Source organism: Dermacentor silvarum, chromosome 11, assembly GCF_013339745.2.
Source record: "Dermacentor silvarum isolate Dsil-2018 chromosome 11, BIME_Dsil_1.4, whole genome shotgun sequence".
Lineage (NCBI taxonomy): Eukaryota > Metazoa > Arthropoda > Arachnida > Ixodida > Ixodidae > Dermacentor > Dermacentor silvarum.
In genome coordinates this window covers 81,731,456-81,875,253 of record NC_051164.1, presented here as the reverse complement: position 1 = coordinate 81,875,253, position 143,798 = coordinate 81,731,456, and the positions used below count along the sequence as shown (strand labels likewise).

The window sequence follows — 143,798 nt, the reverse complement described above, 5'->3', positions numbered from 1 at the left end:
TCCTAGAACAACACTGCGCGTTCCGAGCTTGCGCCTCGAGCACGCGCTGCGCTTTTTCACTTTTAAAGAAGGTAGTCGTTCTTGGGCTACCTACACGCAAAAAATTTTGTCTGTCTGTCTGTCACTCGATTCAACCGCCCGGCCAAAACCAACCAAGCTACTAGCACTGGTCACCCGGGCTCATACTAGTCAACATCATACAGCGCAAAGGAAACCTCAGGCCCATCTGAGGCAAAATATATGTACATAACCGTGATCCGCAGCGTTCATTTAATTAAGAATACACATTGGACTGGTTTCTACATTAGTAAGTGAAAAATCAACGCGTTAGAAATGGCGTCGAAGAGACGCTACGCGTTAAAAACAAGCCGACTGAAGCCGCGGCTCTGTAGCCGGCTATAGCCAACAGTAATAAAAGGTCCCAACAGATGGCGCGAGAGCAGGGCGGGAAATAGAAGGGAAAATCTGTACGATAACACAAAGGGCAGTGCCTTGCTATTTGAGGCTCGAGCCGGTTGCCTAAGGACGAAAACATATCGGAACAAATATTCGGAACTAGATGAGACATGTGTATGCTGCAGTAAAGATCCAGAGACCACTCAGCACATCCTAATGGAATGCGACGGGATCCACCCAGCGAGAACCGTAGGTAACGTGCAACTCCCAGAAGCGCTTGGGTTTAAAGTGGAAGGAAACATAAACAGATCAGCCGTAGAGATCAGCAAGAGACGATTAGAGTACTGGTGGAAAAAAAGCAGGGAAAAGATCGATACGACCTGATCTCTTAAAATCATAGGCAGCGGTACAAGCTAAATTTTTGAAAAAGGTATACAAAAATGCGAGATAAAGAACATGTGTAGTATACCTGATTAAATCAAGCAGGCTAGGTGACTATTTGTCGCCACCCCGTTTCAAAGGGGATGCCAATAAATCATCATCATCATCATCAAATTTGAATTGAATTCAGCAAAACCTCTATTGCATCCATTATGGGAGGAGTGAGAGGGAAGGCGAAGAGCGGGAGGGATGGGAGGGGGAAAAGTGGCGCTGAGCCGTGCTCCCTCAAGGGCTGCAGAAGATAGCGCCAACCCCTTCCTTTCCAAATGAACCACTTAGTAGGGGGAAAAGCGAGGGTGTTACGTATCAGGGGCGCAGAAGACGATCGTCTTTCAACGTCATTGGCAGCGAAGCAAGCAGATATGTGGCCAATTTTTATTTACTTGACAGCTAAGAGCACCAAGCAGAGCGCCCCGCGTTGCATCGTCGGTGGGCGCTACACTCCTAATGTCAATTATAGAATATCGGCTATCCCCGTTTGCATCGCTCCTTCCACATCGCTCTCTTCCTGTCTCTTAAAACGTTAGGCCTAGCATTTTTCATTCCATCGCTCTTTGTGCGGTCCTTAACTTGTTCTCGAACTTATTTGTTAACCTCCAAGTTTCTGCCCCACAGCACCGGTAGAATGCAATGACTGTACACTTTTCTTTTAAGCGACAATGGTAAGCTCCCAGTGATGATTTGGCAATACCTGCCGTATGCACTCCAATCTAATTTTATTCTTCTATAAATTTCTTCCTCATGATCAGGTCCCCTGTGAGTAATTGACCTAGATAAACGTACTCCTTCAGAGACTCTAGAGGCTCACTGGTGATCCTGAATTCTTGTTCCCTTGCCAGGCTACTGAACATTACCTTTGTCTTCTGCATATTAATCTTCAACCCCACTCTTACACTTTCTCCGTTTAGGTCCTCAATAATTTGCTGCAATTCGCCCCCATTGTTGCTCAAAAAGACAATGTCATCTGCAAACCGAAGGTTGCGGAGATATTCGCCGTTGATCCTCACTCCTAAGCCTTCCCAGTTTAAGAACTTGAATACATCTGCCAAACATGCAGTGAATAGCATTGGAGAGATTGTGTCTCCTTGCCTGACCCTTTTCTTGATAGGTAACTTTCTAGTTTTCTTGTAGAGAAGAAATGAAGCTGTGGAATCTTTGTAGATATTTCCCAAAACATTCACCCATGCCTCCCGTACTCACTGATTACGCGATGCCTCTATGGTTGCTGGTATCTCTTCTGAATCAAATGCATTTTCATAATCTATGAAAGCCATATATAGAGGTTTATTGTACTCCGCAGATTTCTTGATTACCTGATTGATGACATGGATGTGGTCCATCCATTGTGATTCAATGCATAAAACGACGTTTTGTTAAGAAAGTAACTCTTTCAAGGGCTCAGGTGAGGCACTAGTGCTTCTTGCCAATCCTTGCATCTGCCATATTTGTATATAGTATCATTCTTTCGCAATGTATTTTTGACGTCCATAGTATACCTCATTAGTCATTGCCACAATATTATTACCTGTAGATTTTACGCACTTTACAGCGACTATTTTTAGGCCCCTTTACAGCCATGCCACATCTAATGTTTTGCCCCCACCTCGTAATTCGCTATTCATGTACCACTGATCATTGCCTTGGCGCTCTTTGGCCACATCTTGGACTTGTGCCAATAAACCACACTAATCAATCATCATCAATCAAGAAAGTAAATGGAGCGGCATTGCATTTATCCGCAAAGTTCGGTAATTAATATCTCGCAACCGGTGTCATCCTGAGAATTCGTTCCAAGTGGATGCGCCTTGCAGATTCCACGGCTATAATTTGTAAATTGGAATATGAACCATGGGGTATTTAGTTAAAAACTTAACTAGCGAATTTTTGTTGATTAGTCGAGTATGCGTTTCAATTTATTGTGCAAGTAATGTCCGCCTCTTCGAGTAGAGACCAGCTCATGCACTAGAATTGTGTTATCTGCCACAGGCAGCCTTTCAAACATTTTGAAAGTGTTCGCTGAAAAACACAATAGTTTTGGGCGCAGATTCCAACATCTATACGCTAGATGACACCCCCTCATAAACACGATCAATAGATACTGCTTCAGACATATGGCCGGTTTAATGAGAGACGGGTGGCGACACCGCCGTCAAGTTAGCGCACCAGCACACCGGGACGTCATGGATTCTGACAGAGTCTGCTAAGGCCTAGTTGATTCCCTTGCAGTAAAGGTCGACTATAAAGGATCAAAGACTAAATATGGCAAGGAAGCATTACTGAGCGAACGCGGCCCAAATACGAAAAAAAAAAAATACTTCGAAATCTTTGACGTCACGCTGATCCGGGATTCCGGTAACGGCGCGAAGTTCAGAAACCGAAACTTTGACCTTCATTTTTTATTCTAATTATCAACCTATTATATCGAAATTAACAACAACGGAGTTTTTCAGTGAATGCTTTATCAGTCTAAACTGAACTAGTGTTTTGCTTTGGTGTCCCTTCAGAGAAAATAAAGTTGTTCATTTACGAACATTAATTTATTATCCGACTCCAGAAAAGAAAATGTACTAATAATTTGCAAAAAAGTCATACGACTTCCCCGCTAGAACTTTATAACGCTGGGTATACTTAAAGTACAGCACCTTTTCCATTAGTGCCTAGTGGATCACCAAAAAGAAATAAAAACGACATAGTAAATTCACGAACTAAAGCATCTTTAAATCGACACTTTGTAAATTAAAGCATAATACTTCCAGAACAATGGCAAGTACCAAACGTAAGAGCAAATTATGACACTCGTATGCTTCGCTTCACTCTCCCGGCTTTGCTTAATAGCCTCTCCACACTGAATTCTGGGATTTCACATGCCAGAACCACGACTTGATTATGAGGCCCGCCGTAGTGGGGGACTTCTGATTAATTTTGACCACCAGGGGATCTTTAACGTGCCTCCGATGCACGGGACAGGGGCGTCCTTGTAGTTCGCCCTCATCAAATTGCGGCCGCTGCGGACTGGATTCGATCCCGCGACCTCGTGCTTAGCAGCGCAACACCACAGCCGCTAAGTTAATTAAGTTAAGATGTTAATTGTTCATGCTAAGTTAAGATGTTAATTGTTCATCTGCAAAACATAGGTACTACAGCTCATTATAATTTCACCTCCAAGTGTTTCCAGTGTGCTTACTACAAAGCGATGCCGCATTTTCTTTCTTATATTCTATTTATGTATCTATGCATTTTTTTATATTTCGTTGTTTACACTATAACCATGCACTGTCGTGTTTTGATTGTATAACGTTCTGAAATGTTGCAGTCCTATTAAATTTTGAGGCAAGCTGTCGTTGCCGATTTTCGCTTATGATCTTTTCATACCCGCAGTAAAAATACTAGCCTAAAACTTCATAATTAGGTTTGATACCTCTGCTTAGTTGATTATTTTCTTAATTATTATTGTTATTTGTTGAATGTGTGTTTTGCCCGCTGTTTGCTGCTCCATATGGGACTTTCATTGGGCCAGTCATGTTGCCAACGAGCGGGTTTTCCCCCGAATCGTGACCGCAAATTTGTAAACATTACGGGAAACAACATCTTTTGATAATGAAGATCCCTGCGCACGTCTGTGTGTATTAGCAAACTACGCTTCTGCCATAGCAAAACTGTCGCTCCGCCAAGAGAGCAGGCTCGGTAAGTCTGAAAAGACGCAAGACTTACGCAGACATACACATATGTAGACATAGCCGTGGACACAGCTAGAGACATACGCAGCCCAACACGTTCGCTCACACCTGATGACGAGGCGCCTTGCGATGAGGTGGCCGAGTCCCCCAAGGTTGGCCGCCGCAGTCCCGTCCGACGAGTAGAAAGGAACCGTGAGCAGGGCCGCGGGAATGAGCAGCGTGCCGTCGGCGGCCACCTCGACGTCACCATCGAGCGGGTCAAAGTGCGAGTCGTTGGGCGAAATGCGCTGCCGCCAGGCCTTCGCTGCGGAGAGCCAGTCTTCGAAGAACGACCCGCGAGGCGTCGGGAACGACGCGTAGAACGCGTCCAGGCGCTCGACGCTGTCTGCGTACGACGGCAGGCCGACCACAAGAGGAGGAGACGTCGAGAACGCCGACAGCCAACGACTTCTGCGGGTTAAAAGGATTGCACGGTCTTTCATTTTAGTGTATCGCCCTTCCTTCCTTCCTTCCTTCCTTCCGGAAGGAAGGAAGAAAGGAAGGAAGGAATGAAGGAAAGGCAGACCGACCAAAGAGACGGACAGATATACAGATAGACTGGCCAGACAGACAGATATGGTGAACACAATAACAGAACACAGTAATTAAAGAACTACGAAAGCGTGGATATATACGGTACTGGAGCGTTTTGTACCCCGTTATCCACCCCGCCACGTCATGCCGAACAGTTGAGCGCAATACCGCGTGACAATATAAGAAGTTAACATATGACATCATTCGAGAGGTCACTTTCCTTAACCCAAGATGGAGCAAAGCAACGAGATATGAAAACGTTATTCCGTTATTCGACGGACAATCAGCGTCTCGAACTATTTCTAAAATTCCCGCACTGGTAATATGGAGCGTGACGTCACGTGTGCGCCTCAAACTCTCAATGCTTGACGCCACGCGTGCACGCGGTTTCTCGCATTTTAGCGCTCATTGAGCACATTCATGCAAAAGTATACAGACCACTGTAAATTCATTTTAAGGCGGCACAAGATGTTGCATTTTGGAAACGGTATTTCCCGTTAATTCCACAGCGTCCCGTTACAGTGTCCAACCCCTCAAGGTGCCTCAATGCCTTATTTCACAAATTTCAAGAAATCTTACAATTGACAAAGTAACATTTCTCTACAAGTTAGTCACATTGCTTTGTATTCAAGTCGTCAGTTTTACTGCACATTGTATTAGGAAGTTGCTGATTTCCTTTAATACATGACCCCAATTATTATATGCAGCTACCCTGACTGTTGGTAGTAAATGAATAATAATCGACTAACAACGTCGGCTCACAAAGCAGGCTCACAGAGCTACTACACTCAGCGTTGCCCATAACGAGCGTATCTCCCCTTCCCATGTGTTGCCCCTGCCAACAATCGCGTGTTCGTAGGCCACACGCATTCCTTACTTTACCCTCAAATAATATCACTTTAACACACTTCAATATGCGCATTGCAATATCCCCATGGCACGCAGTGTCTTAACAAGGCTCCAGCCCATAGTACCATTACAAGTACTCACATATGCTCTCCTGCAATTCTCAGGTAAAGTTTGCGGACCATGCAAGCGTCGACCAAACAGTAGCTCACGTCGAGACTGCCGTCATATAGCTGCCGTCCTCTGGCATACCGGGACTTTGGTTTCGAAACCGCATTCGGCGAGTTCAATATGTGCTCGCAGGGGAGGTCACCCATTAAGATACCGCACGCGGCACTCGCGGTCACGCTGAGTCCTTATGTAACCTGGTTTATTGGGCTCTCGGCGTATTCTTGCGTTCATTCTGCACTGGGACAAGACACCACTGCAGTATTGGACTACGGCAAGGTGAGAAATCTTGTTTCACAGTCTACGACGCAATTAGGCTTACGGCACGGGACCGAGACTTAAGACGCAGTTAGCGAAAAACAGCTCGGCCATCCTGGCGCAGTTAATTTGAGTAAATGAATCGTGCTGAGGCATGTTTCCGACGTTTCCTAGGGGACTATTGTAACTTATTTCGGTTTTTGAGCCACACTGGCCGCACAGGGCGCCGTGTCGCAGTTAGCGAGAACTCAGCCGTGGTGTGTAGTCTAGTGCATCTTGCTAGGAGAAGTTTGTGCCGCTTTCTCTGACGCCAGACATTACTGAAAAGTAATTTCGTTACTTTCTGGGGTACTTTTGAGGCACGCTGGCCGCACAGCGCGCTGTGACGCAGTTAGCGATAAGCAGCTCGGCCGTGGTGATAAAGTTAGTTTGGCGTGTAATGAATCTGTCTGTGACGTTTTTTGTGGCTCCGCAACAACATATACTTTCTTTCGGTACTCACGCCTGTTGAAAACGCGATGGGCGATAGCCAAGAGTGATAACATGGGGTGTGCTGCTGGCGCTGGCAGAACGCGCGAACGACGAACATATCAGAAACTTGTAATTCGAAAATTACGTCTTCTAAAGGACTGAAAAAAGGCATTGCACCCACGCATTTGCCTTGAGTGCCTGTTGCGTCCGTCTCTGTGTATGTCGCGTACCGTCGCGTCACCCGAGGCCAAGTTTTGGAAACGCGAAGTCGCTCGTGTATTTGTGCTGCCTAAGTGCAGGAAATAATGCCAGGAAATTGGGGAACGCTTGGAAATCAGATGTTTTCATATATGTTTGGGATGATTCGGGCATTTTCTACGCCATGTATGTAAAAGCGAATTGCTTTTGTGTGTAATGCCGCCCATTCACCGCTTTCGCACGTTTCGCCTCGCAGTATTCCTATGTCTAAATACCAAAATTACTCATGCTTGTAACATGCTGTTACGTGCTTGCAAATGTAACATGCTTGTAATTTACTTTTTTTTCAGCTGGTACCGTCCGGTGGAGCTCCATACAGGAACTACTGCCTTACCTGCTGGTGTAACAACGTTGGATGAACGCACAAAAAGCGCGGAACGAGCTTTTATATAGAGCAAAATAAATATTTCCTCATTGCACAAAAGGTCTTGCGTCTACTTTGTGAAATTGCACGTGGCACAGATTCGATGGGACTTTACGAGATCGTTCGCAATCATTTTTACTAAATACACCGATTCTGCACGAAGATCAAAAAAAAAAAGAAGGAAAAGAGGGGGGGGGGGGGGGCGCAGCCGGCGTGCTAGCTTGCGTTCAAAATACGCGCGCCCAAAACCGAAACCGGAAGTGATGTATGTGATCGACACCGACCGCTTGGCACGCTGCAGTCAATTCGGCCGCTGGGCCCTATGGGAGTGTCCCCTCTTATTGAATTCCTTTCTCTATGACTTCGGTTTCGAAACCGCATTCGACGAGTTCAATCTGTGCTCGCAGGGGAGGCCACCCGATTGAGATACCGCACGCGACACTCGCGGTCACGCTGAGTCACGATGTTCCCGCGCCGTGCGCCGCTAATCTGATAAGGCACCAAAGCTGACTCGCGTGTCCGTTTGTGATCTATTGCCGAGTCTGGGTGGGCCCCAGTGAAATTAACAGCGAACCCCGTTGAAAGAACTCTCTTCGACGACCACCCCTGTGAGCCTGAAATGAACGCGTCTATAGCCGTGCACAGCATCGGAACAAGGACGCTCGGCGGCAAAGCGATGCAGTTTGGACGAAGGAGCCTTCATGGTCTTCACGCAAGTCTTGCTTCAGGGTAGCGACAGGCGTTCTGAAGGCGTGCATATAGTCCGCCGCTGAAGGATGATTCACACTACGCCGACGCGAGTGCGATTTTGGTCTGCCGACTGATGACGCGAGCAGTTTACAGGGCGGAAAACGCTGTGGCCAATGGTTTAAGGGAAGGAAAACGTTGTCGCCAACAGTCGGCAGACCAAAATCGGTGCCGTATCGGCCTAGTGTGAATCAGCCTTAAGTGAACGCGTCGACGCGCAGCCAGCGTGACATGGCGGCATTCGGAGAGCGTTGCATGGCGCGGCCAGCGAGGGAATACAGCATGTCCTCTCTCACGCCTGAGTCGCTAGACAAGAGTGCATCGATCGCTGTCTTGGCTGGTCGGCAGCATGCTGACGTACCGTTTTTAAGGTACCTAATGCCGTAGCTAACTAAGTTGGGAGATGGGGGGACATTCCGATAAATTCAGCGATATGGAGGGTATATACAAAATGGCGAGAGACTACCTAAGCAGGCCACGCTGCCTGCGATCATTCTTAACGGACGTGCAAATATTTACATTACAAATATAAACATTGCCCCATCAACAAAAACTATATATATATATATATATATATATATATATATATATATATATACTCGTAATTACACGTACACGAAGTCTCTCCCAAAAACCTATGCAGTAAGCCGGCAAAAAAGTGTGAGACGCCGCGCAGAATTTTTTGTGTCCGTACATTTTTTGTGCAGCCCATTTTTAGCCTATGCCGAAATGGAAATCGACGAACCGATGGAACAAAGGATCGATATCAAACTATTTGCGAAACTGGGCCCGAATGGTTCAGAAATTCATCAGATGTTGCAAAAAGACCTATGGAAAGGACGCTCTAAAGGAAAGAACTATGTTCAAGTGGGTCCAGCATTTTCAGGAAGACCGTGAGCACACCAAGGACGATGCACGATCGGGACACCGCTCCAGCTCGTGCGAAGAGGAAAACTTCGATCGTGCGCGTTCTCTTGCGTTCAGTGACCCACCGAATGACTGTTAGAATAATTTCAGAAGCACTTCGTTTGGGAAAGACGTCCGTCCGTTAACCGCATCTTGATTGAAAATTGGGAAATGCAAAATTTATTGCTCCAAGATGGTGCTAAGAACTGGTGAGTCGTGACTCCTAAGTATAGCGACGGAAAGGATGTTGTATTCATTGGAAAACTTCCGACAACGCGGCGATGACTTCTTGCTAACGGCCGTCACCGCCTAAAAAACTTTCATTTGCGAATACAACCATCGAGCTGAACTTCGAGCAGGTGGTGCTCAGGCTGAGAGTGTGTCGCAGCTCCAAGCTCGAGTCGCGCTACAATTGTGTGGTGCATCCTCCAAATACTGTCTCTCTGACACAAGTAGCGGCAGCAGGCACGGAAAACAGAAATATGAGAAGAGGCTATTCGCTCTCTTAATACCGATGTCACACGGGGCACTTTCGATCGCGATCAAGCCCGATCCGTATTGTATTCTCTATCGTGATTGGCTCTTCAGCGCAAGATGCGGATGGGAGCCAATCACTATCCAGAAATTCGATCCGGATCGACCTCGATCGCGATCGATAATGCCCGTGTGACTGTGTTATAAACACGCAGTTTCAGACAGCTCTTTGCTGGCACATGCAGCAAGTATCGCAAGTGCATAGTATGGATGAATTCCGAGATGACAAGTGCGCACTCACTTATTGCTGAGGCAGCTGGCTATCGCATTCGCCATGGCGGTGATCTCGGCCCGATCCTTATCCGTTACCACGTAAACAAGAGCAGCCAAAGCTGGTTCCATGACGTGGGCTACCATCTGCAGGCAGTAGAAGGCGAACGCCTGTCCGGTCGCCGACCTGACGATTGGAAGAAAGACGACCCATATTCAGAGACACTAATGGGAAACATTTCAATGAATCAACCAATCAGCACTAGATTTCCTTTTCCGTAGGAGGAAGCGGAACTAAAACTTAGAGGTGTTGATGAAGGACACTGCCCCTTTCGTTTCGCCGTACACAACAGATGGCATGGCAGACATCATATGTTCTATGCGTTCAAGAGAAATCAAGTACGCGTGATACACATGATTTGAATTAATTTATCAATCTCTTGAATGATCGATCAGCAAATTGATGTTTCTTAACGTCGCAAAACAACAACACATTTGATACAAGAGACGCCTTAGCTACTGTTTAATTTCGACTGCTATAGGCTCCTTCAGAACGCGGTTAAAGCTCGGTGCACGGTCCTTTTAACCTACAGCTACTAGGGTAACTCGACAGACTCCAGCGGAGCTGGAGAGGGAGAAAACATGGGAGAGAAGTGACGCGTCGACGGGCAGCCAATAGTGTTTGCACTCAACCTGCCACCCGCGCAATATGGGTATAGTATACTATAAGAAGCAAAGGGTGGAGGAAGCCTAGCGAGCATCCAACCTCACGCGGTCACACTCAACCCTACGTTGAGGAGAGCTAGGCCAGAGCTAGAAATTCTGCGACTGAGATGAACATCTCATGCGTGAGTCTGAGGTCGAGCGAAGCCCGATTTTTAGGCGAACGTTTTCCGCTGCGGTATAGGTGCACATCTGAACCTCGTGAATCGACGAGTTGGCGGTATTTAGTTGCAACCCTATTCGGAAGTCAATTTTTTTACATTTTTTTAGGACTACGTCTCTATACTCCATATTTAGATGTAGTTCACCTCAGCTATATAACGTCTTCACTTCGCAGGTTACGAAGCTGGAAACTACTGAACGGGCGTTTTCATGAAGCAGCCCGTATCAGCGGCATCAGAACACGTTTACGTAGGTCTGTGCATAAGAAGCATAAATAACTAAATTAGATCAACAAGGGGGGACTCAACCAAAACCCCGAAAATACGGTCAAGATGAAACGTGGTTTCACCTTGGTGCACGTGGTTTCTCTATACACTGAGGTCTTCCGAAAGCACACAACATCATACGATGACACGAAAGTTAAGTGAGGCCCTCAAATGTGATTTGAGAGACTGATTTGAGTCTTGAGAGGTCGAGGTCGTCTGCAGATCTTCAGCGAGCTGCGACATCACCTCAGAGATCTTTGACGTAGCAGTTTGTTCGAAAGAGGACAACTCGAAGGCCCGTCTCTGAGCTTAGTGGTTGCGCTGGGCCCGCTCTATAAGATGTGCGCCGCAAAGCTACATAGGGGGTCCCAGCTAACGTTAGCTAAGCTAGCTGTCCAACGAAAAAACAAAACAAAATAAGATTAAAGGAAAAAAAAAAGAACGGTGCAAGATACAATTTTAAAAGCTACGGTGTTCGGTCGTCAAACCTTTGACAATCGAACACCTTATAGGTATTATAGTTGTATCTAGCATGTGTTTCCATAATGTTCTCTTTTTTTTTTCTTTCAACAGCTTGGCTAACGTTATCTGGGACACGCGGTACACTACACATCAGATGGCAGAGTAGAGAGACGCTTAAGGCAACTTGCCGCTGTCCACCGTGCTAACGCATGTTGAAAGAAATAAAAGGCCATCCGTTGTTTCCGGTGCTCAGTTTGTTGAAACATAGAACTACAGAAAGCAAATGAACAAGAGCACGTCCCTTGTGTCATCTTGTTCCTCTTGTGTCCGTGATTTGCAAGCTTGACCTTTCAGACGATGAACTTTCGAAGTGTTTCTGCAGATCTACCGGAAACTTTCACAGCGAAATTTACTGCGCGAACTCACCCGGACTTCGATGACCGTGGCTGCTGCTGCAGATGCGGTTGCTGTCTTACTGCTAAGCTCGCACACAGGAGAGCACTTCAATAACGAATCGGTTTATATCAAACGTAGCCCAGTCTGTGCAACCCCTGCTGTTAGGCTGGTTGCCGGCTCGCATATATTGATAGAAAGCACAGCGCCTTAGCAACCGCGGTTGAACGCGATTGGCTGAAACACCGCCGGCGACGCTCGACGTCCTTTGCAACCACTGTGAGAGTACGCCGCGCCACCTAACGCCTTTCAAGCTAACCTAACCTAACGTAACCTAACCTTAACCTATCGTGGACGACACGCAAAGGTAATAAGCCTCATGGCGTGACATCAGTGTCGCCGGCGGCGTTTCAGCCAACCGCGTTCAACCGCGGTTGCTAAGGCGCTGCGCCTACTAAATTTTCAATATACGCCCTGGAGATAGTACAATCTGGGCTAGAGTATTCTAGGTCACTCTAACTGGGCTGATCACGGCGATGACGTGTGAAACCGATCTCGGGAGACAGCGTAATCCGCTGCCACGATCGCGCGGATTTACGCTGTCTCCCGAGATCGGTACACTTTTCATCGCGTCCTTTCATCGTGATCTCGGGACACAGCGTGAATCCGCGATCACGCGGATCACGTGGGTCGCGTGACATAGGTTTCCCGCGTCTCGCTGATTTGCCGGCCAGGCGCGTAATCGCTATGCCATAAAACGCACGGCAGGAGATGTAAAAACTTTAGACGTCATTTAATTAACCACTTGACGAAAGCTTCGCATCGTGTAGATTCCAAAACGCGCTTTGGATCTGTGTAATTTCCTTCTTTTCTCCCCTTTCCCTAAGAAGGATACGGATGACGCACCCGGGAGAACCTGTCAGGGATGGCTCCACGAACGGGGCGACCCGCTCGAGCACGTTCCAGCTGGTCCACAGGAACAGGTTTGGGACGGCCATGTGCTTCCACACCGACTCCAGCGCGGACTTGAGAAAGCGCGATTCCAGCACGCTGGTGTTCCTTGCGTACGGAGTCTTCGCCTCGATCGCGTCCCCAAAAGCGCTGGTGCTGACGCCAGTGAACGACAGGTCCTCAACCTATGGCCGGGAGGCGCGAATAATTAAGAGCAGAAACAATGTGACGGAAGGTAAAGGGTGCAGCGTTTACGCATGCGGTGAATCACTTTTACAAAGCAGCAGATAAATTTAGCCTGAGAAGTCATAGGGACCGAGCAACGAGCGATGGAGCGAACAATATTTGGCGTAAAATTAAGTGTCAGGAAGGCAGCCGATTAGAGGGCGATATTGCCGATAATCTACAGTTGACGTTGAGAGGAAGAAATGGGCTTGGACAGGTCATGTGATGCGTAGGGCAGAAAACCGGTGGTCGCCTATGAGAGTTACAGAATGGGTGCCAAGAGAAGGGAAGCGCAGTCGCGGACTGTAGAAAACAAGGTGGCATGATGAAATCAGGAAATTTACAGGCACTATGAGATAGGGCCAGCTGGTGGAAGAAAGAATTATTATTATTATTATTATTATTATTATTATTATTATTATTATTATTATTATTATTATTATTATTATTATTATTATTATTATTATTATTATAAATTTATCGTAGCGGAGAGTATGCTCATTTTTACCTTTTCCATATAGTCTACATATATGCATTACCGTATTCTGAAAATGTAAATGTGAGATGTATGGATGGACGCTATGAGCGTCCCCTTTGAAACGGGGTGGTGGCTTGCGCCACCAAGCTCTTGTTATTGTTAGAGTACCTCAACACAAGACCGTTCACAGCAATTTACGCAGCAGAACTGATAGCTGGGCGAGTTGGTACGTATTCATAGTGAAATATTTAGTGCGCACAATAGACAAGGACACAGTGAAGGGGGACAGAGTTGTGAGTAAGCGCTCGTGTCTCCCCCTTCGCTGTGTCCTTGTCTATTGCGCGCTCTAAATATTTCACTATGGGCAATTTACGGTTGATCCCAGCGTCAACGGGTTGTCAATGCCAGCGATGCTGCTCCCGCGGACACGTACGTTTCTCCGGTATTTTCAGTTTGTGTCGTGCTAGAAGGTCTCCGCTATGCAATAGCTATTTTTGCCTGGCCTGGCCTTATGGCTCACCTTCTTAACGACCATGGGTGTTGTCTCAGTGACACTGCCATGGTACGCAGAAATCGCGTCAGCAACCGCCGCCACCATGGCGTTGTGCAGCGACTGCTTCAGCTGCAACAACTCGACACTCTCAGCCACTCCGGCGACGACCATTAAGTTTATAGTGTACCTGCGAAAAAGGGGGCACGAAGTAACAATGCCTTATTTGTTTCGCAAGACCACCACGTTCTTAAGAGTTTACGATATTTCAGATTCGATTTCCCTTTGCATAGCTATTCGAAATGTTTCAATGGGTTTTGAGAAGTCAGCGAGAGGCCATTACCTGCAGGCCCATGAACACTGGCGTAGAAAGCCGAAGGAAACAGAGCTTTCTTTCACGTTCCACCATAACAGATTCAAGAGTACTTTATTTCAACATCCAGTGATGGTGATTCCTGAGTGTTGTAGGTAAAAAGCCACAGAAGGCTTGACAGAGGCCTTCACCCCATTTGAACACAGCTAGGCAGCAGGGTGCCAGTAAGTCATTGCTTCCGTTACAGACTACTCAATAAATATCATGCAGTAGCAAATATTTTGAGCACCGATTTACTCTACAAAAAGTAACAAAACAAGTTTAAAAGCACTTTGTTACTCGTCGAAAGCAAAACAAGAACACCCGAGAAAATACATGTTGTAACTACACAACCTCTTCTGAAAATATTTATTTTCACAAATTACAAAGCGTTTAGTAAACTGGGCAACACGTGTTGTTATCATTCGTTGACTATCGTTTGCCTTTGAGAAGTGGTTTTTCCCCTTACCTTTGGTACGTGCGCATATTATTTATACGTGTATACGTGTATATATGTGTCTATGTGTGTGTATATATATGTGTTCATATATGTAGGGTTATTTGATATGGTATATGTATTGACATATTGATGAAGGATCACTGCTGTAAGAATGGATTTTTTTACAACTTCTTTTGTATGCTTAGTTCTGTACTCATTTTGTTGTTGTTGTTGTTGTTGTTGTTGTATAGACATATTTGAGCGTTTGTATTTGCTGTATGCCATGTACAAGGGGGGGGGGGGGGGGGCTCAGGTTTTCTTCAAGCAAATTTGTCGCTTTTTGCCTGGGCCATCCCGCACCATCCTGATGTAAACAAATAAACAAATAAAAACACAAGGTAAAAAAAGCCAAGCAAACTTATGCGGCCTTGAAAAATAACAACACAAATTCCGGCGAAGCACACTCCAAGACAAATAGGCTGCAAAGAGGTGCTTCCGGTTCCTGGGAAAAACCCTCTCGCAGCCCTCGTGCACGTGGTAGAAAGAAACAAACTTTGCTTCCCCAAACCACCCGCCCAACTTCCCGTACCCAACCCCTCCCCTTCCCAGTGGGAAGTCGTTCTTTCCCGCACTGTCCTGGACGATCGGGGAAAACTGATCGACCGCGCCAGCCGGAAAGCAGTAGCAAATGGGGCCCAGGACTAAGGCATCTACCCTCTGGTTACAACCAACTAAATAATAAATAAAGTATTTCACTACTATTACTACTGCGTGCTGATGCATACACCTGCGAGGGGGTCATGCCGAGCCAAAGCTGTTGCGCCGGGGGTGGCGACTTTCAACGCAAGACCATTGAAAATTAACGTCCTCAAATTATCTTTCGTGAACTTGAAGCTTATCTTTCTTGAATTTGAAACCGATCTTCAGTGAAAGAGTTCTGAGCTCAACCAATACTGCAGCGTCATTGTGCAGCATGTTTTACATGTTCATCTCTAGTTTAGTAATGAGCATACGATCGCTCGTAACGTCAGGCAAGGATACGTCATTTTGTGAGCTCTCTGTAAAATTACAATCGTCTCAGTGATTTTTATGCCCCTTGGTTTAGGCGACATACAACGACGAGAGTTATTGTTTGCGCAGATTTCTTATTTGCCTGTCATTTACTTGAGAGATCGACCTAAACCTTTCCTTCTCTTCAAATACTGTAAAATCGATAACGCTACTAAAGTTGTCTGCTTAAAAGATTAAATTCCTCAAAACGCTTCACAATTAGAAATAAAAAAAAACCGCTGAGACAATTAGGCCTTACAATCACGGCTTAAAATTGTCGCTGTGTATCGAGTTGTCAATTAATTTCGCCCTCGCGCTGCGATCTGCTAGCCTCCTGGTTAGCTCAGACGGTACAGCGACCACCCCGGAAAGGCGTTAGTACCGGGTTCGATTGCCGGACCAGGACAAATTTTTCCTCAACTGCGAATCGTTCTTTCTGAAAAACCCGTATGGATTTCCTTTGGAGCTTCGTGATGCATACATCATGCTGTCCATCTATAGACATGGGTAGTTTCCCTCGACCCCGTGGTGACCCCGTGAAGCACTGCTTACTGCGCGTCCGGTTGCTTGAGCAGCGCCGTCTTCATGTGGGCTTCGTTGAATTCAACGGCAAGAGAGTGCGCCACGTTGGGCCGGATCCTGAGCACAGCGCTCAGCCCGTAGGCGTAAGCCAGCTCGACGTGCAGCGCCAGCACGTGGTCGGCGGACGTGGGCGCACTCGGTGGCGGGTTGAACAGGAAGAGGTCGAGCGTGCGCATGAACTGCCTCAGCGCGTTGTGGTGAGACCTCCTAGAGCTGCCGATGGTCCTGCAGTCCCGCAGCAGCGTGGCGGCCTTGTGACGCGCCCCGGAGCTGCGGGTAAGGGCGTAGCGTTCCGCGACCAGCCCCAGCCTCAGGTAGGCGAGCGCGAATTCCTGCGTGTACCGGAAATAGAGTGGCCAGCATTGGAGACAGTTTACGGTAGGCAGCTAATAAAGACAGGTTCAAGCCCAAGTAATGGAACACGTCTGGAACCGTCTTGAGGACGTCACTGCGACGTGACGCCACTTAGCGTCTATAAGAAAAGCCAAGAAAAGTACATGTCAAATCGTATTTTTTTTAATATGTGTGTACGAACCTATGAAAAGCACAAGGTAGCTTACATATTAAGCGCATAGGAAAAGCGTGATTACGCTGTCTTGTGCTCAGACGACGTTAGCCCGTCGAGTGGCCAAGCTTCGTGCTGAGCCACCATCTTGTTTGGACAGCAAAGTAGCCTGCATCGTTTCTGACATCGATGCTCTCTCTTCGCAAAGCTGTATTTCACGGCTTCGTCAGAATTTTCGCGGTTTACCGTGCCGTCTGCGGCGAGTATTGGAACACAGCCACAGACAAGCTGCAGAGCATGACGTCATGAAGAAGCCACGCCACTGCCGTCACACTCCATGCCAGCAAAAAAAAAAAAAAAAAGAATAATCATAATGAAATAAAACGAGGAAAAAAAGCGACAACCTTCTATTGGCGTGAATCTTCTCGGAAGGCAAGATTACAAATACGTGGCCAAGTTTTTGAAAGTTACTTTGCGAAGATTGACGTCTGAAGGTGCGAAACACGACGATATAAATAGGGCCGGAATGTAAAAATGTTAGGCGGGCTAGTTCATTACCACGGAGTCATCCTGCACGAATATTACCAGCGAAAGATGTAATTGGACACAAGAGCTATAACAGGCACCTAAAATTGTTTCTTCTCCTTGCGTCCCATTTGTTTTTGCGTATAGGTAACTTGAATCACGTGCTCAACTCAGTCCTAAGCTATATTGCAAGTCTACACTATACCTGCTTGTTTACGAGCATACAGCTTGTCTCTACGGGTGTGCGTCGAAAAATCCACTTGCGGAAGCAATTTTTTTTCTTGGCTAACTCCATGCACTTCCGAGAGTTCTAATACTCTCCTATGGACCTCGTGCACCCTACCGATGGAGTCCGTTCGTAAAGCAGGCAGGGTGAATGCATCATTCACAGCAGGAGTATATGTGTCAGTCATTGCAGAGACCTTATATCCGTTGAAGATCTCTCGTCTTACGCACCCTGTTCACGATGCTTTGCCCGAGCCCGCTGACAGACCCGCCGACGAGCTCGCCGAAGCGTCCGCACACGTGTTCCTCGAAGTTTCGGCACGGCTCCACGAGCGGGTTCAGCGCGTCCCAGAGGTAGTCGGCCGTGGCCAGGCATCCGGGGGTGTAGCAGACGCTGCCGTCGTCGCGTTCTGGCGGCGGCAGCGGCAGCAAAGTCTCGGATTCGCCTCCCCTCAAGTACGACACGACCGCGAAGGGCAGCAGGCCCGCGACGAAGCCAACCAGGGCACCGACGCACCACACCGCCGCCACAATACGCGGAGAGGACTGATCGCGGATCGCCACGTTCTGCGGCTGCGGCGATCGAGACAAATGCGATTGGTACATGACATGAGTGCCCGCCCGCTGAGCCGCATATCGTGACGCGCTGTTTTGGATAACCTGTCAGCTGTCCAAGGTACGCGGACTTTGCTAGCGGCGTTGATTCGGATGTGCATTTTACTCCAAATTTTCGCCGTCGCCGTCATGTTCCGTATAAAGTCTTCGGCGGGATGCAACGCTAAAGGGCGAGCCGAGATGGCTGATGGCTCCATGCGCACTGTCTTTACGCGAGCCTTGTGTTGAAGGTCGCGCAATCTCAAGTTTCGGAGACGCGGTGAAGCGAAAGGCAGCGCGAAGCGTTCGCTCCCCGCTGCCGGGCGCCCTTCATCACGCCAGGGTTGCGACAGCGAGTGCTCGCGTTAATCGAGTGAGATCTGTTCATGCTTGCCTGAGCGCGACGAGATCTGTTCATGCTTGCCATGCTTGTTAATTTAATTAATAAGCGAACGTTCACTGCAATTTCTACGGCCTTCACGCACTTGTCTAACACTTTGCTATCGCTATCAATGCTTCATCACCTGGGAGAAACTGCGACTTCTTTATTATTTTGATTGCTCTGGAGACTCGCCTTAATGCATGATGTTTGGTATGTATCATATGTGTGCTGTAAGGCTTGTGTTGTATATGAATTTAAGCTGTGTATTGTGGTATCCGTTGTCGTGTTCCCCGTGATAAGAGCTGGTCGCGACACTGTAGCGGAGGTCGCTTGCAAGCTTAGACAAGTTCCTATTAGGTAGTAGCTTTGTGCTTCCGTCACTGAAGGGGACAGTTTGGACGTGTCGCACCTGGTGGAAAGTGCAGCCAGTCCCAAGTGCTGGTGACAGCCGGTATAAGGATCGCCATGGCCCGCAGCCTTATAAGTACAACTGCCTTCGCCCTAGTCAGGTGACGGGGGTAGGGGACAGACACATGGTGAGCACGAGTGTACTGGCTTCGTTGGAATGTAAGATGCCTCGGTCTGGGGGGCGCTATAACGTAAAGCTATACCAAACTGTTTCTGTTCCATTTCTGCAATCAGCCATCCACAATTGGTAAAAAACATTTCGGACTCGCCCGAACTTCGCCGCTGCGGTAGCTCGGCGCCACTTAAACACTCTCCACTTTTGCGTACTCCTCGCCTCTTGCCAGTCAATTATATTTTATTAAATCGGTCAAGGTAGGCAATGCTACTCGCTTTGAAAGCCAACAAAAGTGATCTCCTATGAACGAGGTTGGAATTTGATTCGGTGCTTCGAACAACGCTTCAGGTCACCACCCGATGATTGCATCGGCGGTTATGTAAATTTGACGTCAGGAGATTGGAATTAAAACAGATTGAAATAGTTTTGTGTAATAGGACCCCTGGCTACTGTCCAGGTGTCTTAATCAACCAATCAATCAATCAATTAACCATTCAATAAACCAATAAATGAACCAATCGGTTAGTCAGTCGCTCAATCAATCAATTATTCAACTTTATTCTTCGTGAAACATGTTCGTTCATAATATCACGACATATCTCATTACGTGCATTATGTATGATCTAGTTTATGTAATACGTTACACCTATCTGACTGCAGAAACAACACGCTCATTCCGAGACAGCAATGCCAACAAGCGTCTGCCATTGACGCGTTGGTGCCCGAGGTTATAGGCTGTCGAGCAAACTACCGAGATTCCAGCATAAGGAAGTGATATCTTACTGTTCATAAGTACGGGCTGATTTGCTTTGTTTTTGATGGTTGGGCATGCACTGGTACGGCTGAGTTTTCTACCTGAAGTGGTGTGACTGACTTTCAGAGAGAGGCCCATCCATCCTTCTGTACATATATACGTAACGCCCTATGACAATCTCACATTCCTCACTAACCTTTACGGCTAAACTACGTTACGTTGAGACAGCATACCTGAAGTGAATCTGGCGATGTCGCTGCCTCTTGGGTATGGTCCGTGTCCACAAGCGGAACGGCTGAACCCAACTCTGACATCGGTTTTGTTGTTGCCCTCTCAAAACATGGCTCGCACACACGGTCGGTTTCATTCTTCTGCTGGTGGTCTTCAAACGTGGCCAATACCCACCACGGGGTTACTCCAAACAGCGTGAAATGCACCACCTCACGTAGTAAACATAAAAATACTTGTATCTACCAAAGATGGCATAACAAACTGCGATTTCGATGAAGCAGTGTGTTCAGCATTGCAATCCAACATGCGTGTCCCCAATAAACTATAAACATGCAATAAGAAAAAGAAAAATCTTATTCATTGGACGCGAACAAAAAATTCAGAGCCCTTCCACTACTGTCAAGATGGAAGTCAGCGAAGCTGTGACTGTGGTGGGTCTACTGTAGTGAATATTGCTATAGTGAATTTATATATTATCATTAATGACTATATTGAGCGTCTTCGGCATGTTCGTCAAAGAGCAAAGACACCGGCGTCTTGTTATCGCCCGGCGCGATTGCCAAGTAGTGCGTTTGCATCGCGGGCCCGATCTTCTGCCGAGGCGTTGGCGCAACGCCGACGAGAGCTCTCCCACTCCTGCTCTCAGCGGCTCATACTCACACCCAACGCGGGTATGAGCCACACGTGATTTCTTTCTTACCTTTCTTCTTTCTTTTATTGCAATAGAAGTTATACGGACACTCGCTCGCTCCTTTCAACACAGAATGCACAACGTGACCCAGAACTGGATCGTTCCTGGTGGCTCGTGCCACCACAGCAGGTGAAAGAAGTCGTGGATAGGCCTCCTCCAACATGAAAATCTCGGCAGGGCCAGGCAGTGCGCTGCTGTCGTTCGGTAGTGGCAGTCTGTTAAGAGCATCAGCATGGCGAAGTTCTCTTCCAGGCTTGTATACAAGTGTGTACTTGTACGCGGACAACTTGAGAGCAAACCTAACCAATCTTGGTGATGCTTGCACAGGGACAGGCTTGTTGGCACCCAGCAGTCCGAGAAGTGGCTTGTGGTCAGTGTATACTGCAAACGGTATGCCCCACAAGTACTGGTGGAACCGATCTACACCCAATACGAGTGCCAGGGCCTCCCTGTCAAGTTGGCTGTAGTTTCGTTCTGGTTTTGACAAGCTCCGTGAGGCAAAAGCAATGTGATGTTCTCGGCCATCAGCATCTTTGTGAGCAAGAACTGCACCTATGCCATAAGGTGACGCGTCACAGCTGAGACACACAGGCCTGTCAGGGCGGAAACGCACGAGAATTGGAGCTGAGGTCACCAGGTGCTTGTAGGCTGTGAATGCATCTTGCTGATCCTGACCCCACTCCCATTTCTTTCCATCACAAAGGAGAGAGTGCAGGGGAGAAAGAAGTGCAGAAAGATTAGGCAAAAGACGCCGATAGAAATTGACAAGTCCCAAGAAACTCTGAAGTTCTCTGACGTCTTTTGGCACAGGGGCTTGCAAAATGGCAGCCACCTTGTCGACGTTCGGGGAAAGGCCTTCCTCGCTGATGATTTGCTCAAGATACTCCACTTGTGGCACGAAGAAATGACACTTCTCGAGTTTCACTTTAAGCCAGATTCTTAAAGCTTGCGAAGCACAGCACGAAGGTTGTTGAAATGCTCAGCCTCATTAGCACCTGTCACAAGAATGTCGTCGGAATAACGGCCACGTGTGGTAGTCCTCTCAGAAAGTTCTCCCTCTCACGTTGAAATATAGCAGGAGCTCACACTCCAAAAGGCAAGCGGGTATACTGAAACAACCCCATGTGTGTCGAAATTGTAACGTTCTCTCTGGAGGCCTCATCAAGCACTACTTGCGGATACGCGTCGCGCAAATCCAATTTGGTGAATTTCTCACCCCCTGCAAGGACAGTCCACAGGTCCTCAATCCTTGGAATTGGATATTTGTCCACTGTCGCTACTGGGTTGATGGTGACACTAAAATCTCCACAGATTCTGATGCGCCTATCCCTTTTTACCACAGGAACAATAGGTGCAGCCCACCTTGATGTTTTCACTGGAACAAGGATGGAATCTCTCCTTAATCGTTGTATTTCTTGTGTGACTCCATCTGTCAAGGCATATGGCAGAAGGCGGGGCTTGAAGAACCGGGGTGGGGCATCATAAGGAACATGTAATGACGCTTTAGCACCTTTGAACATACCAAGACCTTCTTCGAACACCTCTGCAAAGTCTTGGACTAGGTGTTTGATGTCAGAAAATGCGTGTATATTTACTTCAACATTGGAGAAGCCGATGAAATGAAAGTGAATAAAAAAAGTGAAAAGTGAAAAAAAAAAGAAAAATGAAAGTGAAAAAATGAAAGTGAATATTGCTATAGTGAATTTATATATTCTCATTAATGACTATATTGAGCGTTTTCGGCATGTTCGTCAAAGAGCAAGGACACCGGCGTCTTGTTATGCCCGGCGCGATTGCCAAGTAGTGCGTTTGCATCGCGGGCCCGATCTTCTGCCGAGGCGTTGGCGCAACGCCGACGAGAGCTCTCCCGCTCTTGCTCTCATCGGCTCATACCCACATCCAACGCGGGTATGAGCCACACGTGATTTCTTTCTTACTTCCTTCTTTCTTTTATTGCGATAGCAATTATTGGACACTCCAAGCGGATTTCTGCCGTCGGCGTCGTCGTCCCCGTGAGGTTCCATATAAAGTACAAGGACGATAAAATCGTCGCCACGCATCTTATGCTGTATATGCGAGTGAAAACGCAAGAGGGACGCACGCTTTCACAGAGAGCGAACACACGGCTGATAGCAAACGCGACATCTTTCGTCGTGCGAAAGGCCGTGGGGGAATGGGAGGAAGGGGGGGGGGAGTCGACGTTTTGCTGCGGCACTAAATGCATATCTTGCGACCGGGCCCAAGGGGAAGTGGCGACTCGATATCTCACCCGAAAGGAAGAAAGCGGGAAGGCAGCGTGGGAGGGATGGGGTGCGGTTTCTACTTTGCAAGCACTGCGTACTTGTACTTCGCGCGGCTGCGGGCTGTCGCGCGCACCGTATCTTGAAAGCGATTTCCACACGGCTCTGACCTTCGTATGCGCTGTGCCTTTCGCCGCTCAGTTTCCCGTTGACCGCACGAACCTTCGCTCGCTGCGGCGGGCGCGCTTGCGCACGCCAGCGTTTTGACAGTGGTGGTCTGCGGTCGTCGAGTGTCATCTATTCATGTTTGCTTGTGCGCGCTGACACCACGCTTGTTCAGTTAGTAAGCGAATGTGTCCAAGTTTATGCAGCCGATAAAACTACTATCCCTACTCCGTACTAATTTGCTATCGCAATTGATGCTTCGCCTTTCGGGCGAAACTGCGACTTTTTTTTTCATGGACGACCAAACCGGGGGGCCACCATATTGCGCATGCAGTGGTGCCATCTATGGGCAGTCGGCGTGCTGGCTTGGGCTAGCGCTCCGCGTTGTATGCTAAGTGTAGACCGTTTTCGGTCCTGCTTGATGTGCTGAATCGCAATCACCCTGGGAGATCGATTCTGTATCTGGAAATTCGTGTCACTAGTATGACCTTACTGCAGCTTTCTCCGTGTAGTTCTATCTCAACTATCGTAACAGCGTAGGTACCGTTTGTGCTGTTCACTTTGACAAGCGTTCAAATTGTTATCTAAGTACATTGCGCGACTACTTTATTTGTAGGACGAGGTTTCCGCCCACGAATAAAATAGATTAAAGTAATTAAATTATGGGGTTTTACGTGCCAAAACCACGATCTGATTATGAGGCACGCCGTAGTGGAGGACTCCGGAAATTCGGACTACCTGGGGTTCTTTAACGTGCACCTAAATCTAAGTACACGGGTGTTTTCACGAATAAAATAGTTTTTGGTTAGTAATTATTATTAACAGCATACCGTACAGTGTGAATTGCACTTGTCGAGCGGTCGACTGCGGACTGCGCGATCATGCGAAGCAGTGGCAGATGTTGGATTATAGATCTATTCCACATAACGCATGGTGCGAGCATGCGGCATGACAATGCGTGGTCTTATGGTTGCTTGCTCAGTCTGCGTGATCAGCATGAGCTGTTCGCCGTTTGGTAGGCATAGCTGCTTAAAATTTGCGAAGTCCTCCCGGAAGTGGGTTTGGTGTTGTAACACTTATTCAACGCAATGGCGTTTTAAGTCTATAGACCCATTCACTGTTTAAACATAGGCCCTGCACGGCTTCCGGTTTTGCCCTCTGACGTAGCTGCGAAGTGTAACTGGCAAAGAAGCAACCATGCGTTAAAACATAGCAGACTGATAAGGCATGTGACCGGAAGTTTCTTGGGGGCGGCGCGCTCGCTGCTGTTATCGCGAGCATGAAACCGTCTATACGGAACCCAACAGCAGAGTGCAAACTGAAACTACAGCGAAACGACGGCAACTTCAAAATTTTATTAAATGCTAATCACACTTTAAACGGCGAGAACGGCTGTCATATCCTTTTGAGTATTATCTCGACTCTCCATGGTATAGTTGTACGTAGCTGCTTATCATAAAGCTGCAAGCAAAAGGCAGCTGACATGACGATTACGAAAAAAAAGCAGGGGGGGGGGGGGGTCTGAACTAAACTTCGCGTTATTTACTAGACTAGCATTCTTCGCCGGGACACTGGCAAAAATAATATACCGCCGGTAAATGTGAGAAACAATCTCAGACAAAGAAATTCCATGAACAAGTAAACTATGGTATAATATATACCACGCTAAACTGCGTATGAACCAACCGGTTCTTAAACACGTGCCGGCAATTTAAGTAGATGGATGATGACTACACGCCACATGATGCGCGTTCACATTGATCGATGCAGAGCATCGCAAAGTATCGTATCGCCAGAGCGTGCAAAAACGAATTAATGTTTATGTCTATAGTATGAGTAAGCGTACATAGCGTCCGCGGTTTCGTAATGTTTACGGGTGCACCCGCGAAACCCCGGAAGGCGATGATCGGTCGGGTTCTCGATACTCCCAGCGCTGCGTCGGTTGCTCTGGGCGGTCGCGACGCATCACGGAACACGAGCCGTGCCTAGCTGACGCCATAGGATCCTGGGGCTTGCAGTGGTAGGCCTCGGCGAACTGCTTGATGTGCTTGAGCGGGACGTTGACCCTGTCTTCCGCGGACATCAACGACCTGTGGAAAGCGGGGGCCGTCGACTGGCAGTTGTCCAACGCGAAGTAGATAAAGAACAGCTGCCTCGCGGAGGAGCTTTCGAGGCCGGCGAGCCGCAGGTCGAGGTTCCAGATTCGCCTGAGGGGAAGGAGCTCTTCGAACGCCTTCATCGCCAGCAGCAGCGCCGACGTGCTGTCGAGGAAAGCCCGACGCAGCTGCGAGACGGCCTCCGGCGTCGGCGCGGTGGAGAAGGCGGCGAGGCTCGACTGGACGTCGCCGTCGAAGCAGCCCAGCAGAGCGTCCAGCTTGGCCCGAGAGTCGTCCGTGAAGCCCACCGGCACGTCGCGTTCGTACGGGTCCTCGTACAGCAGCTGCACCAGAGCCCGGTAGAACCGGACGGCCACGCGCGCGAGGTGGAACACGAAGAACGAGCTGTTGCTCGCCACGGACGCGTTGAACAGCGCCGCCGGCACGTGGACCACCCGCAGCGAGCGGCGGAAGGAAGCCTCGGTGGAGAACTCCGAACCCGCGACGCTTCGCCTCAACAGCGCGCTGTCGCCACGCAGTTCACGGAACTTCTGGGCTTGCCGACGCCGAGAGACGTTGGCGAAGAACAGTAAAGGGTATTCGGCGTCCAGCCGTTCGTCCAGAGGCGCGCAAGCACCATCTCGCCTAAAGTCTCGCCGCTCGCCGAGAGACTGGCCGAACTGCGTCAGGGCGCGTCGCTTGACGCGGTAGCGTATCAACAGCGACGACAGCTCGCTCATCCAGGGAAAGTCGGCGACGTGCCTCAGGAAAACCGATTCTAACTGAGACAGCCACTCTCGCGTCGACATCTCCTGGCCGTTGGACAGGCGCCACATGTGGGCCGCCTTCGCGAAGCAACCCGGTAGAGCCCGTTCGACGAGCCGAGCGCACAGCAACGGGGTGTCGTCCTTGGCGTCGCCGACCATGCGGCCCAGGCGAACCTCGGTGAACAGGTATCGCAGGCCTCGCAGCTCATCGGGGAGGAACGGCGCCACGTGGACGATTGCGAGGAAACCCAGATAGTTTAGCGCGTCCAGAGGCGGCACCGTTTGCAAGGCTCCCTGCAGTTCTCGCAGGAAATTGTGGACCGAGTGGAGGACCACGTTGTCGGCGCCGCCGATGCCGCCGTCCAGTAGGACGGTCAGGAACGTCTGCAGCCCCAAATGCTTCAGCTGTCCGAACTTGACGACAGTGACGCGGTCGTCCCCGTAACCACTGCGGCACGCGGCTGCGATGAGAGTGCACGCTGACCACATTTGGCCGCCAAGGGCGTCGGCAGCCACACCCGAGTCTCCGATTTCAGCGGCAGCTTCGCGCACTGCTGCGATAAAAAGGTCCTCGGCTTCTTTATTGTCCTTGCCGACGCGAGTGTAGAGGCAACGAGGTTGGGATAGCTCAATAGCTGTGACATCCACATTGTCAGGATCGGTACCGACGCCGGCACGAACGAGTGTTGCCAGATTCAAGTCTCGGCTCAGTTCAGCAGCAAAGGTCCACACCGCCCTTATGTCCTCCACCGCGGCATTTCTGGGCCACTTCTCTATTTTCCACTGGGAAAACAGCGCGCCAATGGCCTCCTTGGATGTCCCGGCGCTGCGACTTCTGTCGGCACAGGCCTTGTAAAGGTTCGCCGCTACCTGAACGTCTCGTTGATTCGCGCTGCTGACAACGGCGACAAGCTGGCGCGCAATGTTATCCTGGAGCAGTGTGTCTCGCGAGACCACCGACCCACTGCTTAAAGCGTGGGCCGGATGCTCGCTCATCCAAACGTTGCAAACGTGCTTGTAGAAGTTATCACACGGCCGCTCTTGTTGGCTGAGGAGTCTCCCGATGTACCGTGCCTCCCGCTTGCAGTGGTCTGTCGTGCAGTAATACACCTGGATAGCTTTTGGCGTGCCTGGGACGACTTCCGGGCCGATCGGCTCGTGCCATGGTTCGGGATACTTGTGTTGGGTAGTACCACTGGGAACCGCATGGATAGTAGCCCCAAGTTGTTTCTTGCAGGTGATGACGTAATATACCATCATCACGCACGTTACCATGGTCAGCGTGGCGGCCAGACTCGACAACAGCAGACAGAGGTAGGCCGGTGCAGACTGGGCTGCATAACTTTCCGTAACGGCGTCTCCTTGCTTCTTCCGGGTCGTGAGTGAACGAGACTTCCGGTGGGGCGACCTGTCGTGGCCTTTCCTGTGTCTGCGTCTATGGTGCCTTTTCTTTCCCCTGTGTTTCCTTGTAGCCGATGAGGTTCGGTACGGCGAACTTCTGCTGACGCTTTCAGACTCCCTGCCTCGCTTGCTTCTGGATCTGCGGCTGCCTCCACTTCTAGATGTGCTCCTGCTATTTGATTTCTGACTACGACTTCGCGATTTCCTGCTGCTTCTGCTACGGCTACTATGCCTGCTTCTCGATTTCGTCCTAGTTCGGGATCTCTTTCTTCTAATTTTGTCTTCTCTACTTGCGTCGCGACTCTTCGTACTCGTCTCGGTATTCCTATCGCGACTGCTGCTCTTGCGAGACCTCTCGCGACTTCGCTCAGAGCTTAAGCTCCTCCTCTTGCTCCTATTTTTCGATCCGCGGCTAGACCTGCCACTACGATGGCTTCCACTTCGGGTTCGGGACCGGCCACTATGTGACCGGCTTCCTTTTTGACGCTTCGAGCCGCCAGATACGGTGCTTTCAGGTGAAACGCTCGAACTCTCCGCCTTTCTCGGACTTCTATCCGTTTCTCTCTCTGATCTGCTACTCTTGGAACGCCGATGTTTGGAGCGGCTTCTTTTGGACGCCCTGGAACGACTTTTGTCTCTTGGAGAGCCCCTTCGCTTGTGCTTCTTGTCGCGTCTGTGCTTCTTTCCATGCCTGTGGTGTGGGGACTTCTTCCTAGAGGATTCCGGGCTCAGCGAACTTTCCTGACTTGTAGGAGACTGACTCGACGGGCTCTTAAGGCCGTCAGGACTGATCATGCCAGAAGGGCTTGCTGGGCTAACGTGACCTGCGGGACTGCCAGGACCTGCTGGACTCGTAAGACTTGGTGGACTACGCGACTCGGCCGGGGTAATTTTTCCGCTTGGTGGGCTTCTAGGACTCGTAGCCTCTTCTCGGCCCTTACGGCTGCGATGACGACCATGGCCTCTGCGACTTCTGTGATGCCTGTCGTGCTTCGAGCGCTTCGAGGGGCGCCCGGATCTTCTACTGGTCGCCCTCTGATCAGACTTATTGCCTGTTCGGCCACTGTCCGGTCGACGCTTCTTATCTGGCAGCGTAGACGTCGAAAATGAACTGAAAGGCAAAGTGTCCGTTTCTGTGCCCGGACTCCCAATTGGAGACTCGCCCTCCATTTGGCGTGTACTAAAGATGAGATCCCGATGAACACCTGCTACGCTTGGGACGTCGCCAGTATCCCACTGAAAGAAGTAGGAATTCGTTGTCCCGTTCTCCGGGGCGCCTTTCGGGCTGTACTTCTTTCGATGTCTTCGGTGTTTCCGGTCTCTGTCGTTCTTAACGTGTCTCCCGCGTTTCTTGCGCTCCCCGCCTTCTTGTGGACTCGTATTGCCTGAGTGCCCGGGCGATTCCTTTCCTTTGTTATCTCTCGTCCTTCGCTTGGACTTCCGTTCCTCTCTTTCCTTCGGATTTTCCTCTCCTGGACTCTTGTCCGCTTCGGTTTCTTCTTTTCTGGGCTTTCGCTTGGACCTCCGTTCCTTTCTTTCCTGTGGACTCGCTTCTCCTCGACTCTTGTCCGCCTTGGTTGCTTTATCTTTTCTGTATTTTCGCTTGGACTTCCGTTCTTTCCCTTCCTTCGGACTCTCCTCGTCGGTACCCTTTTCCGCTTTGGTTTCTTTATCTTCTTTGGACTTTCGCTTGGACTTCCGTGCCTTCCCTTCCTTCGGACTCTCCTCTTCGGCACCCTTGTCCGCTTTGGCTTCTTTATCTTCTCTGGACTTCCGCGTGGACTTCCGTTCCTTCCTTTCCTTCGGACTTTCCTCTTCGGCACCCTTGTCCGCTTTGGTTTCTTTATCTTTTCCGGACTTCGGTTCCTGTCTTTCTTTAGGACTTTCCTCTCCGGCATCCTTGTCCGCCTTGGTTCCTTTATCTTCTCTAGACTTCCGCTTGGACTTCCGTTCTTTTTCCGTTGGACTCTCTTCGCCATCATCCTTGTGCTCTCTGGACGTTCGCTTGGACTTCTTGCGTTTCCCGTTATCATTAGGACTCTTCTCGCCATCCTTGTCCGCTTCACTTTCTTTATCCTCTCTCGATTTCCGCTTCGACTTTGACCTTGACTTGGGCTTCAACCTCGGTTCTGATCTTTGTTGTGGGCTTGTTGCGCCACTGCCTTGCCCGCTGGGTGGGGACATTGCGCCGTCTGTCGGCAACTCATTTGGTTCTTCTTTTTCTGTTTCCTTCTCTGCCCCCGATGTCTTCTTTTTCTTGTAAGATCTTTTAGACGAGCGCTTAGACTTTTTATTAGAAAGTTGCGATGACGCGGAAATAACATTGACTTCGCGTTTCTCATCCTTCCGCGAAGGCGCGAAGGGCTTCCGCAACGACGACTTCACGCCCGGAGCGACCGCTTGAGAGCTGTCGGAAGAGTTTCTATCTACAAGCCACATGCTCGATCCAAGCTGGGCTTCGCTGGATCGCGTAAGCTCAGGCCGAGGCAGGGCGCCACGTGTCACGGGCACCGGGCTGATGACGAAGTCGAAGGATCGAGACAGCGCACCACTGAGTTCATACGTTGATCCCGCGACGGTCGTCTCGGACTTCTCCTTACGCCTCCTGCTGTCATCTCTGTCGCGCTTGCGCGATCCTGATTTCCTCTTGCGTCGGTGTTCACCTTCGTCGTTGTTCTCGCCACGCCCTCGACTGCCGGAGGACTTGGACCTAGTTCTCTCGTCGGCGTCCTTCGAGCGATGGCTCCTTCTGTGCGGTCTTGTGCTCTCTACTTTTCGCTCCCTACGGGGATTCTCACCCGCAGCAGTCATCACCATAGGATTAAAGCGGCTAGTACGTGTCTTGGGCATCACGCAAGTACCTCGGTTGTCTTGCCGCTGGATGTCACCTTGACCCTCTGGAAATGGTCTGTGCACTCCGGACGTCTCCAGGGCCACGCGTTTCGGTTTTTCTGACGTGGCGATCCGCGCCGCGCTCAAGGGGACGCCGTCTCCTACTGGTATCGTTTCAGTTGCTTTCCGAAAAGGGCTTCTCCGGTCATGGCGATCAGACGAACGAGCAGCGTGGTACAACGGCTGCAGATCTTGTTCCGACCCTTGGATCGTGAAGCCTACGTCATTACGACGGCTATGGCGGGTGCGCTCCAAGCGAAAGCTCTGGGCTCTGCCTTCCGCCCCAGAAGGAGCACCTTCTGACTTCAACCGTAAAGTCCGCGCTTGTCCTGAACGAGACGTCAAAGCTCCAGGTTCCGTTCTCTTTCCTTTTCCACGAACTACAGGCGTCGGCAGTGCTCCCGGTGGGCCGCTTCGGAAAAGCCTCCTGGCGATCGAGCCGATGCCGGTCGATAATCTTCCAAACAGCGACGACTTGGGATAAGCAGAGTCATCGTCGGTAATGCGTTGCCCCTCTATGTCCCCGAAACTGCTAGGTGTCGGTGCTTGACGGCCTGCGAAACTGTCGCTCGGTGTCCTGCGGCCTATCGCCAGAACGTATCGGCCTGATCCGGAGCAAACGGGACGTTTCGCTTTCTCTTGTTCTTCGGCGTAGACATGGCGTCCGTGGCCGTACGTCATAGCTGTCGATCCAATTCGCGCGACGTTGGCTTTCTCGAGTACAGCTGGGCGCTTTTCGCCATGCGTCGATGGCATCGCGTTAGCTTTCTGGGGCGTGCCGTGCACCTTCCTCGATGCTGAGGACTTGGCCCAGTGAGGAGAACCTTCCGCGTCTATAAGGGGCGTTAGAGAAGATTCGTCTGTGCTAACGTACCCCGGAGTTTCTGCCGAGCTCCGAGTCGCGATATCTTCCGTCTCTGGTCTTGGTGGACGGGACGGTCGTCTCTTGGAAGTCTTCGCAGCGGAAGCTCTGGCTTTCCGCGATGAGTGACCAGGGACAAGCCGTGGCTCACGCCGCCGTAACGACTCCGACGAAGACGACGGTGCAAGTACTTCGTCCCGAGGAGTAGAGGACCGTGGATAGCTCTCGTCCATCACCGAAACCAACGGCGAAGCTTCCTTGTGCTTGTCTTCTGTGGCTGGCACCCCCAACCGCAGGCTGGGGCTGTTGCACTCCGTCTCAGACAAACGGTACCTCGATCGCCTGGGGGGGGGGGGGGGGGATGCTTGACTACCACGCTGTGCGACCTCGCATCAACTAGGCTTAGGCCTGTTTCAGGGGATGTCTGGCGACAGAAGATGCTCAACTCCCCCAGTCCTTGGTTGGGCCCAGGAGAAGCGGCAGACGCACCGAGGTGTTGCGCGGCCGATAATCAAGATGGCGTCTTCTCGTCGCGTGTCCTGCGCTGCGAGTGCTGCGCGTGGGACGCGGCCGGAGGTAAAGAAGAAAAGAAATGATGGCGCCCTGTGTGCCTGCTTCAGACACGGTATGAAAACCCTTTGAACACCTTGGCAACGCCGGGTTCAAAAATGCACAGGCTTTGCAAAACCGCCCACAAATCACGAATTTGTGCACACCGATCTCATTCTTGTTACTCTTGGACATGCGGTTTAAATTTGAAGGGCACTGTAGAAGTAAGAAAATTAGTCAGGAGGAGCCACTTACGCGCCAATGAAAGAAAGAAAAAAATAATAATGCAGTATCCGTGTGTTCCACCATAGAAGGAAAACAAAACGAAGCCTTCCTTGACGATTATCCATGTCATGCGAAGCATTTCTGAAAGGTGTACAGACGACGCAAATGTGTGCAAAGAGCAGCGACGATGGTATGACGTACGACGACCACATGACGACGACTGCATGACGACCACGAGATGACGGTACTGCATGGATTGCTGGAGTGACCACGATGGTATAGTGACAATGGTGCGACGACGACGCGTGACGACATGATGGCGATGGAATGATGTTAAAATGAATACAATGGTTTGGCGACAACGGCTTGAGGACAACGATATGGCGTTTCCTCTCTTCAGCGTCGACTGCCGCCTTGCGACGCGACGGCTTCAAGGCCAGCGCGCCGCTTTCGCGTCTGCGCGCGCTCAAGGACGGCAGCGCGCATGCGCGCTCAGACGTGCCCACACGCCCAAGGGTCGAGCCGCGCCCAGCTCTCTTCCTTCCCAGACTCTAGTGACTCCACCGATGATGATGATATTGGAATACCCTTTGAAACGGGGCGGTGACAAATAGTCACCTAGCCTCCTTGGTTTAATCAGGTATACTGTACACGTTTTTCCTTCTAGCATTTTTTGTATACATCTCCATAACCTTTTTTAGAGCGCAGCTCTTGATGGCCCGTCCCTGGGGCGAGCGTCGGCGACGGCGTAACCGAGAACGAGTACAACAGCGAAAGATGAAAGAGCGAGACGGGAGCCGCGAACTGCGGAGACCAACGAGAGCGGCTTCTTCTGTGACGTGCGCGCTTGAAACTTGTTTTATGCGGACCCAGCCAACCGCTCGTTGCGTACTTGTCTCAGCCGGACCGCTCGTTTCGTACTATCGTCTGCTCGCGTCAGCTGTCGCTCGCGCTTGTTTGGTTTGCTTGGTTTGGTCTCGTTCACGCTTGTTTCGATTGTCATAGTTTGCGATTGTTTTAGCTATGTTTGCTGCACTCATACCTGGCGAGGGGCCTTTTTAAGAGCTGAGAAACGGAGCGCGCAAGGCAACGTAACGTACGTAATTTCAGCCTTGTACGATAACAATTTACCAAATACCGGAGATTTACACGAGCAGCAGCACCAGTGGTACCTTCTTATGATACTACACAGACGAAAATTGCATGATGTGGCACTCTTTATACATAACCTCACTGTGGTGTATTAGCCCTTATTTCAGGTGTATAGACCCTTTTCACGAAGTGCTCCAGACGAACAACTTAAGTTGGCTATCGGCGGCGCGCCGCACATAAACTTTTAAAGAGACTAAAGTGTTGTGGCACAAGCCACCGCCTCGTTTCAAAGGGCATTGCACTAAACCCTGTCATGTGCCCTGTCGAAAATATTGCTTTCGCAGGAGTTGTAAAAAGTGCCATTCAAAGGGCGTTTTGTAGCAATACTTTTTAAGAGAGTTTAGTTGAAGCCGAGATAGAAGCAAATTAAATGTTGCGAGGAGGCAAACTACCCTTCCTGCTACACAATCTCCGATTGCCTCGTACAGAGCCGGCAAGTAACGTTCCCTCTTTCTCGTATATGAGTCTATAGGGCACACGTTACGCTTACGCCACGAATTCCTACTCCGTCTTTTCGCTCCTTGTCACGTAGTACGGAGGACGGAAGACTGGGATGGTGCGTTACGCACTACAGTCGAGCCAGGAAGAATCGGTCCGATACGCGATTGTGTCGTACTATCTTTTAGCGTCGCCGCTCTGATGCGACGGCAATGAAGACGATAAATGTATGCATCGCAATGAACGACCGAAGTTGTACAAACATATTTGAGAAAATGTGCGCAGAACGCTTAGCAAAGCACCCGAACAAGTGCACATCGATTACAACCTACCAGGAATCAAGCACACTCAGCTTTCTGCGGTTTTACGTGCCAAAACCACGATCTGATCACGAGGCACGCCGTAGTGCGGGACTCCAGATTAATTTTCACCACCAGGCGATTTTTAGCTTGTCCCCAATGCACAGGACACGGGCGTTTTTGCATTTCGCCCCTATCGAAATACGGCCGGGATTTGGTTAGACACCGTAATTTGGTCCCGCTGGGGCGAGCTCCATCACTGGAAAAGCTGGCGCCGCCGTCGGCGTGACGTGGTATGAGGGATCACGTGCACACAGAGGCCGCGTCGGCTGCTTCGGAAGCGAGCTGAAAACGAAAGTTTAAAGCTCCTTCCACCTGCGCTCTGGTTCTGCCTAAGTGGCGAGGTTTTCCCGCTTCGGGTGTCTGCTTGAAAACACTTGAGAGCACTATAATAGGTAGTGGCTGTCTTTGAAGGCGTCCAAGATTGTAGGCTACAGCTTGGTGCCGCACTGCCGGACGTACGCAACGGAGCGCGGTGTCAGCCTTCACACGTGCCCGCAGGACAAGAAGCTGCGCGAAGTTTGGATCGCGAAACTTGGAACCGGCAAGCATCCATCGGTTCCAACTTGGTTGCGCAGCAAGCACTTCCGCGAGGAAGATTTCTGCTACGATTTATGCTACGGCGTCGGAGCTGCGATGTTCGGCGAGTAGCAGAAAGCGCACACTGCCCTGCTAGTGTCACGAAGCTTCGGTCTATGAACTTCTTGATGCTAGACTACTGGCAAGTTCACTGGAATGGAAAGATAAGAAGCACATAAAAAAAATGCATGGCATATGCTCATGTTTGTGTTAGCACCAAACAATGAATGTACGGGAATAAGAAGCGGCGGGAAATTGCTCGTTGAGAAGACCGATAAACATACAGTGCGAAGCAACTTGAGAAGAAATATTTAAACGTCCAAGAATTTAGAAAAAAAAAATGAATCGTTGCGACGGCACATCACAAGTCGCCGTAGGCGTCTAAGTCCCAGTTATAACGAAATTATTTTTGAACAGCTCTGATAGCGTCCACGGAACAATGGTTGCTTGTGTACTGTCAAATGCTCATATGCTGCGGCCTTAAACTCACGGCACGGTGCGAAAACTTGCTCGCAGCGAACGCGAAACATTGTGCGCGGACATGCATGCAGACGCGCTGTCGGTCGCTACGAACCCGTGCAATGGCTTCATTGAAGCTTCGTTCTGTTATGCTCTATTTGGTTATACAGCCCAGCCCATTATAAGAACATATTTCACGTAGTTGGCTGTCAGCAATTGCCTATCTCTTTCACGCAAGAAGCCGGTTCGGGGAACACCATCGCGGCGACCGCGCGCAGTGGACGCTCACTGTACGTGTTCGGTAAAGAGATAGCGTTTGTAAACCATTCTGGTGCTTTGTTTGCCAAGGATTATTAGAGTTTTAGAATAGGGGCGTAGGGGCCCTGAAGAAATAACGTCGAAGCCACTGCGCATGCGCGAGACGCGAACTGCGCTTGGGTTTTGCGTCGGGCACGCTATTTCACTGATTTAGCGGGAACCCCAAAAGATGCTCCAAAAGCTTCGCGTCAACAAACATGGCGGCACCCATCGAAGCGACGGCTCTAACCATAGCCTCCTATGCTCTAACCGAGCACCAAACAGGGCTCGATTCGTGGTAACGCCTGAAGTTCGTAAGCTAAATATGACTGCGGTTATCGCTTTCTCTCAACTAACGTGTGTAATGAAGATTTGATTCGTTAGACGCCGCTGATTCCGAATTCGATTGTCGATTTCATGGCTCGTAGTACAGTTACAGCTAGTGTCTAGAATAGTACATACAGTGTACAGTACAGTGTAGCTCGTAGGCCTAGCATGGATCAGCTTGGCTGGTGAAGGCGTGTAATGTTGTTTACTCAAAATTAAGTGCAACAAATCGCTTGCTACTAATAGAATAATCTCTAAATTGTAATTAAACGCAAAACCACGAAAGTAAAAATTACTCTTCTAATCTTAAAATGGTATAGTTTATTTTAAAATTTGTACTAGTTTACCTTTGACACCGTAGTGGCGCTGCAAGCGCAAGACGCAATCGCAAAACCCTATTCTAAACTCTTCACTCCTGCATGCCCCAACGCTAACACCCGCAGAGCTCTTTATTATTATTGCGATAGCAATTATATGGACACTTGAAGTGGATTTCTGCCGTCGGCATCGCCGTGAGGTTCCGTATAAAGTCCAAGGGCGATAAAATCGTCGCCGCGCGCCGTATGTGCGAGTGAAGGCGCGCGGGGACGCGCGCTTTCACGGAGAGCGAACGCACGGCGGAGAGCAAACGTGACTTCCGTCGCGTGAAAGGCCGTGGGGGTATGGGAGTGAGGGGGGCGACGCTGTGCTGCGGCACCAAATGCGTATCTTGCAACCGGGCGCAAGGGGAACTGGCGACGCAATCTCCCACACGAAAGGAGCAAAGCGGCAAGGCAGCGCGGGGGGCGGCTTCTACTCTGCCAACAAATGCGTTCTTGTACTTTGCGCCGGGACCGGCGGCCGGTGTTGTCGCGCGCACCGTATTTTGCAAGGGATCTCCACACGGCTCTGACCTTTGTATGCGCCGTGCATTCGCCGCTCAGTTTCCGTTGAAGCGATAGACCGCACGAACCTTCGCTCGCTGCGGCGGCTGCGCTTGCTGCCAGCGCTTTGACAGTGGTTGTCTGCGGTCATCGAGTGTGATCTATTCATGTTTGCTTGTGCGCGCTGACACCACGCTTGTTAATTCAGTTAGTAAGCGAATGTGTCAAGTTTATGCAGCCGATAAAACTACTATCCCTACTCCTTAGCTCTCTACTAATTTGCTATCGCAAATTGATGCTTCGCCTTTCGGGCGAAACTGCGACATTTTTTTTTTGACAGCGAAAAGCTTGCCTTGTTTCGCGAGTGCCTACAGAAATGTCCAGGAGGGCTTCCGCGTGGTGGTTTTATGTATTCAGTATTTTAAGTAAGTATTTAGCGTCCACAGCCAAACGTATGAGGGAGCGCGCCGCGTTGTCCCTTAGGGAGCCTACATGCAAGCGCCGTTGCATGTAGGCTCCCTATTATCCCTCATACTACGCAAGCGAGGCACCTCCGATAGATGGCGACTTCTTAAGTCCTCGCCCCCAATAGCAATGCAACACCATAGCTGCTAAGCCACCGCGGCGGGTTTGCTTCAGAAGGTTGGCTGCGTGACCTAATGCCCCAAAGCGCATTTCACGAGGCAGTTTTGTGCACTCCTTGTTTAATGAGAATTGCCCTTTCAGTTGTTCACGCTGCTGCTGGCTGTGGGCTCCAGGCACTATGCCTCTGACGTGGAAGCGCTAAACATATGACGTCTTCTGTGCTGGCTGCTGGCTGAGAGGGAGGCCCGTCCTTGAAAAAGGCATGACCTTTTGTTTGAATATACAGCCGCTTTCGCGCCGCACATTGGTGTAATGCGTTGCTGACACAATTGCCACTGCGTGATCTACGCAATGCGCATGTATCTGCAACGCCCAAACCTGGTGTGGGACCCTTTAACTCTTTCGCTACCGCGCCCATTGGGCATCGTTAGCCCGCTATCGATGGTTTGAAATGCCGTTTACGACACCTTCCGCGCTGCTCACGGACACACTGCGCTATCGGACGTGAAGGTTTCTAAGCAGTTCTCTTTTCTTTTCCCCGTCAGGCGGTGATTTTTGAACGTGCTCCGAAGGTTTCGCGATCGTCGAAGTAGAAAGCAAAAAGGCAAAAATGGCCGCCTCCGAGAGCGGCGCGCGCGCTTCGAAAGATCGTAGATCTAATTCCGCTGCGCCTGCGGCTTTCATCGATGGATCGAGCAGCAGTGAGTCTGAGCATGCTGCCTTTTCGTCGGACTTAAGGCTCTGAGAGCGACGACGGCGCAAACCAGCCCAGAACATCGGCGGCCGCAGCCCGACCAACTGCAGTGCTTTCAGTTAGCGTGTGCTTGCGTGGTCAAAATTAATCCGGAGCCCTCCACTACGGCGTGCCTCATAATCAGAACTGGTTTTGGTACGTAGTAGTGGAATACCTGTTCAATGAAAAAAAAATACATTTTGGATTGCGCAACTCCGGCGGTGGCTGCAAATGGCGCGACTGAGCGTGGCCGCGCAGGCCTTACCTTGAAAGCGATCTGCAATGAGTGAAGAGTCTATGTGACACCAAGGGCTGGTAACTTCGCGTGCGCTGTGTTCTCGCCGCTTAGTTCGCGTTAAAGCGAGAGGCTGTGCGAAGATGAATTCATTCGCTGCTGCTGCCGCCCTTCCTCACGCCAGCGTTGTGACAGCGAGTGTCCGCACTCATCGAGTGAGACATGTTCATGTTTGCTTGGGCGCGCGTGACGCCATGCTTGTTAATTTAGTAAGTGGATATTCACGCATTTATACGGCCGATAAAGTACTATCCTTATTTCATATAGCTGTACACTAACTTGCTATCGCAATCGATGCTTCGCCTTTCGGGCGGAACTGCGACTTTTTCTACTGGCTAATACATTTCTAGATGACATGAATTCCAGGAATGTTCAACCTTCTGTATGTGTTAGCAAGATTGAAGGGGTACCGACACAAATATGCTAACCCCAAATAACTGGTAGGTTCCAATGTTGCGAGCTCATGTGCTTCATTGTGAGGTATTAATAAAAGATGCAGCTTGGAAGGAATTTTTATTTAAATTTGAAGTTCGTGCGGGTGACGAACGAGAAAGCGCAGCACCTATCAATGTAATCATCGACGTAGGTCCTAATTGTAAACAATGTTACGCCGCGAGCTTCGGCGATACGTATGTATGTGCGTGTGCACGCAAAGCGATCGTGCGAACTTCTTGCTGTTTACGGATCACGAGGTTAGCGGCATTGAGTTTTCTACAGAAATTACTAGAGGGCTGCAATCGTTCAGCCACCACGCATATGATGGGTAGCACATGGATTTGATCTTTGTGCTTGTGGCTTCATTTATTACGCTTTATCTGCCTTCATTGTCCTAAATTTTAGAGCAATGTATACTTTTCCAAGTGCAGAAGGCTCTGCAAACACGCACAATCACTGCTAATTGCAGCGGTTCAGCCTGTCGAAGTGGCCAAGTCGAAGCGTGCCAAGCGTCTCAGCACGCTGGCTTGCCCCTGGGAAATTCATAAGCGCGGTCTATGCCGGTTGTCGATGCATGCGTCCGTGGCGAAATGGTTTCTATAACGGGCTTCAGTGCTAGAGGTCCCGTGTTCGAATTCTTCTATCGGACAATATTAATACTATTTGGGAATTCACTGCACCATACTTTGTTGAAAATGCAAAGTTTGCAAAGTCGAGAAGCCGTTTGAAGCCAAAAGTCCGAAGTGGCTGAACAGCCCATCTTGCAGATCCCGTAGACACTAGTGCCAGGGTTCCCTCTAGTGATTGTTGTATGAATCGCTATGGTTACCGGTACCACGGCTCACAATAGCAAAGCCGCTGTCAACATCTTGTGACGATTTGTCCAGCTACAATACGTTCAAATTCTCTTTTATTTTAGTCACATCAGTGCTATTATCAAAGGGAAACAATAAAAGTATGATAGGTTAACGATTATGTCACTACCAGTGCTTTACACCAGAAGTTAGGTAAAATATGCAAGTTGAAGTAATAATAGCTTTGCACGCTCTCTGGTTAGACACTGCGTCACCAAATGTCGCTACCAGCGTTGTTCCTGCTTTCTCTGGCTACCCCGCTAACGGCAAGAAGTTTGTGGACACGCTTAAACTCTCCAATGCTGGGACCATAGTGCACTTCTGCCCACTGAAGCTTGCAGACTAAACGGAAGCACAGGTGACATAGTAAACGGTGTGCCAGCGTGCGTCACAGGTCGGCATGCTCACGTGATCATCACTGTTTACAAGCATGTTACTTACGTCATGGGGTACGAAGTGCTCCTCGAAATTGAAACCAAGGCTAGTCGTAACGTAAGAGCATATAACTAAACAATCAACGCACACTGGGGCAAATGAGTTTCTTCACCATGATTACTGGGTCAAAAGCTACTGATAAAGCCCGAAAACGATGCCTCAAAAGAGATACAAAGTTCAGACACCAAGACCACAGTCCACGTTGCACTGACAGAAAATACCTGCACCACAGGGGGCAAGAAAAAGAATAGAGATGCAAGTGTGGGAGTACTGGACTGTTTATTTCCTTGAAACGTAACATTGACTGATAATTATATACATTGAATGGATACAAATGAGTATACGTTGCACATAGCAGAGGAGGGTAAGGGGGGGAATAAACACGACTAGCGGCGGCGAGAAAAGGTCAGAAAGTTACAAATAAAAACAATAAACACACCTCTGGAAGAATATTTTGTTACTCAAGCAGTATGCATGCTCATTTCGAAGATCGATGCCCACAACAGCACTCCAACACTGCGTGTTACACGAGAGCACCGGAAAAAACAATAAAGTATCTAACGAGCCACGGAAAGGAACAACAGCACTGTAAATATGTTAGCGACGGAGTGAAACACCAACCAACATGCGTCTGCGCTTATGAAGAACTTTTCTGCAACTCGATACTTGGTAGCGTGCGACCTTACACATGTATGGCACTACTAAAAAACCCTGATTGGACCAAGCGTTGAATAGTTAGTACGAGAGTGGGGGTGGGGGGGAGTACTTACTGCGTGTACAAAGCAAGAGCATAAATATACACCACGAGGGAAAGGGAGGGTTCGTAGAGGATGAGGGGTAGGTCATCCGCCAAAAGCCACAAGCGTGCTGCTACTAGACGAGAGCTGAGAGAGAGATACAGTGCTAACCGTTATCGTTAACGAGCTATGCGAGCTACTACACTGCTGCAGGCTGCCTATTTCCAGACACGGAATACTTGGCCGCGTCGATGACGAGGCAGGAAACATAGGTTACATGGGCGTCGCTAAAAAGCACGTCTCGATGATGCGACCCGTCCCCTCGGCCGTCTGTTCCCGAGGAACAGCGAACCAAGGAGGAGGTACGTAAATGGATTATGTACAGTACGGTAACCAAAGCAGCATAGCTACAGGTTAATTACGCGCCAAATGCATGCAATGCTTGTCACGTGCAACTCAGGACACAGCAAAACAACAAAGAAACAGGAAGCGAGGAGCATTGCTACAATGAAAATGTCAAAAACAGCCAACACAAAATGAGAAAAACAGCTTTCAAAACCAAGGATGCTTTATCTTTCCACAATAAGAACACTGGGTATGAATGTGCAAACTTAAATTGAAGCACTGAACACGATAAAACACACTGCAATGATTCACCAGGCTTCATTCGCGACACTGGACGAAAAAAAGTAACAGAGGGCACATAAAACAATTTTAAAAACGCAGTGCCACTGCTAATGACTGACCACGATCAAGTAAGGAAGTGCACCCAACACATACTCGACTTGGAGAACAACAAAAAATAGCAAGCACGGATGAAAAAAGATTTGATTTTGGTCTATGCTACGCACACTGGAAGATTCAGCGTTAGACAAGATTAAAAAAAAAAAAAAAAGACTGAGATTGGGAGGTGTGAGGCTGGGTGAGAACCCAGAACAACAGACACAATGCGAGGTATCCTGTGTCTTACATCGCGCACCTTCCTGTCGGGCTGCTCGCTAGAGCGACTACTCCCGACGCCGACACACACACACATACACACACATACAGGGCTCCATTACAAACAACAGCAGAGTAGTGACCAGAGCCCCTGCATACGCATACAACACTCGCACACACACGCACACAGTAAACGCATCACAGTGGCAAAACGATGCAAAAACGAGACACACACACACACAAGCAAACAAAAAAACACAAATATAAAGGAACCACCGTCACTGCCGCGGTAAATCGCTGGCAACAGAACCACAATTAATCGTTATCGTCGCCCTTTTTGTACGCACCACAACAACAAAAAACACCATGACAAAAAAAAAAAAAAACTAACGAAGAATATAAACACACAAACTAAAGTTAGGATCTCTACAAATGCGACAAAAGGAAAAGAGGTGCAAAAGAGAAAACATGTTGCTTATGAGAAAGGAGCACAACTTGCTACGTTGACCCCTGGAAATTGCAAGAACAGCGAAGAAAGGACGCAACAGTTATCCGAGAGCCTCTACGCGAGGCAACAAACAAAATGCAAAAAACGACAGTCAAGGGACCAGCTACGGTAACAACAACACCGACAAAATACGCTGCAATGGCCTGGCTTCGCGGCCTTTTTTTTTTTGTGTTGCAATCTGCTCTTAGTGGTGAGAGGTACAACACCTCAAATGGAAAAATGCGCGCGCTGACGAAATGCTTCTACATTACGACTCTTGAACGAAGAAAAAAAGAATAACAAAAGAACCATCATGCGCGCGTGAGAGAGAGATAAAAATAAAGGAGAGAGCATCGCCTCTGCCAATTTCTCCTTCCTTACAAGTCGCAAGGCTACAATGTCGAGGGTTTCTGCAAAAAGCAGTGCATAAAATGCCAGAAAAGCGGGGGGTCTGCTGCGTCCGCGAGGGAAGAAGAGGTTTTTGCAACACCGCCTCACCTGAAAACTCCAAAAACGATTCCCCCTCTCTCTCGCTGTTGGTGCTCTATACACGACGAACAAAAGAGCGTGCACGACAATGCGCCAGTCTTCGCCCGGTACCTCGGCGATGTGGCGCACTGAAATCAAACAGTCCAGAAGAAAAGCGAGAGAGAGAGAAGACGTGAAAACGGCAGGACTGCCTCTGGAAGTGTCGTCTGCATAGGTTCGTCCAACGCTGCCGCTCCTATTCTCCGTGCGAGAAAAAACACTTTGATGGCTAGTTTTGCAGAAAAAGGAGGATCTCCACAACGTTCACTCGTGCCGGTGCATTTTGCACGCGTCGTCCCACCTTCACTCTTTCGTTTCTTGTTTTTTTTTTGTTACTTTTAAATCCAGCTCCCTCTCCCCTCGACGAGGGAAATACATAGAAACCTCTATGGCGCTCGCACAAAATTGTGATGCGCTCGCCACTACTTCCAAGATAACACTGAGGGGTCGTCGACAGAGACAGGGCTTCACTGAGCCGGGAGCAGGTTAAAGGAGTGAGAAAGCCACGCGACGTAGAAGGGCAATGGGGGAGAGGGACTTTTCGGGGCAAGAGATTAAAGCAAAAGCCCCCTAGACCTCACCCAACGAACGCCAGGAAAAGCTAGGCAACAGGGCACGCTTTCCCCTCGCAGTGCTTTCTTTGCGAAAAGCTGAAAATCAGCTGCCGTCAGGCAGAAAAAGCTGCCCAGCCGGTTCGGAAGCGCATTTGCCCGTCAATGACGTCTGTTACTTCTCATGTCGCGTCAGTTTTCCAACGCAACTGCTTCGCAACAACCGCATTGGTGCTGACTGCGCCATGCGGCGCGTGGCCTCTCTCTATACATTTTGTTTTTAGCGTGTATATAAAGTTCCTTCCGGCCGGAAAAAGGGGAGTTGCCTGCGAGCTCGCAGAAAAGGAGGGGGGTAGCCGGAGGCGGAAGAGCATCGTTTTCGTGTTTGTTCAGTCGTCGACGGCGCCGACGACAAATTGCACAGCAGTGCGTCGTGCCCCTCCCGGTGACCTGCCCGCCACCACAAGACCCGCTAGGACCGTGACCTGCCCTGCTACGAACCCAGTCCCCCTTCCAACACACCCAAGTTCCCGAATTGCTGAGAAACGCCGGAGGCAACAGGCACGCTCAATGCGAGCGGCGAATATTTGAAGATGGTTGCATATCAACAAGGTAAGCTTAATAATGTTTAAAGATCTGAATGTAAGTGTGGGCAGGAACACTAATGAGAGAAGCGTGGACGGGAGAGAAACCAACAACTCAGCCGCGGAGCGGCAAGCCTTAACCTCTGGACAATGCATTACCATTGACAGGCAACTAAGGCAGAAGTGAACAGAGTGGCAGGGTCTCTACGACAGACAGGTTATGGAAGTTCCCTCAGAGAACGACCTGGAATAAAGCTGCTTCGTTTTTCTTTTTTCCCAAGGCAAATCGCACCAATGTTCACGGGAACCGAAAAGATCATAAAAGAAATCCGGAACCGAAACTAACTTGCAATGCTCAAATTTTGCTCGTCGTCTCCTAGCCAAAGTGGAAGTGCTCAGCTGAGCTGCCATTGGCCACACCCGGGTGTGCCGAGGCCGGTGGCGTTGTTGGAGGGGGCGATAGAGAGGAGGCGCGGGGCTTGAGGGGGGGAGGTGGGCGGGCCTTAAGTGCCCACCTTCATCTTCTTGTAGCGGAAGTACGAGTCGGCATAGTGGCCACCGAGCGCCTGCGAGTGCTGGCCAATGTAGCCGTGCTCAGGTGACGGCTCGGGCGACGGCATCAGCTGGTGCACCTTGCGCTTACGGTCTGATGGGGACATGTCGGATTCCTGGACAAACAAGACAGTAGCAAGATGTCACTACACATACTGACACATATTTTCAAACTTGTATAAACTCTACCGCAAGTTCCTCGCACAGAAAAGGATTACACTTGGCAAGTGTGAAGGGTGCGAAACAATTATTAGTATGGGTGTTTGTGAAAACTCGAATGCACGAATAAGAATCGAATAGTGAACGTCCAACCAAGTCAGTTCGCAAATTGAATATCTACATACAGCTCCTTTGGTAGTAAGCAGTTGTATCACATTTTTCAACATAATATGTATCAGACTTAATGCTACATAAAATTACATGATGCAGAAATTTCTGTCTTCCGTAATGATGTACTATTTTTTCGTTTGCGAATTCGAGCAATGAGAAAAACCTTCGTCGCGCTGCCTGCTATGCATGGAATGCAGTATAGAATTTTCTTAGCAGTGTAGGTGTAAGTGAATATTACAATTCCCTGATGACGTGCTGATTCAGTGTACAGTAAAACCTCGATAATTCGAACTCAGTTAATTCGAAATTTCGGTTAATTCCAAGAATTTGAGTGGTCCCGTCATTTTCAATGCAAATTCTTAACGGATAATTTGAATGGCCCGCGCGGCTCTATTCGGATAATTCGAAGTTTCTGGCTGGTAGCAACGTGCGGCAGTTAGGTTAGGGCACTCCGTACAGTCGCCAGCCGATTTTGCGAGCTTGTGGGGACTGAAAAATAGTCCGAAAAACTTGTTCGACCGAAAAAAAGAAAAGAAAGATTAGTGCGGTTTAAAAAAAATCTTTAATAATGCCTCGCCTCATACTACGCTTGGAGGGGATCGACTTGCTTAGATTTGCGCAGCAGTGACGTCGTCTCCGTGTACAGCCGACACGAACGTCACCGCGTTGGCGATCTCCGCCAATGGAGTTCGCCATGGAGATCGAAGAAACGAGCTTCGCACTGCTTAGCTCTCGCGAAGGCACAGGAGGTAGCGCCGATCACTGAGACATGGGTCTCCGAGACACCTGCTCAGTGTACACGCCACGTTCAAAATAGCAACCGAAACTTCAGAAAAAAAAAAAAAAAAAACCCTCACTGAATTAACAAGCATGGTGTCAGCGCACACGAGCGCGGCTGCCGCAGCGAGCGAAGGTTCATGCTGTCTATCTCTTCAACGGAAACTGAGCGGCGAAAGCACAGCGCATACAAAGGTCAGAGCCGTCTGGAGATTGCGTTCAAGATACGGTGGGTGCGAGAACCCACTCCGGCGCTAAGTACGCAGTTGTTAGAAGGGTAGAAGTCGCCCATCCCCTCCTCCCTCCCTCCTTTCGCGTGGGAGATTGCGTTGCCGCCCGGTTGCAAGTTATGCATTTGGTGCCGCAGCACAGTCGCAAAAAATCCGCTTAGTTCGAAGAATTTTCAATGTCCGGCGACCTTAGAATTCTCGAGGTTTTACTGTATATACACTGATGGCCTTTCCTTGTATTTAGCTATATTAATAATGGCATCTGCACACGAAATTGTAGCAAGGTACTTTCATCAGCCGTACAAAGTCAACAGAATCCACACGCTGCACAGCTAGCTAGACTTGCTAGGTTATGCGACCCTCACCTGCTTGTCATAGGAGGACCCCTGCTGCATAATGGGTTGACCCGACTGCTCCTGAGACTGCTGTCCTCCCGCCGCCCACGCCGACTGCCAGCTGCAAGATGCCCCCGGGGGGCTCTGCTGGTCGCGGCTCTCGCTCGACATGTTGATGGCTTCGTTGTTTGCCTCGACCTGCACCACACCAACGCATGAGAGACGGATTAATTGCAAGGTTGCATGGCAGTTGCTCGATACACGAGCCAGGAGCAGTTTAGGAGATGCCGGACGAACAAATCAATACATGAACAGCAAAAAAAGTAAATAAGAACACAACACAGACGAATCACATTATAATGAAGTAACATGAAAATACCTTTGTTATATCCCGATATTCGTTGTAAGCATAAATTAGTTAAGGGCTCACACTTGTGAGACAAAATTTACTTTGTTATATATGGGCTTGTTATATTGAGGTTTTACTGTACTTAGGTGAAATTATTTCATACAACAATGTGCAACCACTGCAGCGCTGATTTGTACTGCGGAAGTACCATTTAGAGACTCAAATCATTCTAACATCACCCCCCCAATGTAGGAGAAACTACAAAACAAAAATACAGTGTAGACAGCTTATAACGTAAGTTGCCGGAGTTGCGAATATTCGCACTATAACCAAAGCAACAATTTTCAAGGCCTGCACATATGCAAAACATGTGCACCGAGCTGCCACGTATATGCGACAGTCGAGGAATGCGGCTAGAATGTTTGCACTCAATTTACAGTCGAATCTCGTTAATTCGAAATAATTCACGCGGCGGCGCCTCCGACAGGCATAGCTCCGGCACCGCCATAGTTAAAGCTTAGGAGAGACCCGTCAATGCCGCGCGTGAACAAAAAAAAAAAAAAATCACGGTGGAAGTTTCATCCTCTCTCAAATGGCAAGGTCGCCGATTCTGCGTTAAGCGGGAAGATGCGTGTACGTGCCGATGTCTCAGCCACGCTACCGTAGCCACGCGTAGAAAACGGCAGTGAACCCTTCTTTCTCCTTTATGCTTCCTCTACTTTCTAGTCACGTGTTGACCTTGCACGCTGTGGCTACGGCGCAGAGGGAAGCAGCGGCGCTGTCCCAGGCCGGCCTACGAAACTGCCCCCCCTCCCCCCCCCCCCGCCGGCAAACGCCCGCTTCCCGATAACGGCAGAAAACGAAACTTAGTGGAGCGGCGGCGCGCACGCACGGTGACAGTCGAAAGTGAGGGAGCTACGAGGGAGGGCGAGGGGAGCCACCGAAGCGGCAGAGTTGCCGAGGCAAAATCCTCTCCCCTGCCGCCCTCCTCCCTCACATTACACGGTCTCCGCGTGCGCCCTTCGCCGTACCGTGCCGGCGCCGCCCGCTCCCTGAAGTTTCATTTACTGCTGTTATCGTGAAGCGAGCGTTGGCAGTTTCGTGGCCCTCGCTCGCTATGCGCGCCGTCATATTTCACGACTCGCACTCAAAATTCTGGTTTCAGCCTCACTGGCTGTTCGTTCCCACCACGTGCCCTTCTCCTCGACTTTGTCTCTCTTTCTTCCTCGAGCAATCCTTGGGGCGCCTGTTTGAGGGGAGCGTTCGCCGTCTCCGCTGACTTCCGTACTCCCAGGCAGCCGCACTGCAACCGGTATTTTGTTTCCCGCAATGGCACTATAAGCGATACGTGTATACATGGAGTGCCATGGGAAAATTAACGGGAGTCTGAAAAGACCGCACTATATACGGTCCTGCACTATAAGCGGTTACGTTATAAGTAGTCTATACTGTAGTATGATCCTCATCAGGGAACACATTAAAAAACTTCTCTTGTGTAAGTTGAATTCTCTTGTGCAAGTTGAATTATGGGGTTTTACATGCCAGAACCACAACTTGATTATGAGTAGGGCTCCGTGTTTTCGGATAAATCCGAAAAAATCCGATCAACACTAGCAGGTAAAATTTTTGACAATTCGGATTAATCCAATAAACTCCGATTTTAACGGCCAATATGACCCTGTTCTGTTCTATATTGAAAGGGCATGTTCTAAGCAGTCATTGATACATCGGCCAGTTTGGCAGATACGTATAAACTTTACCTCACGTCAACAGTATCTTGTAGACCACACCCATCGCACATTTAACGAAGGGCTTGTCGTGCACGGAGTGAGAGACGTATGACCGCTCAACAACTGTCGCACACGTTCATGGATACTATGCTGCTGTCGCTTAAAAGTGGAGACAGACAGTTGAGAGGAACCTTTTCGATGCACTCCATGGAGTACACCAGTGAATCGTTTTGGTATAGTGTTCAAATTGTGAATCTAAATGTGAAGCATAGTTACCCCACGCGTTCGAAATCTATGCGCCAATTTTTAAGTTAGTGTTTCTTGAAACTGACGACATGAGCCAACTTGTGAGTGATTTTGCGAACTATCAGAGCTAATTAATCAATAACATTGTTGAACCGCTGTCGCTTGAAGACATCGCACTGTCCAGTGGCCAGTGCTTTCGCTCTGTGCACTGAGTCTTCTATAGCGCAAACGTTGAAGGTGCATTTTCAAAGCTGAGAATCATCAATCGAAATGAGCGTGCTTCCATCAGTGACAGCAAGCTCGTAAAGTATGACTGCGTCAATTACAAAAAGCTTTAAGGTTGTAATGCGCACAAACGTAGGTGTTTTGCATTCAAGTATTTGAGCTATATGTTTGTGCGTTCAAACCTGCCAGACAAAAAAAATATGCTTCGTGTGTCCTGATGTTTTCGTGCTCAGATACCATTTCATCTAAGATTTTCGAGTATTGAGAATAATGCAAAATTTAACTCTGAATTTCGGAGAATCGGGGATTTACGAGAAATAAACTCCAAATTTCCGCTGGAAAATAAACTCAGAAAAACACCCTCTGAATTTCAAGAAGAATAAACTCCGAAAACACGGGGCCCTAATTATGAGGCAGGCCATAGCGGGGGACTCCGGATTAATGATGACCATCTTTAGCATGCCCCCAACGCATGGGACACAAGTGTTTTTGCATTTTTGCCCCGATCAAAATGCGGCCGCTGCGGCCAGGATTTGATCCTGCGACCTTTTGCTTAGCAGTGCGACACCATAGCTGCTAAGCCACTGCAGTGGGTGTCTCTTGTGTAAGTGCCGCGGCCATCGCAACAGTGGCCGTCTTTACATCGTGCCAGCCGGCATAATAGATGGTGGGCCCAGTTGATTCTGAAGAGTATCTGTCTAAATTGCTGATGCCAAATGCAATCATGGAAGCGGAAGATGGCATCCACGAGTCCCCTCAATTTGCATTATCGGATTGGCCAGGATGCTCCTGGAGCTGCTGCTTTCAGCCGACGAGTGTTGGCATACGGCGTGTCTTGGGCCCGTCATCGGCAGTCCAAGACAACAAATTTGAATATAGTCCGAAGCTATGAAGGTCGTGTGGATCGATTCAGAAGGAAAGCTTCCAGCTGAAGCAAAATTTATGCTGATCTAGAGATTGGAACACGACACCAAAGCCTTTTCGGGACATGACACATCCAGACGCGCAGCTACACAGACAGACAGAATAAGGGACAACAGACTTTCGCAACTTGTGGGGATTGAGGGATGCACCGGCGCTATTGCGTGGGCTTCACCTGTCTGTTGTCCCTTCACGTGTCTCCCGACCGGTTTCAGTGGTGGCGCCCTACTCGCGGTGGTTTACGATGTGGGCGGGACGCCGACTTCACCGCACGGCCGCGTTCGGCAGCAAGTTGCGGAGCGTGGGTTTCGTATCTCCGGGACCAGAGCAGGGTACGTACATGCTTTTCTCTTGTTCGCCGACACCTTTGTGACTAGAACTTGAGCTCGTGCACGGTGCCTTGACCTGTGCGGGGAGCGCGTACTTTGTATTGATTCTTTCCCGACGCTACGCCAAAGAGCGGTGCCTAGTGCTCGCGTGAGCTCGTACCACGCCGAGCCGCACTTGCCGAAAGCCCAGGCCGAAGGAGATTGCCCAAGCTCTCGCGAGTTGACCCACTGGTTATCGCCAGAGCAAGTAGCATAGCCGCTGGGACTTTTCCTAGCGGCGTGTCCCAGCTTGAGCCTGTGCTCTCGCAGCGACGTGCTATAGGCGCCCGTTTCTGTATTTTCACCCTTGGTGCGACCCTTTGGTTCCCCGCCGCCCGGGCATTTGTGCAGTGCTGGTGCCATCGGATTCAATAAACGGTTTTTGTTAACTCAGGGCAATACTGTGTTCTTGCGTTGCGGCCTTAGCACGCGTGCAGTTTTGCTGGAGGCGACAGCTGACGCGGCCCTATGGCTCGCTAAGCTCGAACCTGCGGTGGTCGGTCTCCTGCGAGACACTAGGACCCCCACAAACTTTCCGGGGTAGCTGAACAATGCAATGCATGTACAAAACACGCACCTGCTGCTGCTGCTGTTGCTGCTGCTGCGGCTGGGGCGGGTACGTTCCCTGGCGCTGCTGCTGCTGGCAGGCGCCTGCCTCAAAGGCCCAGCTGGGGTGCTTACTAGAATTATCCATGGTGGAATAATTAAGTGGACACTGGGGCTGGTAGACGGGCTCGCCCTTGCGCTTGTGGCGCTCCTCGGGCGAGCCGCCGTCTTCCGCCGCCTGCTTGGCCTTCTCCTCCCCGCTGCCACTGCTGCTGCTCGAGGCTGCCGAGCCAGGCTGCTGGCCCTCGTACTGGCCGGCCTCGGACGGGGGTGCCGGCAGGCCAAGCGCCATCTGGCCCTGCATCAACACAGCATGGGGCTGTGGGCGTGACACGCTCCTTTTAAAGCTGCTCCTTTAAGACCATATTTATGCCACTCAGCGGCAAAGGCCAACTGCCACAGGATGGAACGCCGAGATGATTGGTGAACATTCTCTCCAGTTGCAAAGCAGCACAAAAGATGACACACAGATACGAAAAGATGATCTGTGTAGGGCACTACTCAAACCATGTTACAAGTGCAAAAGACTGATGAGGTCTGAGCGAAGAAAGCAGAAAGATGAAGGGTTCGAAGAGGTTGAGCTACGAGGAATAGACAGATCATGACATGAATAAAAGTGCGATGGACCAGAAGAGGCGTCTACCGCACAAAGTGGAGGCAGTAGTGTGATGAGCCGAGTTATGGATCAAGAGGTGAGTGAAAGCTCAAGATTATTCTGCAACATGCTTAAAAGCTAAAGCCATGAATGAGGGAAGCTGCTAGAAAAGTCTCATGTACAAAAGTTCCATGGAGACTTGTCTGCCACATTGTCACGTGGAGAAATGAGATCAACGTTGTCTCCATGGAGGAGGAAGAAGATGAAGCAGGCACGTGACGTGATATTCTCTGCTAGTCAAAGCATTTCAGAAGACCAGCAGCAAAACTTAAAGGAAACACTTTGCACATTGAAAGTATGTGCCCTGCAAAAACGGGACTTGTGCACAATATTTCACTACCACGTGAGAAAGTTTACCTACAGCTGCCAGATTGGTTGCATAAAAAAAAAAAAAAGCTTTAAAAGGGCATAATAGCCCGCACTGCCCCCGCAGTCTCCAGAGTTCCTCGTACACCTCACTTACCAGTCTTCATGAAAAGATAGCTGCCTAAATCCCTAAACTTAGAGAAGGTGAATTTTTACAAAGGTGCATATGCACAATTATTCATATGTGACCTTCGGAGTCATAAGAGTGATGATTTCCGCTGTTTGTCAAACAACTGCATAAACAACAGACAAATTGTTTCCACAGTGGTTCCTATGCCAGTTTTCATTGAGCAAAGAGCGCCCGTCAGTGCCATAAGAAAAGCTTTCGCGAGCACTCGCGCCTTTTAACAGTAATACAGAAATCGTAGAATTGAGACTTAGTGACTCAGCAGGTGCACTTATTTTCTGCTCAGTGAAAGGCCGAAAGCGTTTCTCGCTACACACTCATTGCAATATGCAAGCGGTCATGTGACTCCTGTGAGGTTCACTTCTGCATTTTCTTTCTTTCTTCCTATACCTTTCTTTCTTTTCTGGACTGAACAGCCAGAAAGAGGTGGCAGAAAGCATTGCATACCACTGCGTGATAGGAATAGCCAATCATCTGCTGATCATGTATGGACGATCACAAGGGACAGGGAAGCTTTAGTCAAGCACTTTGATACTCCCTTTCTTTCAGAGCAGCATGAATGCTCTTCTTGCAGAACACAAATCCCCACTCCCACTGTCATTGTGCACTATACCCCCTCTTCCATACTCCTACTCTTGTCTTAACAATGAAATCCACTAAGTATTTTAAAGAGTAGCTAGGAGAAGCATGACCACTGCATCACATACCAGGGCCTGTTGAGTGCAAATCTGCTGGTTGAAGAAGTTCTGAAGTGCTATGAGTGCATGGTTACTCGCCGCAGTCGTCGAAACCTGCAAGACAACACAAGCAAAGCAATGCCTTATAAACCCACAGAATTTTAAATGCAGTCTGTTCCACTTAAAAAAACACTACTAGACACCGTAATTACCTATGGCCTGTGATATGCTACAAGCTGTTAAGAATATTGTAATGCACCGTCCAGGTCATAGTAATGTACCGTACGAAGTAACGAGACAGTATCAGTGATAGCTGCGGCACTTTATCAGACACCTGCTTATATGTACTGCTATACTTTAGAGAAAACCTATGATGACATTAATGGCTTTATGATCTTGTGATTACCGCATGAACCACGCGATGCCATTACACATGTACATAAACCTATGTAGCTGATTCTAGTCATAATTGACACTCACAAAACCTCTTTTCAAGCAAATGTGCAGCAACCTGAAAAGCTGATTTGTATGATGACCACTTCCCTACTACTACTACTGCTACTACTACTACAACAGTGCAGTCCACTTATAACGATATCAACAAATACGGAAAATCCCATCGTTATAACCGATCATTGCTATATCTGGAGAAAAAAAAAAAAAAAAAACATGAAAAAAAAGAAAAAAAAAAAAAACTGCCAAATATACCTTATACCTTTGTAGTCCCGAAACCAAGTTTGTCACTTGCGATAAGATGTTAAGATATCGACATTGTGGAAAGTAGGCTGTGAAGAATAAAACGTTTATTTATACCTCTAAATAGCGCCTCAATCTTTTGGTGCGCTGAAATAGAAATCTGCACTTGCTTTCGCATAAGTTTCGGATTCACAACGCCGTGTGCATCGCGTCCAGCTGCTGCACGAACACTGGCAGCTATAATTTAGCGTGTATTAAATCAATGAGCAACTCGATCGACGACATTGCACTTTGGTTGAACATCGGGGTCGGTGTCAATGACGGGCCATTGTCAATATCGTCGTCACTGCTGCTGCTGTCGTGGCGTCCGTCGCACAACGCCGCCGTCTGTCGCAACAACAATTGCCCCGTCGGAGATCTCTTTGCAGAACGAGACAGCACTATCTACACTCAAAACTCCTCCATCGAAGCACCACCTATTTCATCGTCGATAGCGACGTGCTCCCAGAGTTCGGTAATGTCAGCGGCTTCCACCGTGTTGGTTTCGCCCAGGGGAGTTTCGTCCTGGCACGCAAAGCCCGCCTTTGCCGTTGATCAGCATGGCCACTACTCTTAGCCTTCATGATCGTGGCGCTCTCGGTTTTCATAATCGTCGATATCATCGACTTTGTGAGCTCGTACTTTTTGCAGCTTCCTCTCGAGAGGCACAGCTTTGCACTTTTTTTTGGCACATCTTCCGCTGCACTTCCGTGGCACATTTCCGTGCTTGCTGAGAGAGAGACAGCTTATGGGGTTTTTTTCCGCTCACCTCCTCTTCTATGGACGCTCGCAAGACCGCTGGCGCCATCTTGTGCACACTGCGCCAACTCGCGATGCTCTCCGTGGCTTTCGCAATCGAAGCGTGTGCGGGATGCACCGTGCGGTAATGCTGGCAGATATGAACTCACATAGGCGAACTTTTCGCCATGCAAGAACAATCATCCACATAGTGCACAAACATTTTTGGCTTGGGGGTCAAAGTGCAAACCACCTGCTTTTCAATGTCCTCCATGGCGAGCGCGGAGACTGTGAACCGAGGTTGAGGCACCCATAGCAGTTCCACTAGTCTGTAGAACTGATTTTTGAAAGCAAAGTAAGTGCTTGAAAGGCAAAATTCTAATAACAGACAGATGTGATTAATAGAAAGGGGAGTGCAGTCTTTCAGTGTGGGGTCATGTTCAAGTGTACAACGTGTCACAGAAAGCGCGAAGGGCCCAGGCACACTAGTGAACAGTGAAACCACATCAAAGGACTCCACACAGTCGTTTTCACCAGTACTCACATTGGACGCCATTTCTACAAGGTATCTTGAGTGGTGAATGTAGGTTTCCGTTTTGCCGGTGAGAAGAGAGAGTATCTTATGAAGATAGGTTGACAAGGCCCGTGGGGAACCCATAAAATCTACTATAGGCAGTAGAGGAATTCCTGTTTTATGAATTTTTGAGAGACCATAGAAGCTTGGGGCAGAGGCATTTCTGCATATTAACCTCAAGTAAAGGGTTTTGAACTTCTGGATGTTGCTTGAAAATTTCAGACATAATTTTTTTATCTAGGTTTGGGTTTGCGACGTTGGATCTTTCTTGATCTTGGTGCATGCTTCTCCGTCAAGAAGATCCTCTGCTTTCTTCTCGTAGTCAGCTCGACCCATGACGACAGTGCTGCTGCCTTCGTTGGATGGGAGGACGATGCCTTTGTACTTCAAGTCTTGTAGAGCCTTCATTCACCTCATCGTCTGGAAGGATTTTGTTTTGGCGGGTCAGTACCTTGGACAGAATTCCTATTGCTTTTAGCCTAGTCTCTTGACAGACGCAAATTTCCAGATGTCGCATACCATCCTCGACTGCTGGGATAATCTTGGGAATGGGCGGGGTGGTTTAACATTGAACCCAAGTCCCTTGGTCTGTATGAATACTTCCGACGTTGAAACATGCTGGGTTGATAGGTTCGTCACAAACCAGGCTGCCGAGTTTCTTTTCTTGCAATGCCTTGTGCTTGCTGGCTTTTGTAGAGGCAGCTTTCTTTGTAAATTCCTCCAAGGATGGCATGATTCCGGGAATACGATGTTCCAGCTGGTGCCGGGTGAAGAAAAGGTTCAGTTCTTTTTTCCTGATCGTCTCATTGCACTCCCGGCGCACTGCGTTACACTCCTGGGACGCAGTCAGGCTTCGAAACATCGAGCTTTTAAAATAAATTTGGGTTGGAGTTTTCCTTCTCTTTAATTAAAAAAGCCCTGCGCAGTAAGTAGGCAAATCTAGAATATGCAGTGGACTTCTACTGAATTTAAACACAGCAGACCTAACCAGCTCTGGTCTCCAGATGAGACTAACATAACAATACCTATGCTACTCATAGAAAAGGCACAAGGTATGCTGGTCATTACTAGATCTATCATTTGAGGGGGCAGTTACTACAGCGAAACTTGGCACATTTTGGACACACAAGCATGTTTCCACACTAATAGCAATTGGTGCTCTACAACTACTGTATTTCAGTGCCTGGAACTTGATAAAACCTGCCTGGGCAAGCCTTGAGCAATACTGAGCTGCTCAGTACATTTTTTCTCAGCTGTGCTCATAACAGCCTAGCTTTGTGCTTTTAATAGTTACGTCAATAACACAGGTTACTCTTCCAACAAAAAGACCTTCACTTTAATAAAGAATTTAAGCACAAAGCAGACGTACTCATTTAAGCATATGCCAGCGCTGGTATAATGTCAGGATTCCTTTCACCCACTTTTTACAGCCAGTGGAAACCACTGATATAATGTTGACGAAGTGCCACTCAGACCAGTGGCAAAACATCAAAGGCAATAGCGTTGCGATATACAGTAGCATCTCGTTTATATGTTCCTGTTTCGTACAATTTGCCAGCACCAACCTTCAAGATCGTGAGCACAAAACATTAACTAAATTAACAAGCATGGTGTCACGTGAGCACAAGCAAACATGAACGCATCTCACTCGATGACTGCGGGAACTCGCTGTCAAATCATTGGAGCAAGTCAACGTGGCAACAGCAGCGAGCGAATTGAGCTTCGTACCGGCGCTCGCAACATGATCTTAGTCGCGAAAACACAGGGATGGCCGACTCTGCCCCTACTGCAAATGGCGTTTAAGATACACTAGCGCAGGCGGGCAGGCGGCGCAGAACACCCCCCCCCCCCCTCACCATCCCCAAACTACAATCATATGATACATTTTCTGGACACTAGATGTAATGTAAATAAGAAAAGGCCTGAAGCACATGTACTGAATACTGAACACGGATCAAAGCATGTCCTCCTCCGCAGTACTTAGGCGCAGTTCCCAGATTTTTCTCTCGCAACTCACACATGCACAAAAGCGTCGGGCAAATGCGGAACAGCTCCTTGCGTGTCTGTGCCCTTGACAAAACAGAAATGCGCACAAAGCGTAGTAGCTGTTCGCCACAGCAACTTCCTTGCAGTACTCGTCCGCCTGTTTCACATGAAAATGGTAACGCACACTCAGTTTTCTATCCCGATAACAGCAAACCTCCTGGTGTGTAGTCGCACGCCGCATTCACAGCTACTGCCGCCAATCCCACTGCGATAACCATCTTCACCTATCTGTGCCACAGCGCGCATGGTGGCGTAGTGCTATTGGGAGCGTAGTGCCACTGTAAAAAAATATCACTGAATGTAATTGAACTTCAATAAGCGTGCAAGTCAGTGCTACGTTCACCCCACGCAAGGGCGACTAACATACTCAAGCAACATCACTTCCCACAGCAGCGAAGTCAAATACTGAATAATATAGGCAAGCACTGCGAGTTTTCTTTCTGCGCCAGAAATCAAAGACCAGGCGAGCGATCGTTCGGCCACTTGCTCATACGGGAATACATTCTAGAAAGCCCTGTAAGTAACCAGAAAACCATTCCCAATTTATGCTATCAGCGCAGGCGACAAGAATGATGCTGTTGGAACGAACCACTGCGGTCGGAGCGGAACGTAAACAGGCATTTTCTACGTGCATACACACGTTTATTCCCGAACGAAGTTGTTGCACACGCAGGTAACAACGATACCAGGCCTACAGACATATTATCCTTACAAATCTACCGGTGTAAAGAGTAGAATAGCATTGAATATAAAGAGCGCTCTTTCCTGCTCCTCTTAAGCTGGATGGGAAAGGAGTGCATGATCCCCTCATCATTTTTACTGCATGTGACATTACGGTGGCTAGTGACACATCAATCCTTCGCCGTTGGCTCGGGTTTGTCCAAAAAGCGATCCACGAGAGCGAGAAATTTATTCGAAATAACCGTTGCGCCATTTCTGAGGTTTCAATTCACGGGTATTTTCCTCTATTCAAGTACATAAGACTTTGCCAGGACCAACAGATCAGTTCGAATTATCCTTCGATTCGAATTATGGGGATTTCACTGTATCTCTTAAGGCCCAACCGCATGCACGCGATATTCAAGCGATGCGACAGGCACACCCTGTCGCGCTGTCGTGTCGCGGCGTGGAGCAAGCACATGAACGCGACATCGCGAAAAAGAGTAGCGACGGATTTACATTGTTGTGCAAATAAATGTTATCTTGCGCGCGTAAGGAAATCTCAATTTTATCAAAAGGTCAATGTTTTATCTAGACCTAGCTAAAATATGCTATCATCCCCAGGGAAAATCCGTCCCATGCATCCCCAGTGGAACTCCGTCCCATGCCGCCAGCGTAAGGTGCCGTGGCGCCATCTGTTGAGTAAAACTTAAAACACTTTCTCGGCTCTCGGTGGCGTCTCAGGCCTAACAGCGTCAAAACAAAACAACCGATCTCAATAATAACGACAAGAGAGCGCCGATACTTAGTCTTCAGCTAGCGATGAGGTGAAGCGATGACTGATTGTACTATTTATTTTTTGCTGTCACAGCAGAGAGCAAGTTGCAAGAGCGAATTCAGATCGAAGCGGGCAGACTGATTGCTGCCATTTTGTTGTGCAATCGCTGTCCCCAGCGGATGTCGTCATGCTGACTTACGGGCGACAAGCGATATTTTCTGGCTGGCCAGAAACCGGCGACACGACCAGCGACAGCGACGGATAGCCCTCCGCGACGGCAAAACCTGTCGCTCATTGCCGTCACTTGTCGCTCGAAAATCACGTGCATGCGGTTGCGCCTTTAATCTAATCCCTGGCTCCTCTTGACTGAATTTCCCTTCTTTAAAACGTACTGTCAGGCTAGTTTATTTGACATGGCTTGCAAATGGCACCAGAGAACATAAAGGACAAAAGGAGACAGCAAGACAATCACAAGGCCCTTCCCTTTACTATTATTGCAATTGACCACCAGTAATTTGTTTCACGCATTATATGGCCTGCGATACCCCACTTTCTTCTCCTCACCCTCAACAAGAATACTTTGCAACTGCTCTCATCTCTTGAGTCACACTGCCATCCTTGCGCCTCTCAACGTTGTGCCCATTTTCCATTCCGTGACTGTTCTTTATTTTTGTTATCAAGTTCAGGTCCCGCAGTTTAGTACCCACATGTACCAAGACAGTGCGTGACAATCCTTTGCACGCTGTTACACACGGGGCCGCCAAAGCAATTACACTTTCTGTAGTTGCTAAAACATAGTGGCCAGCTTCAGTACTACATCCCAGCACTTCTTCAGATGCAAAAGGCACTCACCTGAGACGCGTTCTTCCCTTTGCCCTTGAGGTTGATGGCCTTCTGGAACGTCTTTGCCACTAAAATGTCAACAGAGGAGAGCACCAAAAGAAGCATTAAAAAAAAAAATAAAAAAAAACGTGTGGCCCTTACACTAGACTCACTACTAATTGGAATTCTTAATGTCCCATGAACCTTTGTTCCATTTACTAGGATTTTCACTTACTCAGAGATTGTACTGAGGTATGTACAGTCAAACCTCGATATAACGTACCTCGATTTAATGAAATTTGCTATGTAACGAACTATTTTTATTTCCCCATCTTAGTTCTATTGAATTAACGAAACCTCGATATAACAACGTTTTTCGCTGCAAGTACAACTTCGTTATATAAAGGTTTGACTGTATACAAGATGTCCAGGAATGCTTTTGTCCAGGAATGCACAAGTGTTCAATAATCGCAGCGGCTGGATGCAATGACTGTAATTCACAATTGTGGCAAAAGTTCGCACACAGACGTATCATGGTCACTTTTAAACATTCACAATCTTTCTGGCTGCCTAACACAAAGCTACTCACTGGAATTGTAGAAAATGACTCAGCCATTTCTGCACTTCTCATTCTTATGTTAAAATGCCCAGGAATCAAGAAAAATATTTGTACGAGCTAGATGGTCTCACATATTGCAGAACAATCAACAGTGCAAAACAGACGGTGACAGAGAACATGCGTGACGACAGCATAACGGCATACAAGCCAATGACGAAGAGTGAAAATAATGAAAAATGAAATGAAGCATCACAAAGTACGGCCCCTGATTCTGGAAATCAATTGGCAGGGGTCATGGCTCTGTAAAAGTACAAGCAGACCTACCCTTTGAGTTCTGCACGACCGAGAATTGAGCGAGCAGAGCGGGCGAGAGTTGAGGCGTCTGAATGATACCATTGTTCTTTTCCAGCTTCTTAGCCTGCATAAAGGAACGACGCTTCCTGTTAGTGCACATAGTATGCAACACATCTAATATAAGTAAAATCCTATTTACATCTGTTTTGTGCTAGCTGGGCAAACTCACAGACAAAAGACTACTTGCAAATGTGTTCGGAATAAAAAAATATACAGTCGGACCAGTTTATAACGGACTCGACAGTTCCACGAAACGTTAGTAGTTCAGTATACATCTTGAAATAAGAACCTGAAATCCTCAAATATTAACCGCACTGAAGCTGGCGTCAGCAGTTACAATTCAGCAGCAATTTGGTCCGAAAACCAGATTTTAAGTGTCATTTTTGTTCCCGGTGTATTCCCGAACTTATCCGCAAATTTCTGTTAGAAACACCCATCTAAACAACGAAATGCGGAGTCGTATAGCTCTTTCAAAATGGTGCCCAGTTCCGATCACCTGTAATTTCGAAACTGCAAGCAAAGCCACCATTTTTTATTCGAGGGCTTGTGATATATTTTACTACCAGCGGGACATGATGGTGTTCTGCACAAGAGAGTGAAGCACTCTAGCTGGCCGAAAGCATAAACTTCGGAAATTACTGCGTCATGCCGCCATTCTTCGAAGGTCTCGGACATGGTGGTCTCGGTATTACGACTGTTTGTCAGCCACACAAGAGCCGTAAAATTACGGTATCTATGTCGCTTCGGGCAGAAAAAGATTTGATATTCGAAAGGTAGAACGTCAACAAGAACCATTATCAACAATTAGAAACGCGTAATGAAGCACCGCCGAACCGTGATCTGATAACGGTGTAGTGACCACCGATCCTTTGAATTTTATGTGGTGGTAGGGCATGGTGCACAGCACTCTCACCAACTCAGGCTATGTATGCCCTCCTTTTACATTGATCATGTTTGAAGAGTTAGTTGTAACACTCGATTTAAAAAATGTTCTTTATAAGAATTTTCAATAGGCAGGTTCAGCAAATCGCTAATGCATTGAAATGTGGTCATTATAACTGACAGATTGTTATATCAGGGATTGTTATAAGTAGGTTCAACTGTAGTACTAAGGAGTCCTGTGTGAATCACCAGTAGACTTGTAGCATGTAAGCATCCTCCCGTATTTTGTAGTAAAGCCCTGATGACCTTATGAACACTATGCGGCGATCTTGTGGGTGTGAACCAAGCTGGGCCTGCATTTGGTGATATTGCCGCGAGACAGCCTATTTTGTAAATATTTGTAAATATACGTTTTTGTGCAACAATATTGATGACAGCTGCTGATTGCAGCATAATCAGTGCAGTGAAGACAGAACTCGCAAGAGCAGAAAAGAAAAATTTGGGCATATATGTACACAGCACAGAAGCTACACATCAAGACAATGAACAGCTGCCTCTACTGCATAACTTCATTAACCTCATTGCTGGTTTATGAATGCCTTCTGCACTATGGCTTTGCAGCAAGAGCAACGGATTGTACTTCAGCTTCAGTAAAGAAGGCGAGAGCCTCTCATAAGGTGCAATAGGGAACAAGATATTAGATGCTTCAAGGCACAATAACAAAATAGGAAAAAAGTGGGGAAAACGCTGGGAACATGTATAGCAAGGACAGATAACCGGGTGAATCGGTGTACATTATTGACTGGACCAGGGTGACATAACCACGACACACAGCACAGTGCTGTGGCAAAATCTTCTCTTGAGCTAGTTGGTTGTTCATGTTGAAGAGGAGCAGGCGGCGGAAAAAGGCAAGGACAGAAACAAAAACGTACATCCCGTCAGTTCTCGTCCTCATCATCTTGTGCCACGTGCCCCCCTTCGACAGAGCAGTGTGTTCTCGCAAGCTCTAATATTCGAATATATAACAAGCTCTTGAATAAATTATGGTGGCTGTGATTGCAGCTTCGTCAAGAACGCAGCAGAGAAAGCACAAATAGGAAAGGGGAAGGTCTATCCAAGAGCATACCTGTTCTTCGATAATGCGATTGTAAAGCTTGTAGGCGCTCACGCCAGGGGAGGTGAAAAGGATGTTGAGGCGGTTGCCGTTGAGGCAGTGGCCGTGGAGCAGCTCCTTGGTCTTGCGAGCGTCCTCGTGCAGACGGAATTCCACTACGCCAAAGCCTTGTGGTACGCCGTTTACGATGGACAGCTGGCAGTAGGTGGGGCTGGCCACGGTCGTGAAAAGCTGCCTGAAGGCATAGATGTCGCAGAAGGTGGTGGGCAGGTTGCCCACGTACAGGCAGCGCGGATACAGGTCCGCGTAGTTCACCAGGTTGTGCTCGAGCCAGTCGCAGTGGATCTCCCCCTGGGCCACCTGCTTCTTGTGCAGCAGGTTCTTGGCCTGGCAGGCGACGGCGCGGCTGCAGTACTCGACCAGGCCGAAGCCCAGGCTCTCGTCCGTGGCGTGATGGTAGATGAGGAAGCAGCGCACCACAGGCCCAAACTTCTCGCACAGCTCCTGGAACTGTTTCACCGTCCAGTTGGTGGGCAAGTTGGTCACGCACAGGAAGCTGTCGCTGCTGCCCATCTTCAGCTTGGCGTCCGTGCCCAGCAGGGTGCGCGGGAAGTTCCAAGGCCGGATCAGCGGGTCGAACTCGTACGAGCTGTCCACTTTCATGCGCGCTGCACACATACACACACACACGTGCAGACGCCACCATCAGTGGCTGTACAGCCAAAAATGCAATACAGACAGTGGCTCAATACCACGCAATGCAAAAGTCCCCTGGCATCTGCAGTCACCGTTAGATTGGGCGAAATGTCACCTGCTGGAACTGTGGTTTCAGGCATTGAGCTAATCTAACACTGTTGGGCTATCCAGGCTGCTGGAGGCTTGTGTATGCAAAAATTATATCAGTGCTGGCAAAAATAGCTCCATAGCATGGCGCCAAGTTCAGTCTAGCTGCCAGTGCCTTGGCATGGGGACTTCTGACAAACAGTGCATAACAGAGAGCAGCGAAAGAATACATTGATAAAGAAGAAAAACACAATCCAGTACAAAGCCATGGCAGATTACAACTGCTTTACGTGCAGCACCATTAAAAGAAGCATGCATTGGTATCTCGAAGCTACAGTCAGGTTATATGAGATGCCATTGTGAAGGGCTCCGGTTTAATTCTGATGACTTGAGTTACACACATGGGTTTAGATTAAGCCAGAAATGGCATGTGCATAAGAACAAACGGTTCACTACTAATATAATTTGTCTATGCACCACTGCATGTGCAGGAATATGGCCTCAGTGATCGCGCACACAAACATTGTGAGCATGGGCCACTTAGTACACAGGCACTTAACCAGTGTACCACAATGATATGCACGGGCAAGTGCGTCTCTGGTAAATTGTGTCACAATACAACCCAGGCCAAAATGCTCCCAGCCCAGCCACATTAGAGCTGCGAACTAGTGTCGAGTTCACCAACACTGGTCTTACACAAGAGTACGAAGGTATCTAGGCTTCTATTACCCTATAAGGCCAAAATGTAGATCAATGGCAGTGTGCATCGTGCTGGAGCAGAAATTGATGTTCATTCTGTATGCAAGCACACTATGGCATAAATCTTTTTTTTTTTTAACTGATACAACATTGACGAAGTGTAGGACAACAAGGGCCCGTCATTCTGCTACCAATGACTGCGCAGAATTCAATGGCCATTGTTTGCGCGCGCACATGATGAAAGTAAAAAAGCAAGGATGACAAAAGTGGCTGAAAACTGGCTATTCCCAGCCACTTCCCAGTGGCAGGGAATAGGGCTCATTTTCAACCACTTCTCTGTGACTATTTCCAAGAGTCTGTGCAGTTTATTTTTTCTCTCTCTCCTTTTCTCCTGCGACGAATTTAATGCGTGCCAGTGGTTTTACTGCAAACGCACATGAGAAAGAAATGCAGGACACGTCCTACCTTAAGGCAAGTATTTCAAGTGGTGCTTTGTGGAACCATAGATAACTATGAAAGATAGCATTTCTGCTCATTAAACACATTTAAGATAGCCTGTTATCACCACTGTGCATGCATAAGCCACAAGCAATGTTCATGTTTTGTAGTCTTTAAACTAATTTCAGAATATGGTGTCACACCCTCGACCTGCACCTAAATGTTTTGCCTCAACAAACACCATGGCTCCCGTCCAAAAGCAGTGGCTCTTGTCTTATGCCAAATCTGACTCTTGGTGTTTGTAAGCACCGAATAACAATAAATAACAATTTTCTCTGATATTGAGCAAAAATTGAAGGATAAATTACCACTGTTCTTAAGACCAATCATTGAGGTTAGTCCGGTGGATGACAACAAGCTGCATCAAGAGGCAAATACTGCCCACTGACACTCAAATGTGGCCCCACCAATGAACTGCAGAATTGCTGTTGAAAGCACGATACGCAAATACACGACTACAAAACTCCATTCTAAATCTTGCTGTTACTTGGTGCCCGAATTTAGGCATGCTGAACTCTCCTATTCTAACACTCTTATAACCACCGTAGCCATGTTCCACTCACGTTCTCACAACTCTCACAATTTACGCCGTACATCCTAACTAAGCATTAAGTCATCAGCAAACAGCAACTTTGCCAGGACCCTCAACGTGACGAATGTGTCAAACATCTAAGCTGTTGCAATGTGAATGTGACATTTTTTTTTTTCTGCTGCATTCTAGGCAGTAGTAGCACAAAAACTTCATTGTGACCAATTCAGCTATGGAGAAATCCACAACTAGGAGGCTTCATCGAGAGGATAATATTGTGATTCACCCAAGGATACTAGAACGAAGCTCACACCATGCCTGTTCCTCACAAATCTTTGCAGCTGACACTTCAACTGCGTAGCTTTCCGAAAAACCCATGCGGGTTTTCTTTGTATGCTCCATGCTACGCACAGCTGGACAATTTTCTCCTTTCATGACAACTCTCTACCCTTTTTTTCCCCAATAAATATGCACACACAAGCTAGAAATTAAAAAAAAAGAAAGCAGGCTAAGAATTTTTTTTAATTAAACAGAAAAAAAAAAAAAAAACAAGGCAACCAGCTGTGCTGCTGTCGCACCTAACATTCAAATATCCATTCTAAGTACATTTACCCCCGTCTACAACTTTGTTTACACAGCTCTCAAATGGCATTAAACACAGAAGCCGTCCTCAGCAGCATATTCAAACGTGCCTAACAATGTGCTCTCACAATCACCTGCAGTCGACAACTGTTCCCGCTTGACAACTCGGCGACAGCTGCAAACCATTGTTTTTGTCAGAGAATGCGAAGCAACAGGTGCGCGTGCAGACGTTGCAAAGACGAAACATGGTGTGTTGCAACCCACAAGACAGAGGTTCTTGCCACTGCTTTGAAAGTTTTCAGCCTGGCTTAAAAGATCAAGAAAGCAAGAAAAAGAATGCAAGAGGATGCTTCTTTGCAAGCCAGAAACGATAGCACACGTTGCATTTCTTGAAGGGCAGAATAATTTATTAAATTAAATTAATTAAATTCTGGGGCATAACATGCCAGAACTACGATCTCATTAAGAGGCACACTTCAGTGGGGGAGTTCGAATTAATTGGGTAACCTGGGGTTCTTTAATGTGTACCTAAATCTAAGTAAACTAACGTTTTTGCATTTCGCCCGCATCAAAATGCACCCGCCACACCTAGGATCAAACCTGCAAACTCACGTTTACCAGCTTAGCGCAATAGCCACTAAGCTACCACGACAGGCGGCAGAATTATCACCAACAGTCACAAATTATGAGGGAGTGTGAATGAATGCATCGGAAATTGCAGCACTTTATTTCAAGGTGCTGTAGATTTCACTAAAATAAAGTTAAGGAGATAGGAGGGTACCTTGTGCATTTTATAGCGAGTTATCGCAATTATGCAGTAATTAAATATCGAGATACGGTGCAGACATTCGTGTTGCATTTTTTTCATAAAAAGAAATGAATGACTGGCTCAAAGCATGTTAACAAGTTATACTTGCAGACAACTTCCTGTGGCAATAAAGGGAAAGCTATGGAAGCAGAGCTTGTGCACATGTGTTAGTGCATCAACTATTCCGGCAGCATTTGACAACACTTTTGTTTCTTGGAAGTGAGGCTGGATTGGCGCAGCTTACACATGTGATGGTCTTGCATTTGCCCAAATGCAGAAGATAAAAGCAGAAAAAATAAGTGAAATTTAACACTCATTAGTGTATTTAGTCTCATTTCGCTGTTGTAAATAACACATGAATGTTTCGTATTCCCCAGCTTAAAAGGACCCTGAAACGATTTTGTACCAACATTCCGAGTCGTAAGGCTAGGTCCTGCTGATCATTAAGTGATGCATTGAAGTGCTCTGCGTAAAGCGTGTAATTAATTATAAGGTTTCAAAAATGTGCACCACTACCAATCAAAGCAGCACCACTCTACTATGCGCCAAACATGGCAGTACTCTTATATCGAAGTGAATGTGTGTACAAATAAGACAGCGCACTAAAGTGAATGGGAGCCACATTGGTTAAACAAGAGGGTTTATTTTACCCACAGCATAATTAAGCTCCTCTGTTTCTTTCTTGCCACTACAAGACAGAACTGGCAAAAACAATGTGTGTACACATATGTGCATGCTGTAACTGATGGGGTTACAAAGGCCTAACATGAAAATGTAACAGTTAACGGGACACTCCAGAACTAAAAATAAGCATTGAATCAGTTTGGGCTGATCAATTACTCTCTAAACATCTTTTTTCGTTAATTTCGTATAAGACGTTGATTACTAGAAAAGCAAATGGAGGCCAAACTTTCATTTCTTGATTTTTCACAAAGCTCAGAGTTGTGGTGCAGTTAAAAGCGTTCGAAACTTGCAAAGTTCAGTCTTTGGCTCCTGTTGAATTCAATATAGTCGGTCTTTACCAATGAGAAATTAACTAGGCCTGAGCAGACGCTGCCAAAATCCATGCCATCACAGCTACCTGGCATAGGAACTTCAAGACATTATTGCCACCTAGCATTTTGTGTCATTAACAGAAAATCAAGCCCCTCTCTTGGTAACTTAGTGTTTCTAGCTACTGGAAGGGTAACTTACTAATACAGCTCAACTTAATTTTCCCTTGAGTGTTCCTTAAAATTCTTTACAGCTGCTTATGGTGAATTCGCAATGGAATAAATGAAGGCATTATATAGATGAACATTTTTAAGGCATTTACGCAGGTAGTTGTAGTACATCTGACGTGAGCCTTACCTTTTTATCGTTCGCATGTGGCACCATTTAAGAGTCAAATGCCTCTTCAAAGCTGGCAGCCACAGCCGTTACCAGCACAGACTGCATGTGTGAGGAGCTCTGATCATATTGCAATGTACTAACGCACAGTAGTTACCAGTTAATGGAAAATCCTTCTGAAATCAGGCCAAGCAATGGGTAGCAGCATGGCAGACTAGTGAGCAAGCTGGTGCAAGTATGAAGACACCATGGTGTCCTGCTCTCACGTGACCATCTTCCAAGTCATAATGTCACGACACAAACGCGCCCTGGGAAACGAAATTGAAACTGGTTTCTAGACAACAGTTATAGCAAATTATTTAGAATAAAATGCAAGAATCCATAACTGGGCCACAATTAGCACTGTAATCCAGCTCGAGCACAACCCCAATTCCCAGAAGCAAGGAAGTCACTTACCTATGTGCGTCCTCCTGTTTATTTCTACCTTCTTCACCAGGGTCCCGGTTTGTTGGAAGAAATCAATGATATCCTGCAAAAGTGAACCATAACCATCACGATATTGTCCCCAGCCGTGCACAGCTCTTTCTTTCAGTTTGAGGCTTAGTTTCGATAATTAATCTACATTCACATGAGTCACCTCACAGTGGAATGATCTTTGCTCACGTGTCCAACCATGTTGCATTCCGCGAGTGTCTACAGGAACACAACGCCTTGCATCATTCCGTAACGCATTTCCATACACTGCACATTTTGTCAGGGCTTGTTCTATTTCTGCATTCATATATATATATATATATATATATATATATATATATATAAATTACAATATATATAACTGAATTTTCTTCCTTTTTAGAGTTACAGATTGTGCTCCAGTCTGTATTTCTACTTCCATCTGTACTCTCTCTCTTATCTAAAGCTCTAGTTAAATCGTGTAAGGTACACTAAACAAACAGATGAATAAATGAGAAAGTTGAAAGGGCCACTTAACCTGACGTATAAGGCTCTATACAAGCAACCTGCCATGCACACTAAACATACTACACCTAAGGTGGATTCAGATGCTGCAGCAGGTGGCCACTACAGACACCATGTGCAAATGTAGACCACCTCCTCTCACACCACAACAGTTAGCCTGCAGCGCTTCATACGCTATGGGGTCCAGCACCAAGAACGAAGTTGAGCCCTTTCATGCTTGGTCCATGCACTAAACTGGCACATCAGTCAGTGCAGAACGCGTTATCTTAAATGCTGGGCTGCTCGAGCACTGTAGTGCCAAGGTGTCGTTCAAGCAAACACGACACAAACTGCTATCAGTGCTTTCACGTTAAGGGCAATGAATAAAACTTTTAGCGGATTACATGTTGAGAAGTAGATGTCCACGAGGTCAGTCACAAAAACGAAATATAAAAGAAATGGGTTTAAGAACAACAGCTTCGTAGTTCCTTGTAGAATTAGACACTAATCAAATGCACAGATAGATGGAAATCAATCTTCAGGCGTGAAACATAGCAATGGATGTGTCGAGAAAAATCTTAAAATGGAAAGTGTGCTTTATCATTTCTGCAGCACCCTTTGTTATTTATTGTAACTGTAACACTACCTGTCAATGCTCGGCGGTCTCTAGAATTCCAGCTAGATCACCGCTGCAATGAGAACAGTTAGCACGGATAAATAATAAGTTAATTTTTAACACAGAAAAAAAGGACACTTATCGTACTTTCTATAATAGTACAAATGTCCTGGCGCAGCTGTAAGTATATGTGGCATTGCTGAGTAAGATTAATAAGGTTAATATGATTTGGTCCGATGTTTATTGCCCCTCGCAGAGCATCACCTTGTCACAAAAGTCGCACAAGCAGAAGTTTGTTCACCAGACTGTGAATGAAGGTTAGCACCCCAAAACATTGTGAAGTGAGTGCTTTTTAAGAGCTGCCCTCCAACATGCAATATTGCCATTGTCATCAATACTGCAGCAGTTGTACCTCATCTGGGCAGAATACATGAATTGCAACAGGAATAACTCCAGCCTTATTTGTATATGATTTCAATACTACACACATAATACTACTACACACGCAATACTAATACACATTACCCAAAGCAACTGCAAGTTCATTTTGCTTATTTGGTTTCATTCTCTGTGAGAGTTCAAGATCTTGGAAGAGGAATCCTGAATTTTCAGGGGATACAACTATGAAGATGGTCAAAAGGGCTGTCATGCAATAAAAGTTATATTTACTTCTTTGAAATTCAGACTCTGTGTTCTCACTACACTAAAAGGAGACCTTTCTGTTACATAATCCTTCTCCCTTTCCCCAGTTAGGTCAATGAGCCGTCCCCTCAGAAGTAAGATGCTCAATTTATTAATTCACTCACAAGAACCATGAACATAGCCAATTTTAATGCTGAGTAACGAAGCAACCACAGAAGTGTGATCCCATGACATGGTGTCACAAGGTGTTTTGTCACGGCAACAGAAAGTTTTGGGAAACATTCTTATGCCCACTTCTACGTTTAAGAATGCCTAAAAATTACTATCGGCAAAGACGCCATATAGCTAACAAATTCATGGCTGTAAGTGCATGTTAAACTTCACGAGAGTTCGAAAGGCATGTCAAAGTAGGATAGGAATGCAGCAAGTTTGAAAAGTGCTTCTTTCTTCCAGCCAAACATCCTTGTCTATATCAACCAACACAACAGAAAGCAGAACTTTTTTTAAGTTGCTTTCACAACAGTTCTCAAAACTGCAATGACCTGTCTAGAACGATACCTACCCATAACAGTTGTTGGTTCAACACTGGTGACAAAAACGGACATCATCAATATCATCAGCCTAATTTATGCCCAATGCTGGACAAAGCGATATCCAATTACCCTTTCACTTCTCAATTTCATCACACCCTCCATTTTTCTGCTGTCCTCAACTGCACTTCCCTTCTCTTGGCAACCATTCTTTAACTCCATATTTTGGATTACCAGTGATCAGCTCTACACATTAGTACATGGTCTGCTAAACTACATTTTCCCGTCTAAACCTTAAGAACAAGCTTGACAAAGTTAAACATTGGAGTGAAAAATTAAACTTCCCTGATATTGTACATCAACTCCATAACTGAGATGGCCAGGCAAACTACCTTGGCAAAATTGGAAACCTCAAGAGAAGCTTCTTAAAGAGCGTTAGGATGCTTTGGCCAAGAGATACTGTCGATCGACCTGACAGAGCACCTCAAAAAATTAGGTCTCAACGTTAACTGGAATTAAGACTCTGTCATCACAAAAGAAGAGAATTCGTCGTCCTGGCCTCATTTACAATCACTATACACGCAGCGCACTGTGCATAATAAAACATGGGGCTACACTTTTTTTACTCTAGCAACCGCGCTTCGAGCAAGCGTACTTAAGTTCGACCACAGCCACTGCCTGTCAGCGCAGCCCTTGCACGAACGGTGGCTTTGTTGACGGGGCGGTTGACGACAAAGCCATGATGAGCGGACAGTGGTGGAAAGCATTCAAGAGGAAAAGGCTGAACACTACCTCGACCGTTCGTTCTGCAAGTTCCTGCAGCTCCGGCAAAAGAGACTACCACCTACAAGCATTGGAAATTCTGGTTTATATGTTTGCAGTTGCAGTATATTTAATTTCTGTAATCAAAGTACTTGTACAGGCACTGAAATGTCGATATACATTTTATTTCTGCAATGGCAAGTACACGTTTTCTTCTACTATGACTATTTGTTGCTGGGCCCTGTGCTGAAGTTCAGGAAAGCGAACAGCACTGATGCTTTGCAGCAATGAAAGCTCGACAGGGGCCACAGTAAATTCCAAGTCCAATGCCACACATAGTGCTCCAAAATTTTTTACTAGGACTGTACGAATAATGAATGCAGCGAGCAATTTTTTTTGTAGTCACAGCTGCGCAACCGAAAACACCGGGCCGCCACCATGTATGGCTAACATCTGTGTTTTAATCCCATCCACTCATTTCCTGCAGCGCTGTGGATGCTGTGAATGGAACCCCAATATGAAATGAGCGACGTTAGGTGAATACTCTCCTGTTGAGGAGCCAGTCTTCGAGATTACATACCTACCAACCTGCTAAGTTTAAAATTAGCAAAACTCCGCAGACAAGACACCGAGGGGGAGGGAGTAATATCACGCACCCTTAACGCTTTCACTGAGCACAGATCTTTTGACGAATACATACTAATTTTCATTAAGGATTTCCCTTTGGACACTACACACAAGCAGCAGCAAACTTGGAACTGCAAACACTGACGCGCAATACATTGTTTTCAGATCACAGCAGCTTTTTTCCCGAAACCTTGCTGTTGCCATTTTCACCTGCTTTGGGACCTTGTCTGTATAAACTTGCTTGAAGCAATTACCCCACTGGCATCTTTTTCACTATTGGAAGACTTCCAATTATAGTTTTGCAGACCAATGTAAAATCGTAAAACAAGCCTAAATTTTAAAAATCCGGGAGAGTTGGCAGGTATGATATCAACAGTTAAAGATGCAGAGGTGTGTTGTCAACTAACAGCTCTAAATAAGCCTAAATTTTAAAAAACCGGGAGAGTTGCAGTATGACATCAACAGTTAAAGATGCCAAGGTGTTTTGTCAACTAAAGCTCTCTCACTCACAGAAAAGCCAGAGCTGTGTTGTCCGCATACTTGTCCACTGAGGATACCAATGGTAGCATCTGCCAATATAGGTGATGCTGTATTAGTAATGCTAACTAGCTTTACTTGTTATGTTTGAAATGCATAGATTGGCTGTACAGTTATGAAACATCAGCCTGGGCAAAATGCTGTGTTAAATGTTAACAGCAACAATCAGCTGTGGCTTATAATACATTCTACCAAGTTAGCTCACTTGTTCTTTTTTCCTAAACGATTAGAAAACTATTTCTGCAGCTGTGTCACTGGCTGTGGGAGGTTTATTCGTTAGGATAGCTGGTACACAGCTATAAAATGTCAACACTACATATGAATGAGATGAAGGAGGAGGCAGACGCGCCGTTGACCTGCTACTGAATGTTTTGTGTCGGTATTGGTGATGCTGGCAGGGTCATGGAATATCTATATCAATTTTTGAATTTTGTGAGCAATACAAGTATCGAAAGCGCTGCGTTCTTGGCGAAGAACGCAACGAAATGTTGGAGTTGTTGCCACAGCAAAGCCACAGACCATTTTAACGCAGACCGGCGCTATTTTTATTGCGCGATGTCTGGTAGCGACTGCCGACACTCGAGAAAGTCGAAGCAGATAACGCGGGAAGGCTGATAAAAGCGAGCCAGCTTCAAGCAGCGACAGCACAGTGGCTGCAACCTTATCGCCCACGCAATGCAGCACATAACACAGCACGACCCCACAGCCGGCGAAATGTTTCTAGTAGGAGTGCATATTCTCGGTTCGTCGAAGCGTAGTGGCTGCTTCGGCCACTTTTAAGGACAGTGCGCCTCGTCTGGCTCCTGACAATGCGTCGTCTTTTTGCCTTTTCCCCTCCACACCTCGACTTCCGCCATTTTTTTTTCCTCGCATATTTTTGTCCGCCCACACTACTGCCAATGCTTCAACGTCCCACGTGCGCCAAGTTAGCGACCTTCCGACTGACATCCACGTTTCGTCGGAAGGGTAACAATCACCGCAACACCCGCGATTTATTGATAAACAAAGGCAACCAGGAAACGCGCGCCGAACGGTCCACCTAGCAGGGGCCGTTCTGTTTCCGCGTAAGGTCATTCCCGCCTATTCCGCGCGCAGCCGCATGTCAGCGGGCTTCGGCGTTTCGTCCCGATTTGTACCGTGGCTCCGATCCAAAACAGATGGGTTTCTATATTCTCGGGCTGCACGCAGCATGTCACCGTCGCGCCCCACAGACCGACCGAAAAGCTTCCGAAACATGTCCCCCCCCCTCAACGTCCCACCGCGGAAGAACCCGCGACAAGCCAGACCGCACCGCACGCTGGCTGGCAGGCCGGCGCACTCCGCGACAAGACACACACACAGGAAGAAAAAGTAGTGCCGTGCGTAGTCTTTTTCTATTTGTAAATAAGCGGCATACTGCAGCACGCGCGCCGGCCCGGGTCAAGTAAAAGCGAACAGGCGATCGAAGAAAATAAAGAAGGGGCGGGAGAAAAAGGCGCGCTCTGCACACAGGAAAAATACCACCATGGGATGCGGTACAAAAAAAATCGATACACTCGCGCACGCCACCGCCCGCCGCCGCCGCTATGCGCCTCCCCCTCTCGGTCCAGCCTCCTCGCCCTGGGCGCTGTCTCGACTTGCTCTCTCCCCCACACATGCGCCGCGCAGTGAAAAGAATTCACGACGAAAATAACGAGCGCAGGAGGAAAGGAAAAACGGAATAAAAAGGTGTCGGCAGCGAAGCAAACACAACGCTGCGCATGACATGTTCAAAGACGCTGCTTTCTCGCCGGAGGCAGCGGTAAATGAACGCGGGCGGTTGCGCGGGCTTCCATGTCGCGAAGGCCGCACCAAACCGCAAGATAACGTCGAGGGAAGGGGGGAAAACAAAGAAAATGCGGCGCTCTGCTGCTGGCTTTGTGGACGAAGCCCGTCACTGCGGGTGCGTCGCGCCGAGCGAGTGCCCCGTTTGTTTACGATCGTGAAATGCCGCCGCCGAGACGCAAGGTTCGGGCCCGGTGCGCACGCCGACCCCGTGGCATCGGCCGATTGCGGCATGCGAATTGAAAACGTGAAGAAAACACTCGCCTTTTCGGTGACTGACGGCGAAAGATGAACCATTTGGAGATTCCGCCCGCTGTGGAACTGGCGGAGGGACTGTAGCCATCGCTCCTCGCCCTGGCCCGAATCGTTGCCGTTGATAAACGGGCAGTTGGCATCTCCGCTGCATATTTTCTCGCCTCCTTTAATTTGCGAGTAGCAGTCCTTCATGGCTATTCCCGAGTTCAGGCCGACACTTCTCACACCTGCCGTTGAACAGGCCGCCATATTGATGCTTTTTAAGTCTGCTTTCGCGTCCCGCGCGCATGCGCACGGCGGGCCGAATTCATCTCGCGGGCGCAGGGGAGGGCCGGACACGTTTTTGTTTGCTTGCTGCGCGCTTGCGTTTTTGCTTGTGCGTTTATTGCTGCCTCGCTCGCTTCTCCCTCGTTCGGTTCCTGTCTGGCGGGGCCCGTGAGGCTCGCCCGAGCGCGGCTGGCTGGCTGCGGCAGCGCGTATTTTACTGCGCCCTTCGGGAACACTGGCCTCTCCGGTTTTGTGAGCGCGCGCCGCCCCTATACGGGATTTCGGTTTCGGCCGGTCACTGGCTAGTGGCGAACGCCACTCCCTGTCCCGGCTTTAGCTTAGCCACGCGCACTGGATACTGGCTCATAACAACAACACGCACGTACCCAAGCGCGAGCGGGCAGTGCAGACCAGCCATTCCGGCCTCCACGCCTCAGGGCAGCCTGTCACTCAAACCCACTACGCACGGCGTGTTAGCGCCGGACTGCCCTGGCCAGCACGAGCACAAACGCTTAAATACGAGAATCGCTTGCGTGCTTACAAGTTATAAAAGCGGCAACAGCGGCTCATGCATTAATTCACCTTCGAGAAAGACGCACATTTACGTTAGTGCAGTTGCTGTTTCACCTAATTTTAAATGATTACCGCGATTCTTCTTTCAGCAGAGTTGAGTGCTGCATTACTTCGTAGACAGTCCATCTTCCCATTCTTTGGCAAAGCATGACATTGTTCAATACCCAGGATTGAAGCAACTGTTACCCACCTTTTCAGCAGATACCAAAGACCAGTAGCACGTGTACCTGTATCACTTGACATGGTACATTTCAGGGAACCCATTCCACACAGCCATTGCTGCTGTCCTAAACTTTCTGGCATGCTTTGCCAGGTCACTTGGTTCAAGGGCGAAGCAGTTCCAGAATGTACAATCTGCTGAGCACTGCCAGACAACTTATCTGCACAACTGTCAAAACAAACAGATATGGACATGACAAAAAGTTCCTGCAAAACGACTTCTCTGTTTATTATTCAATGGATAGTCTTCGTCCAAAAAACAGCACTGTGTGCGTCGTGAGCACTGCCAGAGAACTTATCCGCACAACTGTCAAAACAAACAGATATGGACACGACAAAAAGTTCCTGCAAAACGACTTCTCTGTTTATTATTCAATGGATAGTCTTCGTCCAAAAAACAGCACTGTGTGCGTCGAGAATGTACAAGCGCTTGTTGAAATCTATTCGATGGCCTGAACTGCATTGTAACATGTAAGATGGCCCACGCAGGTGACAAATGTGACGAAATCAAAAATAAACTGAGGTAACAGAAGAGGCCTTGCCAGCATACAAAAGCAAACGAACAAAAAAAAAAAAAAAGGGGGGCAAGGAGACACCACACTGCAGTCCCCAATCCACATAAAATAAAGCAAAAAAAAAAAAAAAAATGACAGCCCAAAAATGAACACTTTAAGAAAACAGCCCTAACGCACTCCCCTCCCACTCGTTGGCCAACCCACCCCGGAGCCCTCCCCTGCTTGTCAAGATACAAAAGTTCATCGTCTCGATTCTCGGAGAAATTCTTCGTAGGCCGCCGCAACCTCATCGTCCATTTCATCATTGCAGTCGTTGGAGTAACCGCTGCCACCACTAAAAAAAAAGAAAAGAGGAGAAAATAAGAGAACAATTGCTTACAGGTATGAACAATATAGTTAGGGGGACACTGAATAAAAACACTAAATCAATCCAGGCTGATAAGTTACTCTCTCGAAACTCCACTAGTCAAAAGTTCAATTTTTGAATTTTGTGCCAACATCCCAGCACTAGTACGTCATTGTGACGTCACGGATTCCAAAGTAGTTCGTCGTATTTGGGCCGCTGTGGGTTGGTAAAAAAAATCTTGAAACTTGCAAAGTTTTCTCTTCAGCTTTCTTAGAATGCGATGTCATACATCTTTACCAATAAAAAAGTTAACTAGGCCCAAACTGATGCTATCAAAATCTGTGACATCACCGCAAGCTGGCGAGGGAAACTAAAGATGGCGTTAGCACCAATTTTTGTCTCTTTTCAGACTTACAAAGCATGCTCTCACTGTAGGAGTGACTTCCTCGTTATCGTAGAAGTTTACTTTACTATTATCGGCGCAAGTTATATTTTATAAGTTATATTTACACTTAACTATTATGGCTCAAGTTACATTTACGCTTAACTATAATGGCTCAGGTTATTTTTCTCTTTGACAAGGAAAGGACAAGATTAAATGATGACAAGGAAAATGCTAAACTGGTTAGATCGGCAAAGCTACAATGGATATGCACCAATCTAGCCATAATTCGTGTTGTTTATAGTCCCTTCAACATCACTGGTGAACCAGAAAAACCAACTTTATATTCATCAATGCTTTTTGCTAAGTGCCTATGTGTATGCTTGGTCAATGGAGAATAAAGGAGCTACCCACCTCCTCGGCATGAGAATTAAATGTGCTCAAAAATATTAATTACCAGATATCTAGTGATAACCAAAGTGAACAACTGCTATTTTAATGACACCTCAAAGTTAAGCATGTCTGTGTTCTAACAAAGTTTCATAACGTACTGAATGTTTTCTTATTTATAGCCCTATACAGAAATAAAAAATAAAAATAAATCGCTTGTGGCAGCTAGCACAATCCTAATCGTTGAGCTGCATTACTCGAAGAGGTGCCCATTACTTGCACGGGAAAATAAAAAGTATTATCATAATAGACTAAATAACAAAATATCATTAATCATATTTTGTACTAGTTACTCGAGGGCACAAGTTGCCTTTTATGAATTGTAGCCAGTGAGTTTGCAAAGCGTATCCACTTGAAGGAATTCTCAGAATGACACCAGTTTCGAGACATTTATTCCTAAAGTGTGTGACGATGTACAGTGGCATTCCAATTACTTTTTGTGATTCAATGCCTACAACAGTGTTTTGCTAAAAAAGAAAGTAAGTCGAAGAACTGCATTTTTTACCGTAAGGTTGACAGTGCCCATCCTGTACCATCCTCAGAGTTTGTTCGAAGTTGGTGTGCCTAGAAAACTCATCAGCTACAATTCATAAACTGGAATGTGCAGTTAAGTAATCAGTTAAAAATTTTGGCAGGTGATTGTGCACACACAAAAAAAATTATGGGGTGTTACATGGCAAAACAATGATCTGATTATGAGGCACACTGTATTGAGTGCTACAGATTCACTTTGACCATCCGGGATACTTTAGCGGGCACCTAAATATACGCGCACAAGCGTTTTTACATTTCACCCCCATCAAGACATGCCTGCTCCAATCAGGATTGAACCCATGGCCTCGAGCCTAGCGGCCACTGGGTTACCACTGTGGGCGATTATGCATTTCGGTTTATTGTGCTAGTTTTTCCCGCCTCTTCGAGTTTTCCTGCTCAAGGACCTGAATTGTGCTGGGTGATTTTTTTAAAGAACTCTGTATAATCTAAAAAAGCACACAGTTATAATGGTAAGACAAGTTCGTCTTACCATTATAACTGCATAACCTGAGCTGAATAAGGGAATACTTCTGTTATGTTTCATTACTTTTGCTTACAGACACCTGTTTCTGCTTGAGAAGAGTGCTACCAGAAAAAAAAAAGAGAGACTGCTATCGCTTCTTGCCACATGGTCTGAAGCATTACCATTGCTATCAGCAAAAGCAGTTCCGTTATCCGATAAGACAACAATAGCAGCTCCATACTCCAAAACGTGCATCCTGCATTCACCTGCCTGCGTGAATGCCGCTCGTATATATATATATATAAATATATATATACTATATATATATATAAAGTTATTTTTGAACCATGACAACGGTGTGCAAGCTTACCCAACTGACCGGTCAGTCTGACCTACTCTGCCAATTGTGCCCACTCCAATAATATCAGTGGTATACATTTACGCTTGGCAAGTGCACCTTTATGCTTGGCAAGAACAGTACGCTCAAGTTGAAAGTTTCAAGTGCAGGAAAGTTGACATAAATGCCCATGGTAAAAAACTTCTGTGGCAATGAACGCTAGGCTACGGAGGCAAAGCGCTCCTGAAAAAGTGACAACTGTGCCCTCGAAAAAAAAAAAAAAAAAAAAAAAAAAAAAAAAAAAACAAGTCCGACATTCTCATCCGGGTTCGTTTAAGCTGGGGAATACGAATGTACTTTCCATGGCTAGAAATAAAAGCGAACAAGTTATTTGAAGTTTCCTTCATGTGGTGTTTGGGCTTTTCATGCGGAGACATACACTGTGAGGTTAGGTTAATTCAAGCTACTGGCAACTTCCAGCTGACCCGAGCACAATTCAAACTTGCACATATTGTGGTCCAGAACAACTCATGAGTAGTAATCGTTAAGCGAAAATATGACAAAACATACAGGTGAAACAATTATATGGCAAAACAACTTTTTCCGTCATGTGCTGAAATAAAGCGGAGGAAAGCTTTACAAAAGGAAAGACAGCAGAGCAACCGCACATGCTTGTTAGGAATATCAGAGCCACCGATGCGCGACTGGTAGGGGTGTACAAATAATTATTTTTTGAATCTAATTTGCATATGAACCATATTGTGCCAGAAGCAAATCTAATCGAATACTTTTCAAACAGTTTTTGAATAATGAACCTCATCTCCTCATCCATCTAGACATCCTACTATATCAACAACGTTACCAGGTTTCTTTCATTCCAGTGCACCTTATGAAGTGTTGTTTATTAAAAGCACAAATAGAGCGTTAGGTGCAAACAAGCAGGTTGTTTCTGTACCGCGAGACTCATCGGTTAATTCGAATGATAGCACTTGAACACAGTATCATATAGCATGCTCCACTATGCAAGTTTTCATGTTTTGTATTTAGTAAGACCAGTTGCATGAAATTTAGCGCACAGTTGGCAATTTGAAGTATTCGAACACTATTTTAAAATATATTTGTACTTACGAATACTAAATACTGCCCATTCGATTCGGTCTTCTAATCAAATAGGGTAATATTCAATGCAAGCTTCAAATATTTGCACGCCCCTAGTGGCTGGGTCTGTAGTGCCAGATTGTAGCAGCGCCTGTCAGAATGCGCAGAAAATTTATTATTACATAGGGACATGTTAGGGCCACTCATGCCTTAGGAATGTCCAATCAGCGGCCATGTCTAGCCATGTTGCTAGGCTCTTGGAATCCAGAAAGTATAAATTAATCTTCCCTCACCAAATGAGACAACTTCAGAATGCTGAAAATCTGAAACACTGAAAATCTAAAAATTAATTGTAATTTTAAATTATTGCAAGTTACATGTACATGGAAGATTATGAGATGTTCACAGAAGTGGACACAATAAGAAAGCTTTATGGATCACCTTTCACATAAAGAACCTGTTTTTTTTTTTTTTTTTTTTTGCTAATCTTGTTAAGTCGTAAGGCTATGAATCACATGAGAGGAAGTGAAATTGTCGGGCCGGGAATTTGTTCAGGTGAATCCAACTATTGGTAGTAGCCTATAGTGGTGTCTTTCCTTCCCACATGCCTTATTCCATGCATCGCCCCTGCTTCCAAAATTTAAATTTCACTAAATGTTGAAGGCCATCACACTCACTCGGAGACTTCAAGGCCGCTCATCTGTTCTTCGAGGAGCAGTTCTTGAACAAAGTTCTCTTCTTCTCTGGAGAGCGGCACGCCATCGGGACCACACGTGATTGGAAGGTTCTGCACGACAGTAAAAGAACAGGCATCAAAATAGGTCACATTTTATGGAAGAAAAAAACTATGAGCACCCTGAAAGCGAAGGAGGGCATTGCATTTGGAGGGGGGAACGTACAATTTCTAAGCAAGGCAGTTAAAAAAAGGCAGGTAGAATCATTTATAAGGCCAACCGTAACAACACCTTGGGCCGTGTAAAAAAACCTAGCTTCAGGTAGCTTAGATCTAGAGCACCTTCTGTGCAAAGCTTTGCTTGAAATATGAGCGGATATGCCACGAAACACTCACTAAATTTGAAATTTTTGGTGCCGAATCGAGAAAAAAAAAAAAAAAAAACAGATCGCCATCATAACTGCTTGCCAGAAGTGACGCATCATAACATACGATTCTTTAGCATGACCTCCAAGATAAGGTGCTGCACACTGCACACTGAAAAATCTCAGAGGCCGCATGCTAATGCTTTCGTCGTATCCGTTAACTACCAGGTGCACGCATCATCTGCTTGGGTGCTGCTTAATGGCTGCTAATAAGAAAATTCGACGATAATCAGCCCTGCTGCAGCTTCGCCAAGATTGTTTCAGTAGTACACACTAGTACTCGAGTATTACGAATTTATCCAGTGAAACGCAATAAAACAAAGCATGAAAGGAAAACAGAAGCAATAGGCATGTCACGTAGGGAAAAATGAGGAAAAGAAAGCTGCCTCTCTACCACGACTCTGTGGTAAACGGCGGAAATCCGTTCCTTCCCCTGCTGTGAGACACGCGGATACACTCTCGCACAACTCCCTCTACTCTCGCAAGTTCCCGGGGAAAGGAGGACCGCCCATGCCCGAAGGAGGTGCCAACGAGACCGAGCAAAGCGGAAGCAGCTGAAGTCAGCCTGTTCCAAGAACGAGGGCAGAGGGTAAAGCCCCTCCATCCATATGCCACCGCTACTTTTGCTAAGTAACGCCAACCTTTGATGTGCGCCGCTGTTACCTGATGCGTCGCTCATACCAGTTCCACTTCTGCAATTTCCACTTCCGGGGTTTCCGTTTCCGGTTGTTCCGCTTCCGTGATTTCCGGTTCCCGAATTTTCGCTTGTCACATGCTCGCACCTCTATGCAGCAGTAACGTCACTTCCGATTAAAGCCAGAAGCTGGGGGTAAATTAAGCTTGACGCCGGAAGCTAAGGGGGGCGAGTGAGGGAGAAGCGCGAAAGAGGAGGTAGATTGGCGGTACTTGACCTTGTCGGCGAAAACGTGCATGTTGGCACGCCACGCAGCAGAAGAAACGGATTTCCGCCATTTTTTTTTCAGCACTTACAATGAAATAAGACAGCAGATACAGTAGAATATTGTTTTAACGAAGTTTCATCTGACACGAAAATACCCTCATTATATCCAATATTTGTTACAAACAGTTATTGCTTGCATGCCAATAGTGGCGATAAGCATTTTAAATGTACTTCATAAAAGTATCCGATAATTGGTTACAGTCTATTTCGGCCTATTTTTATGCCTACTGCAGGACAAAGGCCTCTCACAGCGGTCTCCAATTAGTCCAGTGTTGCACCAGCTGATTCCATCTTATGCTTGCAAATTTCCCAATTTTATCCCATCACCTAATTCTCGATCATCCTCGATTGCACTTTCCCTTCACCTTGGCACCAATTTTGTAACTCTAGTGGACCACCGGTTAGTTGCCCTGCGTTTTACATGGCCTGCCCAGATCCATTTCTTCCTCTTAATGTCAATTGGAATATTGACCACCCCTATTTGCTATCTAACCCACACCACCATTTTCTTGTCTCTTAAGGTTACACCTAGCATTCTCAGTTCCACTGCTCGTTGTGCAATCCCAACTTCTTAAGCTTTTTTGTTGACCTCCAAGTTTCCGCTCCATATGTCAGTACCGATATAACGCAACGACTGTACACTTTTCTTTTTAAGGATAGCGGTAAGCTGCTGTTCCTGACTTGGTAGTGCCTCCTGAATGCACTTCAACCAATCTACATTCTTCTGCAAATTTCCTTCTCATGACTAATCGGCCTAGATAAATGTACTCTTGCACAAATTCTAGAGGCTGACTGCCAATCACGAATTCTCATTCTCTTTACAGACTACTGAGCATTTAACATCGCTTGTTATATCGAGGTTTAACTTGTGGGAATCGTTCCGCCCCCCCCCCCCCCCCCCCCCCCCCATATCCCGAAATTTGGCGTTCCCAACGTGGGGCAAGCTCTTGGAAAACGGGACGACGATCGGTTCGGATGCGAGGAAGCCTGAAGGCTTTGTCCGGACCAGCGTTAGGCCTCACCCAAAGGCGTGATTGCTAACTAGATTGGGCGTGTGCTTTCTTGAGTGCGAATTAACGCTGCGCCAGTGTCGCCGAACTCGTGTAGACGCTGAGATTTGCAGCGAGTTTTCTCCTAAGAGTACGCCCGAAGCGAGTGAGTGCAGCAGCCGACGCAGGTGGTCGATTTTCCCTGTACATATGTAAATAGCATCCTTTCTGTATCTTTGGCCCTGGGAGCGGGCACCGGAAACGCTGGCTACGACGTCAGCGGGGCGCAGTCCCAGGAGTCGCCTCGAAAGCTGCGTGTTGAGCAGCGAGCGGGGACCACTTAGCTAGGCCTGCATCTCCTCACGGCGGCTCATTGGAACCCTTTATGGGTCTTTTGTGGCATTGGTATCCGTCATGGACACGATTAGGCCTAAGGCTCTGCGGAGCTGCCGGTCGCATGTTTGAAGACGACCATGCCGTGACATTTAGCGGGTGCAAACGAATTAGCTAGTTCTATATTCGCCTGAGCGGAGAAACCTCGTTCGAAATAGAAAGCTTATTTTGTTCAGTTGGACTCAATATTTTGCGGGCGGAATAACGGAAATCTCGGGGGACCATAGAGCGCTTTGTTCATACGAGCATCGCCCACTTTTACGCTGGATCGGACCGGAAAAATTCGGTCGAAGCGAACAAATTCATTAAAACGAACTGGATTGTTTTTTTTTCTCGTTGCCGCATAAAGCTATGCGGTAGATGGGTGGTTCAGCATCGTGTCAGACTGCCGAAGCTGCGGCGGCCTCTACTGCCTTAATTCTAAGTGTTTGTGGAGTGCATTTGAGCGACTTTGCAGAACGAGTGACGCCGCCTGGACTTGCTATTGCTGCCATCGTCCACGTCCCTGCCTGCTGTCTCGGCCCCTCCCTGTGCGCGGTTTGATGCAGCAGCACGTGGCAGCCACAATGAGGGAGGCCCACCATCATAAACTCCCACGAGGATGCGTCGGTGCAAGGTTCATCGTGCCGGCGGGCGCGCCACTTCGCGAAAGTCCTGAGCCGCTGTTCCCGGGTGGACATTGCGGCGCGCATCTTGAGGGCAAGCCGTCTTACGCCCCCAGTCATCCTCAACCACTGTCACAGCTGCCATATCTTGGCGGCCGCCACACAGGACTGTGCTGCCTATCAACGTGGATTCTGCCATTTCCTGCCGGAGTTTACCATTGCATCTGCCCGGATACTTTGTCAATGCTGTCGTTCCAGCGATTTCTCCCCCGTAGGGCAACATTTAAGGGTGGAGGGATGTGGGAATCCTTGGGTCCCATGACCGCCGCACGCGCAGCGAACGTCGCGGCAGACGCATGCGCGTTAGGAAGAGGTGGAAGAGGGGAAACTTTCCTTCCGCGGCCGGTGCATGGGAATCGTAAGTGCTATCAGCACCACCGGGTGGGTCACGTGAGATCCCGCTGACATCGCCCGAGTCTCTTTGGTCCCCGGCAAGCAGCGATGGCGGACGTCTCCGCCGCCGCTCCCGTATTCCCGCACGTAGTTAGTCAACAGTGTTCTTGCCACGGCAAACGCTGAGGCCGACCGTATTCCCCCAGTTGGCAAGTCGGAAGCCCTTCTTTACCTAGTGTATTATTCTCTTCGAGGGAACCCTCAGCGATGTCAACTATAGCTAGCTGGCCTGCTCGAAGTGTTAGTTGCAGTCGTAATAAATGCTTTCCGAGTGTACACGTGGTTGTCTATTGTTTCCTCAAGCTTGTACCGGACCGCGGTTGATGCTGCAGGCATGCGCCAACCGTGGGGCTTGGTGTGTCGAGGCAGAGGGCCGTGGGCATCCCCCCCCCCCCCATATCCTGACAAACTGTACTGAGCTGCTTAACATATGCTCAACCAATTCACCTAAGGTTTAACTTGTACAGATTTGTTTACCACGTTGTAACTAGCATTGCAGATGCCCTTTTAAACTGCCTCTCAGCACACCTGGGAAAGGCATCGCAATGCAATGAGAAACACAAAGTACAGAACACAAAACAGCGCAGGAGTTTTGTGTTCAAGTTTATATTGTGATGCCTTTTCCAAGTAGAAACCAACTAGCGCAAAAACGAGTTTTCTTCTGAGTTAACATATGCAATAGAGTAAGGGGCTGCACTCACTCATGTAAGAGCCACACCCCCCCTTGGCAACCCAATATTTGGGGAAGTGGGGAAGGAACTCACCCACTCTCGAATTCTGAGCATGTGGCGTGCAGTGTCTTTGGGCGTTGTTGTGAAAAGCTTAAACGTCAAAAGCATGTCTAATGCCATGGATGGAATAGAGGACGACTATATCCACAAATGTGCTGCTGAAAACATCCTCAGCAGCGGTGACAGTAGTGATAGTGGCGAGCCCTAGACAGGGAGACTATGTGCGTGACGTGCTCGCATGGACAAAGAAATGCATTACAAAAGCAACAGCGTGCACTCTTTTTGGTATGAAGGGGTCACAGATGCATTCCCCAGAAAAATTGGAATGAAATGACTCACGACCATTTAAAATCTGCACGTCGTCAAGATTGTGAAAAACAAAAACAAAACAAAAACAAGTGCAGCCCTTACACAAGTGCATACGGTACCTCTCTGCACAATTTGGCCACAGTGGCTGAGTGAGTCAGCAGTGTCAGTGCCACAGTGTGGGTCAGTGACAGCACGGACAACCGCCACAACCAAGCAAAAAGAATACAAACGACACAAAGAAACAAAAGACCAAACTTTTGAAGGAAAGGTGCATTACTTGTGCAAATATCCCAGGATTTGGAAGGAAGCAGCATGCGAGAAGGAAGGCAACAGTGCAGAGAGAAGCAGAAGTGGCAGCAGGGGGGGAACACACAGCACACAAACCCAAGAGGAACAAGCAAGCGACGAGGGAGGGGAGCACTTCGCTTATTGCTCATTAATCAGTGTAAAACCTGGAAAGAAGCGAGAGGAGACGGCATGCACTAACAGTTGCAGGCAGTTGGTACTGTTACAATCGAGTCCCGCTACAACGAAATTCACGGGACACGCAAAAAATTGCGTTGTGGCGAAACTTCACTGACGCTTTCGGAAGTTAGTATGTATACACGTACGCCAAACGGCAAAGCCGCGAACGAAACCGAAACCATCGTCCAGGAACTCTTCGCGATGGTGTGGGGGCAAAGGTTGAGATGTACCGAAGGCGGTCAATAAAGCGTCAAAATAACGAGAGAATGCATTTCGCGCCGCTCTTACAGAATTTTTCGTACATTGTGGCCGACACCTAAACGCGCGTGCCCGGCCAATCGCGAAACACTCATTTTGCAGCACATATGCACCGTCACAATGAAGCAGTTTGAATTATCACAATTTCACTATATATTTATGACAAAGTCGGCAAGCTTGTGCTAACCGGAAGTTTTATTTCCAGAAGTCGGTCAGCCTGAATTTCTTACGCTTCATGGCAAGCAAAGGCATTACACGAGTCTCACAGTCCGTTAAAAGAGCCATCGCAATGTCATTGTCGTGGGCTCTGATAACTTCTAAGATGAGGTCAAAAGGATTCATTACTTTCAAACCAGTCACCAGAATCCATGTGTCTAGCGGGCTGTCATTCTGTTGACAACAGCGGCTGCGGCGTGACCGCCGTATCTTGAAAGCAATCTGCGACGTGCACAAAGTGCGCGCCTACGCGGGCTTCATCTTCAAAGCAATCTGCAATGTGGGCTAAGTGCAAATAGTGCCGGTAGAGTCGTGTGCGCTGTGTTTTCGACATTTAGTTTCGCGTCGAAGCGAGCGACGGCACGGAGGTCAATTCGCTCACTGCTATTGCCGCCTTCTCACTCCAGCGTGTTGACACCGAGTTTCCGCGGTCATCGAGCGAGATGTGTTCATGTTTACGTGTGCACACGTTACACTGCGCTTGGTAATTTAGTTAGTAAGCGAATGTTTACAAGTTTATACGGCCGATAAAACTACTATCCTTAGTTCGTATAGCTGTCTGCTAATCTGCTATCGCAATCGATGCTTCGCCTTTTGGGTGAAACTGCGAAATTTTTTCCTTCTGCTTTATGCCTCGGCGATCATATGTGCCTTCTCCTTAAGAGAGCGAAATTTACGCTTCTTCGTTGGCGTATCCATTTCGACTGGACATGCACCACAGAAAACGGCAGCGATTGTGGTGATCTCATGCAGGCGCGTGATGACCACGCGTGGCTATGGATTGCACTGGCGTAAATCGGTACTTTGAATTTGATATCATTTGCGAAAACCTCGTTCAAGCAGACATACGATCGTCACAGCTTTGGAAGGGCCTTTTGACCATTCGGCAATTACAATTTCAATTCAGTCCCAGTTTCGTTCTCGAAAAGTTCGTTGAAGCGGAAATACCGAATAAAACGCCTTCGTTATGAAGAGACTTTTTTGTATTACTTTCTATGGGCAGCTGACGGGGAATCGGAAAACCTTCATTGTGGCGGAAATTTCATTGTAGCGGCATTCGTTGTAGGGGGATTCGACTGTATTCCACCACCCATCCGGTGGCAAAATAAAGCGAGAGCAATGTAGAGCAAAAAGAGGGCCAATGGAATACAGAATAACCCCAGCGCAGCTTTGACAATGTGGCACTCAGTTCCTTTCACTCACATTCGATGCAGAGACAATAGATCACTTTGGGGTCTGCCTGCACATGGTTCAATGCAGTTGCGCAATCGATCTCAGGCCTCTCCGCTAGTTTCTTTCCCTTGTCTAATGAACAAAAGTACCATATTTCCCTGCACGTAACGCACACCAAATATTCGAGAAATTGAAGTGCGAACTGTAGGCATCACATGAGCCTGTAAACATGATAACTGTGGCAGAAAAGGCAGAAAAGCCTGCATAAAAAGCGGCAGTAATATATGGCATCAAGTGGTCCTTTATCTATTCAACCCTTAACAGAGATAAAGAGATCAGAAGACTAAGCAAATGCTGTGCGCTTGCCAAAAGTGGTTGGCAACATGTAAGTGGCAGGAGTCAAAAGCAGGCACCTATACTTGCAGGGGTGGGACTGTCCAAAGTCATTTTGGCGCAATTTCTGGAGCAGGTCAAAATGTGCTTTGGAGCACTTTGGAGCAGACAAAATAGCATTTAGGAGCAGCTTGGAGCAGATTAAATTTCATTTTGGAGCAATTTGGAGCAGTTAAAATTTCGTTTTGAAGCAGTTTGGAGCAGGCTAATCTGAATTTTAGTGGAATAATGGAATACGGCAGCGCACTTCGAAACCACGACGAAACACAAAATAAACTACCAGGAAGCTCGTAGCAGAAGCGCACTTTGTAGCTATAGCGCACTAGAATATGGAAGAGCGGGTCGAGCGGCGGCTTGGCGCATGCTTTGCTGTACAGCTGGAAACATCGGTTGCACAATGATCAAACTATATATTCCCGCGTGTACACTCACGACAATACCGGAAAATGTTCTCAAATTATGCGGTCCAATCGACGCTGCAACATAATTTCTGGGTAACCATATGTCACTGCAGACGAAGAGCGCCACAATCAACCCTAGGCTGGTATAATGTAAAATCATTTCAATCTGTTTTTGATGCGATAGCAATTATATGGTCACTCCAGGCGCATTTCTGGCGTCTCAATCTCAATCTGCGTCGCCGTCGCAGTGATGTTCCATACAAAGCCCGGGAGCGATTACATCATTGCCGTGAGCTGTACACTGTATGTGCGAGTGAAAGTGCGAGGGCGAGCCGACGAGGGCGAGCCGACGAGGGCGAGCCGACGAGGGCGAGCCGACGAGGGCGAGCCGACGAGGGCGAGCCGACGAGGGCGAGCCGACGAGGGCGGCTCAATCTCACGCGCGCGAGCGGGGAAATCGGGGATGAAGCACGCCGTCTTTCATTGCGCGCAAGGCACCCCCTGGGGGAGGGGAGGGAGGGGTCGTTCTACTTCGGCGGCTGGCGCAGCCGTGCGGGCCATATCTTGAAAGCGATCTGCGATAGGGACAGAGTGCGAGTGCTGATAGCTTTGTGTACGCTGTTTTTCGCCGCTTAGCGTTGAAGCAAGACAGCACAAAGGTGAATTTGCTCGCTGCTGGCGCCGCGCTTGCTCACTCCAGCGTTTTCACAGCGAGTTTCTGCAGTAATCGAGTGAGATGTGCTTGTTTGCTTGTGCGCGCGACACTATGCTTGTTAATTCAGTGAGTGAACACGTGTTTACAAGTTTATACGGCCGATAAAACTACTATCCTTGCTTCTTATAGCTGTCTACAAATTTGCTATCGCAATCGTTGCTTTCGGGCGATACTGCGACTTTTTATTCCAAGTCCACCATCAGCCCTTCGTGCTAGGTCAAAATGGCTCAGGCTTCGCCCCTATGGGCATAAAAACAGATTGGAATAGTTTTATATTATACGGCCTTGGGGAGACAGACGCCCGCCCTCTGCACCCGCTACAGCACGTGCCTCCGAAATATCTAGTTTGCTCGCAGCGCTCTCAGCCTACTTTTTGTTGTGTTGCACTTCAGCTAGGGAGCGCTGCGCCGCTCGGCCCGTAGTCTAGTACACTCTAAACACAGCTGCAAAAGCCGTTTCGACAGCAGCGACAACAGCCGGCAGTGGCCGTGCGTGCGCCGGGCGGAGTGCCGAAAAGTCCATTGTTATAAGGGTGAAAATTACGAAACTCTGCGGGAAGTACCGTCACACGGTGTGCATAATGTGAATGGCTGCACTCTTTTTCGGAGAACGATTCCGCTCGCTGTTCGGCCGCTTTCCTGGAACGGCGCGGAAATTTGAAATTAGCAGTGAAGTTAGGGGGGGGGGGCTCTTGCGCGGGTGGGGGCGCTTGCTCGGAATTTTACGGTAGTCTATTCCTGCCACCACTGCACAAAAATGGCAAAATTAAGTTGATTTTTTGTGTACGCTGTGATGAAGAGGTTAAAATAAAATCACTCTTCTGTAGTACCAAGAAAGGCACTAGCATGAGTCAAGGCTTGGAAAGCCAGAAAAGACATAAAGGCAGATGATGCCACTGCCACAGAGTTGCCGCACAAGCTCGTGGTGACGTCGTGAATTCTGACGCCAAGTGCTCGGACCTCGTTAATTTCTGCACAGGTTCTGTATTCTAAAAAAAAAAAAAACAAGACTGAACTGGCAGTTTTAAGAATTTTCACTGCAGCGCAGCAGCCCAAATACAAGAAAATACGTTAACATCCACAACATCACACTGACATACCAGTGCAAGGGTTTAAGGCACAAAAGTTTAAAAATGAAAGAAGACAAAAAAAAAAAAAAAAAAAGGCACACACATACACACACAGAAACTCTGACCTTTATTTTATCTTCTATAAACCCACGTCTTATGCGAGTATGAAGTTGTGAAAGGATATTTTATCAGTCTAAACTTATTTAGTCTTTCTTTTTAGTTTGTCTCTAAGGATGCACCGGATCTGTCCTGCAGTGATGACGATCTCGAGGAAAAAAGTTTACAGAAGCTAGCTGTGAACAAGCGGTAAAGTGGCCTTGTAAGGGAGTCTTTCCTCTCCGCAAGTGAGCTCTTAAGGCTGGCAATTAGTCAGTCGCTGCTGTAAAAAAATCTTTTTTTCAAGCCAACTCACATCATCGGAAGCACAGCCAGACGGCGAGCTTGAAGAGGAAGACGATCGGCCCCAATTCTTCTCGCGGAGCTCCAGGACATTTTTAATCATCAGCGACGCAGTCCTGCAATACACACACAAAAGAAAATTTAAAATTATAATGAACACTCGCACATGCAGTTTACTGTTGATGAACAATCAAAATAAGAGTGTGCAAAAAGACACGTGGCTTTTTTGGCGCGTGTCAGGTAACTAAAGATGCAAGTAAGTAGATGGGGTATACAATATTTGCAAGCATTCAATCTTTGTTAATCTTAAGGGGACTGACAGCCGATTTTAAGGACCTACCATATTTATTCGAATCTAGGCCGATAGTTTATGTCAAATAATCATATACGAAACTCTAGGGTCGGCGTTGATTCGAGGATTTTAAAAAACGCGCGAATTTTTAACAGAAACTGATAAATATGGTGCACAGTTAGCGCCATCTAGAAAAGGCAGTATCGCAGCCGCTACTAGCCACGCCAGTAGCCACCTGAAGTACACGAGGGACATCGCCCTTTTGACCTGTGTCGTATCGGTATGGTGTAGCATCGGCACGCGGCATGACGTTATCGTAATGGCACCAAACAGGTGATGTCACTATGCTTTCTAACGAATACCGTATTTGCTCGAATCTAACACGCACTTTTAACACAACCCTACATCTGCGTTACCATATAGCCGTTGGCATTCCAAAATGGCCGCCTCGCAGGCGTGTCGAGCCTAGCTACTTCTAGCCTAGCTACCCTAGCTTCCTCCGTGTGTTGCAGTACACGTGCTTAGGCAATAGTCTACCGTCTGTCTTCACGTTCTCTGCGTCTGCTCTATCAGTATGAAGTACCGAGTTCATAATGATTCCGCATTTAAAAGGAAAGTGATCATGTGTGCGGAGACGGACAGAAATCGGGGCACCACGGGCGTTCGGAGAATCCAAAACTTGCGTGCAGGACGGCGCAAACAGAAGGAGAGGATTTTCGCGGGCAAAGTAATGCAGTTCGGTTTCAGTGGACCCAAGCAGGGCTTAATCTGCGACGATCCACTTGGGCAATGCGATCGCCTTGGCCCTATCTTGAAAGCAATCTGCGACGGGGAAAGTCCGCGGCGCGCTGTGTTTTCGCTGCTTATAGGTCGCGTTGAAGCGAGAGGCATGCTAGCACGAAGGTCAATTCACTCGCTGCGCTTCATCACTCCAGCGTTTTGACAGTTTGTTTCCGCGGTCAACGAGCGAGATGTGTTCATGTTTGCTTGCGCGCGCGCGACACCGTGCTCGTTAATTTATTTAGTGAGCGAACGTTTGCAAGTTTATACAGCCGATAAAACTGTCATCCTTACTTCGTATAGCGGTCTACTAATTTGCTATCGCATCCGATGCTTCACCTTTCGGGCGAAACTGAGACTTTTTTTATTCAACGCAACTTCAGTGCATCGGGAGGAAATCTTTTTTTCCAAATGACAAAGTTGTATTTCTGTTTGAAAGCCTGAGGTGCGTGGTACTGTAAAGGACTTCTTCGTCGTCATGGAAAACAGGGTGCGCGTTACAATTGAGGGCGCGTTAGAATCGAGTAAATACGGTAGTTGTACGAGCCGTAGAGGCATCGTCAAGCCTTCAAGCCGGGCGAGACTTCGGCATCGATAAGAAAAACGTCCGTCGTTGCAGGGGGCCACTGGAGATGCTTTTTGCGTAGCACCGCAACGAGGATGGCAAACACTGATCGTGCGCTCCTTCAAAAAGTGCAGCATCTCTAATGCACTTGATGGTACTGAAAATAGTGCACTGTTTAAAGATGGAAGATAGCGACGAGGCTAGCAGCGATGGCGATGTAGAACGAGCTCGGCATGTTCATATTTAAGGGGGGACGTGGCTTTGAAAATCAACTTCCCGATTTCTTCATGGATTTTGATGAAAATTGGCACAAATGTTTAGAATGCCTCCCTGATACTTCCATAAAAGTTTCAGAGTGATACCTTAAGAACATTTTATTGAGCAGAATTTTTCTCTCTTGAACTTTCTGGAGGGCCTGGGGAGCTTAAAAAACATGATGGAAGGCTCGTTGAGTATTGAATGCATAGCTCAATGCGTGCTGGAGGTCGTGACAGTCTTACTTTTTTTTTTCGCAACACAAATTTTTTAGATAGTCATTTTTGAAGTTACCTTCGCACAAAGCACACTTTCGGAGTGAACGAATAGCCACACCATAAATTTATAAAAAGTCAAGATAAAAATGAGAGACTGTCTCGACCTGCACTGTTGTCCAAGGAACGTGACAAAAAAAAAAAAAAAAAAAAAAAAAAAAAAAAAAAAAAAAAAAAACAGAATCAAAATAGGCTAAACGGTAACGAAGAAATCAGCTCCAGAAACTGAGCAGAAAGGCGAAAAAACAGTTTTGAGAAAACGGCTCTCAAAGTTTCCCCTTCTCTTCAGTTCTCTAAAACGCATCAAATTTGTAATCTTTGATGTGTTTTGTGATGTGGGGCTTCTTGGACATGTGGCCTCTGGTTTGCTGTGCCTTTGTTCTGTGTTTTTCATGTTTGTATGGCATTCTTTACTGCTGCTCTACAAAGAGCATGGTGCCTGGGTTTCAAACCAAGTGAGGTGCAGAACTATGTGGGCATAAATATACAGTAGTTCTAGTGTTGTACCTGCAGACTGCCTCATTGATAGCAGTCTCTAGTACAGTTAGTGAGGCATTGTTTTCTTTTGGTAGAATCGACCATGTTACTGAATTTTTGTATCATCTTCCATTGACAATGGCTATGGATGTTAGGAGAGACACTGATAGATAGGCAGCAATGCAGCTGCTAGGTGCTTTCCAGCCTGTACTTTTGTATGATGCCTCACTTCTGCAGCCAGGTGTCTGTGCCAGCCCAAGTGGCCTAGTGAACAGAGCTCATGATGAGGTTCTTTTTATGAAGGGGTGGTATGATAGGTATTGGTATGAGATATCGTACGTGGCAATACGATAATAGAGTCGGCGCCCGATGTGCTAAGTCGCGGGTCTGAGGTGCCGATGTGCGAAATGCCTGGTCGCGGGTCCAAAGAATAGACGCTCGGTGAGCTCAATCGCGCAGTCCGAGGTGCCGACGGGCGAAATGCCTGGCCGCGGGCTCGAGGAGTCGACGCTCGAGGTGCCGATGCGCGAAGTGCCTAGCCGCGGGTTCGAGGAGTCGACACTCGATGAGCGATGTGCCGACGCGCGAAATGCCTAGCCGGGGGCTCGAGGAGCCGACGCTCGATTAGATTAGCCGCGCAGTCCGAGGTGCCGACGCGCGAAATGCCTGGCCGCGGGCTCGGGGAGTCGACGCTCGCGATGCCGACGCACGAAGTGCCTAGCCGCGGGTCCGAGGTGTCGACTCTCGATGAGCGATGTGCCGACGCGCAAAATGCGTAGCCGCGGGCTCGAGGAGTCGACGCTCGATGTGCTTAGTTGCGCAGTCGGAGGCACCGATGCACGAAATGCTTAGGCAAGGATCCGAGAAGTCCGCGCACGATGTGCTTGATCGCCGAGTTGGAGGCGCCTACGCGCGAAAGGCTTAGCATCGTGTCCGAGGATTCCGTGCCCGAAGCTTGGTCGCGAAGTCCGCGTTGCCGATGGTCGGAATGCCTAGCCGCGGGTCTGAGACGTCCACAAAAAGCGGGATCGGCCACGCTACTGCGATGTCCGCATAGCGCCCGCTTTAACACTCGTCGAGATTACGGAAACTGTCCGGAGCTCGTGAGGAGACCGCAACAATCGGAACAGACGACGCCAACACGGAGCGAGCACCGGACCAATGGCAAACCGCGCTGGAGTCACGTGGCGGGCGCGGCCAATCGGTGGCTCCGGCAAGACCTTCAATCATTGGCTTTTTGTGTGCTCGTTTCTGTATGGAGGAGATAGCTGAAGCGGCAAATTTGAAGACAGAGGAATGCGCTTTCCAACGAGACCAAGATGGCGGCGCTCGGCTGCGCCGTTCCGGAGATATCGTGGCTTGAAAAACGCCGTTCTTTCGCGATTTCCGCGAAATCTTTCGGCACCTTGGCTGATACACCATTTTTTTTTAGAGCACTTCTACTTGGTTTTCAGCGATGATATTTCGGAATCAGATAGAATAAGAGTTATAGAAACTGAAAATTTGATTTTCAAAAAATCGATTTTTTAGCCATTTTTCGAGATGCGAAAGCCGCGTCCCCCCTTAAATATGCTGGAGCTTGCCAGAGAACTCTAACAACAGTGATGATGAGCATCGTTCGGAGAACCTTCCGGACGGTTCTCCGGAAGCATTGATTCTCCGGAAACACTCACCACCCAAACGTGACAGGCCTGCGATGGCAGTGTCGCTGGTGCTGAACTAGCAAAAAAGAAGCCCGCACGAAGTACATGTGCAATGTGTGCAACGTTCCGCTGTGTGCAACTTGCTTTGCACCATTTCACAAACAAATGTGAACTGCCTCAAGTGGACAGCGGGACATATGAGACCCACTTGATCAAAGTGACCTAACTGGTCAGTGGGACATATAGGTCCCACTTTTTTTCCGGAATAATACGCTTCTCGGCATTCGGATAGGTTTTTATGGAATCAAGAAGTGATAAATAGCTCACTCAAAATCTCTTACACAAGATAACAATTGTTTCCTCGTTGTGTCCACCAAAGGGTTCATAAATGCTGTTTCATTTTGCGAATGCTGTCCTCGCTTTTTTGTTCGGCCTACATTCAAGGTAGTTTTTTTTTTTTTTCTGGCTTCGAACTTTTGGGGGGTCGGCTTAGAAACGGGAGTCGGCGTAGATTCGAGTAAATATGGTAGTTTTTTTTATGTTGCAACGAAAAGCTCACCCTCAGTAGTGTTTACAGCTGCAACGATTACTTCAAAAAGTGCATGGATATTTTGTAAGCACAATTTTTTGCCCTGAGCAGCCTCTAAAAAAGTAAGAGTCCCTCCTCGAGCAACACTGAGAAGTGAGGGCGATGCCGATAGCCCGCCTCACAAATTGTGAAAGACGCCCGTCGTTCTGCTTTCACAGGAGCGAGTGCAAATGAGGTTAACCCCCTGCATTCGGACCTTTTCAACCACTTTTGAAAATAAGAAGCTGGTACAATACGCTTGCGTTGCTGTACAGACGTTTCTTACATTTGTACCGTGTTTTCCCCCAAGTACATGTGCACCTACGTTATGGCTGGCTGGTTCCCATCGTCGTTACTCTGTCGTTATACGAGCCAAGCCAACTCATTGAAAACGAAGGCGATGGCAGAGCCACATTTCTACTCACTACAAACGAAGTCCTATTTGCACATTGTAAATTATAAAAAACCTATAACAGAAAAAAGTGCACTGAATTTCAATACTAATAAAAAGAACAGGAACCGCGCGGGCCCACGCTGCCGTCCGGGCTAAGTTGACGGGGAGGGTTGCTTCTTTCATGAAGAGTATGAGGTCGAGAGGTAGGGTAAACGGAACAGGGGGTTTATTTACATCGGAAAGGCAAACTTATTTACAGGACATGGGGATACACGTACTCACTGGAGTATGGGGCACAGCACATTGTTCTCGTAGCATGAGCTACATGATGGAGCTGATGAGCGAGCACTGGCTACATCTCAGGGCAGATGGGAGAGCACTCTACATCACTAATAGAAGGTCATGTGGTAGACCTCTTATGCATCCTCATGTTCTTGCCGCGTGGGGCACCGAAGGTCATTTTTCGCGACTTTTAGTGAAGAATTAGATAAATAAAGTCACATTTAATGAGAAAAACATGGCTCGTTTTAACTAGTACAATAGGCAATCTTTCCATCAGTGGAGTTATCTCGATTCATGTTCCGAGTGGTTGTCTGTCCCTTTAAGCTGTCAGGATGTTAAGAGTTATAGGTGCTCCTTCAAGCCTCTTTCGTAACGTTCAAACAACACGCATCACACCCCATCGTCGCGTCTTGTAAGGTACAGGTTGACTGGATCAGAATGACTTGATTAAAATAGACACTGGTGACGTTATTCCGCCACTGTACTCTATACATGACTGCCAGCTGCTTGTAGTACAGGGTCTATTAAGATATGCCAAATGTGGAACTACATTTACTTGTCATAGTTGCCAAATTGGCTAGATATAGCGAATATGAAAGCACGCCTGTCAACGCTTGAACAAATGTTGACATTCAAGGTAAACTCAAGGATTAACAAGGACCGACAGATAACAGACTACAATAACAGATACCCCTGTCACATGGGCACCGTCTTTATCTCGAGAGAGATGCACTCGGTGTCACATGGTCGCACTTCCACTAAGGGAGCTTAATAGCGTTTGTACAGTCAACGACCGATTTTCCAGACGCCCGATTTTTCGGACATGCCCGATAATTCGGACACCTTCATGGCACCACCACGTGGTGTACCCCATAGAGTCAATGTATAAGAATGTCCGAAATTTCGGACGCAAAAAACCTCTGCCGTCCGATCCTCCGGACAATGTGCCATGACCGCAGGTCCGAAATGGCATCAATCAAAGCCACCAGCACTGCCATTTTCATTATCTTACCGCCTCAAAATGCCGCTCTCGCACACAGATTTGCTGGCAGCCGCAGCCACCACCACGGCAATGCTAGGCCAACTTCGGCGTTCACTACCAAGCTTCTTGCTGTCTAGTGTTGTGTTTTTCATTGAAACAATTCGCTGCTGTTAGCAATGGTACCGACCATTGCTAACAGCGACCTTTGCAATACTCGACTAATGGATTCAAAGCTGGAAAAGCACAGTGCGTTGAAAATGCCGGTTTTCGAAAGTCCACTACACCTCAATAAATACAGCAGTGTTATGCAGCGAAGCATACGCAAAGAATTGCGCTGAAGCATACCAAGAGTGAGAAGGGGCAACTGTCACGGGACACGGTATGTATTCCCTAATTATACCCGCATGTATCTGCCGTTTCCTATCACAGTACGAGCACTGAAATGCCTAATAAGTGTACTGGCAGGCCTTTAGAGCCATTTCGGACATGTCTGTGGCGATTTCAGCCCTTGGGGGCAGCAAAATACATGCATTCATTTTTTCGGAATGCCCGATTTTTTTGACATTTTCGCGACGCCTAGGGAGTCCGAAAAATCGGACGTTGACTGTATAAACGAGAATTTATTTATTGCTTGCATTAAAACTAATGTTGCGTGTGTTTAGAATGTTTCTATTGAAATAAATAAATGCTCGAGCACAATTCGGCAACAGTTTTGCTTGCTGCTGCACAATGCTCTCAACCTAGGCCGCTTGGCACCATGTTTTTCTCGTCTGTCGTGCAGTGGTCGTGCAGTGGTGCAGTGTGGTGCACTTATGACTGACACCGGGATAGTACACAGCATGCAAAATAAAAGGAAAGCTCACGAGGTCACCGTGCACGAAATGTTGCGTCTTTAATATAGATTGGATAAGTTCGTGTAGCGGAACGCAGAGCCTGCTACGCCATACATCAAAGGAAAACGCAGATAAGCACAGGGTGGCTAGTGTCACTGTCGGCACTGCTATGTTTAGCGAGCGCACTTTGATTTTCAACGAGGTGTACGTTTTTTGCATCGAGTTTATTGAATGTGGAAGGAGCATTAATTATAATAGCTACGAGTGTAATTAGAAGTTACAAGCTTGTACTTACAAAATAACCAAAACTACGAATTGCCCCCCTGGCAATTGCGAAACTGCGAATTGCCCCCCTCGCCTTTAAAAACTCGTTATTGGCCGTGTCACATGACCACAACTTCCTTAAAGCCTAACTCCCTAAGGAAGACTTGAGCTTCCTTATCCTAAAGGAGTCGGTGGATGCCCATGTGACACGGGTATAAAGCCCCCTCAGAATTTCTCTAGAGTTCTGGAACATTTCCACACCAGCATACTTACGGATCGATATCCGGCTTCTTCACGATCTCCCTGAGCTTGTCGAACACACTGTCCAATATGCAACCGTCGGCACCGGTTGATTCCGAATTGTCGAAGTCTTCCAAGCTGCTTCCCGTAAGCTGCGTGCAAAGACAAGATGTTTCCAGATGTCAGCATTAGAATCAACAAAGGACACTAGAGACAACAGCACTAAATTTATTTTAGGAAGAACCACAAAGGCTACTGGAAAAGAAACTATTGAGATAAGTACAGAGAGCATAAAAAAAAGGTAAAAAAATCATTTCCACTACATGTGCGGCACTGGGGCCTCCCAACCTCAATTTAAAATGCCATAGTGGAACCTAAGAAGTACCAAAATTTGGTGAGAAATACGAAATATAATTTTGCTGCCAAGATATTGAGTGTTCTCAAAAGCAAAGAATTTTTTTTGGCATAAAACAAAAACTTCCAAGATTTCTAGAAGGGTGACCTAGATAAATTCTCACCAAACATAAGTACATGAGTCTTCTTTTAATTTTGACCCTGCAAGAGAACTACAGTCACTGACCAATAATTCAGACATGCTCAATTATTTGGACTTGTTCGTGGTACCACCACTGGTGGGCCCCATAGACATAATTTATGTACAGTAGAATCTCGTTAATTCGAATTCCAACGAGACCGAAAAATTATTCGAATAAAACGAAGTTCGAACTAAGGAGAACCCCCTTTAAATATAGTGCTTGTTCAATTGTGCGGTACAGGGGACAAAACCAAATTTGTTGAATATTATCACTTTTTTTTTTTTTTTCAGGCAAATCCGATATTCCAAACTCTAGATTGTTCGGGCTTTCAGGCGGTATCCGTTGAGTCCGAAGTATCGGTCACAACTGTAGAAGCAACACTGGATACCTACACTTGAACCGCACTGTAGTGAAAACGGATATAAGTACAGTAAAAGCTCATTAATTCACAACTTGTTAACTCGAAATTTCATATAACTCGAAGTAGCCGCCGCGGTCCATCCAATAATATATTGAAAGCAATATGCAATGCATCCCGCTAATTCCCACTGAAATACGCACCGATCGCAACTCCACGCCATCGTGGATAAGGAGGGTGCTAGTGCGCAGAAGCATGTTGACCACGCTGGTGTTGCCACGCGGGCCGCACTCATTTCTGAGGAAAGAAGTGGCAGGAGTGCAATCTAAAACGCGCCCATGCCTCTTCGCGAACGGCCGCAGCTCAAAGCGGTGCACGGGTTGGGGATAGTTCTGCGCATGCTCCTCCGAAGGGAGCAGCCAATGGCGCGTGCATCGATAAGGCGCGTTTATAGTCTGACGTTGTCAGCGCACAGGCGAGCGTCGCTTGCGACCAATCACACTACGTCGCTTGCACTGCGCCAGCCGAAATGCCTTCCCCTCTATATTTCAACGGACACGCCGTCGGCTGCTCTCTTCGGAGCATGCGCAGAACGATCCACAACCCGCGCGGGCAACTTTTTTCTTCGTGCAATGCATTGTGGGCCGGCGCAGTCGGCGCGAAGAACACGTAAATGGAGCAAGAGCCATCTCGACATCAGACCGTGTGCACGTACACTCACGCTACATCGGACTATATACATACCTATGTCGGATATACGTACGCTATGTCGGGCTATATACGTTTGAATGTTCTATAATTCGTATTTTCGTAGCATCCCCGCGAAATTTAAATTAACGAGCTTTTACTGTACTGAAGTTTAGGGGTGTGCGAATAATTGAAACTTTTGAATAACGAATTCAATTCGGTTTTCGAATCAAATAGTCACTATTCATAAATGTGAATATTTTTCAAATGCTATTCGAATATTTCTAAATGTCACTTGTGCACAAATAAACATAAAATTGGAGAAAAAGATACGGTAAACTTTCAGGCCCGCGGGCATAGTGTAGACAACACATGAGAACTTTCCTGGCAGAGCAGGCTACGTTACTTAGGTAGCAATACTTTACAGGCTGTATAGTGATCATTCGCACTCTATTAAGAGCCCTGTGCATGCAAAGAAACTACTTGTCTGGCTCCTATGCTCCATATGTGCCTTTAATAAACAGCGCTTATTCAGAATGCACCATGCAATGACAGGAACTTACTTTACTGGGATGTGAACGTCGTTTTATATTAATTGTGATAATGGCTGTTCATTATTTGAAAAGTATTAGAAAATTATTCAATATTTGATTCAATTCTGGCAATATTCGATTCGTATTCGGTACGGTCTCAAAAACCACTATTCGCACACCCCTACTGAAGTTATATGCGAAATTTCAGTGCATTTAAGACTTTTTAAGCCAACCCACATAAGCGTGTTACGGATACACTTAACTCCCCAACGCTGGAAACACGACTGCTCTGGATGCGTGAGGCAACCTTCCCATAGCATATCAGCAATCGACAGTGGCACAGCAGGCGTGAGTGACTTAATTCTCACAACTACGCTAAGAGCGCCACTATTTAGAAGCATAAACACTCTGCATAAAGCATAAACACGCATAAATTTCAGCTACGTGTATGCTGCAATTCGTGTTGTTCATTAACCTTTTTAAGCGCAGATTATGATGGGCCGTCAATGAATGTGTCAAATTTACACAACTTTATTCCATTGTGTACAACACTCCATTGCAAGAAAGGCAAGAATGTAGGATGTTGCAGTGTGCATTTCTTAGTCATCGTATTTAGAGTATAATTAAATATACAGTTAAACCTGCTTATAACGAACCTCCATATAACGAATTCCTGGATATAACGAAGTTTTTCGATTCCCCGCCGTTACTCCATAGAAGCACATGCATTTGAGACCTCTACGTAACGAAGTGGCAGCGGGAGACCCCCCTCGATATAACGAATTTCCCCCTCCGACCACCTAGAGATTTCGCCCCAAATTTTGTCATTTTTGCGTGAGCAGCAACCGCAAGCACCTTCTCCGCCGCGATGGAATGCGAAGCGACCGCACGTGTACGTGCGTGCGTGTGCGAGGCGGCCCTGCATCCCTCGACCCGGCGATCTTGCTGCCGCAAGATCGCCGCCATTCAAATCTGATCCTGCCGCTTGCTGCAGCTGGCCTAGCCCGCCAAGCCAGCACTCTCTCCTTTTCCAGCTGATGTTGCCGACGCGCCGGTACACGCTGTGGCACATCAGACTCGATGAGCGCGGACACGCCCTGTCAAACGCTGGCGGCGTGTGGAAGCGCCGCTGGAGAAGCGAGCGAAGTGACCTTCGTGCTGTTGTCTATCGCTTCAACTCAAACTGAGCGCCGAGAACACACAGCACGCAGAAAGCTACGAGCCGCCGACGCACCTACACTGCTAGACTCTGCCCCAACGCAGATCGCTTTTAAGATACGGCCTGCGCGACCGCGCGCCGCCCCGCTATCCCTCCCCCTCGCCGCTGCCTCGAGCGCAACGGAAGAAGGCGCGCTTCCTCCCTGCTTTTCTTGCGCGCGCGAGATTTAGACGCGGTCGTCGGCTCCCCTCCCACGTTTTCACTCGCACATACAGCATACGGCGCGCGGCGACTGCGTTACCGCCCTTGGTCTTAGGATACGGCCACGCTAGCGGCAAAAACACACAGCAAAAACGCGCGGCAGAAGCGACAGGAATCGGGGGTCTTGCGGTGTGCCGCGCGAAATGGTTTCTGCGGCAAATGCCGCGTGCCGCGAGATGAAGAACCAATCAAGAGCGACGAGGGTGACGTCACGGAGCCATCACAACCGGAACGCCGCCGGTCGGCGCCGGGTTTTCAATCGACGATCGTCGTCTCTCGCATGAAACAACGAGCGCTCGCGGTGTTGCTCGCCGGTTTGGAGAGCGCGGGAGACCTTATCGCGCTGCCGCGCGGCGAGACGCACGTTCCACGGTGGCCTCGCCTTGACGCGCGGCAACTTGCCGCTCGCTGCATGACGCATTGAGTTCTATGGGAGCTGTCCGGGACCGGTCGAAAACGACGTAACAGACGGAAAAACGCAGCCCCCGGGAACGTAACAGCGAGGTTCTACTGTAACACTATACGACGCTACGACGCCATCGTGACGCTCGCTCTTCGTTTCCGATGCCTCGCGCTTGTGCGAAACGACACGCGTCCACGCATCCGGTACCTGGTGTGACATTCCGAGGATGAGTGCTTCGACGAAAACGGAAAACGGGTGCGCGTTACAATTGAGGGCGCGTTAGAATCGAGTAAATACGGTAAACGTTTATTTTTCGAATTTTCGTCCCGAACCTGCATATAACGAAATCCTCTTTATAACAAAGTTTTTCGGGAATTTGTAAATTTCGTTATATCCAGGTTTAACTGTATATTGATTGTGCAGTCAGTCATGTTGCATTTTTGCGTAAGAAGAATTGAACCACAGGCTCAAAGTATTTATGCAATTGATTTACTGACTACATACTATACAAGAAAAGAAAAATTAGTCTATGAATGGCAACAATGTTGCCAGTATGCGGCATGTCGAACTCCCTGTAAAACATGGCAGTACCTTCGGCAAAGTGGTCGTGCATAGCAATACCCAGCACATTGAAGCGCTATGAACACACACCGACTATACAGAAGGTTCAATTCGTTGGAAGCTCAATGTCCGTTGCCTTTTCTTTGCTACCAATGAACAGAGCTGGCAAAAACAACTCGCATCCTGAGCCTGAAGGGGTTATAACAAAGTTCAAGCATACACAACAGCATGAACATGTACCACATTCTTCCGCATATAACCCGCATCCTCATATAATCCACACCACAAATTACAACACACAGAAAGGGGAAAAAAAAAATGCGCGTATAACTTACAGAAATAACTGCACACAACAACACTCATATCTTTATGAAAACAGTCTTGTGGCAGTACGGCACTTTTGTGTTGTGTTTTCACCCAGCAGTTCGGTTCCCCACCCCTTCGACAACGCTGATGATTGTCCCATCATTTTCTTAGCTCTTGTTCGTGACTGCCGTCGAGCGCAGTACTCATGATTAGAGTTCTAGTGAAAACGCAAAATGGGGGTCCGAAAAAAGGAGAATAGGCAACCATGAAGGATGTTTCAACACGTGGGGGTGGGACTGCCAAAGAGATAATAAAACTTTAGATAGTGGTGCCATGAAGCCACACCTCAAGGCTGAATTGCACATAATTTGGACCCTGGCTTTACTGTTAAAGCTTTCAAATTTTGATGTGGGTTATATGCGGAAAAATATGGTAAGTGACCACTAGGGAAAGCCACTGTTTCTCTATTGCCCTCGCCTCACCTTCAGCACTTGGATGGTGCACTTGATGTTGTCCTTGGACAGTGACTGCAGGAGGGTGTGCATCATGTTCGGGATGCAGCCGGCTATGTGCTTCGCCTTGTAGGAGTAGTCGTCCCGCAAGAACTGGGAAAAGATATTGTCACGCGTCGTTGTGACGGCAAAGAACCAAACACTGGCAAAACTGTAGGTCGAAATCTGATACCGCAGCCACGCGCTCACTTGCAAATGACCACCAAGACGAAAAGCCACTGAAATTGGCATGTCCAATTGGCACCTTTGTGCGAGCTAGCGAAAAGAAGGCCATGAAGCTCACTGATTTCAATGATCTTTGACTTCAGTGGGCCTCAAAAGTGCAAGTGCATGTGCGACTGTGGTATAACTATTGAGCAAACTTGTGATCACAAAGTCAGACACCCCTTAAATCACGATAGCAATGAGCAGTTACCAAATATAACCTCACGGGTCAAGTCCATCTGCTCTCACCATACATTCCAGGGTAGTAATCGCAGATGCTCAAATACACTTGAGAATGAACAATAACACTATGCATGGCATGTGCGCAAACTGATTAGCCGAGACATAACTTGGTAACAGTGACAATCTGATTAAAAAAAAAAGGGTCACCGGTAAAAATAAGTAAAACAATGCGGGTGTGATTATGTCGTAACAGGGCTGTCAGTTACCCATGGGCAGGTTGTCATACTAAAAGCGACCGACAGTCTGGGCCCACAAATTTTAGGGGCAGGAAACACTACATAGAAACAGTGTACAATTTGGTAATTTATATAAACCCAAAATCTACAACTGTGTACCTATGTGCCTGGTTTGCACAAGCTACACTGCGACAATCTTCATACTTGCTGCATGCCTGAGCCACTGCTACAGCTTATTCACAGCCTATGGATTAAAAATCGTATTTTTGCAGCACATTGCTAACAGGCCTCACTCAAATTTACAAATTAAATTCACAAAGGTACGTTTGACTCATCTGGGACAAGATCGTGCAAACATCTTGTTTTTCAAGTGTTCGCTTGCCCTCTTGTGATTCACTGGGTGGCACACTTAAAATTAAAAAATTAACCAGGTTCGAGCAGCCGCGGTTAAACTTCATAATGTCATGGCAAGTTGGTGCAGAAACTTCAAGGTGACGATGCTGCTCGTCTTTGGTTCTTGCACTTTGTCTGACCACCACGGTTCTACATTGGTCAAGCCCTGCGGTAAGCTGTTGCAGTATTTAGCTCATTTTTAATTTTTTCTCCTGTCCTTCTCAATTTGGTTTTAAACAGCAGGTTGAGCTGAACCTTAACTCTTTCCATACCGCGCCCATTGGGCATCGTTGGCCCGCTATCGATGGTTTGAAACTCCGCTTTCGAGACGTTCCGCGCCGCTCACGGACACACTGCACTATCGGACATGAAGGAGGAGAACGATATTTTTGTCTTCTAAGCAGTTCGCATTTTCCCGCTTGGCAGTGATTTTTAAACACGCCCCGAAGTTTCGCGACTGTCAAAGCAGAACACAGAAATGTCCGGCTTTGGGAGCGGCATGCGCGCTTCGGGATATAGCAGATCTCGCGATTCCGCTACCTCTGTGGCACATATTATCGATGCAACGAGCAGCAGCGAGTCGGAGGACGCGGACTTTTCGTCGGACTTCGAGTCTGAAAGCGACGACGCAAACCAGCCTGGAACATCGGTGGCCGCAGCCCGGCCCGCCCAACTATAGTGCTTGCAGTTCAATTTTTGTAGCGGAATATGTACCTGTTCAAAAGAAATTTTTTATTTTTTCGGAGACTGTGCCTTTTAGATGACAATCAATTTTGTATATCTCATAATTTTCGTTCCATTTTTTTAGTAGATACCAAGTGTGTCTTTACAAACTTTGTTTAATTTTATCCCATATTCTTGATTTTGGCAATTTATATCTTTTTTATGACATATATCTTGTCAATAAAACCTTTATGCATGAAAAGTGCACTCATTCTCCTTTTTGTTTATGTATTACATAGAATATTGAGTGCAGTATTTCCTTCAGAAAAGAAATCTGGCGTAACCTACAAAAAACACCTATTTTCCTAGGGATGGGCGAATAGTGAATTTGAGTTTCGAAGCGAATAGTGATTTGGTCGAATAATTTCGAATCGAATAGTTCGAACAGTAAATATAACATATTACAATAAAACCTAGTTAATTCGAATTTCACGGGACCAAAAAAAATGTCCGAATTAGCCGAATTATCAGGGTATCCAGAAAACAATGAGCAAATGCTTACTATGTCAGCATGATTTTATTAGTGTAATGGATGAGCAAATCCTTCTGCTATATTGCACAAAAGAGTGCAGAAGCTGCAATTCTCGTCATCTTGTGACTGATTGCCTCTCGCAGCGGCGATCGAGGCCTCGCAACTTCCTTCGCTGCACGGCCGCGGCGCGCGCCATCATTTGCAACACGCTTTGCACTACTGCGCGCACATCCCGACGATTTTTTTCACCAGTGAGTTAACCACCAATAAATCGCTCGTCCATCGCGATGTACCCGGTGCTCTTCATCCTCGACAGCTTTGCACAGAGTCAAACTAAAACGCCTGTTTGTCGAAACCGCGGCTGCTATCGACGCGATTATGAATGGCGACGTTGCGGTGCTTAAAGGAGGAGGGGATGAAATATAACTTTTTTTTTGCTTCTTGGCAGAAGGGGCTGAAATTTGGCACACACACTGTACATTGCAATAGAGAGGCATATCTAAAATTTCATTAAGATATCTTCATTAGTTTTTGTTTTATAAGAATTTACAAAAGTTTACAAGTTCCTTGCTCGTGGAAAGCTGGGCACAGTAACATGGTATGGAACTGGGAATACTTTATATGTTTGCCCAAATGTCTAATCTATATCAAGAGAGTGTTAGATTTTTTTTAGTGCCCTCATAATTTTTTACTCAACATGACATGCATGTGACTTGTGTTTCACTGCATAGAGCCATGTAGTTATTCTGAAATAATTAAATAATGAAAAGAAAATGAACATTTCAAGACTGTCTTGATGTGCAGCACTGTTCATGGATCACAGCAAAACAAACTGGATCAAAATAGGTCCAGCCATTGTTGTGCTATGCCTTTCACGTGCGAGGTGACCGAAAAAAAAAAAAAAAAAAACACAATTGAGATAACGAGCTGCAAGGTTTTGCAAGCAGTGCAGGTTTATTAGAACGCATCAGGGCAGTAATTTTTGACATCATTGCTGTCAGCCATCTTGCACCTTTGCCTCTTCGTTTGGTGGGCTTTGAAAATTTCATAGCCTGGCTAGTCCATCAAATTGAACTTCCATTCAGTTGCGGACACTGCACGAAGGTTGTCGCCAACGCTGCATGTTCACGCTTCTGCCGTCACCGCATCTGAATGGTGGGCCGTTTGGGCTACTATTAGTCCGGTGAATCTCCGGTTATCACACTGTAGCTCGTCGGCGGTTGGGGCTCGCTCGGAGGCAACGTGTCCATGTCGCACAATGCATCAGAAACTGAGTGCACTATCTTTGCCGGCGATGGTTACCTTCGACCCGCGTCGATATGATCTCGGCTAATTAGCATGGCCGTACGCCGAGGCACTGGAGCCTCCGTTGGCGCGTCTTCTGTCGACTGCACTCGTCGACTTCTGTCGACTGCGTGTCGATTGTCGGTTTCGCTGCTGGAGTCACACGGTGCAAGATCGCGCGGCACGTAATCCACGGTGCAAGGTAGCGCAGCACGTTCAGTTGGGTGCTCCTCCGCTTCTTCCACTAATCGCCGCATTTTTCTCGCCGTAGGGGGCTCGAGCTTCCGTATCCCAAAGGCATGCTTCGTCCAAAATTTCTTCTCGAACGAGCGACGATCTATCACTAACCTGGGAGCTCTCAGAAATCCGAATTCTGCGTGTCAAGTGAAGACGCCGGTGTGGTTTGCAAAGCACACAACTGCAGTCGCCATCTTGCCCGCTGCCGCAGCAGTAACCAATGGGGAGACGCCTTTCAGCACGGCAGCCAATTGGAGGCCTGTTTTCATCGGAGGGTCCGTGTGACTACCTCCAGCAGACCCGCGCTTCTTTTGTGTTTGTGCGTTTGTGCGAAGCAGAACGGCGAAACTTTGAGCTTTCGAAAGATACCAAGATGGCGGTGCTCGGAGGTGGGAAATATGAGATATGGCTCCGTGAATTACGGTAATTTTGCGCGATTTAAAGCTGTTTTCTCGCCCTAAGCACTGACAAATCAATTTTCTTTTGGGCACTTTCAGTGCGTTTTCAGCCAAACTATTTTGATACAGCGTAGATTAGGCGTTGCAGATACCGAAACGTGTGGTTTCCGAAAATCGATTTTTCTCGCGATCTGATCCCCGCATCCCTTCTTAAGGCACGCGGCCGACGCACGCACCAAGTCAGAACAAAACTACGATTTGCTGCAACAACTGCAGATGAAATCGCGGTCGCTATCTATGCGATCATGAATGGTCACTACGCAGCTTTTTAGGCATGCGGCTGACATGCATATTGAGTCAAAATTAAACTACTGTTGTCGCAACCGCTGAGGAAGAAACCGCCGCAGCTATCGACGCTATGATGGATGACTATGAAATCCCGCGACCAACATGTTGTTATGCGCAGTGGTAAACGCAATAAAGGCACAAGTAGGCATGAAGCGTTCCGTCGTTGCTGTCATTCATGTACGACATGGACATACGATTTCCGTTGATGACTGTGGCGATGCGGACTCCGCCGCTTCGTTTCGGTTGTACACTAGCGCTGTTTCTGCGCGTTTGGGTCGCACATTTCCAGCTCTTTAATGCCCAAACGTATAGCCTTCGAGTGTTATGGTTGATGTATGGCAGCCATGACGTGAAGCATAGCCTCCGAGATGTGTACCGGCTGTCCGTGCCTTCTGGCTGCCTATTCGGGAGCGCCGAATAATTCGGCAATATCGAATCTTTAAATTCGAATCGAAGTGAATAACGAATACAGAATTATTCGATCGAATATTCGACAATACCGAATATTCGCCCATCCCTATATTTTCCTCATGGTAGGGAAAGAGTAAAACAAGAAGTCAGTTCATGAATAATGAGACCACCTAGAGCTCCGTTTCATTTTCCAGTGATGTCTTCGTAAAACATACTGCAATAAAAATTTGAACACCTGCAATGTTGGACTCAGTTCACGGCTGCACAGAGTCAATTGCAGGAGCTACTAACCACCATCTGTGAGAAGAGCTCGGCTATGAAGAGCAGCAGTCCCCGCAAGTAGCTGTCAGCGAAGTCACCGGACGCCAGGTCATTTCGCTTCAAACATTCTGCATGGCACCTGGGAAGTGAAATCAACACTAAACGATCGATTCATCTGCAGGGTTTAATGAGCCAAAGAAACGCTGTGACTCTAAGAAGTGCCGTAGTCGAGGGCTCCGGATTAATTTCGACCAGCTGGGGGTTTCGACATTCACCTAAATCAGAGTACACAAGTGCTTTTGCATTACGTCCTCGTCTAAATGTGGTCATCACGGCCAGGAATTGAACCAGTGACCTTGTGCTTAGCAGCAGAATTCCGTGTGCTAAAATGTTGTGGCCACAGCTGCACCACCATGAGTGAATAAATGAAGCGTTTCTGACACAAGCACACACAAGCTTGCCACCTAATTCTGCTGTGAACCATGTCCAGGATTATACAAGTGAGTAAACCATTCCACATAGTCCAGATATGACACAATTTCTAAACCCTTTTGAGCTGAGCCATTCATTGATGAAGATGCAACCTGTCTCAGCTTGGTCTGGGCTGTAGTGGAAGAGAAATTAATTCCGTCTCCCATGAATGCTGATGCCGGCAGCAGAGGTAAGAGCGACGAGGGCAACACGGACAAGAATGCGTGGAGTGAATGAACAAGCGAAAAAAGAACAGCGTGCTGTACGTCTTGTTTAAGGCACTCTGTGGAAGCATGGTGGAAGCGGCGGATACGCAGGACTTGCCTAGGTGACAGAGAAGCTTCTGCACATGGCCTCCAAGTCAATCAGCGCATGCCGCATAATCTTGGAGGTCCATACTCTGCTCCAGCCGCTTTTCAGCAGCATGCGCAGTGTGACTCTTCAGCTTTTGAACTTGTATGCAGAATGTAAATAGTTTCCTCTTTTACAATTTGTTTTTGTGTGTTACTTTGTCTGCCTCTGGCAATGACCGTCTGTAAAGGTCGGCCCAGGAGTATTACACTTTAAACGTTTATGAATTTCTAATGGCATATTCGGTGGTCGTGTTAGAGTGCTCTGGTAGCACTGCAAAGGTCATGTAAAACAGTTACTAAACGTTACCGTTTGCATGAACGAGTTCCTCTGATGATAACGAAGCAGGATCATCACTTCCATACACAGTTATTGTCGTAATACAGCTTTAAAGTTGTTTTTCACCACTTTTGTAGCATGGCCAGAGCGCTCTGAAACGACCACTCGAATATGCCATAAGAATGCAGACAACCTGGTCACATGTTTTGATTGTAGGATACGAGCAGCTGCTTGGTCGACAAGGTTTGCAGATGTGCAGGCTTTGGAAATTTTTTGTCATGGCTACAGTGTGGATATTCGCGACTCCAGCGTGAACATTGTGAGCGGTCTATGCTGTATTTGCAGTAGCAAGTAAAAGCAACTTCCAGATTTCTCCATTTTATCACAGATAAAAATTTTGGCCACCGTCCTCTTCAACTTGACCATTCATGTCGGTCAGCCATGTTCGCGGCTTATGCTTGCCTACAATAATTCAACTCTCTTGAGAAGCTGTTCCTATTGGCAGCTGCATACGTGAATGTGAAGCACTCCTGAATCTAATATTCCTGCGTCTCAGTTTGATTGCAGTAGCTGCTAGTTCTATCACCCTTACAGCTAAGCATGTGAGGAAGCATGGGCATTACTTTGCAACAGCCCCCCAGCAAAACCATCAAATTATCGAGGCTAAGCATTGGCTACTGCATTGAAAATCATCATTTTCGGGTGCCAGCAGTGCAAGCACCATGAGCTTGGATTTTGTGGGCTTGCCACAGGATCAGCTGTGTTACTCAACGCCATTCAACTCACCGTTCGAGAAGCATGTTTGTGAACTCGCTGTCCTCAAGGCCCCGAACACTGAGGTTGCTGCCCAGGTGGTTGCAGAGCCGGGCCCCACTATACCGAAAGTTTGGCTCCTTAACGCCCTGCAAAAGGCCAAGAGCCAGACATGAAAGTGTGATGCAGACACATCATAGAACAAGACTCTTTTTTCGCTCGCACAGCCTCGGTACCTGGACAGTGGCACATCATCAAAGGCATTACATTATTTACTCGTGTAATTTGAGTTCCCCTACTTTTTAGCCAGTCTTATAAAGACACGCCTGCCAACCTGTGAAGATTTGTAAAAATTCTGGAGACGTGACAAAAGGGGAGAGGGACCGAACAAATTAATTTTGGGGGTTTGTCCGATACTTTCAGTGACCCGTCTTCCTCTTATGTAGCCATGCGCCAATTGGCCCAAGCACATACGATAAATGCAAATTCAAGGAACTCAATGGCCAATTGCAACCAAATTTCAACTTTTGCTAAATCGGTAATACAAACGAGTAGTACAGCACTACTTCAGCAATCTTGGCAGAGCTGTTAATTGTTCAATTTTCTTAATCATCATCATCATCAGCCTATATTTATGTCCACTGCAGGACTAAGGCCTCTCCCTGCGATCTCCAATTACCCCTGTCTTGCGCTAGCCGATTCCAACTTGCGCCTGCAAATTTCCTAACTTCATCACCCCACCTAGTTTTCTGCCGTCCTCAACTGCGCTTCCCTTCTCTTGGGATCCATTCTGTAACTCTAATGGTCCACCGGTTATCCATCCTACGCATTACATGGCCTGCCCAGCTCCATTTTTTTCCCATTAATGTCAACTAGAATATCGGTTATCCCCGTTTGTTCTCTGATCCACACAACTCTCTTCCCGTCTCTTAACGTTAGGCCTAACATTTTTCGTTCCATCTGCTCTTTGTGCGGTTCTTAACTTGTTCTCGAGATTCTTTTTTAACCTCCAAGTTTCTGCCCCACATGTTAGTACCGGTAGAATGCAATGATTGCACACTTTTCTTTTCAATGACAGTGGTAAGCTCCCAGTCAGGATTTCATAGTGCCTGCAGTAGCACTCCAACCCAATTTTATTCTTCTGTAAATTTCCTTCTCGTGATCAGGGTCCCCTGTGAGTGATTGACCTAAATAAACGTACTCCTTTACAGACTTCAGAGTCTGACTGGCGATCTGAATTCTTGTTCCCTTGCCATCTAGGCTATGGAACATTATCTTTGTCTTCTGCATATTAATCTTCAACTCCACTCCTACACTTCCCTTGGTTAAGGTCCTCAATCATTTCTTGTAATTCGTCCCCATTGTTGCTGAATAGGACAATATCATCTGCAAACCGAAGATTGCTAGGTATTCGCCGTACGTCCTCACTCCTAAGCCTTCCCGGTCTATGAATCTTGAATATTTCTTCTAAGCTTGCAGTGGAGAGATTGTGTCTCCTTGCCGACTCCTTTCTTGAGAACCAATGTAGCTGTGGAATCTTTGTAAACATTTTTCCAAGATATTCAGTATGCCTCCTGTACTCCTTGATTACGCAATGCCTTTATGACTGCTGGTATCTCTACTGAATCAAATGTCTTTTCATAATGTATGAAAGCCATATAGAGAAGGTTTATTGTACTCCGCAGTTTTCCTGATTACCTGATTGATGATATGGATATGATCCATCGTAGAATATCCCTTCCTGAAGCCAGCCTATTCTCTTGGTTGGCTGAAGTCAAGTGTTGCCCTGATTCTATTGGAAATTATCTTGGTGAATATTTTATACAATACTGAAAGCAAGCTAATGGGTCTATAATTCTTCAATTCTTTAATGTCTCCCTTCTTATGGATGAGTATAATGTTGGCGTTCTTCCAGTTCTCTGGTACACTTGAATTCGTGAGGCATTGCGTATAAAGGGCCGCAAGCTTTGCAAGCATATCTCCTCCGTATTTTATTAAATCGACTGTTATTCCATCTTCTCCAGCAGCTTTTCCCCTGGTCATGTCTTGCAAGGCCCTTCTAACTTCATTACTAGTTGCAGAAGGAGCCCCTGTATCCTGGTCATCACTACTTCGAATGAAAGTAGCTTGGCTGCTCTGGGTACTGTACAAATCAGTATAGAATTCTTCAGCTGCTTTCACTATGTCATCGAAATTGCTGATGATATTACCCTCCTTATCTTTCAGTGCATACATCTTGCCTTGTCCTATGCCAAGTTTTCTTCTCAGTGATTTCATGCTGCATCCGTCTTTTACGGCTTCCTCAATCTTTCCCACGTTATAATTTCAAATATCCCTTACTTTCTTCTTGTTGATCAGTTTTGACAGTTCAGCGAATTCGACCTGATCTCTTGAGTTTGACACTTTTATGCTTTGTCGTTTCTTTATTAGGTCCTTTGTTACTTGGGAGAATTTACCTCCTGGTTGCCTTGGTTATGTTCTTATTAGCAGCCTTCAAATAGCACCTAAGCAGACGACATAAATCCCAGCACATCGGCTAATCTCGGAGGTCATGCCGACAGTTGCATTCCGAGTATATATATATATAGTGCGACTGACGGTGGTCTGCTCAAGACCAGAGTCAGTTGCGATTCGCTCCTCAAAGATGCAGGACTTGAATGAGCTCCTGAACACTTTGCAATGTGGTGAACACAGTTTAAATCGTACCAAGAAAACTGCACCAAACGCTGTTTGGCACATCCAACCAAATGCAGGGTGGCCACAGTGCAATTTCTACGCAGGCGGCAGCGGACAAGTGTGAGCGGCTTCTTCTGGAAGTACGTAATTATTATCGAAATTCGAAAGCAGACTTTTCAATACTTCAGCCTGCTTATTAAACTGCGTCAATAAATATACACAGTAACAGTAGGAAGAAGCACACTGATCCAAACACCCTTCTTGATTGATGTCAGCTATTGGCCAACAGCAGCCGCATATGGGAATCTGCTATACAGTGGAATCTCGATGATATGAATCTCACGGGGTCACGAAAAATATTCGTATTAGCCAAAATTTGTATAATCGAAACAGAATTAAAACTAGCTAAATTAAAGAGTCAGAGGTGAACTCACTCAGGCACACACACGTAAAAAGCATTTACTCAGGCACACGCACGTAAAAAGCATTTACTCAGGCACACGCACGTAAAAAGCATTTACAGTATAGACCACTTATAACGTAACTGTTCATAGTGCAGAAATGGCTACAACGCGGCCTTTTCCGACTCCCGTTTACGCTACCATAGAACTCCATGTATACGCATATTGCTTACAGTGCAGCCGCACGAGACGAAATACCAGTTATAATGTGGCTGCCGCGGGAAAATCTCGCCGATAAGGGCAGTAGCGAGCACGCTTCTCAACGAGGTGCGCCCACGTGGAGCATGAGTGCAAGGACGATAAAATTGTCGCCGCACGCGCACCGCATGTGCGAGTGAAAGCGCGCGGGAGACGTGCGCCTTCATGGAGAGCTAACGCACCGCGGAGAACAAACGCGACTTCCGTCGTGCGAAAGGCCCTGGGGGTATGGGAAGGAGGGAGGGGGGGGCAACGGTGTGCTGCGGCACCAAATGCGTATCTTGCAACGGGGTGCAAGGGTAACTTGCGACGCAATCTCCCACACAAAAGGAGCAAAGCGGGAAGGCAGCGCGGGAGGGAGGGAGGTGGCTTCTACTCTGCCAACAAATGCATTCTTGTACTTTGTCCCTGTGCCGGCTGTCGGCGTTGTCGCGCGCACCGTATCTTGAAAGCGATCTCCACACGGTTCTGACCTTTATATGCGCTGTGCTTACGCCGCTCAGTTTCCGTTGAAGCGATAGACCGCACGAACCTTCGCTCGCTGCGGCGGCCGCGCTTCCCCAAGCCTGCATGGGGAAAAGCACAAAAGCAACAAACGCGCCACCGCTTCAAACTCATCGCGCCTAGTCGTGGCCTACATGCTGTCCGGCGCCGCGTCCGTGCCTCCGCACCAAAAGAGAAAGGGAGAAAGCGCGTGGCTGCGCGCTGTTCTCTTTCGCGGCCGTCGGTGGGGCGGCGTTTACTCGTATCAACCGACGCAGGTTGAAAATCGATTCGTAACAACCGTTCTCTAGCACGTTGCAAAGTAATGGGGTTTGGCCGGGACCACAGAAAAATTCGTATCATCCGAAAATTCGTATTAGCCGTGATCGTACCATCGAGATTCCTCTGTATTACGAAATAAAGCGTACAGAAAAGAGTGAGGAGCAGGCCTCTGTTGAAAAGAGTGTTTGAGAGAAAGGTGACTTTCTGCTCTACTTCGCTTGCGAGATCCACGCACCATGCACGACTGCAAAATTTGACTGAGATGTTCACAGCAGTGCATGTTCTCCGTGGACTGTGTTTTTTCACCAAGCTTGAGGGGTGGTTCAGGACCCCCTTTAAGCGACTATTTTACATCTAAGTTAATATACCATCACATACGTTTTGTTGGACCGTGTACGCTGTAGCTATCGTCCAAATAGTGCGCAGTCGCAAGTGTGAAAATTTGGATTCATGAAATGTAACAGTTCCAGGTGATGTACATTTTAGTTGCATCAAGAATTTAGTAACAACTGAACTTTGGCCCACACTGACATTAAAACATCATTTAAAACAAGCTTTATTTTAATTTATTGCACTGGCATCTTCGCACAGTTTTATAAAACCGTTGGTCCAAGTTGCTGGTTTTTCAAGTTAATCATTGGCTTTATTGGAATGGGCTTCAATATGCTGCCTTTATAATGGTTCATATCGAGTTTGTTAGCGTAGCTTTACTGCTCTGCCATTACTAAGTGCCAGTTGGTATTAGTAACAGTAAAACAGTAAAGCTATGCTAATAAAATACTCTAATAAAAATTTCTTTCACAATTAATGGGGTGCTAAACAGGCATGACTCAGTAAGTGCAACATCATTTACCTCTGTGACGTGGTATAAGCAGGCAAGGCATTGTCACGCTACCCCTGCAAATGCTCGGTGCGAATTGTGCGACGGCCATGACAATATTTTTGTTGTATTTTTTAAGTGATGGCCCACATTATGGACGACCAACCATACATCCTAATAAACCTCACCAAGTGTCTCTCACAAGCTGTTACAAAATGCTGAACATAACTCACTAAGTAATACTCACCCGTTGGAAGATTGTGTCGACAACTTGAACGAGACCACTGGCGTCTGTGATGCTACCCAATGCTTTCGTGAGGTCATCTATCTTGGAGTCAAACTCGGCAGGACAAAGAGTTACATCTTCAATGAAACTCATCAATTCCACTATTGCATATTGAGTAGAATCCTGCGAAGCCTGAAACAGTGCAAACAGGAAATATTTCTTTTTAAAATAGATCAGAGAGAAAGTGATGAGCAAACAGAAAAAACGTTGCTGAGAGCTTTCATGAAAGTTGATACCCAATTTTTACAATGGTTGGCCCTTGTCCTGTTCTTTGCTCATGTCATTTTCTCTCTTAACAGCACGTGTTTTTGGTAAAATAAACACTGGATTCCTTGGAGTACTTATCTGTTCAGCTTGACTTCATATTTGCCTTCAAAATAAGGACTTCAAGAAGACCAACATTTCAACTCTGAACAGCTAGTGCCATCTGCTAGGGAAAGACTGTATTTAGCAGTTCACAGTTTGGTTTGCAGGTAAAGTATAAACCGCATGCACGCGATCTTGCGCGCAACAGCGACAAGCGACGCGATGGAGATGGCTGTCGCATTCGCTCGTCACCTACAAGTCGTACCGCGTGCAAGCGACGAGACGAGCGACTTCGAGCAACGTCTTCCCGGTGTTGCCGGTATGAGGGCAGCAAATACTCGCCGAAACTGACGCAATGCGTGCTTTATTAATTTAAGTTGATGCGTTTTGCTGTAAAGAGCAGCATAAATATTTCTAAAGGTCTTGCACTAGTACGTTATTATCTTTGCACGTATCAAAATCTAGTCATTTGCTCATTCCGTGCGACAATCGATAGTACTTGATTGATGTACATCCAGTTCCGGCTTCGCGCTATTGGCTAGCCGCTCATAGCACTTCCGGGTGACGAGCGACGAATTCTAGATTTCTAGAAGCGAGCGATCTGTTCGCGCGACGGCCCGTTTCATCACTCGAAGCCGTCGCTCGTCGCCGTCGCGCACAAAATCGCTCTCATGCAGTTTGGGCTTAACAGTGGTGGTGCACTACATCTGCAAAATGTGATCTGTCTGCAATATTCAGACAACATCAAGATTGCTTTTAAAGCTGCAACAGTATAAATACATCATTGTCAATCTGCAAATGGAATGATAACGATCTGCCATTTGAGGTCTCACAGCAGCACATAGGACATATAAGGTACTAGAGTGGCAAGTTCACTCCACTACTTTTAGGCACAGCCATGTTTCACAACTTCCACAGAACATGGGTGTGAAAATGAGCAGACTTCTGAAAAAGCAAGAACGTTTTAGCATAGTTCAGTGCGTCTGAGAGAACGACAATTAAAAAAGTGCAATGTCATTCAATTCACTGTCAAGCACTTTCCAGTGAGCACAATTAGTCTGGAATGAAACATGGAAGCAAGACAGAGCACCCTCCGTACACACATGAAAAGAGAAATGCACAATCAAGTTTGCGTTTCATGTGTGTGTGTGTGCGCCTGCATTTTATTTCAGTCTGCCTATATAAAGCACATGTTAAAGTAAGCTTACATGAAATGAATCAATAATGAGACATCAAATAACGAAGGAGAGTGCAACTTCTAGCTAAATTTAAACATGTTATGAAAAGTACTAAACACCAAGTACTGTAATACAGAGTTAGAAATGGTGCATGTTGGTTCTCATTTTGGACATAAGAACAGTAAAATAAAGCATAAACACAGCGATACAGGTACACACAGTGCTTTCTAGCACTTTTCAATTGAAAAGGCATAGCCAGGAAGCTCAAATTTAATGCTTTTGTGATACACTTAAATACAACAGGTCCTTTAACAGAACACTGTGCTTGGTTGTTTCAATGCCTTCACATCGGTGGCATTACTACCACTCTTCTGTTTATGTTGGACCCTTTATGTGTTGGACGTTTACCCCCTCCCCCCCGTTGACTGTATATCCAGTTTTCAGCTCATACAGGCCTCGCTTGACATTTTTTCTGAAGTACTGGTCTGGACTAGGCTATGAGTAAGTCCTTCCCGTTATGTGCTTTGCCTCTTCTCTCCATCGTCACTCATCTTGTTCCTCCTTTCATTCTCCCCCTCCCCCAGGTGCAGAATAGCTGGCTAGAGGAATGTGCCTCAGGTCAACATCTCTGCCCCTTCCTTAACTTTTCTATCTTTCACTGTAGACAATCTGCAGTGGCACAGTAGGGGCAATCCCGTGTTCCATCACTCTAGCATGCCAAGATGAAGGTCCTTGCGTTTTGGCAAGGCCTGCTATGCCATGGCAAGCTTTTGAAGCACCAGTGAATGAACGGAATAACAGCAGTCAAACAAGAGATGTTGCTGTAGCCAACGTTTCGACAAAGGAGGCTTGTCTTCATCAGGCCAGCAACTCCTCCCCCACTGAGGGCGGGGGAGAGTGAGCAACGCGGACATGAATGCTGCTAAGGAAAGCAGTTGCTGCCGTGATGAACACAAGTCCCCAGTGAAAAGGTTGCTTTCGAAACGTTGGCTACAGCAACATTCCTTGTTCGACCGCCATTATTCTGCACACCAGCTTACTCACTTCTTTATTCCCCATCGAGGGTTGGGGTGAGTAAGCTAAGTGTATATAAGCGGTGCTAAAGAAAGCAGATGCTGCCTTCTTAAAGAGAAGTTCACTTGTCGAAATGTTAGCTACAGCAACATGCCTGGTTACACCACTGTTATTCACCTCAGGCCTCCGTGTTCCTGTGAACATGCCTTGTTCAGTGAGTGAACACTGACTGGATGATGACATGATTTTTGTACAAGACATGCAACTGTTCAATCGTTTGCAATTTTAAGAGTTACAAAATTACCTGATCGTGATTGTGCTATGTGTTAACACACCTAGAGCTAACACCATGTGTGTAAAGGTGCTAGTACTCATCAATTTTATCGCGAGCATTATCAAAGAGAACAAATATTAAAAGAGAACAGGTACCAAAATAAAGCATGCACGCACCAATGCTTGCATTCCCTTCCCCGCTAGACGTGGGAAGCCTGCTCTTCGCAGAATGCACGCTTCCGACTGTACAAGGAAACTACTTTGCACAAAGATGTGTAAACTGCAGCAGTTTTCATATCTATAAGGGTCTCTTATGTGTCCTGAACACAAAACAACCTCATGGATAACAACAGAACAGAGCAAAAGGGTACACTGCCTGGAGTCAGTGGTTTTAGAGAGGAACTTGAGCTGCGGAAGCAACTCTAGATTCAGCTGTGTCATGACTAGTAATGGCACATAAACCTTTGTTTAATTGTAAACATGTTCTGCTGCAAAACACTCTTACTGTCCGGATTTTTAAGCTTCAAGAAATACATTCGCATTGCATTTACAAGTACTAGTACACGAGCTGAAAACATACAAAATTAGTTTCACATTACTTGCTTCCCATGGTGACATTTGCAGGATCGTAACCAAGAACTGAAAGTGGCTTTTATACCTGCACATTTACTAATTGACTGTACTTCCTTTGACTTAGGAGGAAGACAACTGCCTTGCATGTTATATCAGCGTGTAAAACAGCAATGCAGAGAGATGACAACTGAAGTTACTGCACAGGAATCAATGCAGTCGCGCAAGTTTCTTGGAGTATTCAGACTTGTTAAAAACTCTGTATTGAGAGCACAGCTTCGCAGGTGAGAGATGGTGACACAGCCAACATGTTTTTGTTGTACGACTACACATGATGTTAGAAGCAGGCATTCTCTTAAGCGTCCTGTCATGATTTAGGAGCTCAGAACTTGCATGACGCAAAATCGCTGCGAGAGGGTAGAGTTTAACCGTGCCATACCAACCGATGGTGAAAATGGTGGGAACATATAAAACATTCTGTGTCCCTTTCTTTCATTTTTATTTTATTTACAATACTGCCATTCTTTAAACAAGAGGCTAGCTGGAGGGCAAATACCAATGCCTGTCAAGAGCTCATAGCAACATACTATGTGAACATATAAATTTGAGGCTCATGTCAGCACTTAGCACTGCCTTGAGATCCCAATAGTTTTCACTCTCCGTACGTTCTCTGCTTCATAAGTGGTTGTTAATCAGGAAATAATAAACATAGCTGAGATGGTTTGAGTGAGGCACCTTACAAAAAGAAGCAACCTCCTCAAGCAAGGCTACACCACGAAAAAGCATTGCACATTTGTCAAAAGACCTGGGGGCTCACCGGCGACTGTGGGTAAGGTTCGGGCACTGGAACTTTGAAGTGCCGCGGGACAAACACAGGTGCTTCTGGGGATAGTGTACTCTTGAACACAAATGATGCCATGCTCTCTGCAATCAATCAAGACACACAACTGTGAACTCCGACTTACGCCAAATCATATTGAAACAAGGAAGTTGTACCACCATGAGAAGTAACAAGATGTGCAGTAAAGCTCTGAAATGTAACTATACCGCTTAGCGAGACCACGATAAAATAAATAAATAAATAGTCTAAAGACTCGCCTGATGTGCTAGCTTGCTACGTGACTCCAATATTGCACGACACGGGTCTCATAACGCGTGTTGTGTGTCACGGTACACACGCGAAAGCCAACTCACAGGTTTACAAAGCATCGCTCAGAATTAACTGCAGAACTCACGACTTTACAAGCTTAATAGAACGTCCATCTGTCTCCAAACGTGATGGCGTCAGAAAAGGACGCTCTAGGTCAGGGAAGCACGGGCTCGCCGTAGAAAGAGGTCCGGACGTGCTAAGTGAGCGGCGCAGCTGGTACCACGTGCCTGTACTACCAATACCTGCTACTAGGATGTAGACATACCGATGTTTCCGCGCGGCGATAAGCAACTACCTGTGGTAAAGGGTGCCAAAAAAAGATATTCAACTGGACGCGCTGTGTCACGGCTCCCAAGACCGTCGCGTGCGCCGAGTGCCGGCACAACAGGGAACAGGCAAAACGACCTAAATGTCGCAATTTGTTTGCGCAACGACAGCTCGAACTACGTTATACGCAGCGTCGTCAATCGACAACCAGTTCTTGAAAAGGCGACCGGCGAAACAAACAGGACGTTCGTGACGTGCAGTGACTTCCCCTCGCAATTATGACCAAAAACTTGCAACTATGCGATCGCACTCACGGCAACACGTGCAGGGTTGCTAACTAGCCCGAAATGCCGGGTAGGCAGATGGAACCGTTAGATCACTCGTTTCACAGCAGTGAACTGCTGTCTCCCCGTGGATTGGAACGTTCCACTGCCTCCTCGCCTCGCCTGGCGGAACGTAAGAACCGGTCAAATATGCGACAACGTGACCCCCCCAGGGGCTAAACCAACGCCGGCGCCGACCTGTCAAGACTGTTGTTTCGCGGTGGGAACTCACGCCCGTCCGTCGTCGACGCTTGTCCAGCTTTCGGTGTGGCCGAGGAGCCAGGCGCGACGCCGCTGTCTTTCTTCGGCGTCGCAGCCTTCCCGTTTGAATCCATGCTCACACGCGCCGTCAGGTTGTTGGCCGGCACACACTTATCACGTCTAACAGCGAATTCGAAGGCGGAACGACTCTGCGCCGCCGCCGATGAAGAGCATTCGCTTGTTGTTGCCTCTCTCGCGATGCGCCGTACGCTGCCTTGGCCGTTGCTGCTGTTCTGCTCGCTACGCGTAAACACAAAATAAACGCAATACACAAAAATTACGGACAAAGCGTGTCGCTTATCGGGCTCTCCTTCGTTAAAGCTGTTCCTGCAGTAGGCTTGCTTTTAAAAAAATATCTATCATAATATAACTGTATTATTTTGACTACATTTTTTTATAAACGTAATGGTGCACGAAACAGCAAATTATTATTATTTTTTTTAATGGGAACCGGAAAAGCCCGGTCGTCTAGGTCCGCAGCAAACAAACATGGCGAAGCGCAGGAAGCGTTCACGTGCGGCCGAAGATGCTGAAGAAGCTGTTGAAACACAAGAAAGGCTTCCTCCGGTCACCAGAAGATCGGATGAACCCCCCGAGAAGAAGGTAAAGAACAATGCAAATATGTGCATGTAACGAGACAAAAGCTGATATTGAAATTTGACAGAAGCCCCGGCCCGCAGGAGCTTGTCACATACGCCATGCTGGGAGCGAAATCTGAACTTCGTTTCCAAACATTCAAGCGCACCGCTCCGTATTTTGTTATTTATTGTTTCTGACTGTTCCGTATTGTTGCCGTATGTTGCCTCGAACCACAGCCTAAGTTACACTCAATCCTCACTGTCATTTTTTTTTCTTTAGCACAAATGGATTAACAAGCAGCGTGTCATGATCTTTGCATCGAGGGGGATTACATTCAGAGACAGGCATCTCATGCTGAACCTTCGCACATTGCTGCCTCATTCCAAGCCAGGTAAGTGCTTCATCCGCTTAGAAAAAAAAAGAGTTCACTTTCAGTGCGTTATTACGTGCTTAGCCCAACCTGTCATCGACACATTGCAACAGATGCTATGTTGGCTACGTTGTAATCTGTCCGATACCGGTCGTAATTGCAGCATCTTAACATTACTGCCTGTGTTTGGTTAATTTGCTTTACCGTTTTCAATGTCGGATAATAAAGACGCGCAGTCACCAATATTACTTTAGGTAGTCATCACTTTCACCACTAAAACTCGACACGTCCAGTGCATTTGGCAGTATCTTGACGGGCGTTTAGTGCCAACTGTACGCACTCCGATGGTAGGGCGCAGGAACAGTGCTGAAAAATTGCTTGCTGGTCGTACCGGCTCCGAAGTAAGCTGATGTTACGGGCACGTGTGATGACAAGTCTTTGTTTGTGCATCCTGCTTTTATACTCGAAAGCGGCTCTCAAAAACAGCCTATAATCTCGCCCCTGTAACGCACTGAAAGTGATTTTGCATGGCGATACACTCGCGTAGTTGAAAATTTGCGTGTTCCTGCTGCATGATTACAATCTGCTTGGTAACCTAATGCTCTGTTTAATTTGTTTATTCGATCTTAAGGACCTGGAGGGCATTAATAGAAAGCCATGTGATGCAGGCGTTAGGTCTCGCTTTGAATGAAACACAAGTAACACACATGAACATGGCATTAACAAAGTACACTATGAAGTGCCTCTGATTGAGGCTGAATGTTGACAAACCGACAAGTTCAGCCATAAAAGTCATTCATACGTCTCTCACATATCTATGTAACACTCAGTGCAGTTGCTGGGTTCACGGAAATGCATGTAACTGTGCGTGGCTTGCATGCTCATATGGCTGACTTTAAACACTGGTGTTATATCTGTGACCCAACAGCTACGGTGTGTGTACGCGTGCGTGTGTTTTCCCTTTAGGCGTGGCTATTCTGCTGGCAGAATAGAAATTTTGTCCTCAGTTCGCCGAAATTTCCTAGGCTTGCGTGCACAGTTTCTGATAGTGATAATTTGCACAAGTGCTAAGTGTAAGCAGCATATCATTATTTAGTGCTCTGGCGGCGCCTCCAGGAAATTCGAAGGGGCACCAAAGCTGGAACCCAAACTGGTCTGCAGGTTGGGGGCTCACCAGGGCCTCAGCCCACGGACCGCCCTGGTTCCAATTTTGATCCCTTGGGTGCCCTGGAGATCCTGCGCCACCTGCTTTATTGTAATCTCAGGCGGTCTCCTGTAGGCTTCATTTGCTGTCGTAATTTTTGCATGCTAAATGATCTCATAGGACCAAATCGCACTAGGTACTACAAGCTCGGCGGTATAGCTTCACAGCCCTGCCCGACTGCTGGCAGAATATCCACTTCCTTTTTCTTTATGTCTTCTTGCTGTGTTTGTGTTTTACGTACAGGTCTTGTTTCTATGTGAATTTCAATATATAGTTCCTTTATATTGCCTTGCATCGGTGTATACTGCATTTTTGGTCAGCTGTGATTTGAAATCACAGCAGGTGACATTGCTGCAACACGTCCATTCGCCATGTGCTTTTGTCACATTGTACGATTTCAGTTCGGGGCATACACCATATTTTGGTGACTGAATGCATAGCGATACAAAATCACTCAAATAATTACTCATAGGTTGTACAATGTTCTTTTCCTGTTTCCATGTCCACACTGTGTTTACCAGCCTCCTTGCTGAACAACACTTTGCTCATGCACAGTAGACAGGTGTGATGATGACCTCTCTGTTGCATTGCTGATGATATAGATCTTGTGTGAAAGCTTGTGGGTGGGTTTCCCCAACCTATATGGCAGCAATTGTGCTTGTAGTACTGTCATTTCTGGGGGTCACGTGCTAGAATCTGAGAAGTCTGGTAGGACTTGCTCGCATTTCAATTTGTCACCTGCATCTGCATGGAAAATGGCGCATGAACGTCTTGTGGAAAATGGTGTGTACATTATTTGTCATTGCAATGTTCACAGAGTCCAAGATGGAGAAGAAGGACCCCCTTGTAGTCATAAATGAGGTAGGTGACAGTCGGCTTGTGTAGCTTTGCCTGGTTCATTGATCTCTCGGGCACCCCATGCTTTGCATTGCTTGCTTGAATATAACGAACATTATCGTTTCAGATATGTGACATGAAGAATTGCAACAAGTGTTTGTACTTCGAAAATAAAAAAAGAAAAGACCTCTATTTATGGTAAGTGGGCTTTTGGGCTTTCCTAATTAGTCTTCTAGTTGTCGTCTTCATTGATGTCTTTATCTTTGCATTTGCTTCTTGCAGGGTATCCAATGTACCAAATGGACCGTCTGTCAAGTTTCTTGTTGAAAATGGTATGTTGCTCAATATCTCACTGTGCAGAAAGTGCAACAGTTTCGCTCATAGATGTTGTGTAGAGATGCTGTTCATTCGTCGCTAAAAACAAACGAGTGTCGGTATATCTTCAGATTAAGGGTAATTGGTGTGTCTTTAAATTATGAAGTGTTGTGTTAAATTGCCCAGTCGTGCATGATGCGTGACTCATATTTCCCCCTGCAGTTCACACCATGGAGGAGCTGAAGATGACAGGCAACTGCCTCAAAGGTGCACGGCCGCTTCTGTCCTTCGACAAGGTGATCCTCTTAATCCTTCTCGACGTGCCTTTAATTAAACCAGTTTGTGTTTTGGATGGCTGGCTTGCTTATGAAGATTTGTGGATGGCTGCTTTGGAGAAGTACAGTTGGTACGACAGGTTTTCAGTTATTACTGCAGCAGCAGTGAAAAGCTCCAAACTGGGTTTGCTGTTTGCATCCATCCTTTCTGCTACACCAGTGACGACGGCCGTTGTTGCCATCAGCAAGTCAGCATTATCATGTTCGTTGCGCCGGTCCCTCACCTCAGATTCAAGGTCACCGTAGGGTGAAGTCAAGTAGGGTTCATAGTCACATAATGTGCATAGTCACATAGATAGATAACTTTAATGCAAAGATAGAGTTTTGTCTTGCCCCAATGGGGCATCGCTAATGGTCGGGGCCCCTAGTCCAGGGCTCCGCTGGCTCTTGCCATCTTCTCTGCTCTCTAGATCAGCTTGAGCTGGCCGTCGAGGGCCGAGCTGGACAGCAGTGCCTCCCATTGCTCCCTCGTGGTGTTTCTGTCATGGAGTTCTATGTTGTGTAGCGTGCACTCCCACGTAATGTGGTATAGGGTTGGTGTGGCCCCACACCACGGGCATTCGACCCTGTAGGGCTGTGGGGTGCATGCGATGTAATATGTGTAGGTTCGTGTAAGTGCCTGTCTGGAGCCTACGCCAGGCAGCGGCATCACATAGGGCACATAAGGGGAAGTCATAAAACATCAAGCCCCATTTGGATCCCGTTATTCAACTTTGCCCACAAACAAAGCCTTGCAAACAAAACTTTACCATGATTGCTGCTGGGATTATATCTTGTGCCCCTCGGGCACAGGTGTAAGATATATACTCTTTAGGTGAGAACACTCGCGAGACGTAATCGACCAGATAAAGTAACTGCGGGCGCGTCCATCTGGCCCTGGTGATGGCAGCGGATACCTATCGGCGGGACAATCGCAACTTCAGGACAGAAAAGTTTTTATTGGTTTTATCTCCCGTTGTTATAGCAACCGGCGCTTCGCCAGAAATCCGAAATGATTGACACATGAAAGTAGGTCACCGTGGTGAGGGGAGAGCATGGGGGTGAGGGCATGCTCGCGTTCCTTGCTGTAAGCGCAGCGGTGGTATGTCAGTGTACTGTCGTGGCTTTCAAAGAATTTTCTTGTATTTAGGCTGCTGTACTGCCAAGTTCAGTCATTGGCTCTTTTAGAATACAATGTACTCTACCTTTACCAATAAAAAGCTAATTACACCAAAGCAAGTGCCGTCAATATCCATGACGCCACGTCGAGCAGGTGGGAAGGCCAAAGTATCACACGCCTTTCAGTCTTGCAATTTTTCTGATTTGCCAGGCTTCCTCTCACTATAAGAGTGGATTTTTTGGTATTGTAGAAGGGTAATTTACTAATAAAGTTCAAATAGCTTTTTCGAATAACTAGCGTTGCTACAGCTAGCACTAGTTGTAGCAGCCAAGAGAGTGAAGCCCCTTCCCATTGGCAAAGCCGGTGTATGTGTATAGGATATGAGCACACAAGAGCCTGTAGTATGTTCCTTGAATAATTCTTCGCTGAATTTGAGTGTCGCTGCTTTATGTAGTTTTCAATGCTGCCAGGTCTTGAGATCTTTAACAAGAAAAAAAAAATTGTTTGGTGAGTATTTTTACCGAGTAGGTGCTTTTATGACATGTGAAAGGGCATTGATTAACAGGAATAGGTGAAAACCAGTACTGTATTTTCGCGATTCTAAGCACCCCCCCCTTGATTTTCGCGAAAAAATTGGAAAAAAAGTTTGCATGCAAATCTAAGTACCCCCCCCCCTATTTGTTAAGAAGAGCGCGTAGTCAAAGCCGCCAAGCGCGCTTGCTCTTCGAGTCGGAGTCCCGAGGTGGCACGGCCACTGCAGCGCGATCTCGCCACACAGCCGGAGTGCAGAGCCTCGCGGACTCGTGACGCTCGCGCTCCTCGGAGCCGAGCGTCACGGAGATTTTTCTAATCTAAGCACCCCCCTCACTTTGGGCATCGCGATCATGAAAAAAAAGGGGGTGCTTAGAATCGAGTAAATACGGTATGTCTTTTGAGGATAGAAAAGTGTTCTGTGTTACAATGTCATAAAGACCACTGACCTCAATCTAATATTTTTGTTTTGCAGGCATTTAATGAGAACCCATTTGCAAAGCTGATGAAGGAGCTGCTGTCTCAGGTAAAGTAACGCTGTTGTTTCAATTTTTCTTTCTTTTCCTAATTTAGTGCTCATACTTGGTAGCCCAGCCAAATTTCTGAAAGCGGTTCTAGTTGAAACTTTTCTAGCTAATGTGCCATGTTGCTGCTATGCCTGCAGTCGTCACCATCATCAGTCTGTGTCTGCTGGAGGGCAAAGGCCTCTGCCAGTGATCTCTAATTACCCCTGTCTTGTAAATTGCTGGGAGCGGCCTTTGTTTTGCAGTGGACGTGGCATGAAGTAGATGTAAAGCATCGGGCTTCTGTACTCAAGGTCTCGAGTTCTAATCCTCGTCCAGGCCACTACATTTCGAAGATTAGAGTGGCACCTGAAACCAGGAAAAAAAATTATAATGATCATTGAGAGCCAGGGAGGTTATACTAGTCCAAGTGCACCCAAATTAGAAAGGCCCATTGAGCTTTAAAAAGACATGCACTCGCCAGAACAGGAATGAGCCTTTCTTGTGCAGTAGGTCGCGACCTCCCTCATGACTCTTGCTGTACTTAAAATACGGGTTTCAATTCAGAAAAAAAAAAAAATTCAAATCACGATAGCGGCGAGCGCAGTCGTCTCTCGGGTCTGATCTTCTGAATCAACTGCATCCACTATTTATACATGGCTCACCGTACATTCCCAAGTAATCGCTGGCACCCGCATACATTCAACAGTGTGCACCACTATTCACGGCCTGCACACAATCAGATTGAATCTATATCAGACGCCTTCTTTGCTACAGGATTCGCAATTACGTTCATGAAGCTTCGGATACTGCAGGTGCATCGTGTGCCGAGCGACAACTTGATAACAGTGACAATCTTGTAGTACTCTGGATTAACTCAACAATCTGTCTGTACAAGGCACGTCAGTTATATTGCTAAAAGAGATACTAGTAGTTGAAACTTTCCCAGCACACGTGACATGCTGCTGGTGAGCGTGACATACGGTTTGCAATTCCCAGCCACAGCAGCCTGCATTCCAATAGAAGTACAATGCAAATACGCTCACCTACTTAAATTTAGGTGCATTTTAAAGAACTTAAGGTGTTCCAGGAAGAGTGAGTTGGCAGGAGAACTGTGTATCTTGGAATGTTGATATAGAGGATTGTGAGGCATGAAACTCTTGTGGGCTTGATACACTGTGTCTTGGTGCTCGTCCTCCATGCTATGCTTATGTCCATGAAGGCACTCTCGGTTTCCCAATATACAGTCGAACCAGAATACAACGAAGTTGTACTTGCAGTGAAAAACTTCGTTATATCATAAGTTTCGTTGATTTCAGGTTTCATTAGTTCAATGGAACTAAAATCGGGAAATTATTTTTTAAAATAGTTTGTTACATCGTGAATTTCGTTAATCGATGTTCATTATATCGAGGTTTCACTGTATAACCAAGTAAATCAACAAATGAAATCTGCTGTGTTGGTTTATTGGCTATGGCATTCTGCCGTTGAGTATGAGGTTTTGGGTTGGATTCCTGGCCACTGTGGCTACTTTCCAATGGAGGCGGAATGCAATAATGTCTGTGTGCCGTGCTTTGGGCGCACATTAAAACCCAAGGTGGTCAAAATGAATTTCGAGACATCACAGCACAATGTGAAGTTTCGGGTCGGAGGATGTAGCAGGGAAATAGATGAGGTTTTATATGAAGGAGCAAGGGATGTTTGGTAGGCTAGGTACGTAATAATAATGGTCTTGGTCATGCCCCTGGCCATGCACTTAGCCTGTTAGGTGTAGCTACCTGTAGTGACAATAGGCCGATCTCACCAACAGTCTGCTGCAAAGGATGCCGCTAGTTTTAGCCCTTAGTGAAGGGAAGTTATTGTAAAATCTCTGTGTAGATAATTTTTTTTTTTATAAACTAGCAGATTGTAAAGCAGGGAGTCGAGAATATAAAAAATTCTGCAGGATGAGTGAATACATAGAACACCCAACCTTCACATAAAATTTACTGAAAAAATGCGCTATGACATTTTCCTTTGCATTCCCTTCAATGTTGCCTTGAAGCTTAATGCAGTAAGAAAGTGGCACAAACAGGCATCACAGTGTCAGCAGGGCAGCTTCACTGTGTAGCATGGCAAGATCGGTCTGTTTTGAAACTGAATGTTGGCTGGCCCCAGAAATTGTGTGTGTCTAAAGCAGGGGTTCTCAGGTACGTTCATCCCAGGGAACCCTGCTAAGCTCCATAAAGTGCCAAGGAACCCCCCTCACTCCCCGATTTAACCGAATTATCGAGGGTATCAAGAAAACAAACAAAATGCTGCACTACGTCAACACGCTTTTATTTACTCAATGAATCGTCAAATCTTATTTCTATTTAGCCCAAGACCAGTGCGGAAGTTGAAATTCTCTTCATCTCATGACTGATTAGCGCTAGCAGCGGCGAAGGCCTCGCGACATCCTTCGCGGCGCGCATTTTCATCTGAGACGCGCTTTGCACCAACGGGCGCACATCCCGATTATTTTTTCGCCACTCAGTTGCTCGCCAACAAATTGTCCGTCCATCGCGATGTAGCCGGTGCTTTTTATCTTCGACAGCTTTGCACTGAATAAAAGCGAAACTACTGCTTGCCGCAACCGCTGTCAACGAAACTACAGTGCCTAGAATATACTTACTATACACTATAATGAAACTGCGGCCGCTATCGACGCGATCATGGACGGCGACCTTGCGGTTCAGAAGGCAGGCGGCTGACAGACACACCAAGTCAAAACGAAGCTACCTTTCACTGCAAGAAGTGCGGACGAAACTGCGGTCGCTATCGACGCTGCCTTGGGAGGCGACTACGCAGTTGTGAAGGCACGCAGCCGATGCGCGCATCGAGTGAAAATGAAACTATTTACGCAACCGCTGCGGACGAAACTACGGTGGTTATCGACGCGATCAGAGATAGCGACTAGCCGTGAACGCGGTGTTACGCGTGGCGATAAACGCAAGAATAGAGGCTTTAAAGGCACAATTAGGCACGAAGCGCGTCGGCGTTGCTGTCAGTCATGTGCCGCCGTACGATTGCCGCTGCGGACCACGGTGCAAGCTGAGGACCACGGCGATGCGGACTGCGCCGCTTCGTTTCGGTTGAACGCTACGCCGTTCTTGCTCTTCTGCGGCGCGCATTTGCGATGCTCCGCGTTTTTTTTTTTTTAATTTTCCTTCAATGTATAGGTCAGTGCGCACGCTATCGGCACCTACCCTATCTACAAATAGGAGAAAGGCGCATGGTGGTAAGTTACGGCCTCTGAGATTCAAGTGCGAAAGCTTATAGGCGCGCTGCCCGTTCTCAGAGGTTGGGTGGCTACAAACTACTTGAGTATTTATTGCGCAGTTCGTGCGTTGCTGTTACGCACTGTGATGTGCTTTTTGACACTCGGGCACCGTAACTTGGGCATGAGTAATGGAGGTTCTTTGGATCAAGCGCACCTCATGTTCGCCGTTTTAGACACTTGTCGAGAGCGGGACCAGGGAAAATTTATCAGTGGCTCGCGGAACCCCGAGCGGGGGCCTGCGGAACCCGTAGGTTCCGCGGAACCCACTTTGAGAACCCATGGTCTAAAGGAATAATTTCAATTGTCCCGACAAACTCTTTATATAAAGTACAATTGAATAGAACCAAGCACTACTACTGCTGTTTGACCACCCGTTGCACAATCTTTCTCTGTAGGTATTTGGGACACCCAGGTACCATCCCAAGAGCCAGCCCTTTGTGGACCACGTGTTCACCTTCTCACTGCTGGACCACCGGATATGGTTCCGCAACTACCAGATTGTGGAGGAGACCGGGGCACTAGTCGAGATTGGTGGGTGATCCTGCAGGCATATCTTTCTATTGGCCATTATAAGTGTTTATGGGCCCTCATTTTTTAGCTTGTGTTTAGAGTTAGAAAAAATAAAAGTCAGTAGTAATGATTGCGCTCCATACTTCCGGCAGTCCAAGTGAACAGAAAGGGGCCTCTTATAGTTCTAAGTTTATTGTCTTATCAAAGTAATATTGTGATGGAAGCGAGATGGAGGCGAAGGATGTATTTACAAAATATATACAGAGGAGGCAAGGGACGTTCGATCCGGGCCAAGAGCTAGCGTCTTATCGTTGTCTTTGGCGTGCTGCCAAGCATAGCGTTGATCCATGTATGGATTTCTCCATAACATCATTTTAAAATGAACAAGCTGATTTCAAGTTTTATACTTATTTCTTGTTTTGTACCACCAGAAACCACAAAAGAGAAAAGCAATGGTGTAGGGATGCGATGTTTAGAACTTGTGATGGCATTCTGCGCTCGTTATAAGTGGCTTTATTTCCAATCTTGTACACTGCACAAAACGAAAGGATATTTGAACAAAATGTAGAAACTAGTTCTCTCTACAAAATTTCAAGCCTCATTAAAAAGACAATCTACTGAATTTTAACCCCTCCCCCTGTTTTAGTGAAATGATTGAGAGTAACAGTGCAGCTATGGCATCGAGGGAGTCCTTTAAGGAGATACTAAGGGCTAAACAGAGGGAAATTTTAAGTGTCCTCAATATCTCCCAATATCTGTTCTATGCCAAAAGACAACTTAGTAGGTTTTTTTTTTTTTTTTTTTAATGTAGGTGAAAACAGTAGTTAACCAAAGGAAACAGCTTATGGTACCGACATCGTCTTACTACAGCTACAGACTTGAAAAGGTCATGCTCTTTTGACAGCTATCGAACAAGTGCGAAAAAGCATCAGTGAGTAATTTCGCAGCGCAGCCCAATGACATCGGCTGAGCTGCATTATTTTTCATTTATGAATGCCCTGTAATTATCTTTCTTTATTATCAATGGTCGATTGGCATGCGTGCAAGTAGGGCATGTACATCATAAAGGGCTTGTTCTACATTTTAGCTGTGGCAGAATGAGTTTTGTCTCCATGTTTACGTCACTCCCTGACGTTAAGAAGCTCGATTCTTGGTGAAAATTGGGTTGGCAAATGTTGGAGCAGCACTAATCCTTTACATTGAATTACCATTTGCCTTGAGTGTCTATCTTTAAAGGTAGACATTTGAGGACCTTGGGATTATGTCTTATTAGAGGTTTAGCTTAGTCAAGTCAACAGTGTTGTTTGATTCGGCCATGTAATGTTTGTCGTGCTGTAACGCAACACAAGCTAGTCAGATTTAACGCTGGATTGTTTGCTACTTTTTCTGTCTTTCGGCAAGGCATGTGAAGCTGAAATGCCTTTGTTTCATTCATTTTCATGTACAGGCCCTCGGTTTGTGCTCAACCCAATCAAAGTCTTTGAGGGCAGCTTCGGAGGAACTGTGATCTACAGCAACCCGAACTATGTGACTCCAAGTCAGGTAAGTTCTGCTCGCACTTCAATCTCTTCACTCTTTCGTTAAACAGCGGTGATTAGCATAAGCACGATATTTTCTGACGCCTCACTTCCCAGTTCTAAGCAAAATTACCGTCCCATCTGTAAAGGTGTAGCAGTTTACGCAATACCAAAATACCGGAGACATTGATGGGTGGAAGCAGTGCTGGTCGCATGACACATTACTTTAACCACAGCACAATCGAAGTGTATTTGTGTTGTGTCATTGATCTCGCACAAGGTGGGTGGGAGAGGGGAAGAAGTCCACTGTAGTCAGTGACCAGTCGACAAGGCAGCAGGTAGTGTCCCTCAATAGGAACATGTATCCATGCAAATCGTCTCCTCTGCAGTCCCCCCCCCTCTCCTTTATTATCCTTTGTATTCATGTCCTCAACTTTGCCTTCCTCAGAGGCTTCCTTGCCAGGAAACCCCTTGCCCTACTGGGGGAACATTTTGTGTCCCGGGGTGTGAGTGGTAGGTCTCTGTAGAGATCCACAGATACAATTGGTCTTTCCTGGTACATCTCGACAGTAGAGGGTGGGGGGTGGTGTCTTGGTGTGGAGGTACTTTGTGCACTTGGTCAGTGAACTTCTAATACAGTCGAATCTTGTTAATTCGAACTGACGCTGCGGTCCCGTCAAAGTTATGTGTATTCCAATGGGCGAAAACACCTGGTAATTCAAACGCGAAAGCATTTGCGACGGTTAATTCGAACATGCCGCGCAACGACAATGCTCTCAGCAGCGCGCCAAATCAAGTGGCGGCGCCTCCGACCGGCATTGCTCCGAAAAGCTTAGGCGAGACCCCTCAACTGCCACACGGAGAAATAATAAAGAGAGAGGAAAAAAAAAGAACCGCGGCGGAAATTTCACTCTCTCAAATGGCAAGGTTGCCGTTTTTGCGTGCAGCCGACGCTGCGGCACAGAGGGAAGCAACGGCGGAGGCCCAGTCTGGCCAACGAATATGAACACGCCAGCCAACGCTCGCTTCAACTGCAGGAAATGAAACTTCAGAGAGCTTTGGCGTTAGGCCAGCGGGAGCGGCAACGCCAGCACGGCGGCGGGCGCGCACGGAGACGGTCGAAGGTGAAGGAGCGCGAGGGGAGCCACTGCCACACGGGCTGGTGAGGCCAAATCTGCTTCCCTGCCGCCTTCCTCCCTCACTTTCGACGGCCCCCGTTCGCGCCCATTCGCCGTGCTGGCACCGCCCGCTCCCTGAAGTTTCGTTCTCCGCCGTTATCGGGAAGCAAGCGTTTGGCGATGTGGGCAGTTTCGTGGCCCTCGCTTGCTATGATATTTCACGACTCGCACAGTTCGTACGTCGTGCTATGGTACACGAATACTTCAAAAATAAGTCTTTCCTTTAATTCGAATAAATTTTCTGGCCCCTTCGAGTTCGAATTATCGAGATTTGACTGTAGTATGACTAAAAGTGATTGCTCGAGAATGCTGCCCTTATATGCTTGGTATCTGTGGCCAATGAAGCGTAAATGGCCGCAACGACATGCTGCTTTCATTACGAAGGGATTTTTTTTTTTTATCTTGCCCATCTGTGAAGGTAAATTCTGCACATCTCGTTTTTTCTGATTACGAACTTGGGGACATGTTCTATTTTTATTTTATAAATCGCGCACGTGTTACAGTCAGGTGCATTTTTATTCTCTTACCCTAATCCCGCAAAAATTGGGTGCATGTTAGAATCGGGTAAATACGGTAGTTGTCACTCTGTAGCAAGGATACCATGGTCCAGCGATTCAGCAGGCACACTTTCACAGTAGCAAGAGCAGCCCAGTAGCATTCCCCACTGCTCCCTCGCCAACAGTAGAGTACAGAGGTTTCCACATGTGTCTTAACACCTCACTTCTGCTTTCTCACTCCCAGAGAGAGCCGGGGAAAGTCATTTGAAGGTGGTGCATGTTCCAACAGGACATTAAATTGGCAGGGAAATTTTGGTCACATGGCACTTTGCATCACACCCTTCTCCACGGTGCTTTCCTCTCACAATGGCACGAATGTCCTCTTTAAAAAAACGAGCAGGGTAACCAGTCTAGTGCGTTAATTAACATGTCTAATGCGTGTTCCGGGAATGGGAACAAAGCAGGTCACACAACGGGGCAAAGCTTCAGAAGGCAAATAACGCTGTTGACAAACATGCTTTTTTTTTCTTACTGTCCTGCGTGCGCAGCATCGGCGTTCCCTAAAGTTGGCTGCCGCTGGCAAATACAAGGAAAGAAAAGAAGCCAGAGCCAGCCTCAAGCACCGCATTGCCGAAGGGCCAGCACCTTCCAATCCACTGGATGACATCTTCCAGACAGTTCCTCCAGAGAAAGCCAAGGGAAGGGACAAGCTACTGTTTCGACGAAAGAAATAGCCATTTCATTAAATGCCAGTTTTTCACATCCATACCATCACCTGTCTCTTTTGTTCTTTGCATTTGCTACCGGAGATTATGGAATTTATTGCGATGCCACGTGACCTGATGCTACTGCCAAGCCGGTGGCGCCAGTGATCACTACTGTTTGATCAACTTGGTACTATGGGGCTGAAATACATATTACTCTCAGAACATATTCTTATCATGCTGTGAATATCTTGTTATAAGCTTGCAACAGCATGAGTAGGCCTGTGATGTGCAGGGTATTTAGCTTTAGTAATTTAGGTGTTTAGGTATTCATTAATTTAGCTATTTAGTAATTCTGTCGGGGCACTTGCCACATGAGTGCTACAAAGCAAGATGCTTCTCATTTTGTATATGCATCCACATAATGAAGGCTAAGTGAGTTTGGTATAAGAAGTTTTATTCTTATGATTAAGGTTATTGGATGTTGCTCAGGAATTATGTTGTATGCGAGAATAAGTATCACCACATTAAATGGTGGCACTTTCTAATTTTTTGTCTTCTCATTTAAGTTTGAATAGCAATATTTCCGAATCAAATATGAATGCAAGAAAAACAGCCTTAGAATACCTAACCTTGAATGCTCAGTATTTTCTCATTTCTAAACAAAGTTAGATATTAAGGTTGTCGGAGGCCATTTGGTAATTAAAAAAGGTGCACGTAATACCATTTACAAGTGAACTTCTGGTTAACTGAGGATCTTGTAAATGAGAAAATAAAATCTGAAGGGTGATTACTCGGGCAAACCGCCGCACTGGCGGTATCAAAACAGGAACAGCACATACTGTTAAAAGTGAAGTGCAGTATAGCACTGGACATGAGCAGGAATGAAGGAATGCAAACACGGTGAGATTGTCCAAATGAGCTTTTTTCGCATAAATCGAGATTAAAGTTTGTTATGGGGTCAAGAAAACTCGGACACAAATCCCTTTTCCAGCATTTCTGCTATAACAGCGGCGCGCTCGGGTATGTTGCTTGCGAAAACCCCATCCAGGTGGCGCTCGCCTCGGCAGCGTAAAACGGTAGCGCTGCGCAGAGGCGAAGGTGGACACTACTACTTCTGCTGATAGGCGCATGCCACATCACTGCAATAGGTGGGACAGAGTAGCACACCGGTTTCCAAGAAAGTGAAGAAATAAACATAAAATACTGAGAAAGCTTACACGACTGAGGCAGTCGGTGGCAGACTGCGAAAACGTGCGTGTACCGCTCATTGGATGCACGCTAAAGAACTCCAGGTAGTCGAAGTTGAACCGGAGACCACCGCAAAGTCTCTCACGGTCCCTGTGTTGCGTTTGGTCGTTAATTCATCATCATCAGCCTATATTTATGTCCACTGCAGGACGAAGGCCTCTCCCTGCGATCTCCATTTACCTCTGTCTTGCTCTAGCCGATTCCAATTTGCACCTGCAGATTTCCGAACTTCATCATCCCACCTAGTTTGGGGTGATGAAGTTGGGAAATTTGCTGCATTAATTAATTAATTAAACCGCATCAATTGAGATTCGACTGCTGCAGTTGCTATCACCCTTTGATTTTTACCTTCCGTCAAAATCACTTTTCCCCAAAAAAAAATATTCTGTCAAAATCAGCGGCTTCTCCATATTCTGAGAACAGAGAAACTGCAAAAAAAAAAAAAAAAATCTAGTGTCGGATCAGTTGTGGCAGGTGGCATAGAATATTCTGCGTGGAAGTTATAAAAAAGCAGGCTGGATGTTGGAGGGCCAAGGTTCTAGCAGTTGGCAAGGGATATTCTGCATCTAAGTTTAGGAAAGGTGCTTTGCTCGAAATCAATCCCGGCACATAGTTGTTCTTATATGGGTCTCGTTTTAACCATTATATGTTATAGTAACTGTTTAATTGATATATAGTTCACATATTATAAGTTTGCCCAGGTTCTGCAGCCGTTTTTGTATTAGCAGTGAACTTTTCCCTGACGTACTCACATTCAGTTCAAGTTGGCATTATATATATGTGGTGAAAGCTGTATTGTAGAGTAGATGTAGTCGGTACTTCCGAGCTGGAGAGATGGTGCGAGCACATAGAAGATTCGTAGACATTTTCTTCATTTGGTTTAGCATTCATTTACATGAATAATTTACTTGCACATTACTGATTTAAGAGCAGCACTTGCTGCAACCTGGTCTCCTTGTGCGTCTGACGCGAACGCGAACACATTTTTTTTTAGCAACACATGGTGACAACCTAAATGTCCAGTAAAAAAAAAAACGTAAAGAAAGAAAACACACACGGTCCGCAAAGCCGTACTGCACCAATGGTCTGTGCATTGTTTGTGCTCCCAAACACAGTTTGTCAGATACGTTGGTATTGAAAGAAGTTTGCCTCCGGCTGGAAATGAGCGAACATAAATGATCGGCACATCTATAGAAATTCTTGTTCAAGTCAGACAGCGGTGCATTCTGAGGTTGTCATGGACTACGGTGTGCTCATTCATTCATTTAATGGCACATTCGACTGATTCCTTAACAGCGCTCAAACCCGGTTTGCAGTGATGCGCAGCCCTATTAATATTGGGGCCAGAGAGAGCCTGCCCCAGCCGAGTGTGCTATGTGCTCCCAAAGCAATCGAAGCAGCCACGTCATCCAGTTTCCATTGGATCTCGGCTGCACTCCCAGCTCGCAGGTGAGAACACCTCTGAGCACTCCGAGCTGGAGCATGGCACTCTGGATGAAGCAGGCGAGTGTGTTCCGAGTGCTCGATTTCGACCAGTTGAATTTAAACTGCCCTGCAAGAACGCTCGAAAGCAACCAGTCTAATGTACCATGGGATGATCCTTTTAGTGTATGTGTTTTTTAAAATAACTCATCTTGAAGTCAGTTTATGTATATTGAGTTTAGTTGATAAGGCTGTACCAGTCAAGGGGACTCGGAAATACCTCTAGCTTCAGATAGTGTTGTAAAGTTCAAACCTGCTTGGTAGTATATAGCTTTATAGATAGTGGAGGCCGAGTTTGAAAATTTCAATTCAAAACTGCATGCCATACTTACTTATGGACCTTGGTACACTGTTTACATGTTTCACACTATTCAATGGCATAGTCGACAGAGCCAGGAATGTGCATACTATACAATGTGCCATACTGAATGTGCGCCATTAAGTCGATAACTAAGAAACTAATTAATTAGATAAATTAGTGATTGAATTGCATTGATTTTTCTTGCAAATAATGTCCGTCTGGGCAGATGACATATATGTAGTGACGTAATTCGAGTAAAGTATGTAAGTTCAAAAAAAAATTTCAAAGTATAACTACAAAAAAAAAAAAAAAAATTCATGTGCCTGGAGCTCTTTGTACAAATTTGTTGTTAGCACGGAGAAAAACAATCATATATATGTCATTGGGTCCATGCATTTTATTCCTTGAAAGCATCATTTACAGTAGTTTCTGCTCATGTTGAACACATTGAAAGAATTTGAGCAGGCAAACAGTATTCAAATATATAAACAATCTGTGCGATTTAATACCCGAAGGGACCCGGGAACAAGCTATCTAGACTGAAATTTTTTTATCTCTAATGCATCGCTGTTTCTTCTAATCTTTGTTAGTGCACTGGATGCACTCTAAAAAGTTCACACCCTTTGAGGCTTATCTTGCTCCGAAACGATGATCATCATTTATCTTGCATGCATTTCTTCTATTTAACACTCTGTACTTGCTAATTTCCTGTGAGGAACACTACATCACGCTAATATGTGCATGCGCACCTGATAGCACCGGGCACGCAGTGTTAAAGAAAGGCAAGACGCGCACAAGCCCAATGACGATTATTGTTTGGAGACAAGATATGCCCCGAATGAATGCAAACTGTTCTTGGAGTGTGGCAGACATAGACACAGCATATATGCTCAGGTAGTGACGTATTGTGCTGCACTTTTTCAGTCACTCTTGTTTACATTTATGAAATCACTTCGCACCGACATGCACAGAAGCAGTCCAATGTTGGCGTTTGGCTTATGCAACAAAAGAAATTTTGGTGGAGAAGTAGCAGGGAAAGGTTGCAAAAGGGGTGACAGAGGTGAAATGGAGAGAACAGCACTTTGGGGCCCCTTCGAATATTGTTGCAAATATGAAATATTGGAATAAAAATTTAAAGCAGCTTACTGTGGAAGCATAATGGCACAGAGAACTTTGTCGTAGCAGTCTGTCTCTGAAAATTCATTGTTTGCTGTGCACAGAAAGGGCTGCCTGGACCGAAAACAATTGGTGTGCACAAGAATAACAAAGACTAGCACGTTTGGCACATACTTTTTCTTTTTGTTGGCATGTCTGTGATATAGGTATAATTCTGTGCAGATTTCAAAGTGAATGTTGCTTTAATAGTATCTCTTGAAGTCCGGCCAAAGTGTTGCGTATAAACTGCAGAGTGCTGTGCAAAATATTTAGTAGGGAAATGCGCCTTTGCGTCAGTTGTGTATATGTGAAGCTCATGCTTATGTGAAAATTTGTAAACATCCTTAATTCAGGGGTCAGGTAAGGACAGTGCTTATGGTACAAATGTGGCAACACTATCTACAATGAACCAACAACTCGACATGAAATAAATTTTCCACCGTGCTTATGTTTGATCAGATGGAGATCGTGTTTTAATTATACATGTATGTGGCAACAATTGTGACCCTGAACCGAGGGAGATTAACAACTTATTAATAAATGACATTTCTACCATGCATGTGTATGGTCAAATCGAGACAGTGTTTTTGATAAAGATGTGGCAACATTATCTACAGTAAATTAACAACATGACAGAAACGAAATTGTTTCAACTTTTCAGTTTCATGAGTGTCACGAAACACAGGGGACAGCACGCACCAACAGAACAACAATTAAAGATTTGTTTCTGGAACATCAAACATTTGCTGCAACATCCAACTGCCCGAAACAGAAATCACATCAGAGTGACGGTTACGATTAACACACATAAACAGAACACTCCACATTGTTCATGTCATGATGCTGCTTGTAACAGTGAAAGGGGATGACAACTTGTTGCTACAAATATTGTTTAGTCAAGCGCCATACATAACACTGAAGATCACAGTCTGACAAGTATATATATTTGAAAGACGAACCACGGAAAAGTCCGTACCGAGGAACGCACACTCGATCGACTAGTTAAACATTTTTTTTCTGTGTGATGGAGGTTGGAACTTCTATAACAGATCAGAATTTCAGGGGTGTCAAACATGTTATGCCCGTTTGCCAGCCTTCTGCGGTCTTTAATGATTGTGTATGCATGCTGTGCCATTTGCGTTTGAAGGTGCTTGCACTGCAAACGTGACCTACAGGTTGGTCTTTTAACAATTCACTAATGAGAAAGGTTAATTAAGTTTAGACCTGCAGGGCATGTGCTCCCAAAGCCCTGCTGTTTTGTGATTTTTAGGCGGGGGAAGATTCATTGGTAAAGAAGAAACGAAGGGTGAAACTGCCCTTCTCGAATTTCTTGCCAAAACGCTGCGGCTCTAACGTCATTGTGACGTCACGATTCACGCTATGTTTATGCATTTTGGCCCTCTTTTGCGAAGAAGTTAAATAAAAGTTGGCAGGTAAGTTCGCACTTGTTATCGAATGTAACGTAACGTTACTTAGCACATAATTCCTCAGTCACACGAGACGTTATAAAGTCTATGACGTCACCACCGCGCCATTTCTATTTTGTGTTGTTTTTACATTTTTTTGTTCTTTTTCCAAGGATGAGAACACACACTGGAGTGAGTGCGATGCCTTTTAATGAACTTCTTTATTTCTGTCCGCGGTGCATTGAAGGTTGGCGCTTTACAAAGCTGCCGGAAAGTGACAAAGGAGACGGGCAGGACACGTTAACAACCGCCGCTTCCCGTTTACCAGAAGATCGGTGGAGTGTGTATGCGTGAGGGAGCTTTCGCTCGAGAAATAACTCAAAGGCTGACCTCTATGGGATGTCGCGCTGGCCTATGACGTCACTGCTCGGACGTAAGATAGGGGGGGGGGGGGGGGGCTCGAAAACCGCAGCAGAGAGCGAGCGACCGTTTATGCGATATTATGGGCTTCCCTACATTTGGGGCTCGCACTTTCGCGGCAATATTGCCAATAAGTCCCGCGCGTTTTCTTACTGTGTTAAAAAAGTGTTCCAGTGCCTCTTTAAATATGAAGAATTGGCTAATTCTAAGCTTTACCTTTTTGCAAACTAATTTTTTTTTTTTGTGGGGTTTCTTATTGGTGCACCTTTAAGCATTTTGAAGTCACAACCTCTTTAACAAGTTCTGAAGGCTAAGAGTGCACGGAATGTGCGATGTAGCCAACGCTTGTGTTTAAAATGTTAACAAAATAAGATGGAGGCTGGTGGGCTATGTGGCTCGGCTATTCGTTACTCTGAAACGCGTTCGACACTGTTGAAAAAAAAAATGAAAAAATGGGGTGATTCACTCGCAGTTAAGAAAAAACAGCAGCGACAAAAGTAGCTGTCAACTTTGGATACGTTTCATAAAAGTGCAAAAGACGTGGCCGCCAAGGTTCACCGCACGTGTGGTGCCAGGTACACCGCGGCACGTTACTCCTGTCACGGCCTCGCAAATTGTCGACGTTGGCCCAATTGTTCTCTGAGGCTCTATTTGTAGTCCGTTACAACACCGAACGGTAGACAACCACGGTGCAGATTGCCCTCGTGATAGCATATCGCGCGATCACGTGCGAGCTGTGATTGCATGAGTTGGAAATTTACGACGCGAGCGTGGCTATTTCGTGCGTCTTGGAAGTGTCGTTCATATTAAGTGGCTTGCCCCGTGTGGCGGTGGTAAAAGCACTCACCCAACAATGGCCTCCGAGATTATGCGCGCAGGTCTCGGAGGCCATTAGCAACACCGTAGTGGGGAGACGAGCTTTCCGAGTGTGGAACCTGGGCGGAACGAAGGCGTGACTACAACTGACGGTCGCCTGCAGTACGCTCTAGTAAGGCAGTCGAACCCGCTTATGACGAACTGCAACACGCGCGGTGATTCGTCCGACATATTTAGTAAAGCTACAGAGTCGAACACATCCACAACAAAATTTCCCTAATTGGTTGTTGCGCCACTTAATCTTGTAAAAGTAGAGAAGGATGCATTCGCTATGTCCGTAGTATCAATCGGCGCTGATGGATCGCGAACCAGTGTTATTGTTGTGAAACATTAGCTCCAGGCTCAGGCTTCCCTAGTTTGATCGTTGTTAATAATGTGCATCTGATCATCTAGGGCGCTGTGACAGCCTAAAAAGGACCACGTGGCTCTAAAATTTTACTGGATGTGGCTTGCTGATCGCAGGTGACGAGCTTGTACTACCCCTGATGAGTCCGTGTGCTTCTGTGACACTGATGGGGACATCGGACGCCAGTGACGTCGAATATATCCACACAATATAAATTATGAAATAGACAATGCGCCATAGATGCACTGGAACGTGACACTGGGAATCCTGTATCTCTAGTTAAGAAGAGCTCTGCCTGCTCTGGCCTGTGACGCGCCCTAATTTCGTCGCTTTCAAGGCAAGACACATTTCAAGAATAGCTGCTGCAGGGCTGCGCTCTCCAGTGTACTCTTTCGTTTTCTGACACAAGTGTCCTGGATGCTGTCGGGCCGTTTCCTCTGGCCTGTAGCTCAGTCGTGTGCATAAGCGTCAGCGAGAAGGGACGGGTCGGTTTTGTAGTCGTTCCCGCAATATGGCTGAATATAAAGAGGCTCCTAGAAACGGCACAAGTTGTCGCGTCGCTTCACACGCTGTGGACTCGTCGCTGCCGCCAGAGGAAAAGCCAGCCCTCTGAATAAAACGGGCTCAGTTGATCACGCACGTCTTTTGCGAGCGTCTTTCAACTGCTTGTCCAATGAAGTCGTTGCTCGCACGTTACCTCGCAGGGTCGCCTCTGCACTGCCCACGCCTTCAGGAATTGCCATTGCTGTATACGTCCATGAACTACGATCGTTCTTGTCAGCCAAGGCCTGTCGCGTGTGTCTATGTAGGCCTTACACGTTTATGTGGCACTGCCCTAGAAGACGTAGCATTTGTTGAAGTCGAAGGCTTGCGGAGTAGTGCTCGACGTAGAGTGCATCCTCATCGCTATGCAAGCGACCGTGCTCACACGTGAGGGCGCCAAACTGAAGCAATGGCGCAGGGCGTTCTGGCTGCAGCTGTCTGGAAGTTCTGTACCAACGGTGACCCGAGTTGGCACTCTAACGCCCATCTTTTCTCATTCCCAGTAATGGAATCTGCATGAACGTTTTACCCGGTCGGCGTTGTCGCTTTGGCGCATGTGCCGTTTCAGGCGCGATGATGGACCAGTAGTACATTGTGACGGCCGCTCTCGCGGCAGAGCTTAACAGAAAGTCACGCATCATAGCACAACACACGCCCGGGACTTTCGGCTCTTGACCGAGAACAGCCTGTCCGGACCGAGCGAGACGCGGTCGGCCTTGTGCGTTCCGGGCGACGGGGTGCCCGTGACGGTGCCCGCCGACTCGCCGTCCTCGTTGTCCAGGGCCGCCGGCGTCGCGGTCTGTATCTTGTGCAGGACGATACGGTAGGCGCCCGTGACGGCGCTCCGGGCGCCCTTGTCGGCACAGTCGCGCATCAGCTCCTCGCCGATGCCCAGTTCGCGCAGGTGGGCCCGCGTCTCGAGCTCTTCCTCCGAGACGGTGGCGTCCGGGTCGAGCGTCGGGTACATGTTGTAGCGAGGGTAGCCCTCGGGCAGCCGCTGGCCCTGGAGCCACTCGGAGCGGCCGATGTCCGCGACAGTGGGCCGGTCTTGCGGGCACACCTGCGGATTTGGAAAAAAATCGTGCTCACAGTTTACTGGACGTATTGTTGGAAAGTCGGTGAAGTTTCTGCGAGTTTCCGCTGCTCAGCAGGAGCAGCAACAACTGTAATACCAAGTTCCCTAGTAGGGGGCCATTGGTAGTGACCGGTCATGTTACCTGAATTGTATATACTGAATGTCATATTAGAATAAATGGCTTTCTCACACTCGGCCCGGTACCTGGAATGGCGTCAGAAGTGCCGTATTTTCGCGCCAAATGTGCTAGATCCGCCTAGATAGAGCAGTTCTAAGCTACGCGTCAGGCCTCCACGAAAAGGATGGCGAAATTTGCTCATCTAAACTACAAACACTTCTCGGTCATGTGAAGCTGTTATGCTATATTTCACACACAAAAAAAGCACTGAATCTTATGTTAAATTCCTAAATAAAGGGAAGCAATGCAGGTTTAATGCTTAATTGGCAGGCAGGGATGTTGCTAAAGGTTATTCCAAGAGGTAGGGGGGACAAAAAAAAAATCTTCGCAGAATGGTTTAGCGTTACAACTGAAGGTGCCTCAGAACGCTGACGTGATGAGCGTACCAAGCGACGTTGCAGATGTCGCACCTCAATGGTGCACAAGACGAGACCGAAAGTAAACAGTAGGCTTTCGTTTAGCTTCCAAATAAAAAAAAAAGATTACATAAATGTACAGCACAGTGGGGTATCTACGCAGCATGCTCAAGCAGGAACGCTATAATGTGCGTGCGCAGAACGCTCATTGTACAGTCAGCTAGGGCTCCGGCAGAGCCGATTGAGCGCAGCGTGACGGTGCGTCCGCTTGGCTTCGTCGTTTTATTGCGATAGCAATTATATGGACACTCAAAAGCAGATTTCTGCAGGCCAGACGTGCTCGTATGTTGCCGATCCTGCACCGCCGGCTTATCTTGCCGAGCTTGCCGCCATACGGGATGCCTTGGCCGCGTTGCTCCCCTTTGTTCAAGCTGCTCGATATTCTCAGCTCATCATTCGCACGGACTCGACTCAAGCTATCCACGACATACGTAGGGTATCTCGGTCCTCTCTTCTCTCAGATAGCATTCACCGTATTGCTGCCACTACGAATTTAGTGATACGCGTTCAGTGGGTGCCTCGAGCAGCCCTGCCGGGTCTACTTGAAGCAGATTTGGCAACCCACCCTGAGAACATAACGTACCCACTTCCGCATTTTCCTGAAGACGCTTGCGGACAACTGCTCCGGGAAAAAGAAAACCTCCGACGTACCACACGAGCTCTTATACCTCCGTGTGGGTCAGACCTCCCTGGTGGGTTAACCCGCCGAGAGGAGGTTACGTTACGGAGGCTGCGTGTCGGGGTCGCACTCACCCCGTCTGTGACCGCTCTCTGGGCACAACAGTACCACGGTTCCTATGGTACATCGTGCCCATTTTGTGACACTACGATTCAAAATGTGACAGTGACACACCTATTATGGACGTGCTCAGGACTTCACCTAAGCCGTCTCCGCCACCTACGGGTAACAGGCCTTCGGCCTGGCCGCCCACCCGACCTT

At 47.1% G+C, this 143,798-nt stretch overlaps 5 protein-coding genes across 12 annotated transcripts in view; 1 reads left to right on the top strand and 4 right to left on the bottom strand.

The window, feature by feature from the left end:
- Positions 1–18,295, bottom strand: part of LOC119433329 (uncharacterized) — an 82,738-nt gene extending 64,443 nt beyond the window's left edge. For 4 of the 6 annotated variants that reach the window (XM_049658549.1, XM_049658550.1, XM_049658547.1 and 1 more), the window contains exons 1-6: positions 17,909–18,295; positions 16,393–16,754; positions 14,030–14,189; positions 12,762–12,991; positions 9,881–10,036; positions 4,623–4,964 (exon numbers count right to left, since the gene is read on the bottom strand). In XM_049658549.1, the coding sequence (XP_049514506.1) occupies positions 4,623–4,964; positions 9,881–10,036; positions 12,762–12,991; positions 14,030–14,189; positions 16,393–16,754; positions 17,909–18,283 (1,625 nt within the window). In that variant the 5' untranslated portion in view covers positions 18,284–18,295. Of the gene's footprint in view, positions 1–4,620; positions 4,965–9,880; positions 10,037–12,761; positions 12,992–14,029; positions 14,190–16,392; positions 16,755–17,908 lie in introns of all 6 variants that reach the window. The other 2 variants (XR_007464240.1, XM_037700479.2) reach the window with 1 other exon arrangement.
- A 6,696-nt stretch (positions 18,296–24,991) lies between these two features.
- LOC119433034 (serine/arginine repetitive matrix protein 2) lies at positions 24,992–30,371 on the bottom strand. Its single transcript, XM_037700187.2, has one exon. It carries the CDS (start codon positions 30,369–30,371, stop codon positions 25,128–25,130), a length of 5,244 nt encoding a protein of 1,747 aa, XP_037556115.1. The 3' UTR covers positions 24,992–25,127.
- Positions 30,372–40,122: 9,751 nt separating this feature from the next.
- Positions 40,123–73,723, bottom strand: LOC119433817 (ribonucleoprotein PTB-binding 1-like). 3 transcript variants are annotated; one of them, XM_037701075.2, is made up of 9 exons: positions 73,409–73,720; positions 67,127–67,199; positions 61,455–62,110; positions 59,417–59,510; positions 58,564–58,622; positions 52,211–52,294; positions 50,327–50,674; positions 45,941–46,108; positions 40,123–44,354 (listed from the first exon to the last, which is right to left on the bottom strand). In XM_037701075.2, exons 1-9 carry the CDS (start codon positions 73,646–73,648, stop codon positions 44,190–44,192), a joined length of 1,887 nt encoding a protein of 628 aa, XP_037557003.1. In that variant the 5' UTR covers positions 73,649–73,720; the 3' UTR covers positions 40,123–44,189. The 3 variants fall into 3 exon arrangements, with proteins under 3 accessions (XP_037557003.1, XP_037557004.1, XP_037557005.1); XM_037701076.2 differs by having other exon boundaries at positions 50,327–50,653; positions 73,409–73,716; XM_037701077.2 differs by lacking the exon at positions 50,327–50,674 and having other exon boundaries at positions 73,409–73,723.
- A 1,077-nt stretch (positions 73,724–74,800) lies between these two features.
- Positions 74,801–120,230, bottom strand: LOC119433818 (polyadenylate-binding protein-interacting protein 1). Its single transcript, XM_037701078.2, has 10 exons — positions 119,901–120,230; positions 118,746–118,852; positions 114,549–114,719; positions 109,415–109,530; positions 107,558–107,666; positions 102,348–102,470; positions 97,095–97,213; positions 89,225–89,327; positions 79,261–79,370; positions 74,801–75,307 (listed from the first exon to the last, which is right to left on the bottom strand). The coding sequence occupies exons 1-10, from the start codon at positions 120,001–120,003 to the stop codon at positions 75,214–75,216; spliced, it is 1,155 nt and encodes a 384-aa protein (XP_037557006.1). The 5' UTR covers positions 120,004–120,230; the 3' UTR covers positions 74,801–75,213.
- Positions 120,231–120,378: 148 nt separating this feature from the next.
- LOC119433820 (ribosome biogenesis protein BRX1 homolog) lies at positions 120,379–133,473 on the top strand. The gene is made up of 10 exons (XM_037701079.2): positions 120,379–120,532; positions 120,788–120,899; positions 122,900–122,943; positions 123,047–123,117; positions 123,202–123,251; positions 123,457–123,530; positions 125,675–125,725; positions 129,399–129,534; positions 130,961–131,055; positions 133,254–133,473. The coding sequence occupies exons 1-10, from the start codon at positions 120,419–120,421 to the stop codon at positions 133,437–133,439; spliced, it is 933 nt and encodes a 310-aa protein (XP_037557007.1). The 5' UTR covers positions 120,379–120,418; the 3' UTR covers positions 133,440–133,473.
- The last annotated feature ends 10,325 nt before the right edge of the window (positions 133,474–143,798 follow it).

Excerpts from the sequence above, each read along its gene's own strand:
- LOC119433034 (XM_037700187.2), bottom strand. The coding sequence starts at position 30,371 with ATGCCCAAGACACGTACTAGCCGCTTTAATCCTATGGTGATGACTGCT.
- LOC119433817 (XM_037701075.2), bottom strand. The coding sequence starts at position 73,648 with ATGGCGGCCTGTTCAACGGCAGGTGTGAGAAGTGTCGGCCTGAACTCG. Across the intron at positions 58,623-59,416 it reads GGTCGTGCAGAACTCAAAGG|TGGCAAAGACGTTCCAGAAG; the intron begins GTAGGTCTGCTT and ends TTGACATTTTAG. Across the intron at positions 46,109-50,326 it reads AGCAACAGCAGCAGCAGCAG|GTCGAGGCAAACAACGAAGC; the intron begins GTGCGTGTTTTG and ends GGTGTGGTGCAG.
- LOC119433818 (XM_037701078.2), bottom strand. The coding sequence starts at position 120,003 with ATGGATTCAAACGGGAAGGCTGCGACGCCGAAGAAAGACAGCGGCGTC. Across the intron at positions 102,471-107,557 it reads AGCTCTTCTCACAGATGGTG|TTCTTGCGGGACGACTACTC; the intron begins GTTAGTAGCTCC and ends ATCTTTTCCCAG. Across the intron at positions 79,371-89,224 it reads CTGGCTGTGCTTCCGATGAT|AACCTTCCAATCACGTGTGG; the intron begins GTGAGTTGGCTT and ends ACTGTCGTGCAG.
- LOC119433820 (XM_037701079.2), top strand. The coding sequence starts at position 120,419 with ATGGCGAAGCGCAGGAAGCGTTCACGTGCGGCCGAAGATGCTGAAGAA. Across the intron at positions 123,118-123,201 it reads AGAAAAGACCTCTATTTATG|GGTATCCAATGTACCAAATG; the intron begins GTAAGTGGGCTT and ends TGCTTCTTGCAG. Across the intron at positions 131,056-133,253 it reads ACTATGTGACTCCAAGTCAG|CATCGGCGTTCCCTAAAGTT; the intron begins GTAAGTTCTGCT and ends CTGCGTGCGCAG.